This window comes from Coregonus lavaretus (assembly GCF_964263955.1).
Source record: "Coregonus lavaretus genome assembly, chromosome: 10".
NCBI lineage: Eukaryota > Metazoa > Chordata > Actinopteri > Salmoniformes > Salmonidae > Coregonus > Coregonus lavaretus.
This window is the reverse complement of record NC_139997.1, coordinates 26,326,028-26,457,301: the sequence shown is the minus strand read 5'-3', so window position 1 is coordinate 26,457,301 and position 131,274 is coordinate 26,326,028. Positions and strand designations below refer to the sequence as shown.

The following is a 131,274-nucleotide window of genomic DNA, read 5'->3' as shown; positions in this document are numbered from 1 at the left end:
AGATACTTGTAGGCACCTTCCCCTTTCAATGTTTATAGAGCAAAACCATTACAAAAAACCTAATCACATTTTTAAGAGAGATAGACAAATGATTGGAGAGTTACACAAAGAAGGAAAACATGGTGAATTAGGGGGTAAAAAAGAAAAAAATGAGCATTCTAGTAAAATGCCAAATCAAAATAAAAGACTGATAAGCAGAGAAGGCAGGCTAACATGATATAACCATTTACTCTGTAAATTATAATACTCGCCATGAACTGTAATCTAACCTTTAACTATTTTATGCACGATTCGTTACGCCACATAGGATCCTTACTAACGTTAACAATAGGTCATAAATATGCTTATAAAGCCTCACAATGGGTGTACTACTACTCACGCTGTAAGTATCTCCATAAAAGTCTGTGGCAGCCGGGCATGTAGTGTATGTCGGAGGGCAGAGGGATGCTGGTTTCCTGCTCTCTCTCTCGTGACCACCCTGATTCCCCACAGGGCTACCACAGGCAGACCAACAGGCAGACCACCAGCACACAGACTGGGATCTGTTCAACCCTCTGCTCTCAGACGGTAATGGCGGCGCTCTAGGAGCCAGCCAACTGTTAATGGAGTTTATGAGCCCTGTGCCACAGGAGGCACACATACCTGGTCATTAGGTTGAACGTAGAGAGCAACATTTGACTGTTTACAATAGTTTACGTCAGAGGGTGTTCGATGGAGAATATCTGTTGAGGCCCTTTACTCCACTAGGAGCTGAACACGAACAAGTCAAGTAGACATCAGACTGAGTCATTCATTGATGGAGGGAGAAGGAGAGAAAGGTAGATCGATTGTTAGAGCCTTAACTCGGTCTGCTATGTCAATATGTTTCTCTCAGTTAACACTTTTGCCTCACCTACTTACATGGAGGATTTTTCAGAGACACGTACCATTGAGACACATCGTAGGAACGCTTCCACTTTTACCTGCAGTAGGCTATCTGCCAATGCCCTGCCCTTGTACTGGGATTAACAGAGGATTTCCATTAGCATTAGCCGTGTGCCCAAGTGCTCCATAGTCCACACATACCCAGCATGTGACCGAGCCCCTCACACTCTTCCTCTATTGTTCAGCTCCAAACACACTAGCCCATCAAACCAGACAGTCACTTGTGACACCAAGCATTTTGTCCAAGACCATCATTCTGGCTCTTTACACACACAAGTCTATAGTGGAGCTTCCTCCTCTTCTGGAGCCCCTGAAGTGGAGGATGTGTTGTGGGGAGCAGGGCTGTTGTATTTATAGATGGGCCAAGAGAAAGTGTGTGTGTGCGTGCGTGCATGTGTGCGTTAGTGCTTTGCGATTAGTGCTTTTTGAGGTTGGTTCGGTTATAAAAGAGTTATCACAGTTTTCGTGAAATAATTATGAAATAATGACAAAACAATTATTTTAGACCTTTTTTATGGACATTCCAAAGCCAGAAATAGTGAACATTCAATTAAATAGTGAACATTCAATTACCAAAACATTAAAAACATTTCATTCTCTGTCAGGTCCACATTGGGTAGACATCAATAGAAAAAAAGGAAATTACTATATATTAAATACAATATTTCAGTTGTGTATATTACTTAGTTTTTATTTGATGACTTTATTATTTTTCATTCCTTAAAGTCATCATCTCATCACTTCTCAGGCAGTAGCAGCCAACCAGCCAGACAACCATCTAACATTATCCCAGTGCTCCCCATACTGTACTGCATGTCGGCCCACCACCTCAAGCTCAACTTCGACAAGACGGAACTGCTCTTTCTCCCAGGGAAGACCTGCCCGCTCAAAGACCTCTCCATCACGGTTGACAACTCCACAGTGTCGCCCTCCCAGAGTGCAAAGAACCTTGGCGTGACCCTGGACCTGTCGTTCTCTGCAAACATCAAAGCAGTGACCCGCTCCTGCAGGTTCATCCATAGAGTACGACCCTACCTCACACAGGAAGCGGCGCAGGTCCTAATCCAGGCACTTGTCCTCTCCCTTCTGGACTACTGCAACTCGCTGTTGGCTGGGCTCCCCGCATATGCAATTACACCCCTGCAACTTATCCAGAACGCAGCAGCCCGCCTGGATTTCAACCTTCCCAAGTTCTCTCATGTCACCCTGCTCCTCCGCACACTCCACTGGCTTCCAGTCGAAGTTTGCATCCACTACAAGACCATGGTGCTTACCTACTGAACAGCAAGAGGAACTCCCTCTCCCTACCTTCAGGGTATTTTATTTTATTTTATTTCACCTTTATTTAACCAGGTAAGCCAGTTGACAACAAGTTCTCATTTACAACTGCAACCTGGCCAAGATAAAGCAAAGCAGTGCGATAAAAACAACAACAACACAGAGTTACATATGGAATAAACAAAAACATACAGTCAATAATGCAATAGAAAATATAAAATCTATATACAGTGTGCGCGAATGTAGTAAGTTATGGAGGTAAGGCAAGAAATAGGCCATAGTGCAAAATAATTACAATTTAGTATTAACACTGGAGTGATAGATGTGCAGAAGATGATGTGCAAATAGAGATACTGGGATGCAAATGAGCAAAATAAATAACAATGTAAATAACAATATGGGGATGAGGTAGTTGGGTGAGCTAATTACAGATGGGCTGTGTACAGGTACAGTGATCGGTAAGCTGCTCTGACAACTGATGCTTAAAGTTAATGAGGGAGATAAGTGTCTCCAGCTTCAGAGAGTTTTGTAGTTCGTTCCAGTCATTTGCAGCAGAGAACTGGAAGGAATGGCGGCCAAAGGAGGTGTTGGCTTTGGGGATGACCAGTGAGATATACCTGCTGGAGCGCATACTACGAGTGGGTGTTGCTATGGTGACCAATGAGCTAAGATAAGGCGGGGATTTGCCTAGAAGTGATTTATAGATGACCTGGAGCCAGTGGGTTTGGCGATGAATAAGTAGTGAGGGCCAGCCAACGAGAGTGTACAGGTCACAATGGTGGGTAGTATATGGGGCTTTGGTGACAAAACGGATGGCACTGTGATAGACTACATCCAATTTGCTGAGTAGAGTGTTGGAGGCTATTTTGTAAATGACATCGCCGAAGTCAAGGATCGGTAGGATAGTCAGTTTTACGAGGGCATGTTTAGCAGCATGAGTGAAGGAGGCTTTGTTGCGAAACAGGAAGCCGATTGAGTGAGTCTGGAAGTCTGGAAAGAGAGTTTACGGTCTAACCAGACACCTAGGTATTTGTAGTTGTCCACATATTCTAAGTCAGACCCGCTGAGAGTAGTGATTCTAGTCGGGCGGGCGGGTGCAAGCAGCGTTCGATTGAAGAGCATGCATTTAGTTTTACTAGCGTTTAAGAGCAGTTGGAGGCCACGGAAGGAGTGTTGTATGGCACTGAAGCTGCGTAGAGGTGGATCTGAGAGTCACCAGCAGCAAGAGCGACATCATTGATATACACAGAGAATAGAGTCGGCCCGAAAATGTAACCCTGTGGCACCCCCATAGAGACTGCCAGAGGTCCAGACAACAGGCCCTCCGATTTGACACATTGAACTCTATCTGAAAAGTAGTTGGTGAACCAGGCAAGGCAGTCAGTTGAGAAACCAAGGCTATTTAGTCTGCCAATAAGAATGCGGTGATTGACAGAGTCAAAAGCCTTGGCCAGGTCGATGAAGACGGCTGCACAGTACTGTCTTTTATCGATCACGGTTATTATATCGTTTAGGACCTTGCACCCATGACCAGCTCGGAAACCAGATTGCATAGCGGAGAAGGTATGGTGGGATTCGAAATGGTCGGTGATCTGTTTGTTAACTTGGCTTTCAAATACTTTCGAAAGGCAGGGCAGGATGGATATAGCTCTGTAACAGTTTGGATCTAGAGTGTCACCCCCTTTGAAGAGGGGGATGACCGCGGCAGCTTTCCAATCTCTTGGGATCTCAGACGATACGAAAGAGAGGTTGGAACAGGCTAGTAATAGGGGTTGCGACAATTTCGGCGGCTAATTTTTGAAATAAAGGGTCCAGATTGTCTAGCCCAGCTGATTTGTAGGGGTCCAGATTTAGCAGCTCTTTCAGGACATCAGCTATCTGAATTTGGGTGAAGGAGAAGCAGGGGGGGCATGGGCAAGTTGCAGCGGAGGGTGCAGAGCTGGTGGCCGGGGTAGGGGTAGCCAGGTGGAAAGCATGGCCAGCCGTAGCAAAATGCTTATTGAAATTCTTGATTATCGTAGATTTATTGGTGGTGACAGTGTTTCCTAGCCTCAGTGCGGTGGGTAGCTGGGAGGAGGTGCTTTTATTCTCCATGGACTTTACAGTGTCCCAAAACTTTTTGGAGTTAGTGGTACAGGATGCAAATTTCTGTTTGAAAAAGCTAGCCTTTGCTTTCCTAACTGATTGTGTATATTGGTTCCTGACTTCCCTGAAAAGTTGCATATCGCGGGGGCTGTTTGATGTTAATGCAGTACGCCACAGGATGTTTTTGTGCTGTTCAAGGGCAGTCAAGTCTGGGGTGAACCAGGGGCTATATCTGTTCTTAGTTCAGAATTTTTTGAATGGGGCATGCTTATTTAAGGTGGAGAGGAAAGCACTTTTGAAGAACATCCAGGCATCCTCTACTGACGGAATGAGGTCAATATCCATCCAGGATACCCGGGCCAGGTCAATTAGAAAGGCCTGCTCGCTGAAGTGTTTGAGGGAGCATTTGACAGTGATGAGGGGTGGTCATTTGACCGCGGACCCATTACGGACGCAGGCAATGAGGCAGTGATCACTGAGATCCTGGTTGAAGACAGCGGAGGTGTATTTAGAGGGTAAATTAGTCAGGATGATATCTATGAGGGTGCCCATGTTTACGGGTTTAGGGTTGTACCTGGTAGGTTCCTTGATAATTTGTGTGAGATTGAGGGCATCTAGTTTAGATTGTAGGACGGCCGGGGTGTTAAGCATATCCCAGTTTAGGTCACCAAGCAGTACGAACTCTGAGGATAGATGGGGGGCAGGCCGGTGCTAGCAGATGGATCTTCGTGGTCGTCGCAACGGGAAGCCTGTTGAAACCACATCAGACGATTACGTCGGCAGACCAGTCATGATGGATAGGCGGTGCTCCGTGTCAACACTAGGAGGTCCTGTCCGGTTGACAGAGAGGTGGATAGCCGGGAGATGGGCCTGGCTCGAGGCTAGCTCAAGGCTAACTGGTGCTAGCTTCGGGACAAGTGGTGATTAGTGGTGATTAGCCAACAACAACATCCATTCGGTTGCAGCTAGCTAGTTGTGATGATCCGGTGTTAAGGTCCAGTGATTCAGTGATTCCGGCAGAAAATCAGAAATGATCTGGGTCGATAGCACGCTGTGCAGACTGGCCGATAATTGTCCAGGCTAGAGCTGGCTGGTAGGTAGTGCAGGCCACAGACAGTGGTGAAGACCGCTAACAGTGGCTAATAGTTCCCAGTTGTCTTGAACACACTGAAGTTGGAAGTCGGAGATTTCCCTGTTCTCAGTTGTTTTGAACGCGGCATTAATGCTCAGAGGGAGACAGCAGGGTATTCACTTTGAGTCAGGAACCAAAACCTCTCCACAGTGACCTGTGAATGTATTAGATCACATGACAGCTCGATCAGCTGTTCGATTTCACTTACCGGCATGTCAACTGAGCCAGGATCACAGTCAAACGGATTGGGGAGTAGGTCCCAAAGTGGTCTTCGAAGCGTTGGAGGTGAGCAGTCATCACTTGTGTGGGACACTTACTGATGCTGTTTTCTGTTAGAAACATGCACAGCCAAGGGACAGGGGGCATGGTTCGCTTTTGGAAGAATCCCCTGATTCTGTCACTCACCTGTAGAATTTCCCCTGCATGCTTGCGTTCAGTTTGTTCAGTTTCCCAAATATGTCTGTTACATAGGCAAGGAGTCACATTTTCTTTTCATTACACAGACATTGTTTTTTACATCCATTGTAAATGACAACAGTTCCTCTCTCAAAGCGAAAAGTATTTCCAACACTCCCCCTCGATTACCACCAAGCCTCGGTGTGAAATAGAACATTGTCATGCTCTGATCCCATCTCTCCACATAGTTTTGCGAACAGGAGTGCGTGCAGTGGATGTGGTTTGATGTAGTTTACAATCGAAGTTACCTGCTGCAGTATATCTCCGATTTCTGTGCTCAGCTCTTTTGCCGCCAGTTGCTCTCGGTGTATTATACAATGCATCCATATGGCAGAGGGAGACACATTCATAAATAGATGCAGAGGCCTGCCCGCCGTCCCACCATAGATGGAGCCCCATCTGTGTAAAAGCCCACAATTCGATCCCATGGAATCAGTTTTTCAACAATATAGCCACGCAGCACACTGAACATCACCTGTGCCGTTTCATGCTCGGGAATCGTGAGACAGAACAATATGTGCTTGTGAATAGCATCCTCCGACATGTATAACGAACAAAAGTCAAAATCTCTGCCCTCACAGCTAACATCCATTTGGAGATCATAAACTGGGGTGTTTTTGAGTCGTTCAGTCAGAGTTTCCTCTTGATTGCTAGCAATATCATAAATGATTTGTTTAAAAATTTTATCTGACAAAGATATTGATGTGAGTTTCTTTGCCTTTGCCTCTCCACACATTGTTTTCACCATATAAATTGCAGCCGGTAACATCAAAGTCTCTGTAATAGTGTGTGGTTTCATAGCGTAGCGGGCCTAGCCATTCACTGTAGGAATGATTTTGGAAATTCTCCTATAACCCCATTTTCAAATCAGGCGACCCCACATGGGAAGAACAGGTGCAATGGATTATGGTCATTGTAGTTAATTACCACGTTTCTGCACTGCACTAGGTTTAATATTTGCCTAATGAAAACTACAACTCCCTTTAGCCCAGCATCCCACATAGTTCTTGACTTTTGCTGCATTCACGTGCTAGTCTGAAATTTCACTAACTGGTTGTAGTTATACACGTGTTCAACCAGTTAGCGAGACAAAAATTTCAGAGTTCCGACTAGCATGTGAACGCGGCATGAATTTATCTCGTGAATTATTTGATTTCTCTCTAGAGAAACGGTGCGTTGATCACAAAAAAACTTAATTAAGTAATTGAACCGACGTCTGTCAATAGTTGTTTAATAAGCGAAACCCCTCCCCAAAATGTTGGTTAAACGCGGTACACAGGACATTCCTATTAGAGGGAGCATATGGTGAAGGGGAGTGAGGGGGTATGGTGGTAGTGGGTGGGGGGTAATGGAGGTAGGATGAAAAGAGTACAATTTCCTGGTGTTTTGTGGTGGAAAACTGAGTGGGATGAGCATAACACGTCAGCCCTGTTACCCATAGATAGACAGGCTAGAAATGTTTGAACAATAATTACAAAAATTGTGAAGCTTGCATTCAATTGCCACTCCCTGTTGCACAACATTTATGGCTGATATAAGATACATTTGGGCACTTAATAGGCACTAACAATAGTATTTGAGATGGGAAAATGTTTTTTATGAAGTTGAACATGTGCTCTTTATGACAGAATGTTAAAATTAGGTGAAATCAAAAGTTTTTGTGTGTGTGTTTGTGTATCGGCAGTGTTGGGCGGCCAAGATTTGGTGAGAGAGGGGAACAGGGGTCATATCCTACAGACTTCCTGCAGAAGGCCATAAAACCAGTCAGACAACAGGAGAGATGGAGGGAGAGAGAGAGAGAGCGAGAGAGAAGCAGAAACGTTTTGATAACTAGCTAATTTTCAGATCTTTTGATGGATTTTTCTCTTCCTGCTTTTCTTTGATGTAATGTTATCTTGTGATCATCTGTTGAAAGACAGTGTGAAATATTTGCAACATTTCAAAGTCTTACAAAATCCACACCCATCAATAATACTTGAAATCACAAGTTAAAAGTGCTATCATGTGTTTGTTGGTTTTGGTACAAAATAATACAGGTACTATATTCTGCCCCCTCCCAAACTCAATTTGTTGAATGTTGCAAAAACAACAGACTTGTATTCGATAGCAGATAGTGGTCACATATCAGGTGTTAAATTACTAAATTCCTTTCAAAATAGAGAAAACACTGTTCTTGTCACAGCCACTTCCTCTCTTTGTAACTGATATGATGCAAAGCCACAGTCGGTTTACAAATGCAATGTGAACCCCCGTCGTGCTGTCTCAGACCACAGAATCACAGCGGTCAGTACAATGGAGTCCTACTGAAGGTAGGGCTTTCAGGTCTGAACCATTGTCCTACCGCACACCTGAGTGGTCACAGGTCAGAGGTCACAGTGCAGGTGTGTCTGCCCCTACCTGTTTGTGTGTGTGTGTGTGTGTGTGTGTGTGTGTGTGTGGGTGTGTGTGTGTGTGTGTGTGTGTGTGTGTGTGTGTGTGTGTGTGTGTGTGTGTGTGTGTGTGTGTGTGTGTGTGTGTGTGTGTGTAGTCAGCGTCCAGGACCAGGGGTGGTCAGTCACGAGTGTTTTGACAGAGGTCGGCAGCAGGATGTCAGGCTGCGCTCTGATTTCCTCCCCTTTACTCATTCACCTCCTTATCAGGGCTGCTCAGCTTTGCTGCTTTCACACCTCTAGTCTTCAGACCCAACCAGACCCCCCTGAAAAAAGGAGGGCTGAGCCGCTCACATCCCTTTCTCTATTCAATTACCATTAAAGGTCCAATGCAGCCGTTTTTATCTCAATATCAAATCCTTTCTGGGTAACAATTAAGTACCTTACTGTGACTGTTTTCAATTAAAATGGTTTAAAAAGGTCTGAGTGGGGAGGGGAAAACTGGAAACTAGCTGTTATTGGCAGAAAGGTTTGGAACTCTCTTTCGTATTGGTCTATTAACTAATTTACCGCCTGGCGATGTCCCCAGGCAGGCCAAAACTCCATCCCATCAAAACAGGTATTTTCAAACTTACACTGAAAGGGCATTATAATTTCACAGTATTATTCCAACCTCATAGTGTGTAAATATATATAAAACACAAGGTAATCATGTCTTTGACTGCACTGGGCCTTTAATTGCAAACTTTTTTTTACTCATCACATAAGCTGCTGCTACTGTTTATTATCTGTCATTTAGTCTTAGTTATATGTACATATCTACCTCAATTACCTCGTACCCCTGCACATCGACTCGGTACTGGTACCCCATGTATCTAGCCAAGTTATCGTTACTCATTGAGTATGTATTATTACTTCTATTATTACGTGTTTTACTTTTCTATTATTTCTCTATTTTCTTTCTCTCTGCATTGTTGGGAAGGGTCCGTAAGTAAGCATTTCACTGTTAGTCTACACCTGTTGTTTACGAAGCATGTGACAAATACAATTTGATTTGATTCTATTTGAATTCATTGTGAGGATGTTCAGTTGTTCTGTTTATTATGCAGGTAGTCTACTAAATTGAGGCATAAATGTGACCTGACATGTTACCCAAGTGAGTTTATGTAAGTAGAGTATACATAAACCTTAAGTAGAGTATACATAAACCTGATTTTAAAAAAAAGAAATGTGTAGTAATGTTGAAATGTCCCTTGTTCAAAAGTGGTGAAATGAGCTTCTCGAAAGTGTTGAGTGCTCTGTGCCAAGGTTAGTGCCGTTCTCACTGTAGCCATCCTCAACTGCTAGCTCTCTAGAGAGGCTCATGGCAGGCAAGCGTGTCAAGTATGGACCGTATGATCAGACATCTGCATCCTGTCATGGGTTTATGTCTGCGTGAGACACACAGACACACACACACACTACCTGCGTCAGTAGAGACCCTACTCTCAGATCAGCCTTCTTAGCTAGTTCCCCCCCTACAACCTTAACCCTCCTTACTGAAAAATAAAACTTCTAACACACATCATCAAGAATAACAACTTTGTTTTTAACCCTTCTTATCTCCTCACTCCCAAATATCCTGTTTCTTCGAGTTGCGGTGGCCAGAACCAATAGAAACCTCTTCCTGCTATTGGCTGACTTCACTTCCCAACGTTAGCACAATCTCATCCGCTCCAAACAACGCTTAGTGGTACCTCAACTAGCTTGCTGTCCAGAAAAAATTATATTCGAATTTATACCAGTGTGTTTTACCAGGATTGAAAGGTCCTGAACAAATATGGCCAGCACCATCAAGGTAAATCCATTTTAGAACTTTTTTGCAAACTTCTGGGATTTTTATTGATCATTTTCTGTAATGCTTCGGCATTGTCTTCAGTTTGCGTGGCACTGTACAGAAATACTTACCAAACAGGCCGGGGTAACACCCTTCTGCCATAGTGGTGTGACAAGATTTCCTTGCAAATTTCCTTTTTCCTATTCGGCTGGTCTGCACAGTTAAAAAAAATCTTTGGGGTAATGACAAAATCTGCAATTTCATTCTTTCGGATGGTAAAGTGATTTGAGCTGGCTTGCCATTTAAACAAATGAAGCAGACTTTACATTTTTATCCATTATTATATGGAGGGACACCAATTGTAATGTTTAGACATTTTTGCTGTGATATTTTTACCAAAGAAAATCAAACATTTTTGTATTGTTCTCTATTTTGTTTTAGGGAAGTCATGCAGTATTTTGATGTTTTCTGAGATTTGCACATTTTCATACAAATATTTTCAAAGCTGTCTGTGGTATTTGTCAAAGAACCATCTAAGAAAATGATGCTTTGAACTGAAAAATGTAATCCTGTGCTGAAGAAACTGAAAATTGTTGGAGGTTTAAATTCTCTGAAGACTTTATCATGCTATTGTTGCATTAATGCCTATGTTCACGTCAAAATCTAAATTGATTGTAAATAGTTGTAACTACTGTAGTAGTAAATAGTTAATACTTTGATATGGCTATCCTAGTCTATCAAGTAACTAGCTTTGTGTAGTTACTGTAGCAACACCTATAAAACAATGGACAGAAGAGGAAAGCACCAGTTGGTGGGTCACCAACATACTGAACAAACTGGCTAGGGAGTCAAATTCACCTGGAAACCTAATTAAACACGGCATCTAAGCTTTTCACTCTCTAGTGCGTCTGCCAGTGTCAGCACAAAGATGTTTACAGCCAGAGCCTAAACACAGTGCGAACAATAAAACAAAGGCAGGGAAGCAATAATTACATAATCAGCTGTCTTGCTGGCATTGGATGTAAACAGTTGCACTTTGGGAGTAGAATCCAAATGTTTGGAGAGGGAGCTTGCTCCTTTGTGACCTGTGATATTGTGGCACTGGTACTGCGGTTGAGTTGAGGTCCCAGGGAGAGAGGAGTGTGACCGCTGTTTATAAAGTCATTCTCTGTGCTTTGGCTGGCTTTGTGTGAAACTGCTTTAGAAATGTTAAAACATTGTTAAAACATTTCTAAATCAGGCTGCTTTGTCGTCAACCTCCCCCTTGTTAACTTTGACAGGGTTCATTCCAGTTATCAACGCTTCTCAGCGCTTCTTCTGGTTTGCACCTGAAGGTGATACATCATATTTTATGGATTGCTATAAAGAAGATTTCAAACTACTGACTGTTATTAACTTTTTTTTGGAGCACTCTGCCTATCTGTCACAATAGCACAAGACGATTTGGTAATAATTTTGCTGAAATGAGCAAACACAACCGACTAAAAAGTTGTGTCATGTTATTTTGATAGTGTCACACTAGTCACACTATTCTCAGCTTCAAGACACGTTATGGCACCAGTGGACAGTAGGGTTGGGCGGTATTCAGATTTCCATTCCTTCATACCGTGCCTGTGCCATCCCGGGATATACGGTATTACTGGTAGTACACACAATGGGCGCTATTAATTTTTTTACTGAAAAATAAAGGCCAAAAAACAGCACTTACCAGAATGCTAACAAAATGCTAACAAGTACTAAGGCATCCCCATAACGGATTCTAGGTAAATGTTAACGAGCGCATGCAAACATTTACTACTAAAATAGACAACCCAGCTCATAAAGTTATGCAAGTATCTCAAAACACAGTTTGCAGCACGCACAAAACAAATATTAGACAGCAGGGATCTTGATCCAGGAGGGGATTGTCTCTGATGCTACTAAGAAGCTTGATCTTGCAAGCTAATGTTAGCCACTTAGCTAACGTTAGCAAGTGAGAAAAACCCAGCTGGAGAGAATTTATTTGGCACATTTTAGATAGTTAACTTAATAGTTATATGATATACAGATGGCAAACATTAGTAGTGAATTTCATACAAGTGTTACTTGATCACCTCACTACTCGTTGTGCTTCTTTGTAAACAAACACACATGACTGGCTCAAACAGCTGTTTTGGGAAACCAGTACTGGTAAGCTTCATAGTTATCTAACAGGCGGAATGATGAACGCGATCTGCTTTATCTATTACCTAGTGCCTGCAGGTATTTATTTAAAAAGTACAAATATTCAACAACAAAAAAACAGTATTGACAGTATTGGGAAATACCCTGTGATACTGTATATATATACGGTATACCGCCCAACCTTAGTGGACAGTCTTAAACAGTTTTTTTTCTGAGGCCAGTGAGTTGGGTCCTCTAGTATCTAGTAGTATTTATAATGTATTTAGTACACAGCTAGTAAGAAATGTTCACAGAACATAAGGGAACATTTTTGGAGGGACATTTTTTTAAATCATTCATTATACCTAACCAATCAGAAATGTTCTTGGTAGACCAACCTGTTAACTTTGCATGGTTGTTATTGTTAGAAATAATAAAAATATTTTTTTAAACAAAAAAACATAACCCAAAAACGGTGTTGGTCCATAGCCACTTCTTTAGTCCTAAATGTGCAAAAATAAATAAATTACTTCATACATTGTACAAGATTTCACAATGAAACTGTGTCATCAGTTCATTGAGTCAACCACATCAGGATATCAGGACACAAACAAAACAGATTATCATAACCGCCTACGGACAGAACTGAGACAAACAATGCAGTTGCCGTGTATGTGTGTGTGTAATGCACATACCAGAGGGGAATACAGGAAGTTGTGGCCAACCAATCTCTGTAGCACTGTGGCTTTGTGTCTCAGGCTGTGGCCAAACTTTGTCACTGACCTATGGAAATAAATGCACCCATCATTTTTCAAACTGCAGCTCTCCAAGCTCATTGTGTGCTACAGGCTTTTGACGTTCCAAGTTTCACACTGTATTATAGTTTCACACATCATAAGTGCCCTGTACCATACGCAACAGCTCCGTCTCTTTCACCATAACGTGTTACTGCCAAATCAAGGCCTCTGGAAATTATTCATCATTGGACCTCGACAATGCAACATTCTCTCTGTTGTGAAACAAAACATGCTTTCCAGCAGTAATGTACAGACCAGAATGCTTTTCAATGCTAAGGAAATTGCTTTTGTGGAAAGGCAACACAGGCGATTTTCCTGTTTTAAGAAGAACGGATCTTGTGTTTTGGACTAGTAAGGTTTGTATCTGTCAAGTCATAGTAGGGCTAGAGACGGAAGAGGGAGTGAGATTCCACTCCCTCATTTTTTCATATACAGTCAATGAACTAAGCAGACCAGACCCAGCTGCTAAGGCATTGGTGCCTATGGGAGAGACACCCCATTAAGCAGACCGGAACTGACCATTTTTTTCAATGGTAAGCAGCCTGAGTGGGACATCTTCATTTATCCACCATCTTTGGTGGAATCAGGGAGGGGGCTGCTAAAACAACATCCAGAAAGGGTGCCCCCCAGTGGTGTAGTGGTGCCTGGAGATGTGGGTATGCTCTAATTTTGCAACCAAAAATAAACAAACGGCCCGCCTGGCAAAGGAAAGGCGCCCTTTGTGAATAATTCTATGAGAAACAGTGACATACACTCTGAATGACATAAAATAATATTTCCCATATCGCATATTGGTCTTTCACAGTCAGGCCAACACAAGCTGTACTGTGCAAGTAGGCTAATAGTAGGCCTACTATTGAAACAGATAAATGAGGCTGTCAACAGAGTCAGAAATTCATAGGTTTCAGATTTGTCATTTTTCTGGGGGGGATTGCCCTCAAAATCACAGTTTTTAAATAGAAAACAGCAAAATTGGATGTTCTAAGTCCATAACAGTATGCAGAAATTGCTCTGCCATTTCCTGGTTGCTAAGATTCTAATAGTTCGCCTAATTTCAGTTTATGTGACAAAACAAGCAAGTATAGTATAGAGAATCATTGTACCATCTAAACCACTGTGAAATATATTTTCCATAACCAAAAATGTTGTATTTTCAGCTGTTTGAAGATGGTGTACAAAACCAAAAGTAAAAGCACAAAAACTAAACTTAAGAACGGGAAGCATAGAAATAGAGCACATAAAACAGATATACATCTTCTTAGACTTGCTTTCAATGAGAATGACAGATCTATAACTCACATTTCTATGTGGATTTGGTCGGGTCCCCAAAAAAGTTTAAACTACATCAGAAGACCACTTTTTAGGTCAGGGAAAAGTGTAGTTTGGGTGTAGTTACCCTTTAATTCAAGTGCGCAGGCACCTAGCACAGTTGTTTGGCTAGTGTGTTTCTGTAGCACATGAGATGGAGTTTGCTAAACAAATGGCCACTGGATTGACGCAATTAATCATAATATCATTCTGCTAGGTATGCATAGGCTACTTTGTAGCTAGTTACATTTAATTGAGAAGGTTTTTGGGAAAGCCTTTCCATCTTAGAGAAGATGGTTATTTCGTCAGCCTGTGATTTTCAAGCAAATAACTGTTGGCTCACGGTAATTTACCGTTAATTAACATAAACACATGTAGCATCTCCTGGGTTCCACACATAGTCTACAAGCCACTGATGCAGACCTTTGGAACATCTACATTTAAAAAAGTCTAAATAATCCATGTAATATAGACTACACCGTCACAATAAATCCATTATTTATTTTAGACATGTCTAAATAAACATGATATGAAGAAAATGTAGTCTATTTCTGAAGAACAGAATAGCATACTCTGTTGTCTTTATGTTAGGTCGTGATCTGGCTATGCCAAATGGCTGTGGGCTACACTAGTTAATTTAGCAGACAAGATTTGCTTAGAATTCTGTGGCATTATTTTATATTATTTTATGATACGAAGAATACAATTGAACAAAGCTGAATAAAATAGAAAGGATATTTTCTCCAAACGATTTGAGGGAGTGCGCACATGCGGCTATTCTGTGTTGAGCGGTTAACAAAGAAATAGGTACTCCTATATGCTTAATTTAGAGTTTGTAATGTAACTTTAGTTGTTCTACAAACATTGGGCTATATGTTTTGATTTTTAATACATTGTAAGGCTGCATGATGCGACTCTAATGATGATTTGAAAAAAGTCGCTTGAAAGGCATGAGCTCTGCTTTGTTTTTTTGCGCAGGCTGTACACACTTCATCAGTCTCTCATTCACAATTTGACAAGCACTTCATAATGCCTCGACTTTCCTGGTGGCATCCCCTTTGTGTGGCCGTAATGCACCCTGACAAAATCCATGCCTGTGGCCATTGTGACCTTGACCCAGAGTGCTGCGTTGTGCCCTTCTCCCTGAGTGCTGCCTGAGCCGAAGCACCTCTCACTCAAATGGCTTTCCATCACGTGATCGGGTCTTTCTCACAGGCTACAAGTGAAGACAGACACATCGGGGATGCAACTGTGCGCATCCTTATCCAATTCCGAGGTGCCAATTGAAGATATTTTAATCAGGCAACAAGATGAGTAGGCATAATGAACAGCAAAAGCACTAGCCTATGTCAATCTACTATCCCCCATAGTACAAAAGTTGATCTATTCTATCCTGTGCTAGAAATAAATATTCCAAACATAGTCTGGGACAGTTGTGGGATGCGATAGATCCCAAATTAATACAACCACTAGCATCAAAAAAACATGTTTTATGCAATGTGGCTTACGCAACAGATCAGAATGTTTAGCTTAAAATGTTGATAAACTATTAGGCTATTTCTTCACATTATAAGCACAGCAATGCACACACAGCAGTAGGCTATACGCGCAAATGTTCCATTAGCAGGAAAACACCATTATCAAAAGTGACCGCAAATGCGAAAATCCATGTAATGCTTTTATTATAAAGGTGCATTTTTATGGTGAAAATGATCTTCCCCAAACTTGAAACTCACGCGCTGCTTATGTATGCCAGTTAGGCTCTACCCCCTGTGTAAAGCGGATTAATGTGCTTAATTTTAAGATGTTATTTGACCACTTTAGTTTTGATACAAACCTTATCAAAAACATATAGGCCTATGGGCTAGGCTACATGAGGTGTGCGACTATGATTAGAAAAGGCATTGTTTCTTGCCTTACTCTGGGCATCATTCACAAGTGATAATATATCATTCACAAGTGATAGGCTAATATTGTCACCCATCAGACTATTCTTGATTTAATCTTGTCTTTACATATACTAAATAATATATGTGTGAAATTTGTTTTGATTTAGAATGAACCATTATCATGCACCTGTCTCGAAACAGGGGCAGGGGAAAAAATACATGTCATCTATGCACTTAAATAGCAAATGGAGGACGCTTTTCCCGTGGTTAAATTTCATGCCAGCCAGGTAGGCTATACTCCTGTTGTAAAGATAAGCCATGTGCTTAATATTAGGACAGTTGAGAAATAAAGCTGATGGGATCCTCCTCTTTTTAATAGAGGCCATCACTCTGTTTTCTCGCTCAATTGCATAGCCTATAGAAATGTTGCGCAACATGAGCTAATGGGCTCTCATGAAGTGTTTGATTAGATTTTCGATTACATTTGCATTGATGTCAGAGTGATTATAGCTACAATAGAGTGCTGAGTACCAGGCAGTTAGCAAGTTTGGTAGGCTACTAATGACCATTAGCAGCATCAGAGCTTGGAGAAGCCTAATTACCGTGACTAAATGGTCACGTGGAATTTGACTGCCTTCATGACTCATGACCGCGGCAATACAGTCACCACAACAGCCCTAGGTTAGGCCTATCATTAACATCGCTATATTTGTCCTGTTCCTTAATTGTTTGAAACCTGGAGGTTTTACTGCATATTATGAAGCATATCTTATCTTGCTTCAAAGTAGCCTATAGCCAAAATCCCACCATAGAAACGTGGAGGCAATTATTTTGTAAATACTTCCTCATATGCGTTCTCCTGTTCTATTGGTTTTCTTTCAACTTTCTTTCATTATCTAGCAGCCAAAGACATTATCCTAGTCATATTAGCAACCCATGATTGTTCTTTAGATCTCCCCCCTTTCTAAATTTCTAACATATATTTCTATCTCTGTCCATGAAACTGCTCGCATGTGCGGTGCACATTTTAGAATGGTGTTTTCCCGCAAATTGCATTTTGGAACATTCGCGTGTAGGCCTACCGCCGGGTGCACATTGCTGCGCCTAAAATGTAAGGAAATAATAGTAAAAATGTTCAGCTAAATATTGTGATCTGTTCCATCAGCCTTATACTGCGTATACCTCCACTACACTATTTTGATACGCATCGTGGGGATTAAGAAGTGAGTATACGCAATGCCTACTGAAAAATAAGCGGGTATACAGCGGATACCTGCATATACCCTCCACTACACCACCGGTGCGCCCGATGGGAGGAGGGGGAAGTGCGAGGCCATAACCTGCACTACTGACGTTACGACAAGGTTAACTGCCCAATGTCCTGCTGTGTAAAAATGGTAGGAGGTACTCCCTCCCACTCCCTCTCTTTCTATCTCTATTTCTCCCTCTTCATCCGCCCATAAACTCCATAAGTGTTCCAAGTCTCTCTGCAACAATCAAAATGCCGATGGACGAGCACTTCCTCTTGTGCACTCCCCACCTCCTGCACTATCAGGAACTTTCAATGCAGGAAATGCTGGGAGAAGGGGAGCTTCCTGTGGGCAGCCACACCACACCATGTCTCATTGGGAAGGCTGCCTGGGACATTCTGAATGAATGAGTCCAATTGCCTCATTGAGAGGGATTACAGGACTAGAGGGACTAACACACTGTGGCTATGGCTCTGTATGTCCGAGAAGGATTCCTTTTCCTCCTAACTGATTTGAGGCCAGCCTCTTGACCTGTCACCAGATCAGGGTTGTTACTCCTTCCACAAGAGAGAGAGAGGAGGGCAGGTTGAGGAGGGCTAAGGAGCACAAAGGAAGGAAACAAGGGAACGGTTGGACTCTGGTATATGTAACCAAAATACAGTGTTTTAGCAAAAGGGACTTAAGAACAATACTGGGAAAATTAGAGACAGGTTGCCACGTCATGGCATTTGTGGGAAAAGGTGTGTGCTTGTGTTAGTCATAGGTGTTTAATGGACTTAGTAACTGTACGGTCCCGTTGATTTGTGATAGATGGGATGAGACAGGAAGGACTTTGAAATATAAACAGTAGACAAATCAACATTTAAGATTTTCAAATTAAGAGTCCCTTCTTTGAATGTGGAAAAAAATCGTAAAGCTTTACTGTGCACTATAAACATAAATTAGTTATATTTTAGGCAGGCCTTTTCCAATGGTTTGTATTTTGGGCTGTATGTGATTCAATCTTTCTTGGAGCAAGATGCGTCCAAGTACACATGGGGATCTGAGTGAGGCCTTGACACCATTGTGATTTCAGGGAGGATACCCAGTGATGAGATAACCACATATTAGCAGGTCTGTGGTCTCCTAACATCACAACAAACTCCTGACATGCATTCACTGACTGAGCCTCTGTCAGTCTGTAAGAAAATGTAACGGTATACTGAAGCTCCTTTTGTTGTACCAGTCAAAGTGACTACAGGACTAGAGGGACTAATACACTGTGGCTATGGCTCTGTATGTTACTTAATATGGTCAGAATTACCCTGGAGACACTGGAGCTAAAGGGAAAAGTTTTTGGAAGAAACGTTTTAGGACAGAAAGGCCACCAAAAAGTACTGTAAACCAGCCCAGGCGAACATTATTTTGACTGTTATTAAATGTGATTTGCACAGCATTATATGAGGTCAAATTAACAGTGTACTATATCAATTTTCCACTTATAAAGCTAAATATTTATGGAGGGTAATTTACTATAAATGCCTCGGATGGGCTCAAGTTCTGATTTGAACCAGCTGCCCTCTGGTCACCAGTTCATTTCCCTACCCAGAAGGCCATGCTGCTGCCCATTTGAGTGTCAGCCCGTGGAACTCCACTACACGGTCCCATAGAGGACCTCCCTGAATGTGTATGTTATTTGACTTATTCTCTGGTGGACTCGTGGTTCAGTAAGAACACTGGACTCAAAGCAGCCTCATTCTTCCCTGCCTAATTCTGTGTTCATTTTCTTTGGCCCAGGACACTAAGGTTGTGAAACAATCTCTCACTTTCCTCAGAAGAGGGATAATGGGCCATAGAGGAATGTACTGTACTGAGTTTGGGGCAAGACAGACTCATGTGCTGTTGTGCTCTCCGCTAGTTTAGTTTAAATTTAAAGGCGAATTATGTTTGCTTCATTTTGTCATAGTGTTTATGGAATATCCTCTACGATGTGATCGGCAAATCTAGTCTTTAGTGTCATGTTGTTTTCTCACATATTTCTGTTGGCTTCATGGCAGCCAAATATTTTTCAATAACGGCTTTCCAGTGTTTTCCATAAATTGTTTCCCAGACCCAATGTAAACAGACTGCATTAAAATGCCACTCAATGGTTTTAATCCACACGTTTATCAAAAATCCCAGCTGTGATTGATTACAGATCTCTCAGTTGGCCTGTCAGTTGGTTGCTTTTTAGTCGGTTTCTGGCTTTATAGTCTTTTACATAGGATAATGGCTGAACATAAGCTGTGAGTGGATGTGGTTCTGTTCTGTTTGTGTTGGACGAACAAAAGCTGTGTGTGTGCGTGTGCCCCTTGTTCATGCTGGCTGGGGTCAGCTCATGTATATCATGCTCTCTGCCCCCCTCTCTCCGTCCTCTCTCAGGTGAGGGTCAAGGTGCCCGGCCTGCTCTGCTCTGTAATGTGGTTTGCAGCTGACATATCAGGGACGACCAGTCCCCACTAGATTAACCTGCTTTCCGAGAAGGATTCCTTTTCCTCCTAACTGATTTGAGGCCAGCCTCTTGACCTGTCACCAGATCAGGGCTGTTACTCCTTCCACAAGAGAGAGAGAGGAGGGCAGGTTGAGGAGGGCTAAGGAGCACAAAGGAAGGAAACAAGGGAACGGTTGGACTCTGGTATATGTAACCAAAATACAGTGTTTTAGCAAAAGGGACTTAAGAACAATACTGGGAAAATTAGAGACAGGTTGCCACGTCATGGCATTTGTGGGAAAAGGTGTGTGCTTGTGTTAGTCATAGGTGTTTAATGGACTTAGTAACTGTAAGGTCCCGTTGATTTGTGATAGATGGGATGAGACAGGAAGGACTTTGAAATATAAACAGTAGACAAATCAACATTTAAGATTTTCAAATTAAGAGTCCCTTCTTTGAATGTGGAAAAAAATCGTAAAGCTTTACTGTGCACTATAAACATAAATTAGTTGTTATATTTTAGGCAGGCCTTTTCCAATGGTTTGTATTTTGGGCTGTATGTGATTCAATCTTTCTTGGAGCAAGATGCGTCCAAGTACACATGGGGATCTGAGTGAGGCCTTGACACCATTGTGATTTCAGGGAGGATACCCAGTGATGAGATAACCACATATTAGCAGGTCTGTGGTCTCCTAACATCACAACAAACTCCTGACATGCATTCACTGACTGAGCCTCTGTCAGTCTGTAAGAAAATGTAACGGTATACTGAAGCTCCTTTTGTTGTACCAGTCAAAGTGTATGAGATTAATACAGAATATCCTCTCTATGTCCTGACCCAACCCAATAGCCTAAAGAATACCTGGGCACAAAACCTGATTCTCTCTCAATCTGTGTCAGTGCATTAATAATATAATAATAATATGCCATTTAGCAGACGCTTTTATCCAAATCGACTTACAGTCATGTGTGCATACATTTTTACATATGGGTGGTCCCGGGGATCGAACCCACTACCCTGGCGTTACAAGCGCCATGCTCTACCAGCTGAGCTACAGAGGACCACATTACAACACCATCCTGCTTTGCCTTGAGTTCTTTTTACAGCTAAATCAGGGGAGAGTCTTTGGAGATTCTGGACATTTATGAAAGCCTAAAAAGTTTAATTCAATTTATATTGAATTTAATGCCATTGGCGCAGACTACTTAATGTGAAGTAAGAAGTGTAAACCCCCTAAAGCAGTCATTGGGCGACAGACTGACAGTGGCCAGCAGGGGAACCTCCAAAGAAAGAACAGGAAGTTACCTTGGAAGAAGCCAGACTCTTAAGGAGGTCTATCCACATCTGGTTGGCTCTGGGTGAATGGTCTGTGATGCCAGGATGTAGCTATTGTCCTGTGAGGAAGATGAAAGGTTGGACATAATGCCTCTGAAATGTTAGTGGTTACTAGGGTTAGCATGTGGTGGCTAAGGTAAGAGGGTCAAGTTTGTTAATATTGGTGCTCTTTGCCCATGTTCTTGATCATATGTGGATATTATTAATGTATAATGAGAACTTTATGTATTATAAGGACTGGTAGACACCCTGCTGGTTTAATCATAATGTATACTTCTGTGCTGTGCTCTAATTCAACCGAGGTAGATGTGAGTGAAACTAGAGCACTTACTGGCCACGGTAATCCCTCTATAATTAGGGGGCTTGGTTTTCAGGTGCACTTTCCAGGGGTCATTCTGTCTGCCATTTTCCAACAAAACAATGAGCACACAAGGAGGTATTCATCAGACTGCAATCTACTATTATATCCACCACATAATGTGTGTAAAGCTTAGGGTTTAAATCACAGACTGGTCACACGTTACCTGTAATTTTTGCAGAGCCCCTAGGATCACAAATCAATCAATTGTACTCGGTTCATGCCAAAATCCACACTTAATGAATCTGAACCAGTTGATTGTAAACCAAGTTAATGAAGCTTTGATTGTAATGGAGATCTAAGAGGGATGTGTCTTTGTTTTTTCTTTCTGTGTACAGGAAGCGTTGTCAGTTGTGAGTGAGGACCAGTCGCTGTTCGAGTGTGCCTACGGAACTCCCCACCACGCCAAGGCGGAGATGACGGCAGCGTCAGCCAGCGAGTACGGCCAGACGGCCAAGATGAGCCCCAGGGTGCACCAGCAGGACTGGCTGTCCCAGCCAGCCACCCGCGTCACCATCAAGATGGAGTGCAACAGTGGACAGGCCAACGGCAAAAGGTAAAGCAGTCCACCATTAGCTTGACTTCTATATTGACTTTCATACTGGTTGAATGCGAAACAAATAGTTTCTTTGCATAGATATTTCAAATGTTATTAAAATAACATTTGTTTGAAACCTAACCACTTACTTATGAGTCATTTTGGTCAAGTAATTGAAGAAAGTGTATTTTCAGTAAAATATCAGGAGTGCTGAGCAACTGCAGAAATATCTGCTCAGTGAGCCAATACAAAATGAACTTCTTTACATGACAGATCCATTAGCCGTTACTGTTTTGGCGTATCACAGAGAATTTTCGACCAGCCTTAACTTGGCGATACTGTCTTCGTTCTCGATTCAGCCAAACAAAATGTCTGTGTCCAGTTGCAGGTGGTTCGTTTGAATTGAGAAAATGCTCTGATATTAAAATAAATCAAAATTTTTCTCCATGAAGTAATCCAACAATGGGTACGCTGCCATCTTGTCTATTTCAAATCTTCTCTCATTGATTGAGACAGGTGGGTCCAACCCAAAGTCATGTCATGATGACACTCACCTGTCTCGATCAATGAGAGATTTTAAATAGACAAGATGGCCTCCCGAGTGGCGCAGCGGTCTAAGGCACTGCATTGCAGTGCTTGAGGCATCACTACAGACACGGGTTCGACCTTCGCCTCTCCCAAGCGCGTTGGGAAGTTGCAGCGATGAGACAAGATCGCAATTGGATATCACAAAAAGGGGGTAAAAAAACTAAGAAAACAAACTAAAAAACTATTTAAATAGAAAAAATGGCGGTATACACATTGTTGGATTACTTCATAGAGCAAGAAATGTATTCATTCCATGAATGGAGCTGTACTAAAGGCCGGCCCTCTCCCTGCAGCACTGTCAATCACCCTTCACACCTCTGTTCATCCAACCAATCAGGGCGCTTGGATGCACTCCAGGGCTCCGCCCCGCACACCTCAAGTTAGAGTCAGCCTCAGTCAGCAAACAGTCAGCTCCCCCAGTGCTACACACCAAACCTCCTGCCCTAGTTCTAGGTCCTGGGTCTTCCGTCTCGCTAGGCTCAGAGTTATCTGCTTCTCTAGGTGTGCAGTCCCTGCCCCTAGCCAGTTCCCAACCCCAGTCTCAGCCGGCACCCAGTCGCCTATACTAGCTCTAGGCTAGAAGTTCCCTGCTCAGCTAGGTTCGCAGCCTCCTGACTTGCTGTCCTCAAGTCCCCGGCACTATCAGGCCCTGAGTTTCCTGCCCTGCTCTCAGCCCCCTGACCTGGGGGACCCACCATTCCCTGACCCGGGGGGCCTGCTGTCTCCAGTTCCTGGGGGCCGCCCGCCTCCTGCACTGGAAGACCCTCCGGCCCTCGCACCTAGGGAACCGCCTGGCCTTGTCTCTGGGGCCCAGCCGGGCCCTGCCTTAGGATCCCTGATGGGCCTCGCCCCACCTGCTTCACCATGGGAGCCTTCGCCATCAGCAGCCAGCGAGCTGCTAACGACAGCTGTGGCAAGCCTGCCACATTCCTTCGTTGCAGTAGGCGAGCCACCGCCTCCAGCCGTGGCCAGCCTCCGGCATTGTACTCAACGGATGGGCCCCAGCGGCCCTGCACCAGCTGAGATAGAGGGTCTTTCGCCACACCTGTGGCATTCCAAGTGGCAGCCCAGAACTGTTTCTGCGCCTCTGTGCACCTCCCACGCGGGGTGGCCCCTAAGCCCCTTACGTGCAGCTTTTCCGGCACCCCCCTGGCCCCCATGGTCCTCTAAAGTGACAGTATCAATCAGCTGCCCTTTTAATTCGGCCAGATGCTCACTAGGACTGGACCCACCTTGTCTGTTCCCATCACTGCTCTGCCTCTCTGCCTGCCTGTCCTTCAGGATAGGACTACGCCCTTTCAGGACTAAGCCCCCCACTGAGGTCTGCTAAATGGCATATTATATTATTATTATTATTATTTTAAGTTTCTTTGGAAATCCAATGGCGGCTGTACAAAAGGCTGGCCCTCTCAATCTGATTGGCCTGCAGCCCTGTCAATCACCCTTCACACCTCTGTTCATCCAACCAATCAGAGTGCTTGGACGCACTCCAGGGCTTCACCCGCACACCTCAAGTTAGAGTATGTTCACCTGCCTTCTCGAGAAGAAGCAAGTATTGTGTAATAACGGACTCCAACATGCTGTTTTCCTATCTTGAAGTGTTGTGCATCCAATCGAACATCTAAGTGTTGTGAAATATGTATAGGTGTGTACAATGTCTGACCCTTGCAGGACTAGGCCTATTTGCTAGGTTTTGGGTGTTTGAGAGTAAAGTTTGTTATGGTTATCTTGTAGCTAATGCTAGTGCTATTGTTATTCATTAATGTCTTTGCATTGCCATATTATCAGTAGCCTATTGCATTTCTACCTATTGAGTGTTGCTAATGAACTTTATATTAGAAGTGTTTATCACATGCTACCGCAGGGATTTATATAGCATTATATGCTACTGTTATTATCAGGAACTTTCCAGCCTGCTCTCGTGCGCTAGCACATGCGCAGTAACTAATTGCCTTACATAAGATCTGTAGCCAGGCCATAGAGCGAGCCATGCCTTAATGGCCTTAGGTCTTCCATTTCTCTCTTTCTGTCACATGGTTATTTTTTATGATGTGTAAATATCCCTGGGTTGCAAGCTATATTACAGCAGTCATTTGTAGGTATAATATCATGCATTATGTTTGTACATCTCCTTGACTTGCATGTAGACTTTGTATATTATTACAATGGCGTAGGCCTATATTTTTGTGTATTGCTCTGCATGGATCCTAATGATTGTTTACTCTGCCTTTTGTAGAACCACATCTATAAAAAACCCTTCAATGGAAGCAGCTGTGTCCGCATGTGTGTGTGTGTGTGTGTGGTGGTGACAATTAAGACAGTAATGGGCCTCAACATTGTGTTCTAACTGGACAACACTGTAGTGAGCAGAACCTAAGCAATCAGCGTAAATTAATAGCGGGCCAACCGCTCAGACGAGCTCCAGCTAGACGTTTTTTCATGGTCCTAGGTCTCGCAGGATTTAGTGACCAACAGTTATTTTCAGGAGCATTTTCTCAATTCAAACGAACCACCTGCAACTGGACATGGACATTTTAGAAGACACATGTTTGGCCGAATCAAGAACGAAGATAGTATCCAAGTTAAGGTTCGTCGAAAATTGTCTGTGCTACGCCAAACAGTATCTATCCTGTAACTGCTAATGGAGCATCACATTAGCCTGTTACAATCTGCTAGCTAAGATACGTGCAAATTCTATATCATTTAGTTTGAAGGATGGCCTGCCTAAGGTTCTACCCTAACATATACCTATCTGTCTGGACAGTGTAATCCAACTAAGCTACATGATACCATATGATATGTCTGGCCCATATCCTGTGTGCTCTGGAGAGTGCTAGCATTAGAAGGGGTGTAGTGACATAGAACCACCTCGTCCTAAGGGTCACAGTGCTACACCCTGAGGTACACTGTGCACTGTGCTGCAGCCGGGCTACCTGTGGCCCTGATTTCCTGTCTATTGTCTACATTTCTATGAATGTACTTTAAACAGGCGGGTCGCTGCGGCCTGAAATCGAAACTCGCAGTGTAAATATTTTGAATTACGGAGGCAGAAAATTTAAAGCGGTGGTATAGAGTCAGTTAAAGGGACGTCTGTTGTTTACACCCCTAAGCCACCCATCAATAGTAAAGAGTCTTGCCTGGCCTACACAGTGACAGCCAACAGCCAAACTACTTGCCAAACAGACAAGGAACTTGAATTATGTTTTCAGAGGAGAGAAGGAAGCAGAGGGAAAAAAACAACAGGCAAAGCTGCCTGAGTCCCAGTCCAAGACAGAGTTGCTGCTGTTTGAATCCCAAACTCAAAACAGCTGTACCCCAAAAAAAGGGACGGCAGTAATATTTATAACAGGTTTCACACGCGCAAGAACCCCAACCTCCATCCATCCAGCCCCCCATCCCCACACAGCTATCCCCATCTTTGGAGCGGGCATCTCCACAGACACCCCGGCAGAGGGCCTTATTTATCTGGCGGTGAGACACAGGAAAGATTGTTCCAATTAGTGATGAGTCAGGGAGCAGAGGAAGATTTACAGTGGAGATCAACACTTAGACAGCACTGCTGCTCCCGCACACACCACCATCCTCCCCTCTATTCACTAGGCCAAATAAAGATACAGTATGTGTGTGTTTGGAGGGGGGAAGACTGCAGGTGTTTGTACGCCGGGAGCTGTGTGTGTGTGTGTGCTCACACGCGTGCGTGGTGCATGTGTGTGCACACTCGTATGTCTGTGTGTAGGCGTGCATGTGTATGTGTGCATCTGGGGACCCAAAGCTCAACCCGGAGTGTTCCAAAGCATCCCAGGAGTTTGGTCCAGTTTCCAGAGTGGATAATTTTCAAGATCCCGTTACATGCCATGGCAATGGGGTTCTTCAGCCTGAGTTATGGCTTATAAATGGGAGGTGTAAGGGTACAGCTGGGTGACAGATAGCCTCAGCGATGGGAATTATTGCAGGGAATGTTGACGTGGGGGCTAGCGGGGGTCCTGAGGCTACCCTCATTATCTGGATTTAATGGGTGTGTGGACCACCCCTCCAATGCCCCCCTCCATTGCTCCCCCACTCCAGTACCCTCAGTGAGCAGCAGCAGGGTTTATGGGAAGTGAAGTGGGCCCGGGAGCCCAACCTCTTGGTAGATGAATTAGCCGACCCAAACCTGGAGAAGAATTAACAATGTTAGATTCAAGCCAGGGCCGATGGGACGCCTCTCGCTCTCTCTCACACACTCTATCTAGCTCACCCTCTTTCTCTCTCCCTCTCATTCTTATATATCTGTCTCTCTCTCTCTCTCTACAGTGATAGAGAGGGTTGAATGTGTTTTAGCATGTGTCTGGGCCCAGTGGACAGTAGTTTACAGTCGCTTTGCCGCCGTAAGCCTCTGATGGTGACTCATACTGAGTGGGAGGCAATAGAGAAAGTGCACTGCCTACGTGAAAAAATTACTATAGTATACTATGGTAAAAATAGTATAGTATTTACTGTAGTGTTTTGTGGACTTTACTGTAATATTCACAGTAGTGTTTCTGCGGACTAAAATCTGAAAAACACTACAGTGAATACTGTAGTATTTACTGTAGTATACTGTAGTCTTTACTGTTAACTATAGTATAAATACTGTAGTAAAATAAAATTGTAGTATATACTATAGTAATTAATGTAGTGTTTTTGCAGATTGTATTATATTGTAGTGTTTTTGAGGACATTACTGTAGTATTTACTATAGTATTTTTGTTTTATTATATTTTACATAGAATTGAAGGCTTTCTCCTTGAGGAAACCTACTGGAGAAATATTAAAAGAGCATATTTTCCATAACCTGTAGGTTATCAAGGGAGGCCAAATACTTGCTGGCATCAATAATAAAATGCTACGGGAGTCATACTCTTTACATGGGCTACACATACTGAGACAGAGGGGTGCTGTTTCCCTTGCTTGGATGATTTGCAAATTGACGGAAAATTATGAAAACACAGACGAAATAGATTGTTTTATACAAAATAAATAAATATTGGTCAGATATTTGGGGAAGCCTGGCATCCCATGACATCCATGAATACATGCCACTGTAGATAGGTCTACTTTCACAATTAATTAGTGGAAGGCTGCAGCAGTATTGTCTTCTCCCCAAACTGTTAAACTCAATCAAGCGTAATTTGATCACAGAAAGACAATTTGCTTGTCTCCCTCTCCAGTTGGATTTTTTTTCTTCTTTTTTTTCTTAAACTGGGCCCATAAGAAAAAAACATAAATTATGAATTGGCAAAGATGAATGCTAATTCTCTCTCTCTCTTCTGCATTGACTGATATGATTAGAAATGATTAGAAATGTTGAAGTATGGGCTATGTGCATTACATTTAGGGAATGCATGTGAAGTATGATTTGTCTGCAAATGTTCTATAAAACTAATTGTTTTAGGCTTGTTTGGCCATCTGAATTCCCCCCAACATCCTTTTCATATTGGAAGTTTTATTTTGGCCTAGTTTAGTATCAGGCAATATTTTGCAACAGCTTGAAACTTTACTCCTAATACTGCCCAATATGATATTATCGCATTTTTTAGTCAAACTCAAACTGGCAGAATGTTTTTCAATCAGGCGAATTTCTAGGGACTTTTTAGTCCCAAGTCACACCTTGGACATCTCTCACCTCTTGTTCAACTCGTAGATCCAGATATCATATCCTTATGGCTTAATGATGGATTCCCTAATGATGAGAGTTCCATCTTCTGGGAAGGTAATCACTCAGGTTGTGCTATTTGGCTGAAAGCAGCCATTTTCTTCCACCTGAAATATTCGTAGTGAAGCTTTCACCTGATTTTTTTATATGTTGACCCTCTTAACCCCATTGACTGGGGTCTCTAGTGTCTGCAGCCCAGTTGCTAACATTTATAGACACATGTAAGAGAGACCCCCTTTGGGAGGCCCCATTTCTGCCAAGTGAAAAACACAAGGTATTTAAGGTGGTCCATGTTGCAGCAGCAATGTGGTAATTTCAGTTGAAAGTCTCACGTTAACATTCCAATCTGGAAACTGGATCATTCCAGTTATAAGAATAATCCTGTAGGAAAAAGAAATGGACACCAACATGTTGTCAATGGACAGTCTTTGGGACTACCAGCATTACAGGCAATTAATCTTGAGAATAAGTATAAAACCTCTCTCGATTAAAGTGCCGTAGAATAGTTACTGTAATCTAACATTAATCATTAGTGTTCGCGCTATTGAAATACGACTGGATAAAAAAATCCCTCCAACACCAGATCTGACAATAAATCACTTTTGTGTTTTTTACTTTGAAACAGTTCTTCCCAAATCACATGCATCTGGCCTGTACCCGTGGCAGGACAGCCTCTCCATCAAGGCTGGGTCGGGAGAGGCCAACAGTTGGTTGACACATGACTTTGATTCCAATAAATGGTCCCAAAATGGTTAATATCTTGGCCACAGGAGGTTGATATGAATTTATGCGACATTCCATGGGTAATCCATCCCATCTGTTGACCACGCCCCGGGGGAATCAGCAGCTATAATAAGGGGAGAAGAGTCATTTGGAATGGGGTCATTTATGGGGTCCAGGGCCTCTGGCACTACTCCCTCCCCTCCACTTTATTTTAGTGGAGATCCCTCTCTTTTTATGTGGCTTCAGGAGAGCTGCGGGGCATAGGTTGCAGCCATAGTTGGTAGAGATGAAAAATCTGAGACTACTTTGTTTCGCAGTTTGTGGTGGGAGGAGAGTTGAAATCAAAATTACATGTCTCCTCTGTTTGGGCATTGAGGCACACGCTAGCATTGTTATGGGGAGATTTTTGGGTCAACATGAATGTATGGGATAAATACATGAACAACAGATAGATAATCATCAACAAACAGTTTACTAATGGTTAACAAACAGTTGATAAACAGATGTTCCAATGTAGTGTTACCAGTTAGGGCATAGGTCTCAGAGAATGCTGCCGTGAGCGTGATGAACTATCAATGCGGACGGCTAGTCTGATCATCTGAGACTGCTACAATATCAGCAATTAAAACTCTTTGGTTTTGGTAGCCTGAAATCGATAACCAACGGAAGTCCTGGCTATTACACATGAATGTTCACAATATTGTATTGTACTGTCCTAGATGTTTGTTATTTGTGTAACTTTGTCCTCAGGCTAGAATGTCTGGTGAGACTATGATTTGTGCATAGTGGGTCTACTGCGTAGCCTGCTATGTCTATGTTTTGTGTTGTAACCTTAGTCTTTTTGAACCACTCCAAACAAGAAGTTCCTTCACTGGAAAAATAAAGTTATTCTAATTGTAATTCTTGATGAGCATTGCAGGTGTGGTTGACTTCACCCCTCTGGGATTGACTCCGCCCATATATGGATGACTCTGCCTCTTTGTGACTGACCCCATCACTCTGTGTTCTGTCCTAACAGGAACTCTCCTGACGACTGCAGCATGGGGAAGAACAGGAAATTGTCCAGCGGAGGTGAGGGCACTGCCCCCGTCACATACAGCAGCTACCTGGAGGACAAGCTCATCGCTCCCCCCAACATGACCACCAACGAGCGCCGCGTCATCGTTCCCGCAGGTAACAGAACAGCTCAACACCACAAATTACACCACAGTGATCTGAACACCAGAACACTTTTCTATAGACAGCTGAAGCTCTTAGTTAGATCTGCTCAATTACATTGGGTCGACTCACCTGTCTTCAATTGAGATGATAATCAATGTGCACATGTAAACATAGCTAAAGAGGACCCGCTTTGTAATGAGAAGCAGGATGTTTCCCTCTCTGGTTAAAGGAGCCTTCAATACCAGTCCCAGTCAGTCAGGCCCAGTATGTGGGTCACTCACTGCCTTCGATAAGGGGACCTCATGTCTCTCACATACAGTGCATTCATTTGCCACAAGGAGAGACTTCCTGTGATCTGCAGCACAGAAGCCCCAGCGTTTTGTTGCCGAGTGTGCTGCTCATTGTCCTAGACCGTTTCCTATGGTCCCGGTCCAAAGGGGTGGAGTAAGGATGAGGGTGAAGGAGGGGGCTGTGAGTCCCTGCCAAACTGGAGAAAGGTATTATTATCAGTTCCCCATTCACACACCTAGAATACAAGAACTGAATCCTGACTGGAACACACATAAGGCTGTGCTGTGTCTGTGTGGAAAAAATATGCTGTAGAGTAGCCAAAATAAAGCACCTTTTTAACTTTTTTAGAGTAATTTTTCCACAGACAGACCTGTCCATTGAGGGCACGCAGCACTGTATTCTCTATCTGGGGGTTGTGCATCACAGTTTTTCTGGCATAACGCAACTTCCTCTTCAACTGCAGCTGACAAGGACAATGACGCGGCATGTTAAGAACATCCTGTTTTTGCTGTTTAGTTAGAGGAGGACAATAGGCACACACTGCTTCATGGAATGTAATGGGAGGTCATCATTCAACTGTGTGTGGGGGGGGGGGGGGGGGGGGGGTGTTGTGAGAAGGTCACACTGGTGACTTTTTATAAGGACATTATACTCCAAAATGAGTTAAAACTAAATTATGTTGACACCATCTGAAATATAATTTTGCCTTTTAAAGCATTATAACCTTTAGCCCAACTGATGCTTGCCTGGTTACGCACACTCCTTGTTCCAGCCAAACGCTGTGCCACGCCCACGTACGTTTGTTTCTTCTCCACAATGAGTCTGGATCTGAGTACCTCCCAGACGATTTCTAAAACGGAAACACATTCTAACCATTCTGATTGGTCCCAGAAACTGATGTGTTGTGCCAGAGTCAGAACACACGTGGGTAAAGCGCCTATTTGAAAGCTTTGGCTTTGATACTCTGATTGGTTAGAGATGATCCGCTGATGACACCCCTCTTTTTGCTTTATTTTTTAGAACACCTACTCATTCAAGGGTTTTTCTTAATTTTTTTACTATTTTCTACATTGTAGAATAATAGTGAAGACATCAAAACTATGAAATAACACATATGGAATAATGTAGTAACCAAAAAAGTGTTAAACAAATCAAAATATATTTTATATTTGAGATTCTTCAAATAGCCACCCCTTGCCTTGATGACAGTTTTGCACACTCTTGGCATTCTCTCAACCAGCTTCACCTGGAATGATTTTCCAACAGTCTTGAAGGAGTTCCCATATATGCTAAGCACTTGTTGGCTGCTTTTCCTTCACTCTGCGGTCCGACTCACCCCCAAACCATCTCAATTTGTTGAGGTTGGGGGATTGTGGAGGCCAGGTCATCTGATGCAGCACTCCATCACTCTCCTTCTTGGTCAAATAGCCCTTACACAGCCTGGAGGTGTGTTGGGTCATTGTCCTGTTGAAAAACAAGTGATAGTCCCACTAAGCCCAAACCAGATGGGATGGCATATCGCTGCAGAATGCTGTGGTAGCCATGCTGGTTAAGTGTGCCTTGAATTCTAAATAAATCACAGACAGTGTCACCTGCAAAGCACCCTCACACCATAACACCTCCTCCTCCATGCTTTACGGTGGGAAATACACATGCAGTGTATCCCCCCTACCTTGTCACAACACAACTGATCGGCTCAAACGCATTAAGAAGGAAATAAATTCCACAAATTAATTTTTAAGAAGGCACACCTGTTAATTGAAATGCATTCCAGGTGACTACCTCATGAAGCTGGTTGAGAGAATGCCAAGAGTGTGCAAAGCTGTCATCAAGGCAAAGGGTGGCTATTTGAAGAATCTCAAATATAAAATATATTTTGTTTAACACTTATTTGGTTACTACATGATTCCATATGTGTTATTTCATAGTTTTGATGTCTTCACTATTATTCTACAATGTTGAATTAGTAGGTGTTCCAATTTTGTGATATCCACTTGTTAGTTACTGTCACGCCCTGGCCTTGAGAGCCCTGTTTTCTTTGGTTGGTTTGGTCAGGGTGTGAATTTCTATGTGTACATTCTATGTTATTGTAGATCTATGTTGGCCGGGTGTGGTTCCCAATCAGAGGCAGCTGTCGATCGTTGTCTCTGATTGGGGATCATACTTAGGTAGCCATTTTCCCTACCTATGTTGTGGGATCTTGACTCTTGTTTGGCTTGTTTGTGTGTAGCCATTGTGAGCTTCACGTTACGTTGCTTTTGTTGTTTTGTCGTGTGTTTTCTTAGTTAATAAACATGTATGCATTCCACGCTGCACCTTGGTCCAATCCTGTACTCAACGAACATGAGAGAAGATCTCACCACCAACGGACCAAGCAGCGTGCCCAGGAGGAGCAAACACCCTGGACACAGCGGGAGGCAACATTGGTGGATGTCCTCCTCGGTTGGGGGAAAATTACAGAGGAGGAAGCCGTCCGTTACGGTAAGGTAATGGAGGAGGGCTGGAGTCCGGATCAACGGTGACGCCAACGGTGCCGACGACGAATGAAGCCCGAGAGACAGCCCCAATAACATTTTGGGGGGGGGCTGTTAAAGAAGAGGGAGCAGGAGCTCTCACTTCAGAAGAAGGCGCTGCAGGAGGCCCAAAGGGAGAAGGGATTAGTGGATGCAAGGAGAGAGGAGCTGGCCAGGCAACAGGAGGAGCTGAGAGAGGAGTTAACCCTCCAGCAGCAGAGAGCTCGGGCTTTAGAGCAGAGGCTGGCGGAGCCAGGTTTATCAGAGCCAACTCCCCGTACTCGCCGTAAGGAGCGTGTGTTCATTGAGGAACCAAGTTATGCGGAGATACGCACTGTGTCGCCAGTGCGCCTTCACAGCCCAGTGCGTCCTGTGCTGGCGCCCCGCACGTGCCGTGCGAAAGTGGGCATCCAGCCAGGACGGGTTGTGCCAGCTTTACACTCCAGACCTCCAGTGCGCCTCCACGGTCCAGTATATCCTGCTCCGGTTCTACGCACTGGGTTACCAGTGCGCCTCCCCAGACCGGTACGCCCCGTACCTACTCCCCGCACCAAACCAGTGGTGCGTGTCGCCAGCTCGGTACGCCCCGTACCTGCTCCCCGCACCAAACCAGTGGTGCGTGTATCCAGTCCGGTACGGCCCGTACCTGCTCCCCGCACCAAACCAGTGGTGCGTGTATCCAGCCCGGTACACCCCGTACCTGCTCCCCGCACCAAACTAGTGGTGCGTGTATCCAGTCCGGTACGGCCCGTACCTGTTCCTCGCACCAAACCAGTGGTGCGTGTTGCTAGCTCAGTACGCCCCGTACCTGCTCCTCGCACCAAACCAGTGGTGCGTGTCGCCAGCCCGGTACGCCCCGTGTCTGCTCCTCGCACCAAACCAGTAGTGCGTATCTCCAGTCCGGTACACCCCGTGCCTGCTCCTCGCACCAGATCAGTGATGCGTGTACCCAGCCCGGTACGGCTGGTGCCAGAGCAGTCCGCTCCACCAGTGTCCAGTCCAGCTCCGGTCAGCTGCTCCACTCCAGTGCCATAGCAGTCCATTCCACCGGTGCCTAGTCCAGCTCCGGTCAGCTGCTCCACTCCAGTACCAGAGCAGTCCGCTCCACCGGTGCCTAGTCCAGCTCCAGTCAGCTGCTCCACTCCAGTGCCAGAGCAGTCCGCTCCACCGGTGCCTAGTCCAGCTCCGGTCAGCTGCTCCACTCCAGTGCCAGAGCAGTCCGCTCCACTGGTGCCCAGTCCAGCTCTGGTCAGCTGCTCCAGTCCAGAGCCAGAGCAGTCCGCTCCACCGGGGTCCAGTTCAGCTCCGGTTAGCGGCTCCACTCTATTGTCAGAGCAGTCCACTCTACCGGTGCCTAGTCCAGCCCCGGTCAGCTGCTCCAGTCCAGAGCCAGAGCAGTCTGCTCCACCGGGGTCCAGGTCCAGACGGACCAGGAGTGCAACGGGGAGGCAGTAAGGGAGAGGACGTCACGCCCGGAGCCGGAGCCGCCACCGAGGCTGAATGCCCACCCGGACCCTCCCCTAATGAATCAGGTTGGTGCGGCCGGAGTACGCACCTTTGGGGCGGTACTGTCCCGGTTTTCTTTGGTTGGTTTGGTCAGGGTGTGAATTTCTATGTGTACATTCTATGTTATTGTAGATCTATGTTGGCCGGGTGTGGTTCCCAATCAGAGGCAGCTGTCGATCGTTGTCTCTGATTGGGGATCATACTTAGGTAGCCATTTTGCCTACCTATGTTGTGGGATCTTGACTCTTGTTTGGCTTGTTTGTGTGTAGCCATTGTGAGCTTCACGTTACGTTACTTTTGTTGTTTTGTCATGTGTTTTCTTAGTTAATAAACATGTATGCATTCCACGCTGCACCTTGGTCCAATCCTGTACTCAACGAACGTGACAGTTACAGTCTTGTCCCATCCCTGCATCTCTCGTATGGACTCGGAAGTCGGGAGCCATGCGTCCTCTGAAACACGACCCTGCCAAGCCACACTGCTTCTTGACACACTTGCTTAACCCGGAATCCAGCTGCACCAATGTGTCTGAGAAAACACCGTACAACTGGCGACCGTGTCAGCGTGCATGCGCCTGGCCCGCCACAGGAGTCGCTAGAGCGCAATGGGATAAGGACATGCCGGCCAAACCCTCCCCTAATCTGGACAACGCTTGGCCAATTGTGCGCCTCCTCATGGGTCTCCCGGTCGCGGCCGCCTGCGACACATCCCGGGATCGAACCCGGGTCTGTGGTGACACCTCAAGTACTGCGATGCAGTGACTTAGACCGCTGCGCCACTCGGGAGGCCCCTCATTTTAACCTCACCACAAACAACTTCAACAATTCAGTTTGAGTTGTCAGGCAAAACTGATGCAACATAGCGACTTTAAATAATAGGCTAAAGCATGGGGTTGCCCATCTGCATTTACCTAATTGAAAACCCCAAAAGACTCAATGCATCAAATGCTACAAATCAGTGGCGGTCATTGCCGTTTAAGATCAGGAAGGACAAAACATTTTTATTCTCATGAGCATGGCCTTATTTCTATTACAGCATATTGGATGACTGTCATTCATATTCCATTCACCCAGTTCAATTTAACATCGATAGGTTTAGGCTACTACATGATACTCAAATTTTCCCTATACCCCATCATGAGGTTGCTACAAACTAGCCTATGAATGTACAGGTCGAGAGAAAAATTTGAGGTGACAGACAGTGACACATGGACAGACAGTGACACATTCAATAACGCCTTGCACACTCTTGCCTGCATCTAGGTGATCTAGGGTGTAACCATTAGTCCAACAGTTGCAAACAAGAGTTTCTATTGGACAAATCCAGGTTTGTTTATCCCCGTTTCGTGCCGTTTTCTACTGTTTAAGAAAAGTTTTACAACAGAATCGGCGGAATGAATACGTGCATGATGTATTGTTGTCTCTACCTTGCCTTTGTGCTGTTGTCTGTGCCCAATAATGTTTGTACCATGTTTTGTGCTGCTAACATGTTGTGCTGCTGCCATGTTGCGTTGCTACCATGTTGTTGTCATGTGGTGTTGCTACCATGCTGTGTTGTCATGTGTTGCTGCCATGCTATGTTGTTGTCTTAGGTCTCTCTTTATATAGTGTTGTGGTGTCTCTCGTCGTGATGTGTGTTTTGTCCACATTTTACATTTTTAATCCCATCCACCGTCCTTGCAGGAGGCCTTTTGCCTTTTGGTAGGCCGTCATTGTAAATAAGAATTTGTTCTTAACTGACTTGCCTAGTTAAATACAAATAAAATAAAAAATACACCTCTGATCAGACGTAAACACAGTTCACTTTCATAGCAGCCAAGTTGTATTCCTTCTCGCATGTATGCCCTCTCCTCCTCTCACCTTTTCCCTTCGCATATGGACTTCAATTAAGCAATAAGGCCCAAGGGGGTGTGGTATATGGCCAATATACCGCGGTTAAGGACTGTTCTTATGCAGGACGCAACGTGGAGTGCTAGGACACAGCCCTTAGCCGTGGTATATTGGCCATATATCACAAACCCCAGAGGTGCCTTATTGCTATTATAAACTGGTTACCAACATAATTAGAGCAGTAAAAATACATGTTTTGTCATACCCATGGTATACGGTATGATATACCACGGCTTTCAGCCAATCAGCATTCAGGGCTCGAACCACCAAGTTTATAATGCACAACACATCAGCTGTATGTGACCAGGCGAAAAAAAATTTCCAAGCCAAACCATATCATAACCGCTACACACAGCCTACATCGTTGTCACCATATTAGCTAAAGAATGTCATAGTCAACATAGCTAATAGAACTAACACGTTAGTAAACCTGCTACAATCATGCAGTAACGTTACAGTGTACAGTCAGTAAGCAGTTACACCGGCGGGCTCCGGTGGCAATAAATTAGTAAAACCAAAAGCTTACCTTGACTTGGAAGAGTTCCAGTGTTGTGTTTGATAGTCATAGCTAACATAGCATCCGTCTGTTTGAGCCGGGTGTTTGAGTAGGCTAAACTAGCTAGCTAGCTGCATTTACTAGCTAAGTAGCTAACTGAAAGTGAAAGTTTAAAAAATAAACTAAATATAGCTATCGCTTTCTCTCTCTCTCTTGGTTCTCCTTCGTTTTTCAAGAAATGTATTTGTTCAAAACTGTTTAACTATTGTCTGTCTCTCTCTTTGAGTGAACTACTCGCCACATTTTATGCACTGCAGCGCTAGCTAGCTGTAGCTTATGCTTTCAGTACTAGATTCCTTCTCTAATCCTTTGATTGGATTGACAACATGTGAGTTCATGCTGCAAGAGCTCTGATAGGTTGGAGGATGTCCTCCGGAAGTTGTCATAATAACTGTGTAAGTCTATGGAAGGGGTTGAAAACCATGCGCCTCCTAGGTTTTGTATTGAAGTCAATGTACCCAGAGGAGGACGGAAGCTAACTGTCCTCGGCTACACCATGGTGCTACCCTACAGAGTGCTGTTGAGGCGACTGTAGATCTTCATTGCAAAACAGTGTGTTTTAATCAATTATTTGGTGACGTAAATATATTTTGTATAGTTTTATCTAAAAAGGATAACGTTTTAAATGTGTTCCTATTTTAATTTTTATTAAACTAAGTGAGGAGGATGGTCCTCCCCTTCCTCCTCTGAGGGGCCTCCACTGCTACAAATATACGTTGGAACTTGACACACCAGGGTTTTTTTCTTGAACAAAATGGGGCTTAGGTGGTGGGCGTGGGGGGGCGTGGTAATGGACGTGGCCAATGGCGTGGTCTCCAATCAAACATTTTAGAGGCCCTCCTCTTGGCTGCAGAGACAACATTTAGCTTTTAAAAAGTTAATTTCCTGCAATTCTACCATATTTTGTCATTGGGCTGAGAGAAAAAATGGCCATTTTATAGCAAATGTTCTACAATTCTACACATTTTGCAATGGCTTATGCTGTGTTCTTATGCTAGCTGAGTGACTCAAACATTATAACAAAATCAATGGGGGCCCCATGCCATGACATTTTTTAAATTTTAGATAATCTCCGACTGTCTAGTTACTATTTTTGTGATTTTTTTGTTCTCAAAGATGATCTTATTAAAAAATATATAGGTCCATGATCTTTTCTACATACATTTGGTGTTAGTCGTTTAGGTTTACACTGAAAACCTTTTGCCATCCCGAAAAGGATTAGTGGCCCCCCTTACTCCATAGGGCTCTGGTCAAAAGTAATGCACTATGTATGGAATTTGGGACACTGGGCCGGTGCTGCTAAATATGGCTGGACAGGAGGGCCAGACGACGGTGTGGTTTGTTTCTGTACGGGTCAGCTGTTTTTGGATCCTGTTATGTGTGTGCCAAAAGAAGGTGTGCCAAACTGGTGGGTTCCTGTGAGTGAGTGGGTACCAGTTGTATGATCTCTGGGAAATAAAGTGTCAACGTTCTAAACACAGTTCTCAGCAAAGTCATGTAATTGGAAAATTGTAATTGCAAAATGTTAAATTAATTTAGAAAATGTTGGTTGATAAAAACCGATTTCATTGCAAATGTACACTCAAATCTATTATCATATAAAGAATGGGAGTAAGTATGAACTGTAAGAAAATAAGTAAGTATGAAGGTAAGAGTTTACTATGAGCTCCATTCTCCTTGACCTTGGGATAAATTGTTCCACTGCCCCAGTTCCCTGCTCTAGTTCACCTGCATAGTGTTAACACATATCCCTCCCCTCCTATGTCATGTCCATGGCCTGGCAGATCCCACGCTGTGGTCCACGGAGCATGTGCGCCAGTGGCTGGAGTGGGCAGTGAAGGAGTATGGCCTGCTGGACGTCGATGTGGCTCTCTTCCACAACGTGGACGGCAAAGACCTGTGCAAGATGTGCAAGGAGGACTTCCAGAGGCTCACGCTCAGCTACAACGCAGACATCCTGCTCTCCCACCTCCACTACCTCAGAGAGAGTGAGTCTAGTATCTTCCTTCTCCTCCTCATCATCCCTCTCTCCTCTCCTCCCTCTACATGCTCCTGCCTTCTGCCACCCTTCCCCAGCTGGCCAACACAATGCAATGGCAGGCAGTAAAGAGAGAGGCTACAAAGGGGTACTATTGAAGGGCTGCTGTGGTCTGGTGGTCCATATTTTTTCTACCTCTATACTGAGCTCTCATTGACATTCTCCAGAGGGCCTCAGCTACTTTGCTTGACTGCAGATTAGAATGAAACCTGGTGAAGGAGTCCCTGTTGTTGCTGCTTCTGCTGCTTTGGCTGAATGACTCACTGCTCCAAGACCTGCTTTCCTGTCCTCTGACACCTCACCTCCTCTCTACACACACATGCATTTGTGCATGTCGTCCACATGCTTCTTCACATGCACACACACACACACACACACAAACACACATTCTGGTTTTAAGTTGTTAACAGTAGATGTTACAGTGGTAGCTGTGTAGTAGTAGTAGGAGTAATGGTGGCAGTAGTGTAACATTAATAAAATAATTAACAGTATATGTTTTTGAAGAGGAATAGGTACACTACATCAATAAAGTCATTATTGGCACCCATCTTAAGAAGCGTATCTGTTTATAGTCATAGGAGAAGGTTTTTCAGACTCTTGAGATTATGTTTATCTTTGATACTCTCTCTCTCTCTGCTCTCCAAGAATAGGGGAGTCCAAGTTCCATTTGATTGTGCAGAGAACTTTCCAATGAACCATTACCCTTCTCATAGTGACTGCTAGTGGTTTTGTTTGTTTGATATCAGTGTCGGTTTTGGTAGGGTTCACCCACAGATGTGCAGAGGAGGTGAGTGATGGGAGAAAGAGGAGAACCAAACAGATAGAGCCAACCAGACAGAGAAATGAGAAAGCCAGATAGCTTGAGGAGTTCAGAGTTTAGTGTGGTGTACCACCACCTTCTGAACAGGGGTGTTGTTCATTTTTGTGTGTCATCATTATGTGCCATTCAGACTAAATGTAGGTACAGTACAACATCGGGCGATTCCACAACAGGACAGGCCTATGTCTAGATACTGAAATACAATTTACACATTCATATATTAAACATAAAAAATATTAATATGAATATCTCAAAATTTTTGAAGATATGACCCATTTTATACATTGACGTTATAGGTCATTAACCAATCCCAGCCCTCCTTTAGGATTGCACATTCAGCAAATCACCAGCAGAGGGAGGTCCATTTGAATCAATTTTCCCATTCACTGTGTTGGTGGTGCTCATAAAATGTATCATAACTTCAAAAGTATATTGTTCCAAACAATATGTCTTAAAATTAACAAAATCAAAATGGGGACTTTTGAGATATGAATATGAATATGTTGAATGTTTCATTTAATTTTAGAATCTTGAAATACTTCATATATTAGAGCATGCTATAAGGAGTATAAAGGCACCAAGATGTTGTGTATCATGTACGGTTCACTGATCATAGGGTCTTACAGGAGGCATGTATATGTCTAAAAAGGGCCTTAACACTTTCATCATGATTTTTATCCAAAGTGTTTGTTGTAAAAATGTACAAATCATGTCAAACATTCTTCCTCCTAATGATGTTTCTATGTAGAAATTGCCAGAACCATATGAGATACCCAAAATATTGCCCCATTGCATTATTCCACAATCCTGTGCTTGAAGCGCTCTTGATATGCATGAGTCTCACAAAAATCTTTTGAATGGCCTTTTCTTGTCACGGTTCAGACAGACGACCAGAGGACCACAATTGCGTCACACCAGAAAGTTTATTAAACTTAAGGGAAAAGGGAAGTAGGGAGTGAATGAAGGCTCCAGGGGTAACAGGGATCCCGTCCAATGCGCTGGGTCTGTGCCCCCCCCAGTGGCAGCGATGCGTCCTATGAAGCCGGTGGTGGGTGGTCCAGAAGTCCTGGGGGGGGGAGACACAGACACAACAGGGCGGAATGAAACCAGGCAGCAGTACAGTTCAAGGGAAATCCAAAATACGTAGTAGCAAGGCAGAAGGCTGGTCAGAGTTACCGGGATTGAAGAGTAGTCAGGAGTCGTAATGGCAGAAGCAGGTCTGGATCTCCTGAGGCAGAAGAGTATCCAAAAAACAGGCAGGTCCGGGGTCACAAAACCAGGGTGAGCCAGAAGCGCGAGCAAACAGGTTCCGGGTGTGAGCTTTGCAGACGATCTGACACCGGAGAGCTGAAAGACAGGGCCTTAAATACTGGGAGAGGTAGTGGGTAATGCAGCGCAGCTGGCAGAGTAATTAGAGCAGAGCAGAGCAGGGACAGGTGGAGCTAGTTAGGCTGAGTAGAGAGAGTGGTGAGCAGAGTGGAAGAAAATTAAGGTGGTAACCCGGTGGAGTGAGAGGCCCATGACAGAACCCCCCCCCCAAGGGACGGCCCCAGAAGTCCCAAGAGCAACACCACGCCGGGCGGGAGGAGGGGAGCCGGAGGAGGGCTAGAACTCCTCCGAACGGTCCGAGTGAACGTCCTCATCCTCGGAGGAAGCCGGAGGGCCGTGGTCGGGAGATGGGACAGGTCCCGAGACAGGATCAGGCACAGGACAGGAAGCCGAGCGGGCCGGACGGTTAGGGACCCCTCTGGGGCGGCCCCTACGGATTGCAGGTTGATCAGGATGCCGTTGGTGGAAAGCGGTGATGAGAGTCCTATCCACAATCCGACTAGCTGGCACCCAGGTCCTCTCCTCAGGTCCATAGCCCTCCCAGTCAATGAGGTACTGGAGACCCCTACCCCTCCGTCTGGACCGAAGCAGGCGGCGGACGGTGTAAACCAGACCACCATCGACGAGCCGTGGAGGAGGAGGACCAGGCGCAGCAGGGACCAGCGGACTCTCATGGATGGGCTTAATCTTAGACACATGGAAAGTGGGGTGCACCCTCAGGGAATTAGGCAGTTGGAGCCGGACAGCAGTTGGGCTAATCACTCTTATGATAGGGAATGGGCCAATGAACCGAGGTGCCAGCTTCTGCGACTCCACCCTGAGTGGCAGGTTCTTCGATGACAACCACACCCTTTGACCAACATGGTAGGTGGGAGCAGGAATTCTCCGACGGTTGGCCCCGGTAGTGTAGCTGGCAACGGATCTGAGGAGTGTGGCTCGGGCTTGTGACCAGGTGCGGCGACATCGACGGGCAAAAGCAAGTGCAGATGGGCAAGTAACCTCCTCTTCCTGGCTGGCAAATAGAGGAGGCTGGTATCCATAAACACATTGGAAAGGGGACATACCGATGGCAGAGCAGGTCAGAGAATTGTGTGCGTACTCCACCCATGTCAATTGCTGCGACCAGGAGTGGGGGTTGCGTGAAGTCATGCATCGCAGTGCCTTCTCGAGCTCCTGATTAGCCCGCTCTGACTGCCCATTGGATTGGGGATGGAATCCGGAAGTCAGACTGACTGTGGCTCCCAGCAGGTGACAGAACTCCTTCCAAAAAGCGGAGGAGAATTGTGGACCACGGTCAGAAACTACATCCCTTGGCAGTCCGTGGATCCGGAAGACGTGTTCCAGGACCACCTGGGCGGTCTCCTTGGCGGTTGGGAGCTTGGGGAGGGGAATGAAGTGTGCCATCTTGCTGAAACGGTCAACGATGGTGAGAATGACGGTCATGCCACTTGAAGGGGGCAGCCCCGTGACAAAGTCAAGGGCGATGTGAGACCAGGGACGTCTGGGCACAGGCAGGGGCTGCAGCAATCCGGCTGGGGGCTGGCAGGACGACTTGTGTTGGTTGCAGATGGGGCAGGCTTGGACGAATTCCCGTACATCCTTCCTCAGAGAGGGCCACCAGAACCTCTGGGCGAGCAGGTTGTAAGTGCGGGTGGAGCCAGGGTGACAAGCTAGGCGGGAGTCATGTCCCCACTGAACGACCTGGGACCTCAGGTCTTCGGGGACAAAAAGGCGGTCAGCTGGGCAAGTGCTGGGACCTGGCTGGTTACGGAGAGCCTCCAGCACCTGTTCCTCAACAGCCCAGGTCAGAGCTGCAACGATGCAGGGACTTGGCAGAATCGACACAGGGTCCTTGGAGGGGGTGTCATCCTTCTGGAATTGACGGGAGAGGGCGTCTGGCTTGGTGTTGCGTGATCCAGGCCGGTATGACAGAGTGAAATTAAACCTGGTGAAGAACAGGGCCCAGCGGGACTGCCTGGAGTTCAACCGTTTGGCCGTGCGGATGTACTCCAAGTTCTTATGATCGGTCCAAACGAGAAATGGAATGGTGGACCCCTCCAGCCAGTGACGCCACTCCTCCAAGGCAAGCTTCACAGCCAGCAGCTCACGGTTCCCTATGTCGTAATTGCACTCAGAGGGGGACAACCGACGTGAGAAAAAGGCACAGGGATGGAGCTTCCTATCCTCCGCAGCCCACTGAGAAATCACAGCACCAACTCCCACATCCGAGGCGTCCACCTCCACAATGAATTGCCGGTCCACATCAGGCATCTGGAGGATGGGAGCGGAGGTGAACCTCACCTTGAGGGTACTGAAGGCTTTGTCGGCTGCTGGGGTCCAGGTGAAGGGTTGCTTGGTGCTGGTTAGAGCAGTGAGAGGGGCAGCAACGGTACTGTAGTTCCGGATAAACTTCCTATAGAAGTTAGCAAACCCCAGAAACTGTTGCAGCTTCTTTCTGTTCTCCGGAACAGGCCATGAAGTGACTGCTGATACTTTGGCAGGATCCATTTGGATACTTCCCTCTGCCACTATGTACCCCAGGAAGGCCACTGTCTTGACGTGAAACTCACATTTCTCTGCCTTGGCGTAGAGGGAATTCTCCAGAAGACGATGAAGGACTTGCTGGACATGGCGGGTGTGTTCAGACAGGTTTCTGGAGTAGATTAAGATGTCATCCAGGTAAACGAAGACAAACTTGTTTAACATGTCCCGCAGTACATCATTCACTAGAGCCTGGAACACAGCAGGAGCATTGGTGAGGCCAAAAGGCATAACCAGATACTCGTAGTGGCCTGTTGGTGTATTGAATGCGGTTTTCCATTCATCTCCCTCCCGGATCCGCACTAGGTGGTAAGCGTTTCTGAGATCCAACTTGGTAAAAACAGTGGCTCCCTGGAGCAACTCAAAAGCAGAGGTGAGCAGAGGCAGAGGGTAACGGTTTTTCACTGTGATGTCGTTGAGTCCCCTGTAGTCGATGCAGGGGCGAAGAGATCCGTCCTTCTTCCCCACAAAGAAGAAGCCAGCACCAGCAGGAGATGAAGATGAACGGATTAATCCTGCGGACAGAGAGCCATTGATGTAGTCCTCCATGGACTTTCTTTCAGGAGCAGACAACGAATAAAGACGACCCCTAGGAGGAGCTGTTCCAGGGAGGAGGTCGATGGCACAGTCGTACGGTCGGTGAGGGGGCAGAGATGTGGCTCTTGCTTTGTTAAACACCTCTCTGAGACCATGGTAGCATTCTGGGACATTGGAGAGGTCAGGAGCGGAGTTAGTAGGTACTGGCCGAGGGGGTAGTGCGGCAGCAAGCAGGCAGGTTCGGTGGCAGTCCTCTCCCCACTCCCTGATCACCCCGGTCACCCAGTCGAGCTGAGGGTTGTGCCGGCGGAGCCATGGGTAACCCAGGATGAGGGGTTGGCCTGGAGAGGGGAGCAGGTGAAACTGGATAGTTTCTTGATGGTTTCCGGACAGACCCATCGAGACCGGGGCCGTGACATGAGTGACCGATCCGAGTAAGTGTCCGTCCAGTGCCCGGGCAGGAATAGGAGGTGTCAAACGGAGGTTCTCCAGTCCCAGTTGGCGTGCCAGCTTGATGTCCATTATGTTGGCTTCGGCGCCAGAATCCACCAGAGCAGCCAGGGTGTGAGTTGAGTCAGAGAGGCGGAGGTGAACTTGCAGCAGGGGTTTGCGGTCGGAGGACTGGATGGTCATTGAACTCAACCGGACTCCCCCTATGCCCGGTGAGCTTCGGCCCTTTAAAGGGCAGGTTACCACACGATGTCCCTCACCTCCACAATAGAGGCAGAGGTTTGAGGTGAAGCGGCGCTGGCGCTCTGCAGGAGTGAGGGAGGCTCGCCCAATCTCCATAGGCTCAGACTGATCAAGCTGACCTGGGTGAGTGGCAGTAGATGACAGGAGCCCAGTCGGATCTCTCCGAATGCCGGTAGTAGGTGGACCTTGGCGCCCCCTCTCACGACGACGGGTCTGTATCCTTCTGTCGATCCTGACAGTCAGTGCGATGGCTTCATCAAGAGTGGAAGGCAGTTCATGGGAGACCAACTCGTCCTTGATATAGTCAGCCAAACTATGGAAGAACGCGTCCACCAACGATGGTGTGTTCCAAGAACTTCGTCTAGCCAGGGTTCGGAAGTCGATGGAATGGTCTGCGACTGTACGTCTGCCTTGTCGAATACTGAACAGTTCACGAGACGCCTCTGCGGTGGGTGAATCCAGGTCAAACACCTTCAGCATCTCCTCAGCAAACAGGTCGAAGGTTGCACATGCGGGGGTTTGACGTTCGAACTCTGCTGTTCCCCAGAGTCGAGCTCGGCCCGTCAGGTGAGTGATGGCATACCCAACTTTAGCCCCCTCCGTGGCGAAGGTCCTTGGCTGCAAGGAGAACTGAAGTCGGCAGCTAGTCAGGAATGGCCGGACCTGGGTTGAATCGCCGTTGAACCGCTCGGGGTTTCCAATCTTGGGTTCCGGAGCAGCGGCTGCAATGACCGGGGCAGGTAACTCGGGGGCTGGGCTGGTGGGCAGACTGGCTGGGGTAAGGTTGGTGAGGAGTTGAATGATCATGGCGAGTTGTTGTTGCTGCTGCTGGAACTGCTGCTCATGCTCATCGGTTTCCATGTCGGGGAAAGTGTGCGCTGAGTCCATAATGGTCAGATCGTACTGTCACGGTTCAGACAGACGACCAGAGGACCACAATTGCGTCACACCAGAAAGTTTATTAAACTTAAGGGAAAAGGGAAGTAGGGAGTGAATGAAGGCTCCAGGGGTAACAGGGATCCCGTCCAATGCGCTGGGTCTGTGCCCCCCCCAGTGGCAGCGATGCGTCCTATGAAGCCGGTGGTGGGTGGTCCAGAAGTCCTGGGGGGGGGAGACACAGACACAACAGGGCGGAATGAAACCAGGCAGCAGTACAGTTCAAGGGAAATCCAAAATACGTAGTAGCAAGGCAGAAGGCTGGTCAGAGTTACCGGGATTGAAGAGTAGTCAGGAGTCGTAATGGCAGAAGCAGGTCTGGATCTCCTGAGGCAGAAGAGTATCCAAAAAACAGGCAGGTCCGGGGTCACAAAACCAGGGTGAGCCAGAAGCGCGAGCAAACAGGTTCCGGGTGTGAGCTTTGCAGACGATCTGACACCGGAGAGCTGAAAGACAGGGCCTTAAATACTGGGAGAGGTAGTGGGTAATGCAGCGCAGCTGGCAGAGTAATTAGAGCAGAGCAGAGCAGGGACAGGTGGAGCTAGTTAGGCAGAGTAGAGAGAGTGGTGAGCAGAGTGGAAGAAAATTAAGGTGGTAACCCGGTGGAGTGAGAGGCCCATGACATTTCTTAAACATTCCTTTTAGTGTAATCACCAGTTCCCTCATTGAAATACTGTGGGCAGTTTGAAATTGATAAGAGAGAATTGCCAATAAGCCTACTTAGCTGTCTCCAAATACTTATTTTTTGCTGGCCCTATATGAAAAATGGTCTGAAGACCCTGACGGTGGCTGACTTTGGCTTTGAGGTCTGCTCGACTGGAAAATACACTAGTGATGGGGGGGGGGAAAGAAGAAAGCCCTTACAAGCTTTCCTTTCATCCCTCCCTCCTCTCTCCTCCTTTTGTTTTTGGCAATGGCTGCTGCTTCTCTTTCCCCCTCGTGTACACACGCTCGCCGAATTTACTCTGGAGGAGGGAAAATTGGAAAAGCGATGGATTCTCACAGACGAATGTGGGTACGAGTGATTAACTGTTTATTTGGGTTGGCCCTCCCTGCCATTGTCTCCCCTCTAGCTTTGGCGATGTGTGCCACACTTACAAGCGCTCTCTCTCTCTCTCTCTCTCTCTCGCTCTCGCTCTCGCTCTCGCTCTCGCTCTCTCTCTCTCTCTCTCTCTCTCTCTCTCTCTCTCTCTCTCTCTCTCTCTCTCTCTCTCTCTCTCTCTCTCTCTCTCTCTCTCTCTCTCTCTCTCTCTCTCTCTCTCTCTCTCTCTCTCTCTCTCTGTGTATTGCTCCTTGCCTGTTGAATGTTGCCTCTATGGCAGTTCGGAGAGCAACCCTTACCTTAGTGCATCGCTAATGGTCTGTGTTTGTCTAATGGCTGCCCCCCCAATGCATCACTCCTTGCACATCATAGGTTGTTTTGAGCTGTTTTATTTTTTTGGTTCATCTCTTTTTCAAAAGAATGTTTTATTTCTCAGCTCCACTTCCTCACTTGACTTCCGATGATGTTGACAAAGCCTTACAAAACTCCCCGCGGTTAATGCATGCTCGCAACACAGGTAAGGAGTCCCCTGTCCCCCTTCTCTACCTCTGGCTTTGCTCCTGCCACCACAGTATCCTTACACTCACACAGTGCCAACCTATGTATATACAGTGTACTCTTTATATACATTCACACTGCTTTTTTGTATTCATATGATTATCAGATTATACATCAAGTAATCTAATTGTATATTTTGTTGTTATTATTTCTAATATGTTTTTGTCATGTGGTGCAGAAGTTACTGTATGCTGGTGCAGTTATGCATTGTGGCTGTAGAGCGTAGAGGAAAGCATGTGCTAAAGTCTAACGTTGATACATAGTGCTGTAATTGTCCCTGTGCTGCACGAAATCCCTCCCCACATGGATATTCGTCAAAGCAATTAAATTGGAACGTTCAGGCAATGTGTCATGAGAAGGTGTGTCATTATGGGTACATAATAATTTACATAATTCATTAATGATCCTCTCTTTCACTCTCCGCAGGAGGTGTGAGTTTTATTTTCCCCAACACTCCCGTTTATCCCACTGACAACTCCCCCAGAGTCTCCGCTAGGCCAGGTGGGTGATTCATCACTCCTATAAGTTTATGTAGATGAGGCATAAGAGCATACTGTAAGCACATCCAATAACACTTGTAGAGGAGCATGGTACAGGGGTAAAGGAGAAACAAGGAACCACACACCTTGCAGACAAAGTACTACGTTTTCAATAGTGCCCAATGCCCATGAACAAATACACATAAACAAAGACGTATTTAGAAGAAGTTCGTCGAAAAAATGTTTTAGAGGTTTAATTAATATTTCAACTCAAGCATCCCTTGCTCTTAAAATAATACTCCAGACTGCAGTAGTTGTGTGTCTGTGTTTGGGACACTTGTATTATAGGAAGTCTGGCAATCCACAACTCTTGCCTCAGACCGATGAGGTGAACCACAGAAATGCACTCACACATCAGCATGTGTTTGATTTTATCATAGCGCCCTCTAGGGTTAAGGTTCATAACTGCAGGCAGCAGATTGACTTGTAATTTATGATATTTTACAGACCTGGCGTATGAAGCAGCTAGAAGATCTGGCTGGGCTCCACAAGCTGTGTCTTCCACCAAAGGTAAGGAATCATAATGTACAGCGCATCGGTCCTTTGTCAAAACATGGCGCTCCCTTTGCTTTTCATCTATTGGGAAATGTGTTAAAGTACATTACAGGGAATTTAAGAGATTAGGCCTACATCTTTACAAGCCTGTAGACTAAACATAAACAAAACAGGCCAGGCACAATCAGAGAACAGGAATTTGGATACCTCAAGATAAGAAGCTATTTCTCCACTGTATACACTTGGAACGTTGCCCTCAAGGAAACCCCCTGTTAATATTTTGGGAACTTCATCCCTCAAGGTTCCCAGCCCTCCCCAACCATTGTCACCAAAACAGAGGAGCAGAGGCCTCATCTAGGTAAAATATAAGCTTGAACTGTACTCTGAAATAGATGTTGATTGAGCTGAAAAAACCTTTCTCCTACTAATGTGAATGTTTGTCACTTCTTAGATCCTTACCAGATCCTGGGGCCCACGAGTAGCAGGCTGGCAAACCCTGGTGAGTTTTAGGGAGGGTGGAAGTAATTATCACTAATTAGACAAGATTAAAGATTTAAGATATTCATATTACAACAAAGGCACCATTTATATACAGTGAGGGAAAAAAGTATTTGATCCCCTGCTGATTTTGTACGTTTGCCCACTTACAAAGAAATGATCAGTCTATAATTTTAATGGTAGGTTTATTTGAACAGTGAGAGACAGAATAACAACAACAAAAATCCAGAAAAACGCATGTCAAAAATGTTATAAATTGATTTGCATTTTAATGAGGGAAATAAGTATTTGACCCCCTCTCAATCAGAAAGATTTCTGGCTCCCAGGTGACTTTTATACAGCTAACAAGCTGAGATTAGGAGCACACTCTTAAAGGGAGAGCTCCTAATCTCAGTTTGTTACCTGTATAAAAGACACCTGTCCACAGAAGCAATCAATCAATCAGATTCCAAACTCTCCACCATGGCCAAGACCAAAGAGCTCTCCAAGGATGTCAGGGACAAGATTGTAGACCTACACAAGGCTGGAATGGGCTACAAGACCATCGCCAAGCAGCTTGGTGAGAAGGTGACAACAGTTGGTGCGATTATTCGCAAATGGAAGAAACACAAAAGCACTGTCAATCTCCCTCAGCCTGGGGCTCCATGCAAGATCTCACCTCGTGGAGTTGCAATGATCATGAGAACGGTGAGGAATCAGCCCAGAACTACACGGTAGGATCTTGTCAATGATCTCAAGGCAGCTGGGACCATAGTCACCAAGAAAACAATTGTTAACACACTACGCCGTGAAGGACTGAAATCCTGCAGAGCCCGCAAGGTCCCCCTGCTCAAGAAAGCACATATACAGGCCCGTCTGAAGTTTGCCAATGAACATCTGAATGATTCAGAGGAGAACTGGGTGAAAGTGTTGTGGTCAGATGAGACCAAAATGGAGCTCTTTGGCATCAACTCAACTCGCCGTGTTTGGAGGAGGAGAAATGCTGCCTATGACCCCAAGAACACCATCCCCACCGTCAAACATGGAGGTGGAAACATTATGCTTTGGGGGTGTTTTTCTGCCAAGGGGACAGGACAACTTCACCGCATCAAAGGGACGATGGACGGGGCCATGTACCGTCAAATCTTGGGTGACAACCTCCTTCCGTCAGCCAGGGCATTGAAAATGGGTAGTGGATGGGTATTCCAGCATGACAATGACCCAAAACACACGGCCAAGGCAACAAAGGAGTGGCTCAAGAAGAGGCACATTAAGGTCCTGGAGTGGCCTAGCCAGTCTCCAGACCTTAATCCCATAGAAAATCTGTGGAGGGAGCTGAAGGTTCGAGTTGCCAAACGTCAGCCTCGAAACCTTAATGACTTGGAGAAGATCTGCAAAGAGGAGTGGGACAAAATCCCTCCTGAGATGTGTGCAAACCTGCTGGCCAACTACAAGAAACGTCTGACCTCTGTGCCAACAAGGGTTTTGCCACCAAGTACTAAGTCATGTTTTGCATAGGGGTCAAATACTTATTTCCCTCATTAAAATGCAAATCAATTTATAATATTTTTGACATGCGTTTTTCTGGATTTTTGTTGTTATTCTGTCTCTCACTGTTCAAATAAACCTACCATTAAAATTATAGACTGATCATCTCTTTGTTAGTGGGCAAATGTACAAAATCAGCAGGGGATCAAATACTTTTTTCCCTCACTGTAAATAGTTGTTTGGTAGTGACTCTTGCTATGAGTAGTTATTGTGGTGTTGACTGTAACACGTCTTTATGTAGTTGTTATGGTGATGACCACCTGTCTCTCTCCAGACTGTATTATAATTGTTACGATATTGACTCCCTGACTCTGTCCAGACTGTATAAGTAATTGTTACATGTTGACTTCCTGTCTCTGTCCAGACTGTGGCCGGGACTCAAACAAACCGCAATCTGCCGACATCGCACTACTCTTGAGCTTTAAAGGTAATTTACGCATGAGCTGACATCCGCAGCGTTTACCCTGAATGGGATCGTTAACTTCAAGTGCAGTGTGATGTCGGCGTAGAGCGGTTTGAATCCCAGACAGTATTAGTAATTGTGACTGTGTTGACACCCTTTCTGCCTGCAGGCTCGGGACAGATCCAGCTGTGGCAGTTCCTGCTGGAGCTCCTGTCAGATAGCGCCAACTCCGGCTGCATCACATGGGAGGGCACCAATGGTGAGTTCAAGATGACCGACCCTGACGAGGTGGCAAGGCGCTGGGGTGAGAGGAAGAGCAAGCCCAACATGAACTACGACAAGCTGAGCCGTGCCCTGCGCTACTACTACGACAAGAACATCATGACCAAGGTGCACGGCAAGCGCTACGCCTACAAGTTTGACTTCCACGGTATCGCCCAGGCCCTGCAGCCCCACCCGCCAGAGTCCTCCGTGTACAAATACCCCTCCGACTTATCCTACATGAGCACCTACCATGCACACCAGCAGAAGGTCAATTTTGTCACGCCTCACCCCCAAGCACTACCCGTCACCTCCTCCAGCTTCTTTGCTGCCCCCAACCCCTACTGGAATTCCCCCACCGGCGGTATCTACCCCAACACCCGGCACCCAGCCGCTCACATGCCCTCCCACCTGGGCACCTATTATTAGACCTACCAGGGGGAGGGCGTCTCGTAACTCTAAAACTGGGAGAAGAAACGGGAATAAACCAGCAAACACAAAGGGCTTCCATTTGGGTAGTTTCAGAACCAGATGAAAACAGGGGCAGGATCAATAATGAAGGAATAATGTAGAGGTAGGGTGTATGAGGTAGAGGTAGGGTGTCATGCCCTAGAATCACTGGCGTAATTCTAGGGCATGAGCAGGTGAGGGAACTCAAGGTTTTTAAAGAATTGAGAGGATTACAGACATGTCGCTATAAGACGATATAGGAGGGGACACTGTAAAAAGGGCAATAGAGGATGTTGCTATGACCAAGGGCATTGTGCGATGTGTCGTTTCTGAGAACAGTGAAAGATAAGTATTTGAGTAGATGTAAAAGGGAGTTATCAGTGGACTATATGATGATCATGTCCTTTTTATGAAGGGCGATAAATATACCCCAAAAATACAATAGCTGCATGAACAGTTGCTTATTATATATGTTTTTTTAAACTATTAAACTATCTTATTTAATGCAGTAAACATATCAAAGACTGTACAGATTAGGCAAGATAAGTGAGATGTAAGTGAGGAGAGGGGTGTGGTGTGGCAGATGAGTGTGTACATCAGAGTACACAGAGGAAGTAGGGAGGAGTACTAAACTTGGCTGTAGTAAACTGTGAAATGAGCACCAGCAGGAAACGCCTTGGGTAGACTTGTGCTAGATGGTCATGTCATATGACCAAATGGATGGACTCACAGACTGTTTGTGACCAAGGGTGGGGTAACATCAGAGAGGATAGCGGATCATCAAAAGACAATGAAATATGTGGAAAATTAAGTATTATTCCTTTGGATATAAACAGCCTTATGTCTTATCAGTATTATTATACTACATGGTAGTGCATATGGCATTATTAAACGTAAAGGAACGTTTTTTTTACTTGATTGTTATTCTTGAAAACAATTCATCAGTGTTTTGGAAATTGAGAAAAACTGGAAATAAGATTAGTAAAATGTTGTGTGACCTCAAAGTCTTTTTAGAAGGAATAGGGGTTTTCTTGACCAGTGCCTAACCACAGAAACTCCCAGTTCAGCTGAAGAGATTTTACGAAGTGCCAATTTTGTATTATTGTTTTTCTGAGTCACGAACGCTGTGCGTTTGTTAGATTGAAGTATACAAGTCAGTGTTATATTTCTTTTTATATGATAAATATATAACTTATGCATTTATACACTACGAGTTGATCTCAGCCAGCCAAAGACACATACAATGTTTTTATAATAGATATAGTGACAAAAAAGTAATTGAAATGGACCAAAGCGGGCAGTAAACAATTAAAAAAACGATTGTCGCCTTTGAACTTTAAGCTCTGTAAACAGTTTACAATATAAACTATATATACTAATCTAAAACTGATTGTGTTGGCCAGGCAAGGCATTTCAGACCTGTTCAGTATTATTTTATGGGATGCAGGGTAGAACACCTATAAGCTGGCAGCCTTGTAAGCTGAGAAACAGGACTGAGATACTGAAATTGTTGACTAAAGGGACGATAAAAATGATATACTTTGATAGATTTTCTACTGTGTCATTTCTAATAAAGTATTTTCAACCAAAGTGCTGTCCTCTCTTGTCTTGGAAGGTCAAAGATCGTCTGTTATTGTGCTCTGTCTGCATACAGTAAAGAGAAGTTGCCCCCATTGTTTTGACCCAACACAGTCAGTGTGTGCCAACAACCAAACGACAGACCTCGTGTTCGTTTCAATCTGTATCGCTGAAGCGTTACAGATTGCACAATAGAAATGTAAAGGTAATTTCCAATTTAGCCGACATATGCAGCGTTTTCCGTGAAGGCAGTCTCCATTGCCTTTAAATTTCAATCACGGTGTAAAACTGAACTTTTGCGATACGGATTGAATAGAGCCGTTAATTGGCTCTACCCTAAGAGATGAGGAGTAGAGCAGTGTGGGATGGGGGTAATGGGAAGGGGGATGCTAGGTGAATTTTAGAGAGCTATTTCTCTATAGATAAAAACATCCCTTCAATCTCAAAATGCCATATGGAACATCACTTCTTCAAAGTCAATGGTTTATTCATAGATACAGAAAAAACACAGCTCTTAAGCACTACACAGCCATCATCTCAAGTGTTGTTCTATCCCCATCTGCCCTTAGCGTGAAATATGTATAATATATTAAAATATCCAACTTGAGTGATACAAAGAAACAACATCTTGAATCTGCTTTCCTGGAATCCTATGTACAGGATAATTATTTATAGTACAGTAACAGTTGCTGCCACAGCTACACTCAAACACCGGCACCTGAGACCCAGTCCTTGTTTTGCCTGTATGTCCATATTCTGCTATTATATGGCTTGTAGATCCAAATGATGTGCTAGTTATACACTGCACCTGCATTTACTCTGACCAGATACACACTGATCATGATGAACATGAGTATAAGCCTAAAAGTGTCAGCATTCACTGTGTATTAGGTTTAGCAGTTATACGAAATAAAAACAGATATATTTCCGTAATGCGTGTTTACAAATTGTTTCTAGACAGTAACTCTGGTAAAACAACCATTAAAGTGGGTCATGTTTATTACCAGTGTCCAACATGTTTGAGCGTCCTCTTATTCCTTCTTGTACTCCTCCAGTTTCAGCTTCTCTTTGTTGTTGCTGAGGAGTGTAGGGTCGCTGCTCACCTGCACCTTGTCAAAGAAGTTAAAGTCGGCCATGTACCGGCCACCCGGGGTGCTGAAGAGCACAGGCTTGAACTCGTAGTCCCACAGGATCTCCTGGGGAACATATGAGGTGTGGCTTTGACACGTGGCTGCCGTGGACTCCATGGTAGCATTAAGGGTGACCAGCAGCTCAAAGTCATGTGTCCGTAACCTCTCGGCAGTCATCCCCGCCAGCGGGCTGCTGTCATCCAGCACGTGGTAGAATGTGAGGGGCAGGATTAGGAAGGGGCACTCCCTGCATGAGTCTATGTAGAAGTCCACAGCCGTCTGGTGGATCAGAGTTTTCTCGCCCTCCTCAGTCACGTTGGGTGAGAGCAGCTTGCCCATCAGCTGGCACTGGATCAGCAGGCTCTTCCTCAAGTTGGCCACACGTACCATCAGACATAGCTTACCATCGCGGCGGCAGATCACTGCCGACTGGCTGAACTTGATGGTCTCTGCCCGCTTTTTGGGTCGCGCCAGCTTGGCCAGGAAGGCCCCGGTCACGAAGATCTCAGCCAGACCCGTGGTGACCAGCTGGACCAGCAGGAAGAAGATGGCCAGCGGACACTCGTCGGTGATGTAGCGGAAACCATAGCCAATGGTGGTCTGCGACTCCAGGGAAAAGAGGAAGGCGCCGGTTAGGGTCTTGACATTCATGACACAGGGAGTGTGGTTGGACAGCAGCTCACCCTCGAAGTCACCGTTGCCCATGCCGATAAAGTAGAAGATGACGCCGAAGAGGAACCAGGTCATTATGAAGGTGGAGGAGAACAGGGTGAGCTTATAGCGCCACTTCATGTCCACCACCGTGGTCCAGATGTCGTGGAGGTAGAGCTTCACCATGCCCTCCACGTTGTCAATGCGCACTTGGTTGTGTCCATTCTTGGAGACGATCCTCCGTTGGACATCTGCCTTCTTGGTGGTCATCTTGTTCTGAAGTGTGTTCTCTGTGGTTGGCGCTTGTTGTCACCCTATTTGCATTGCAAGCAGTGGGACTAAAAAAGAAGAAGCAATGTTAGTCAATGGCAACAAACTAGGACACAGTAGGTAACATAGTTCAGGAATAGTTCAAGCATTAAATGAGCCCTTTGGACAAATGTCAGTAACAAAAACCTTCTCACTGGAGCTACTGTAGTTGGTTGGTTTCATCCAGAAATTAGGTAATTGATAAGATATCTCCACACACCTAATTTCACAACACAGATATGTAACCTGTTAGATACTGTATGTCCTCCCTCTGATGTTCACATACGTACAGTATATCACTGACCCAAAAACATTTCCTCAAATGTCTAAATATTATGTTATATGTATTCCCCACTGAAACTCTACGTTTTTACATTTAAACAGGGTTTCTTTTAGAATATATGCAAAACCATGACATTTCTGTAAATCTAGATTCTTCATTTGCCAGTTGACACGGCAATGAGAAAAATAGAGCTCGTGACGAAAAGCTCAGGATTATTATTTCCATTGTTAATAAGTGTTACGGATACAGGTATCCTGTGTCTTTTTGTGTTTTTCCTCTCCTTCTGCCCTAATCACAGGTCCTGTATGTTCCTGATTGGTGGTCGTTGAGGTGTCTGCTGATTGCTAAGGTGGACCAATCAGTGAACATTCCTCTGCATTGCACCACCTGTAGCTGGTTTTTCCATCACACATCCCATTGTTTAAAAGCCGGTCAGTTGTGTTTTTTGTTAGAGACTATTTCCGTATGTGAGTATGGATACTGTGGTGTCCTGTGTTTTGTTTACTCACTAAGTTGCTGGTTACTCTGTTTGGTAACTTTGTTAGACTACTTTTCGTATGTGAGTATGAATACTGTGGTGTTTTGTGTACTCACTCATTTGCTGGTTACTCTGTTTGGTAACTGTGTGTTTCTGGGAAAAGGGGAGTTTAAGCAAGTTGCCCTTGGGCGTACATTACCCGTAGGAAGAAAACTGTCTAAAAACACTAGTTAGACCTGAGCGGACCACCCACTGTATTTTTGTATGATTAGCAGTAGCTTAGCGGTTCTTGAGGCAGGCAAGATCAGTTTAGGGGTGTTTTACACTATTGTTTCATTTCTTGGGTCCTGCTCAGCCCTTTTTCCCAAACCTTTACCGTGTGTTCAACAATAAACCTTTTATGTTTGACGGTAGTTTATGGTTGTCGTGTAGTTTTATTTCTCACTGTTCCATGTCACGCTTATAATTTGCATGAATTATGTTACGGGTCTCATGTCCATCCACCCTAGACGTTTAAAGCCACGGGGTTCGTAACAATAAGAAATTATGGAAAGTTGTAAATTAACTCAGCAGCAGGCAGCAACACTTTCTGTAGAATGTCTTAGGTCATGTAGGTTTTACAAAGTTCTGATTTAACTTCTCTAAATTACTTTTACAACTTTTTTAAGTGCAAGGAAGTTGTATAATACTCACGTTTAGTGTTGATGCCTTCTCATGTGTGTGGCTTCACTTGCTCTCAGTAGTTGTAATCTGCAACGTGAACCTGCTGTAACACCCCTTCTTGAGAGTTCCACAATGTCCCCTCTCCTCTATTGTCCTTGCTTATGCACATTGAACTTTGGCACAATGATATTTAGGACATTCTGTGAGAACAAAAACGTATTCAATGAGTTCTTGGCTACCTGTAGGTAAGCTTTAATTTCAAGTGTGGGACAAACTCCACCTATCTACCCCACCCTACCAGGGGCAGGTATGCAACAAGTGCTCCTTTTCACACTTTTTTTTTTATTTCTCTGAACTCATGGTTTGTTTTGTAGTTCCATGCATGATTGTTGTTTCTTTATACACACCCTGATTTACTATCTCCAATGCTTAATAATGAACTGACAGACATTCTAAATTGAACAGAAAATGAAATGACCCTGGTCTCAGCCTGTATTATTTGACTATGGTATTAAAGGGAAGATATGATGCAGTTGAAAGCTAAAGACGAATGGAAAAATTGGGTTCCATATAATGACATGTATTGCCATTAATAAAATGGCAAGTCAAATCACAATCACACGTATCTAAACTCACCACATCAAAAATACAGCAATTGTTTTGCAAAGCGCATGTACTGTATGTAGGGAACTGGAAAGTGGGGACCCATGACCCATATCTAGTCAATAAGGAATCAGTGTAATTGGTAAACACAAGAAGTGTCTCTCCAGATTTAATGCAATCCTCTGTGTAACTATTGCGCGGCGACATTGGATTACATTACAAGATGTGCAGATAATAGCTCCTTGGGTTTTTCAGTAACTGAGCTGAGGGCTGGTGCTAACAATATACACTGAATGTTCTGCTCTTTCCATGACTCAGGCTGACCAGGTGAATCGAGCTGAAAGCTATGATCCCTTATTGATGTCACTTCTTAAATCCACTTCAATCAGTGTAGATGAAGGGGAGGAGACAGGTTAAAGAAGGATTTTTAAGCCTTGAGACAATTGAGACATGGATTGTGTATGTGTGCAATTGAGAGGCTGAATGGGCAAGACAAAAGTGCCTTTAAGTGCCTTTAAACGGGGTATGATAGTAGGTGCTAGGCACACCGGTTTGTTTTAAGAACTGCAACGCTGCTGGGTTTTTCACGCTCAACAGTTTCCCATGTGTATTAATCATTTGTATTTGTATTTATTATGGATCCCCATTAGCTGCTGCCAAGGCAGCAGCTAATCTTCCTGCGGTCCAGCAAAATTAAGGCAATTATACAATTTAAAAAACAAATACATTCACAACAGATTTTAAAACATTAAGTGTGTGCCCTCATGCCCCTACTCTACTACCACATATCTACAACACAAAATCCATGTGTACGTGTCTGTATTGTGCATATGTGACTTGTTTCAGGAAACTAGGCGTATGTTGTGGGTCACTACCTCACAGGAGAGCCAAATGAAAATAAACTTCTTTTTTTTCAAAATGAACTTTCACGTGCCTTAATAACAAACTTGTATGCCATCTGTAAATACGAATACAATTGTTAAATTACAAGCCTAGTTGGTTAAGCCACAGAAAAAGACAGCAACCTTCCCACTAGCCATGATTGGCTGAGATAATGAGTGGGCTGGACATGCTGAGAGAGGAGTTCGGATTGGTCTGCCATATAGCACGCTTCTGTCTATTTGAGCTGGTCAGTATGTGTAGGTAATCCTGTCTAATGCGGCTTTTAAAAAGTGCGGGGTGTAGTGGAGCTGCATAAGTGTTGCTCTCCACTTTCTGGAGGATCGAGTTTTGAAATCAGTGGAATTAGAGTATGATAGCTAACGATATGGAGAAAACACCTGTCTCCGGATTACATCTTCAAACTAAGGCCAACCATGGCATCCGTGACAGGGAGACGGGTCCATCATGCATGATGTATACGGGTAAGATAGTCTAACTAGCTACATTTTCAGATATTACACGTTTCTAATTGACAGAAAGTGGTTTCATTTCAAGTTAAAGTGTACCGTTAGCTAGCTAGCTAATGTTAGCTGGCTGGCTCGCTAGCTAAAGTTACGTGCATGCTCTTATTATTCGTATGTCAGAGCCATTTTCTTGCTAACATTGAACCTGGTTGGTTAGCTACCTGCAGATTCATGCAGGGTAGTAAAGTCATGAGTTGGGATTATGGTTCATTGTTTAACTAGCTATCTAACGTTAGCTGGCTGGCTCGCTAGCTAACGTTATGTGTATGCTCTTATTATTCGTATCTCAGAGCCATTTGCTTGCTATCATTGAACCTGATTGGTTAGCTACCTGCAGATTCATGCAGGGTAGTAATGTCATGAGTTGGGATTATGATTCATTGTTTAGCTAGCTAGCTAACATTAGCTGGCTGGCTTGCTAGCTAACGTTACGTGTATGATTTGACACATTGTTTACCTAGCTAGGTTCATTGTTTACCTAGCTAGCTAGCTACATGTCTTAAAGTTTTTTGCTAAATAAGACCGAATCAAGGCAGTCGGTCACATATGTTATCGTGTGTGTGTGTGTGTATTTATGTCTGTGCTTGTGTTTGTGTTGCTTCACAGTCCCTGCTGTTCCATAAGGTGTATTTTTATCTGTTTTTTAAATCTAATTTTACTGCTTGCATGAGTTACTTGATGTGGAATAGTGTTCCATGTAGTCATGGCTCTTTGTAGTACTGTGCACCTCCCATAGTCTGTTCTGGACTTGAGGACTGTGAAGAGACCTCTGGTGGCATGTCTTGTGGGGTATGCATGGGTGTCCGAGCTGTGTGCAAGTAGTTCAAACAGACAGCTCAGTGCATTCAACATGTCAATACCTCTCACAAATACAAGTAGTGATGAAGTCAATCTCTCCTCCACATTGAGCCAGGAGAGATTGACATGCATATTATTAATGTTAGCTCTCTGAGTACATCCAAGTACATCCAAGGGCCAGCCGTGCTGCCCTGTTCTGAGCCAATTGCAAAGTCCATCTTTGTGGCACCTGACCACACGACTGAACAGTAGTCCATGTGCGACAAAACTAGGGCCTGTAGGACCTGCCTTGTTGATAGTGCTGTTAAGAACGCAGAGCTGCGCTTTATTATGGACAGACTTCTCCCCATCTTAGCTACTAATGTATCAATATGTTTTGACCATGACAGTTTAAAATCCAAGGTTAATCCAAGCAGTTTAGTCACCTCAACTTGCTCAATTTCCACATTATTCATTACAAGATTTAGTTGAGGTTTAGGGTTTAGTGAATGATTTGTCCCAAATACAATGCTTTTAGTTTTTCAAATATTTATGACTAACTTATTCCTTGCCACCCATTCTGAAACTAATTGCAGCTCTTTGTTAAGTGTTGCAGTCATTTCAGTCGCTGTAGTAGCTGACGTGAATAGTGTTGAGTCATCTGCATACATAGACACACTGGCTTTACTCAAAGCCAGTGGCATGTCATTTGTAAAGATTGAAAGAAGTAAGGGTACTAGTTGCCCTAGGGGTGTCCGAGCTGTGTGCCAGTAGTTCAAACAGACAGCTCGGTGCATTCAACATGTCAATACCTATCACAAATACAAGTAGTGATGAAGTCAATCTCTCCTCCACTTTGAGCCAACTAGGGCCTATAGGACCTGCCTTGGTGATAGTGCTGTCAAGAATGCAGAGCAGCGCTTTATTATAGACAGACTTCTCCCCATCTTAGCTACTTTTGTATCAATATGTTTTGACTATGACTGATATTGTCAAAAGCTGCACTGAAGTCAAAACAAAACAGCCCCCACAATATTTTGATCATCAATTTCTCTCAGCCAATCATCAGTCATTTGTGTAAGTGCTGTGCATGTTGAATGTCCTTCCCTATAAGCATGCTAAAAGTCTGTTGTCAATTTGTTTACTGTAAAATAGCATTGTATCTGGTCAAACACAATTTTTTCCAAACATTTACTAAGGGTTGGTAACAGGCTGATTGGTCAGCTATTTGAGCCAGTAAAGGGGGCTATACTGTTCTTAGGTAGCTGAATTACTTTTGCTTCACTCCAGGCCTGAGGGCACACACTTTCTAGTAGGCTTAAATTGAAGATATGGCAAATAGGAGTGGCAATGTCGTCCACTATTATCCTCAGTAATTTTCCATCCAAGTTGTCAGACCCCGGTGGCTTGTCATTGTTGATAGACAACAATACTTTTTTCACCTCTTCCACACTCACTTCACGGAATTCAAAATTACAATGCTTGTCTTTCATAATTTGGTCAGATATACTTGGATGTGTAGTGCCAGCACTTGTTGCTGGCATGTCATACCTATGTTTTCTAATCTTGCCAATGAAAAAGTCATTAAAGTAGTTGGCAATATCAGTGGGTTGTGTGATGAATGAGCCATTTGATTCAATGAATGATGGAGCTGAGTTTGCCTTTTTGCCCAAAATGTCATTTAAGGTATTCCAAAGCTTTTTACTATCATTCTTTATGTTATTTATCTTTGTTCCATAGTGTAGTTTCGTCTTCTTTTTATTCAGTTTAGTCACATGATTTCTCAATTTGCAGTACGTTTGCCAATCGGTTGTGCAGCCAGACTTATTTGCCATTCCTTTTGCCTCATCCCGCTCAACCATATAATTTTTCAAATCCTCATCAATCCATGGGGATTTAACCGTTTTTACAGTCATTTTCTTAATGGGTGCATGCTTATTAGTAACTGGGATAAGCAATTTCATAAACGTGTCAAGTGCGGCGTCTGGTTGCTCCTCATTACACACCACGGACCAACAAATATTATTTACATCAACAACATAGGAATCAGTACAAAACGTATTGTATGAACTCTTATACACTATAATAGGCCCAGCCTTTGGAACTTTGGTTTTCCTAGATATGGCTACTATATTGTGATCACTATATCCGATGGATTTGGATATTGCCTTAAAGCAAATTTCTGCAGCATTAGTAAAAATGTGATCAATACATGTTGATGATTTCATTCCTGTGCTGTTTGTAACTACCCTGGTAGGTTGACTGATAACCTGAACCAGGTTGCAGGCACTAGTTACATTTTGAAGCTTTCTCTTGAGTGGGCAGCCTGATGATAGCCAGTCAATATTTAAATCACCCAGAAAATATACCTCTGTTGATATCACATACATTATTTTTTTTTAAAGTATTATCAAGCATTTCACATGTTATCCAGATACTGACTGTTAGCACTTGGTGGTCTATAGCAGCTTCCAACCAGAATGGGCTTTAGGTGAGGCAGATAGCCATATTACTTCAACAGTATTTAACAAGAGATCCTCTCTAAGCTTTAAAGGAATGTGGTTCTGAATATAAAATGGCCACACCTCCACCTTTTGGCATTTCTGTATTTTCTGTAGATCTTATAACCATGTATTGCTACCACTGTATCATCAAAGGTATTATCTAAGTGAGTTTCAGAGATTGTCAGAATATGAACGTCATCTGTTACTAGCAAATTATTGATTTAATTAACCTTGTTTCTTAAAATACATATGTTAACGTGGGCTATTTTTAGCACTTTTCTGGGATACTTACAGTGAGGGAAAAAAGTATTTGATCCCCTGCTGATTTTGTACGTTTGCCCACTGACAAAGAAATTATCAGTCTATCATTTTAATGGTAGGTTTATTTGAACAGTGAGAGACAGAATAACAACAACAAAATCCATAAAAACGCATGTCAAAAATGTTATAAATTGATTTGCATTTTAATGAGGGAAATAAGTATTTGACCCCTCTGCAAAACATGACTTAGTACTTGGTGGCAAAACCCTTGCAATCACAGAGGTCAGACGTTTCTTGTAATTGGCCACCAGGTTTGCACACATCTCAGGAGGGATTTTGTTCCACTCCTCTTTGCAGATCTTCTCCAAGTCATTAAGGTTTCGAGGCTGACATTTGGCAACTCGAACCTTCAGCTCCCTCCACAGATTTTCTATGGGATTAAGGTCTGGAGACTGGCTAGGCCACTCCAGGACCTTAATGTGCTTCTTCTTGAGCCACTCCTTTGTTGCCTTGGCCGTGTGTTTTGGGTCATTGTCATGCTGGAATACCCATCCACGACCCATTTTCAATGCCCTGGCTGAGGGAAGGAGGTTCTCACCCAAGATTTGACGGTACATGGCTCCGTCCATCGTCCCTTTGATGCGGTGAAGTTGTCCTGTCCCCTTAGCGGAAATACACTCCCAAAGCATAATGTTTCCACCTCCATGTTTGACAGTGGGGATGGTGTTCTTGGGGTCATAGGCAGCATTCCTCCTCCTCCAAACACGGCGAGTTGTTGATGCCAAAGAGCTCCATTTTGGTCTCATCTGACCACAACACTTTCACCCAGTTCTCCTCTGAATCATTCAGATGTTCATTGGCAAACTTCAGACAGCCCTGTATATGTGCTTTCTTGAGCAGGGGGACCTTGCGGGCGATGCAGGATTTCAGTCCTTCACGGCGTAGTGTGTTACCAATTGTTTTCTTGGTGACTATGGCCCCAGCTGCCTTGAGATCATTGACAAGATCCTCCCGTGTAGTTCTGGGCTGATTCCTCACCGTTCTCATGATCATTGCAACTCCACGAGGTGAGATCTTGCATGGAGCCCCAGGCCGAGGGAGATTGACAGTTCTTTTGTGTTTCTTCCATTTGCCAATAATCGCACCAACTGTTGTCACCTTCTCACCAAGCTGCTTGGCGATGGTCTTGTAGCCCATTCCAGCCTTGTGTAGGTCTACAATATTGTCCCTGACATCCTTGGAGAGCTCTTTGGTCTTGGCCATGGTGGAGAGTTTGGAATCTGATTGATTGATTGCTTCTGTGGACAGGTGTCTTTTATACAGGTAACAAGCTGAGATTAGGAGCACTCCATTTAAGAGTGTGCTCCTAATCTCAGCTCGTTAGCTGTATAAAAGTCACCTGGGAGCCAGAAATCTTTCTGATTGAGAGGGGGTCAAATACTTATTTCCCTCATTAAAATTCAAATCAATTTATAACATTTTTGACATGCGTTTGTCTGGATTTTTTTGTTGTTATTCTGTCTCTCACTGTTCAAATAAACCTACCATTAAAATTATAGACTGATCATTTCTTTGTCAGTGGGCAAACGTACAAAATCAGCAGGGGATCAAATACTTTTTTCCCTCACTGTAGATAGGGAGGCGCCAGGAGATCTGTGGTCCGTGGTGGTGTAGGGGGTGCTGCCCACCTCCATGGGTGATGACTCGGAAGCAGGGCGGCTTCCATAGCTCAGATGGGGTGAGCGTAGAGGCTCCGGGAGGTGTTGGGAACGCCGTCTCTCTCTCAACATGTTGTCAAGATGGATGGACGTGGTGATGAGGGTATCAAGGTCCATCTCGTCATCCCGACATGCGAGTTCCATCTTGATGTCCTCCCGTAAGCCTCTCCTGAAGGCCGTGTGCAAAGCACGCTCATTCCAGCCGGAAGACGGCGCCACTGTGCGAAAGCTCAGAGCGTACTCGGACACGGGCCCCTCTCTCTGTTGTAGATGGAGGAGACGCTCACCCCCGTTCTTTCCCTCCATGGGATGATCAAACACCGCTCTGAACCGAGCGAGGAAGGTGGGGTAAGGTAGTGCCACTGCCTCCTCTCCTTCCCAGACTGCCGTGGCCCAATCCAGCGCCTTTCCTTTAAGTAGCGAAATCACCAGCGCTATCCTGGCTTGGTCAGATGGATATGCCCCAGGCTGATGCGCCAGATAAAGTGAAACCTGTAGCAGCAAGCCGCTACATTTAGTCGTTTTACCGTCATAGTGCACCGGTATGGCGAGCGTTCCCGCAGAAGTGGGTGATAGCACGGGAGCACTGGGCAGATTATGCAGAGTTTGGAGCACTTCCTGCATGGCGGCATTCAACTGGGCAAGCTGCTGCTGGTGCTGGTCGAGGCACTGGAAAACTCCTGCTGCATCCATTTTCGTTTGGTGTGTGATTCTGTGACGACTACTGAGTATACGAAGAGGCAGGACGCAGACGCAGGAATTAACAAGGTCAAGGTATACTTAACAATGACAAAGAGAAATAACAAAGATAGAGTAAACGACACGAAGCTAAACAATCACACACAACATCATACAGAACAGTCCACGGCTAAATAAAGGTGGTGACGAGATGATGAGGTGCAGGTGCGCTGGAGGTGATTAGGGTGCGTTGGGTTTCCATTCCGGTGTTGCCGAGGTGGCGCGCTCAGACCAGTGGCTCAGTAGACCGGTGAATCAGAGCGCCGGAGGGGAGCAACGGGAGGAGACGTGACAACTACATACAGTCACCTCATCCACGTCCCTGAGTCGATCCAAAGTCATAGCAGCTCCCCCTTGGGGGGTTGGATATGATATCAGGGAAAATAGCTTCTTGCGTGGGGCCTTCTCATCTCCCTTGCGTCCTTATCATCATCATTAGAACTGTATTCTGGAGGGTTGTCGGCTTTGTCCCTTCGTCTAAGGTCGTAGTCAGTCTTTGGTTATCTTTTTGGGGTTTCACCTCTTCTACTTCGGCTCCCGCCCCCTGCCCATAATAGGCTGGGGGTGGCTGCGGTGCGGGTAGGTTCCATGGTTGTGGAACTGGCCCGCACACAGGGTTCACTGGTCCGGCATCCAGGGGTTGCTTTTGGCCTGGCTGTTGGTCACCCCCGCCAAGAGGTCCTCCCAGAAGAACCGGAGGGGGTGGTGGTGGTGGCGGTGCTATTGCCAAGATTGGATACAGTTGGTCGAACTCTTCTCTCAGCATTCTACTTCTCTCGTCTTCTTTTTGTTTGTCTTCGTCTTTCTCTTGCACTTGCTTTACAATCAGTCCTTTTACTGTTTTCTCCTTCAGAGAATCCACTTCTCTCCCATTTTCTTTAATCTTCTTATTACTTTTCCAGCTGCTTTCTTATTTCCTCCAATTTGTCAGAGCTCAGGGTGCCATCCTCAGGGAAACCACATTCAGTCCTTTTCTAAGCTTCTCAAAACAGTTCTTATTGTTCAAAATTCATTTAAATTGACTTACTGAAATTCAGTTTTCAGTCTTTCCAGGTTTGGTAGATGATGTGTTTTCTCCCAGGCAGCCCACAATGAGAGTCTGGTCTGGGCGGGTCCTCGTCGTCTTTGGTCAGACGGGAATTTCCCTTGCATGCCTTCACAGACCCTCATTGCCGAGCTCCACAGGTAGAATCAATCAACCTGTTTCGTGACACCAAATTGTCGTGGAAATTCACCACTAAGGACTCAAAGTAAATGAACAGATCTTTATTATTACGGCCGGAGAGGTTACAACAAACCTAATACTCTGTGTCAGAAGCTCTGAAGGGATGTTCTCCCTTCAGAACTCTTTATACTCATGCACAAACTAGGCGTCTCTGCTCTCAACGTGCAATTGGCTGATCATGACCTTGCACACATAGCTCCTAGGCATTGGGCCAAAGTAACAATGTGTTCCCTTCTTTCTGTTCTTCTTCTATCAGTCCTTTCCCTGAGAGCAAAGTCACAGAACATCCTAACACAATAACAAGAAATAATATGCTATATGTAGTCACGCATTTGCAGAGACACAGAGGACACAAAAAATTCCACTACACTCAATTTCCTGATGCTGGTTTAAAATGTTTGGGAGCAGCATATTGATGTCCTATACTCGTGCTCCTGGATAGCACAACGTTTTTGCTCCAGGGACTGCCCAATACAATGGCCGGAGAAGGGAGTGGAGAAATCCGCCCATTCCCACCCTTCACACAATTCATTGAGCCTTTCACGGCTCACGAGAAGCAGGATGGCGTACACCCGCTGCTCCCGGCGATAGGTCCAGACCTCCCACAGCAGGCAGTGCCCCGTCAAATCCAGAGAGAGGGAAAGGAGCCGAACTCGACAACGAAGCCACACCCGTCGTAGACACAGGCAATCCCAGCGATGAAGGCACAGGTAGATCACGCACCACTGCAGCGAAGCTATTCCTTATGTCAATCTGCTCCGAACTTCTCGCAGTCACTCCCGTCCACTTAGCAGTATGTCGCTGCCTTTGGTTTCCACGACTTGTGACATGGGACCAGCGCTGATTGGTACATTCTTCTTGCTGTTCTCCGTCTACTTCACTACAGTATGGAGGAGGAGAAGCAGATGGAGACGACTTCCTTGGCAGCCAAGTGCCAGGTAGCACAGGCCATTCGGATAGGGACAGATGACAAGGCGGGGAAACATCCATCAGGCCCGAGCGGCGTCCAGCCATAGGAGTTGAGAATAAGAAAGTTCCAATTTGCGTTTTCCCCATAAGTTTGTGCAGAATTGAGATTTGTTTGCTAAGCATAGCCACCTAATTCCTGTAATCCTCCGCTAGCAAACAATTGCTGCATTGGAACTCCGGATTGTCAATATTGTCCCGGACAAAAACGTAATAAACACAGTATCTACAGCGCTGGAAATGTTCGTTAGCTATTCCAGGCGAAGCTGGCTAGTTGGTAGCAGGTGTTGACACAGGTATCCGAGTTCTTCAGTTCCAAAGTTTTTGGCGTTGAGTCAGTGTCCCGACAGCAGCATCTGTGTGCTATGTCTCCATAGCGATGGTAGGACTATGTGTCCTGACAGTGGAGCTTCTGATTGGTGGCTGTGTGCATCTGGTCCTTGTATGAACTCACAGAATGGTCTACCACTCAAAGGACATGCAGCCAACCCTGTGGGAAGCAATGGAGTCAACATGGGCCAGCATCCCTGTGGAATGCTTTCGACACCTTGTAGAGTCTGTGCCCGACGTATTTAGGCTGTACTGAGGGCAAAAGGGGGAAGGTGTTCTTAATGTTTTGTACACTCAGTGTATATGGGCACTGAACTGTGGAAGGATGTCAATCTCTTGGTTATCTTGACAGTTTTGTATTTTATCTGTATATGTATGGTTCACTGACTTGTTCATTTTATTCATATTCATACTCATATTGAATTTCATTGTTTCGCTTTTGTTATCTGCTCAGTAGCTATCAGGTCAGAAATGGCTTGGTTGTGTGTGTGTGTGGACATTTTCCTCATTACTTTCATAACCAAGCACATTGCCTTAGGCCCCTGCACTTTGAGATATGCAACGAATGACATGAGTCCTGTGCAGCTGTACACGTGTACACATGCACACACACAGCATACACAGCACACAGACGCATGGCATGGCCTGGAGTCAAAACATTAATTTGCGAGAGTATCTTTATCTAAGGGGCAGCGCTAAATAGATCATTAAATTAGAAATGTGGTTTGTCGGCATGCACCGCCGGGCCTCATCTATTTTATAGGTCAGAGATAAATTGGTCCAGAAAAAAAAGAGGTAAAAGGGAGGCTTCTGCCATGATCTTAACCAATCATTAAATTCACAAATTAGCACCTCTTTCCGAGCGGGTTGGAGGGGAGGGGAGTTGAGGGGGGAAGGGGGTGCATCGAGGGGAAATGGAGCCTGAGAAAAGCAATGTACTCCCTAGCCCGGCCAGCCCCCCGAGATACGGCCCATGCAGGTCTCCATGGAGACTGCAGAGGAAAAATAAATGAAAGAAGCAGGGAGGTCAAGGAAGAGCAGTTTCAGCTGGAACAGAACAGGAGAATTTAGTTTGTTCATCGGGTCAACAGGTGTGTGGACAGGATTTGGTTGATGGATGATTAAGGTGATGATGGTGGTGCCACAGCTGTGTGAGGGGGTCTGACAGTGAGTGTGTGAAGTGGGTGTTTACAGGTAGTGTTAGATACTGGTTGGTATAAGTAATCCATCACCACAGAGATACTGACTCATTAAAAGTGTGGAAGAAACAACGAGAGGAAAAATACCATCGGACAGTCATCTCTGGAGTCAATGGGAACAATAGCTACAGTGCTTCATATAGTCTATGGATGATTTAGAAGGAAACTTTCTCCAGGGTGTTTTATCCTGCCAGGTGGATGATGCCCTGCCTTTCGCTAAAAGCTGCATATTTAGACCAGTTAACCCACTTTATTGTAAAGATTATCCCCTTCTGATGCTGCTCTCCCTGTCTGTGAATGCAACCAACCTCATAAGTCTAAAATAGAACGGATCAGACAATTCCACACTTGTTTTCCTCCAATTTCTTTAGTCAATAACCTAGATATGGGAGAGGGGTAAGTTGGGCCAAAGAGTTAGTTGAGCCACCCCTTGTGTCTAGGAAACCATACACTAAATTAATAATGTGACCAAATATTTAGAAAGAGGTCATCATTTCATTGAGTATGTGAAGGAAGAAACCACATGGAAAAAGTGGAATGCAAATTAGGTCCCAAAAACTGATTTTCACAAAGTCAAATACATTTGTGTTATAGGTTTCATGATGCTTGTATCAAAACCAAAGTACCCAGTTAGCACAATGTTCTGAGAGTCATATGTTTCTTAGAGCTTGGTGAAGCGTGTTTGTCCTATGGGTATTTTTAATTCAACCTTCCCACAACTTTCTGGGAATGGTGCAGGATAGTTGCTTGGTTTTGAAACATTCTCAGCTCATTTAAGGAACTTAACAAAAAAAACATTATTTTCTTGGTATTTCATTACTTTAACGTTTCCTAAAAACATGGGGACATTTAATTTACATTTTGGTAATGTTCTAGGAACGTTCTCCAACTGGTTTGACAGAGGGAATGTTCTCAAATAGCTCAGAAAACGTTAAGAAACAACGTTCTGTGGGATTTTCAGTACTTCAGCATAACGTTTACTACAGGCTTCTTCATAGTTCTATTTAAAGTAATGTTCAAATTGTTCTGAGAACATTAAGAAAAATGCCCATAAAAACCACAAGACAATTTTAACATTCTGAGGAAGTTCTAAGAATGTTATTTAAAAACATATACATTCCGTTCTCATTATCAACAAGACTCTCTATCCTCTATCTTGTTTAGCATGTTCAGGTATCTTAATGAGTTCTTGTTTCCTTTGAAATGGGGTCTGTTTGAATAGACTAAAATGAATAGCTTTGTGTGCGTAAAAAAAAACATGGCACGCCATTTCCATTCTGGTGGCACAGTGGACTTATTCCATGGATAGACAACAGAAGATTATAGGTTTGAATCTCACTGATGCCGTGTCACAATAAAAAAGAAATGTGTTTGCATGATTAATGTCTAAGGAAATTATTTTCCATGTGTCCTATCTGTGCTTGGAATTCAAAAAAGTTAACCCAAAATAAGCTAGCAGTGTTATTAAAAGTCATATTGCAACATTCAGTGAAAGTTAACGTCTACGGGATCGGTGTCCCGTATACGGGACGTTTGAGCTAACGTGCGCTAATGTGATTAGCATGACTGTTGTAAGTAACAGCAAACTTTCCAGGACATACTGTAGATATGTCTTATATGGGCAGAAAGCTTACATTCTTGTTAATCTAACTGCACTGTCCAATTTACAGTAGCTATTACAGTGAAAAAATACCATGCTATTGTTTGAGGAGAGTGCACAACAACAAAAAACTTAGCACAGCAACTGGTTTGATACGAAGGTAAATAATGTACTTAAATTCAGTAATCTTGCTCTGATTTGTCATCCTAAGGGTCCCAGAGATAAAATGTAGCATAGTTTTGTTTGATAAAATCAATTTTTATATTCAAATGTGGGAACTGGGTTCTACAGTTTGAACCCCTGCTGTCTCTGGCTCCACACCCACCCTGCCCAGCCATCTAGATGTGTGAAAGTTAGTGTATAAGCTAATGATCCATCATGTATGACATTCCTGTGAGTGTATAAACTTACATTTTGTTTTACCATATCATTTTTGTATGTTCTCTATAGTTATGTACTTGAAAATGTATCAATTGACCAATTCGGCACATTTGGGCAGACTTGTAGCTCAGTTGGCAGAGCATGGCACTTGCAACGCCAGGGTTGTGGGTTCGTTTCCCATGGAGGGCCAGTATGAAAAATGTATGCACTCACTAACTGTAAGTCGCTCTGGATAAGAGCGTCTGCTAAATGACTAACATGTAAAATGTTGATACAAAATAGTCCAGTATTGCAATGCTTCACTGGATCAATCTGAAACTTTGCACACACACTGCTGCCTAAACTGCAATATTATATTGTGGTCCAAAGTTACAGGTTGCAATGATTTCCAAATAGACTTACCACTGTGTTACATCCTGCATACCTCTTGGGTTTTGCAATGGCTCATTATCTTCCTCATTAATTTCAGGGTCAGACTCTGGCTCATACAGTGGGGAGAACAAGTATTTGATACACTGCCGATTTTGCAGGTTTTCCTACTTACAAAGCATGTAGAGGTCTGTAATTTTTATCATAGGTACACTTCAACTGTGAGAGACGGAATCTAAAACAAAAATCCAGAAACTCACATTGTATGATTTTTAAGTAATTAATTTGCATTTTATTGCATGACATAAGTATTTGATCACCTACCAACCAGTAAGAATTCCGGCTCTCACAGACCTGTTAGTTTTTCTTTAAGAAGCCCTCCTGTTCTCCACTCATTACCTGTATTAACTGCACCTGTTTGAACTCGTTACCTGTATAAAAGACACCTGTCCACACACTCAATCAAACAGACTCCTACCTCTCCACAATGGCCAAGACCAGAGAGCTGTGTAAGGACATCAGGGATAAAATTGTAGACCTGCACAAGGCTGGGATGGGCTACAGGACAATAGGCAAGCAGCTTGGTAAGAAGGCAACAACTGTTGGCGCAATTATTAGAAAATGGAAGAAGTTCAAGATGACGGTCAATCACCCTCGGTCTGGGGCTCCATGCAAGATCTCACCTCGTGGGGCATCAATGATCATGAGGAAGGTGAGGGATCAGCCCAGAACTACACGGCAGGACCTGGTCAATGACCTGAAGAGAGCTGGGACCACAGTCTCAAAGAAAACCATTAGTAACACACTACGCCGTCATGGATTAAAATCCTGCAGCGCACGCAAGGTCCCCCTGCTCAAGCCAGCGCATGTCCAGGCCCGTCTGAAGTTTGCCAATGACCATCTGGATGATCCAGAGGAGGAATGGGAGAAGGTCATGTGGTCTGATGAGACAAAAATAGAGCTTTTTGGTCTAAACTCCACTCGCCGTGTTTGGAGGAAGAAGAAGGATGAGTACAACCCCAAGAACACCATCCCAACCGTGAAGCATGGAGGTGGAAACATCATTCTTTGGGGATGCTTTTCTGCAAAGGGGACAGGACAACTGCACCGTATTGAGGGGAGGATGGATGGGGCCATGTATCGCGAGATCTTGGCCAACAACCTCCTTCCCTCAGTAAGAGCATTGAAGATGGGTCGTGGCTGGGTCTTCCAGCATGACAACGACCCGAAACACACAGCCAGGGCAATTATGTCATGCAATAAAATTATGTCATGCAAATTAATTACTTAAAAATCATACAATGTGACTTTCTGGATTTTTGTTTTAGATTCCGTCTCTCACAATTGAAGTGTACCTATGATAAAAATTACAGACCTCTACATGCTTTGGAAGTAGGAAAACCTGCAAAATCGGCAGTGTATCAAATACTTGTTCTCCCCACTGTACATGTAAGGCTGTATACTACCATGTGCCATTGCTGGGCTGACATTACAGCAGCTTTACTGATTTGTCTGAAGACTCACTCTGTGACGATGTCATATTTTATACTTATGCTAATTAGTAGTTTATACCGTGAGCTAGCAACTGTGAGCTTGAGAGCTCTGTTTTCAGTGTCATATTATTTCGGACATTTAGCCTTGTATTTGCATAGGATCATGTCCGTTAGTACTTCGTTTTATGTGCCCTGTAATTATATAGATGTAAGCAGGGGTGAAAGTATAATTAATTTCTTACAGTGTGTGCAGGCTAACTCAAATGAGCTGCTAACGTAATGTTCGCTAGCTAGCTGACTTTACATACTGTATAGCTAGCCAAGTGAATTAAATATCACCACCTAGCTAGCTTCATATTAACTAGTTAGCTAGCTATCTTGATGTATTTATTGTTGTAATTAGGAAGCTAACTAACAGCCATGGAAGAGGGTGAAATGATTAGCTAGCAGTTCCAGCTGTCAGAGAAGGGAGAGTAGACTACTCTGGATAGGGCAGGTACCTTTGTGAGTGGACGTTATGAAAATATTATCCAGTTCCAGTCCATCGCGAGGAAAAACTGAGGACAGAGAGATGTAGCAACAGTGCTGTCTAATTTGACTATAATGCCAGGTTTTCAAAGTTCTGCTTAGTTTTTACTATTTGTATCATAAACCCTGTTGGTGCATAGTCCACCTGTTATGGAATGATGTGGCCTTGTTGGTGGGATTTACTTTTCTTTGTCTTGATTACACAGGTTTTTTTTCTTCTTTCTTCTTCTGTTTCTTTGTGAAGTTTTCTGTCCTCAGATACAGAGAGCCATGAAACCCTGTCTGCAGATGATGAGGTCCCATTGAATGTCCCAAGAGAATAAGGGTACAAGCAGGTAGCTTAGTGGTTAAGAGCGTTGTGCCAGTAACCGAAGGGTCGCTGGTTCTAATCAATGAGCCGACTAGGTGAAAAATCTGTCAATGTGCCCTTGAGCAAGGCACTTAACCCTAATTGCTCCTGTAAGTCGCTCTGGATAAGAGCGTCTGCTAAATGAGTAAAATATGTGTGCAAATGTTGTAAACAAAAATACAGTTTAAGTCACACACAATGTATAAACCTATTACAACTGGAGCAGGCCAACCCTGCTGGGTGTGCATGCTTCTGTTCCAGCCCATTTACTTTTTTTTGTTCACCTGAAATTATGCTTTCGTAATAATAACCTACTTGTTACTAAGATGTCTAAACTTTATATATGAGTTAGCTTACTTGTACACTTTGAAATATGAAAGTGTTGATTCTTTAAAGTGAAGTGTTTAAACTTGTTTTAATTGTTCACTTAAAATTATTATTCAATGTTGATTAATCACAGATCACAATCCTGCAATAAAGAGGGGAAGGGAATCTGTCTCTAATTTGTCTGTTTCTTTGTTGTATTCTCAAATGAATGTTGGATAAAAGCATCTGCTAAATGGCATATTATTATTATTATTATTATTATTATTGTTTAGTCATAAGCTCTCGAATTATAGTAGTTTTATTTGATTGTCACTCTTATTTCAGGATATCTGCCATGTGAATCCATTTTGCAGCTGATAATGGCATACAATGCCAATGCAGCCATAGGCCTAGCAGTGGTTCCCAACTCCAGTCCTTGAATACCCCCAACAGCACACATTTTTGTTGTAGCCAAGGACAAACATACCTGATTCAACCCATTGAGGGCCTGATGATTAGTTGACAAGTTGAATCAGGTGTGCTTGTCCGTCATTAAATTGTTGAGTGCAAATCCAACACTTGTAATCTACATGGTGAAATGTCTGAAAGCAGGAGATCATAAGATCCTTAGCTTAAAACATACACACAACTACTACTACCAAGTTCAATGCCAGATACTTTTCTCCCAGAAGGTCTAAGTGGCACTTGGAGGTTCCTCTGTGATAATAAAGGTTTGCCTAAGATTACCACAACAATTACATTGTTTATGCTAAATGTGTTTCAATTGTAAAAGAAAGAAAGAATAGTTAGGTTATAAGAAATACATTTTATTCAATGGGGCAAGGCAAAGCAGAGATGACACACAAAATACTTTTCATTTCACCTATACAACAATATAGCCTATTATTAAACTCTTTACGATCTGACCCTTTTTTTCAATTTTCGCCTAAAATGACATACCCAAATCGAACTGCCTGTAGCTCAGGACCTGAAGCAAATACAGTGGGGAGAACAAGTATTTGATACACTGCCGATTTTGCAGGTTTTCCTACTTACAAAGCATGTAGAGGTCTGTAATTTTTATCATAGGTACACTTCAACTGTGAGAGACGGAATCTAAAACAAAAATCCAGAAAGTCACATTGTATGATTTTTAAGTAATTCATTTGCATTTTATTGCATGACAGAAGTATTTGATCACCTACCAACCAGTAAGAATTCCGTCTCTGACAGACCTGTTAGTTTTTCTTTAAGAAGCCCTCCTGTTCTCCACTCATTAACTGTATTAACTGCACCTGTTTGAACTCGTTACCTGTATAAAAGACACCTGTCCACACACTCAATCAAACAGACTCCAACCTCTCCACAATGACTGGAACGAATTGCAAAAATCTCTGAAGCTGGAAACTCTTATCTCCCTCACTAACTTTAAGCATCAGTTGTCAGAGCACCTTACCGATCACTGCACATGTACACAGCCCATCTGAAATTAGCCCACCCAACTACCTCATCCCTATATTGTTATTTATTTTGCTCTTTTGCACCCCAGTATCTCTATTTGCACATAATCTCTTGCACATCTAGCATTCCAGTGTTAATACTAATTGTAATTATTTTGCACTGTAGCCTATTTATTGCCTTACCTCCATAACTTGCTACATTTGCACACACTGTATATATATTTTCTGTTGTATTTTATGACCTTATGTTTTTTTTTACCCCATATGTAACTCTGTGTTGTTGTTTTTATCGCACTGCTTTGCTTTATCTTGGCCAGGTCGCAGTTGTAAATGAGAACTTGTTCTCATCTGGCTTACCTGGTTAAATAAAGGTGAAATAAAATAAAAAAATAAAAAAATGGCCAAGACCAGAGAGCTGTGTAAGGACATCAGGGATAGAATTGTAGACCTGCACAAGGCTGGGATGGGCTACAGGACAATAGGCAAGCAACTTGGTGAGAAGGCAACAACTGTTGGCGCCATTATTAGAAAATGGAAGAAGTTCAAGATGACGGTTAATCACCCTCGGTCTGGGGCTCCATGCAAGATCTCACCTCGTGGGGCATCAATGATCATGAGGAAGGTGAGGGATCAGCCCAGAACTACACGGCAGGACCTGGTCAATGACCTGAAGAGAGCTGTGACCACAGTCTCAAAGAAAACCATTAGTAACACATTATTAAAATCCTGCAGCACACGCAAGGTCCCCATGCTCAAGCCAGCGCATGTCCAGGCCCATCTGAAGTTTGCCAATGACCATCTGGATGATCCAGAGGAGGAATGGGAGAAGGTCATGTGGTCTGATGAGACGACAATATAGCTTTTTGGTCTAAACTCCACTCGCCGTGTTTGGAGGAAGAAGAAGGATGAGTACAACCCCAAGAACACCATCCCAACCGTGAAGCATGGAGGTGGAAACATCATTCTTTGGGGATGCTTTTCTGCAAAGGGGACAGGACGACTGCACCGTATTGAGGGGAGGATGGATGGGGCCATGTATCGCGAGATCTTGGCCAACAACCTCCTTCCCTCAGTAAGAGCATTGAAGATGGGTCGTGGCTGGGTCTTCCAGCATGACAATGACCCGAAACACACAGCCAGGGCAACTAAGGAGTGGCTCCGTAAGAAGCATCTCAAGGTCCTGGAGTGGCCTAGCCAGTCACCAGACCTGAACCCAATAGAACATCTTTGGAGAGAGCTGAAAGTCCGTATTGCCCAGCGACAGCCCCGAAACCTGAAGGATCTGGAGAAGGTCTGTATGGAGGAGTGGGCCAAAATCCCTGCTGCAGTGTGTGCAAACCTGGTCAAGACCTACAGGAAACGTATGATCTCTGTAATTGCAAACAAAGGTTTCTGTACCAAATATTAAGTTCTGCTTTTCTGATGTATCAAATACTTATGTCATGCAATAAAATGCAAATTAATTACTTAAAAACCATACAATGTGATTTTCTGGATTTTTGTTTTAGATTCCGTCTCTCAGAGTTGAAGTGTACCTATGATAAAAAATTACAGACCTCTACATGCTTTGTAAGTAGGAAAACCTGCAAAATCGGCAGTGTATCAAATACTTGTTCTCCCCACTGTATATGCATATTCTTGATACCATTTGAAAGGAAACACTTTGAAGTTTGTGGAAATGTGAAAGTAATGTAGGAGAATATAACACATTAGATCTGGTAAAAGATAATACAAACAAAAACACATGCGTTTTCTATTATTTTTTTGTTCCATCATCTTTGAAATGCAAGAGAAAGGCCACATTATAATATTGCAGTTTAGGCGCAATTTAGAGTTTGGCCATTTACTACAGTAACCTCCCAGCCTCTCAGTAACCCCGCTGTCAGCAACGTGTCTCCCCAGCCCACCCCGGCTTCCCGAGAACCCCGCTTACCTCTTCCTGAATGCTAAGCTGGAGATTCAGGAACGTGTCGGACGTTTCTCTCCCAGGGCTCCCTGATCTTCGAGCTGCAGCCCTCTTCTTTTCACTAGGACTGCTCAAAGATAGTGTACCTTATAACGCTGATGTCCGGGAAGGCTCTCGCCTGGGCTACGGCGGCGTGGGAGCAACAATTCACCGTGTTCTTCAGTCTGGAGGAGTTCATGGCGGAGGTGAAAAAGGTGTTCGATTCTCCGTTGTCCAGGAGAGAGGCTGTACGGAAGCTACTTCTACTACGTCAAGACTCCCGTAGTGTGGCAGACTATGTGGTCGATTTCCGCACGTTGGTCGCCGAGAGTGCCTGGAACCCAGAATCCCTGTTCGACACGTTCCTTCACGGATTATCGGAGGAGGTTAAAGACGAGCTCGCAGCCCGGGAGCTGCCCATGGATCTCGACTCTCTAAACGCCTTGACCATACGGATCGATGGGCAACTACGGGAAAGTAGGAGGGAGAAGAGGTCTGTTCCCAGTCACACTCGCTCGTCACACTCGCCTCTGAGTAATCCCGGAAGTCCCCGGCATCTACATTACCGAGATAATCCGAGGTTACCCGAGTTCCTCCAGGAATCACAGAGGCCTGCCGACTCACCTCCTCCGGAGCCTATGCAACTTGGCAGAGCTAGATTTTCTCCTGCCGAACGTTTAAGCAGATTGAACACCAAGAGCTGTCTGTATTGTGGGACTACAGGTCATTATATTTCTACCTGTCCATTAAAAAACCAGGCCCATGAGTAGGTTGGAGTACACTGGTGTCACGCCCTGACCTAGGGAACTCTTGTTGGTTGGGTCAGGGTGTGAGTTCAGTTTGAGATCTATGTTATTGTATTTCAATGTTGGATTCTAGTATTTGTATTTCTATGTTTGGCCGGGTGTGATTCCCAATCAGAGGCAGCTGTCGCTCGTTGTCTCTGATTGGGGATCATACTTACAGTGGGGGAAAAAAGAATTTAGTCAGCCACCAATTGTGCAAGTTCTCCCACTTAAATAGATGAGAGAGGCCTGTAATTTTCATCATAGGTACACGTCAACTATGACAGACAAAATGAGAAAAAAATATCCAGAAAATCAGATTGTAGGATTTTTAATACATTTATTTGCAAATTATGGTGGAAAATAAGTATTTGGTCAATAACAAAAGTTTCTCAATACTTTGTTATATACCCTTTGTTGGCAATGACACAGGTCAAATGTTTTCTGTAAGTCTTCACAAGGTTTTCACACACTGTTGCTGGTATTTTTGCCCATTCCTCCATGCAGATCTCCTCTAGAGCAGTGATGTTTTGGGGCTGTCGCTGGGCAACACGGACTTTCAACTCCCTCCAAAGATTTTCTATGGGGTTGAGATCTGGAGACTGGCTAGGCCACTCCAGGACCTTGAAATACTTCTTACGAAGCCACTCCTTCGTTGCCCGGGCGGCGTGTTTGGGATCATTGTCATGCTGAAAGACCCAGCCACGTTTCATCTCCAATGCCCTTGCTGATGGAAGGAGGTTTTCACTCAAAATCTCATGATACATGGCCCCATTCATTCTTTCCTTTACACGGATCAGTCGTCCTGGTCCCTTTGCAGAAAAACAGCCCCAAAGCATGATGTTTCCACCCCCATGCTTCACAGTAGGTATGTTGTTCTTTGGATGCAACTCAGCATTCTTTGTCCTCCAAACACGACGAGTTGAGTTTTTACCAAAAAGTTATATTTTGGTTTCATCTGACCATATGACATTCTCCCAATCCTCTTCTGGATCATCCAAATGCACTCTAGCAAACTTCAGACGGGCCTGGACATGTACTGGCTTAAGCAGGGGGACACGTCTGGCACTGCAGGATTTGAGTCCCTGGCGGCGTAGTGTGTTACTGATGGTAGGCTTTGTTACTTTGGTCCCAGCTCTCTGCAGGTCATTCACTAGGTCCCCCCGTGTGGTTCTGGGATTTTTGCTCACCGTTCTTGTGATCATTTTGACCCCACGGGGTGAGATTTTGCGTGGAGCCCCAGATCGAGGGAGATTATCAGTGGTCTTGTATGTCTTCCATTTCCTAATAATTGCTCCCACAGTTGATTTCTTCAAACCAAGCTGCTTACCTATTGCAGATTCAGTCTTCCCAGCCTGGTGCAGGTCTACAATTTTGTTTCTGGTGTCCTTTGACAGCTCTTTGGTCTTGGCCATAGTGGAGTTTGGAGTGTGACTGTTTGAGGTTGTGGACAGGTGTCTTTTATACTGATAACAAGTTCACAGGTGCCATTAATACAGGTAATGAGTGGAGGACAGAGGAGCCTCTTAAAGAAGAAGTTACAGGTCTGTGAGAGCCAGAAATCTTGCTTGTTTGTAGGTGACCAAATACTTATTTTCCACCATAATTTGCTAATAAAGTCATAAAAAATCCTACAATGTGATTTTCAGGATTTTTTTTTCTCAATTTGTCTGTCATAGTTGACGTGTACCTATGATGAAAATTACAGGCCTCTCTCATCTTTTTAAGTGGGAGAACATGCAAAATTGGTGGCTGACTAAATACTTTTTTTCCCCACTGTAGGTAGCCTGGTTGCCTACCTTAGTTGTGGGATCTTGACTCGCGTTTGGCTTGTTGTGTTTGTAGCCACTGTTTGAGCTTCACGTTTCCTTGTTTTGTTATTTTGTCAAGTGTTTATTCGTATTAATAAACATGTACGCATACCACGCTGCACCTTGGTCTGACCCGTCTCTCAACGATCGTGACAGAAGATCCCACCAAACACGGACCAAGCAGCGTGCCCAGGAGCAGCAGACACCCTGGACACAGGTGGGAAATACATTTTGGACTTGTGTCGCCAGTGCGCATTCACAGCCCAGTGCGTCCTGTGCCAGTGCCCCGCACGTGTCGTGCGAAAGTGGGCATCCAGCCAGGATGGGCTGTGCCGGCTCAATGCTCCTGGTCTCCAGTGCGCCTCCATGGTCCAGTATATCCTGTGCCAGTCCTACGCACTGTGTCACCAGTGCGCGTTCACAGCCCAATGCGTCCTGTGCCAGCGCCCCGCACGTGCCGCGCGAAAGTGGGCATCCAGCCAGGACGGGTTGTGCCAGCTCTAAGCTCCAGACCTAGAGTGCGCCTCCACAGCCCAGTACGGCCTGTGCCAGCTCCTCGCACCAATGCAGTGGTGCATGTCGCCAGCCCGGTACGCCCCGCACCTGCTCCCCGCACCAAACCAGTGGTCCGTGTCGCCAGCCCGGTACGCCCCGTACCTGCTCCCCGCACCAAACCAGTGGTGCGCATATCCAGTCCAGTATGGCCCGTACCTGCTCCCCGCACCAAACTAGTGGTGCGTGTATCCAGTCCAGTACGGCCCGTACCTGCTCCCCGCACCAAACCAGTGGTGCGTGTCGCCAGCCCGGTACGCCCCGTACCTGCTCCCCGCACCAAACCAGTGGTGCGCGTATCCAGTCCAGTACGGCCCGTACCTACTCCCCGCACCAAACCAGTGGTGCGTGTCGCCAGCCCGGTACGCCCCGTACCTGCTCCCCACACCAAACCATTCCTGTAGACTTTCCGCGCATCCCAAACCATTGTGTGTTCCCAATTCAATTCCCAATTATTGAATTGGGGTCATAAGATGTTAACCAGGGAAGCCCCAACACCACGGGAAACGCAGGAGAATCAATCAAATACAAATGTAGTATCTCCTCATGACCCTCCTGCGTTTTCATCCTGAGCGGCGCTGTGACTTCCCTAATCAATCCTGACCCCAAAGGGCGGCTATCTAGGGCATGGATGGGGAAGGGCACATCAACAGGTACAATAGGAATCCCTAACTTATAGGTGAATTGGCGATCGATAAAATTCCCAGCTGCGCCTGAATCTACTAGCGCCTTATGCTGGGAGTGAGGAGAAACCTCGGGAAACACAACTTTAATACACATATGCGCAACAGAGAGCTCTGGGTGAGTTGGGTGCCTACTCACCTGGAATGACTCATCAGTGCGCTGCCTACCGCCTCGATTCCTAGGAGACCCTCCCCAGCACCGACCAGCAGTGTGTCCTCTGCGGCCACAGTTGGGACGGCCTCCCTACTGGTCTCTCTCCTGGTCTCCCTAGCACCAGCACCTCCGAGCTCCATAGGGGTCGGCTCGGAAGTGCTGGGGGATGGAATGGACGGCCCTGAATCCGGACGTCCGCGGGTAGCCAACAGGGTATCCAGGCGAATTGACATGTCCACCAGTTGGTCGAAGCTGAGGTTGGTGTCCCTGCAGGCCAATTCCCGACGCACGTCCTCCCTCAGGCTGCATCTGTAGTGGTCGATGAGGGCCCTCTCATTCCATCCCGCGTTGGCAGCCAGCGTCCGGAAGTCCAGCGCAAACTCCTGTGCGCTCCTCCTCCCCTGTCTAAGGTGGAATAGACGCTCACCCGCCGCTTTACCCTCTGGTGGATGATCGAATACTGCCCTGAAGCGGCGGGTGAACTCCGCATAGTTGACAGTAGCGGCATCTATTCCCCCCCACTCGGCATTGGCCCACTCCAGCGCCTTGCCGGACAGACAGGAGATGAGGGCGGACACGCTCTCGTATCCCGAGGGCACCGGGTGGATGGTTGCTAGGTAGAGTTCAACCTGGAGCAGGAAACCCTGACACCCGGCCGCTGTGCCATCATAAGCCCTCGGGAGCGAGAGACGAATCCCACTGGACCCCGGAGGTGAAGCGATGGGCATCACCGATGGTGGTGGTATCGTTGGAGAAGGCGTAGGCAGACCCTCTCTTTCCCATCGCCCAATAGTGCTCACCACCTGTTCCATGGCGGTGCCGAGAGCCTGGATCATGGCTTCTTGGTGTTCGACGCGTTCCTCCATTGATCCAGCTGGCACCGCCGCTCCTGCTGACTCCATGAGTGGTGTGTGATTCTGTCAGTGTTTTGACGTGTATGCGGAAACGAAGTCAAGCGCAGGACACCGAACTACTGGAAGAACGTACTTTACTAAACACAGTAAAGAAAGTACAAAACAAACCTCCAAAACAGGGAGGAACAAATAACGCATGCCTCAGCACTTCCGACCTAACGGAAAACAATCACACACAATAACCAATGAGAGACAGGGGTTTATAAAGGGAATACAATATAACATAATGGGAAACAGGTGCAAACAATCAGGACAAACTAGACAAACACCGAAACATAGATCGGTGGCAGCTAGTACTCCGGGGACGACGAAGCCGAAGCCTGCCCGAGCAAGGAGGAGGGGCAGCTTCGGCTGATTCCGTGACATCTATCAAGGGTTGGAGCCCGTTCTGCCACGCTCATTGCCTGAAGTTGGGGCAACCTGCCCCGGGACGTCTTCCTGCGGGCTTGGAAAAAGCCTCGGACCTCTCCGCCATTCCCACGGAGTACCAGGACCTCCGGGAGGTTTTCAACAAGGCCCGTGTCACATCGCTTCCAACGCATCGGCCCTACGACTGCGTCATCAACCTTCTCCCGGGCACAACACCACCTCGGGCGGCTTTATTCCCTGTCGGGTCCGGAGACCAAGGCGATGGAAAGGTGCATTGAGGACTCCCTGGCTGCGGGGTGTATCCATCCTTCTGCCTCCCCCGCCGGCGCAGGGTTCTTATTTGTGGAGAAGAAGGATTTATTTAGAATTCAAGGCACATTTAACCAGCATAGCTACCACAGCATTCTGCAGCAATACGCCATCCCATCTGGTTTGGGCTTAGTGGGACTATCATTTGTTTTCAACAGGACAATGACCCAACACACCTCCAGGCTGTGTAAGGCCTATTTTACCAAGAAGGAGAGTGATGGATTGCTGCATCAGATGACCTGGACTCCACAATCCCCCGACCTCAACCCAATTGAGAAGGTTTGGGATGAGTCGGACCGCAAAGTGAAGGAAAAGCAGCCAACAAGTACTCAGCATGTGTGGGAACTCCTTCAAGACTGTTGGAAAAGCATTCCAGGTGAAGTTGGTTGAGAGAATGCCAAGAGTGTGCAAAGCTGTCATCAAGGCAAAGGGTGGCTATTTGAAGAATCTCAAATTTAAAATATATTTTGATTTGTTTAATACATTTTTGGTTACTACATGATTCCATACGTGTTATTTCATAGTTTTGATGTCTTCACTATTATTCTACAATGTAGAAAATAGTAAAAATAAAGAAAAACCCTTGAATGAGTAGGTGTGTACAAACTTTTGACTGGTACTGTATATATATTTTTTAAACAGCCTTTACAACGTTATGCCCTCACTGACCACGTTTACATGCACACCAATATCCCGTTATTATTCGGGATACTGAAGTATTCTGTTTTTGAACATCATATCCCGTTTACAATAACCAGAAAAAGCTTGTATCCCGGTTATGAGAAACCCAGATAAGATACTGTGGCAGGTAAACATTTTATCCCATTTACTGTTGTTTTTTGCGGTCTGCGCAGGCTCAGTTTCGCATATCATGGGTGTTGTGTGATGATGTTTTCATCTGACTGTCAAACAAATCACTTCAAAAGTAGGGTACCGGCGCAGTTTGATCCACCATAATTCCATAATCATTTATTTTGCTGATACTCCGTATTGGACCGTATAGCCTACTGGCTACGTTCACCCCTAATTTAGACAGGTTTCTGCTTATAGTTTCCGACATTTGGTAGGCAATATTATAATTTCTGACATTTGGTAGGCCATTTGTTTGTCAACCATAGTTAGATACATGCAGCTTTTCTTCTGTCATAACTTTTTGCCCCAGAAGACTCTAAAGTAATGCTCACCAGAATGTCTTACATCGATAGAATGAATGCATTAGTCATCTCGTTAACATACATAAAGTTGTCTGTTTTGTTTAGGGACTGGAAATGAAAAGCTGAGAAAATGATGAAACACGTTTCTGATAAGACTTCAGTTCGTCTTTGTGCACATTTTATGTTCTTGAAATACTGTCTGCTTGCATAACATTTTACATTTTAGTCATTTAGCAGATGCTCTTATCCAGAGCGACTTACAGTTAGTGAGTGCATACATTATTTATTTTTCATACTGGCCCCCCGTGGGAAACGAACAGTGTCAAAGACAACACATTACACGCACATTCACATTTTCTCAAGAGATGCTGAAATAAATAAATCATATTTTTCCATTCCTGTTCCCGAGACAAAATTAACGTTTGTTGTATCAAGAAATGCATAATCCTGCAGGAGTTAATATTATATTACGCTACATGTGAGAGGTTATAGTCCTACAGTCAGTGTCCATGTTTCAGTTACTGTTCCATTTAACCCATTTGAGCTTAAATGAGGAATATTCTGTTTATTCACGGATACAGGGATACTCGTGAGCGGGATATCAATGGTGCATGTACTGTAGCTTATCCCGAATAAGACCTTAAGCGGGATATGAGCTACTATCCAGAAGGTTTTTTGTAATTGGACATACAGTTCACATATAAATCAAATACAGTTCCATTATGCAATTATATTGACAATATCTCACCCATATCCCCACTCCCTTATCCTCCGCTCCACTCCCTCATCCTGCCTACTCCCTCTCCAAACAGTATGTTGCTAGCATACAAAAGCTGTCCTCAATCTTCGGCACGAAAGATGTCCAGTTCCAGTTATGATGTTGGGAAGTTATGATCAATACTGTGTGTGTGTGGTTTCTGAAAGTACAGAATAAAGAGGTATTATTAGTCATTAGAATAAAATATCAGGATATAGCAATAAATCAATATAACAAATAACATAATAACTGAAGAGCTTCACAAGGGCTCCACAAGGGGCAGGGCAGAGCTATGAAGACCAAATGAATACACAGGCCAATGCAATGGTCATGATAAGGCCAGGGCAGCTTCAAAGGATACAACATTAACATTGTTTTACAGAACTAATAGAACATTTTGAACTACATAAGCACAATTGAGTATAACACCATAAAGGTTATGAAATCAATACGTTGCGTGTCCACAGTTATAAAGGAATACACACAGAATACATTATGTTCCATACATAAATATGGTGTGCTACAGTAGAAATGACATAACATGATACACAGAAACTGTTATGATAAGGTAATGTAGTATCTGAGGAATTTATGACTTTGCTAATGGTTTCAAATTGTTTTAGAGGATGTTGACTCAGCTTAAAGGGAGCATCTGGGGAGTAGTTCTATAGGGGCACCATAAAGCCGAGGAAGTATGTTAGGTGGCCTCCTGGGATTGGTTGGTAGGAAAAACCACCCATATTATATTACATAGGGCATAGGATATAAATACCATGTTTTGAACAAAGGAGGACAGAATAATCATATTTGAGATGGGGCGATTATTCTCCAGATATCTGCAGGTATCTGTAAATCGACGCTGTAACCCTTTGTTATGAATAAACCTTTATGATGAAAATACAGCGTCAGCGGTTCTCCTTGGTCTCACAGCATAATTTGCAACATTTTCTCGACACAACAAAATGGCGACGAGGAATTTGGGACGGTATTGCGTTTTTTCTCAGCGTTTCATTCATGGGAGCCGAGCTGACTTTCGCTCCGGAGTCCGGCAGATAAGGGTGAGTTTTGTCACCACTTTGGGCTCTGGTTAGTTTGTGTGTGTGTGTGCGTTGAATGAATGCACCGTTAAGAACTTGCGTGTGTGCGTTGTTGAATATATGCTGTGGGATAGGAGTCCGTTCTAAATTTGTTTGCGCTGGTAAACAACGCAAAAAGGGGGGAGTGTCTATAACTATTGAAGAATAGAGGGAATAAGGCCAGGAACTAAGATAAATGTGTACAAATTAGGACATTGCGAAAATACGGTAGCCCTCTTAATGAGGCGATCACTAGGATGGGCCGAAAATCCTAAAAACACGTTAGGTGTATTTAGGTGAGTCCAGGGGACTTGAGGCTGTGGTATATATATTCGGTGTATATTGCAAGTTACCGCTCAACATGTGGTTGACGAATCATATGATTGATGTGACCGCTCATTGAATTTCCGCGGACCTCGTGGCAGCCTAAATTTAGGAACAAAGGAATTTTACGGCGCAATGGAGGTAACATGCTACATGATACATGATACATGATACATGCTACATGCTGCATGCTACCTTAGAGGTCCATGGGAATGGATTAAGCCTCTTAAACTGTGTAGAATAGTGTAGGATTTGTGTCCTATGGTTTGTGAGCTCTGTTAAGTGTTATTGTTTGTCTATGAGGGGTAAAAGAGAGGAAGTACAGCGGGACTGTTAACTTTCTGTTGTATAGCTTGGAGAGAGCTGGGAGACCATCTCCGGTGACCTTCTCCCCTACCTCACCTCGCTGATCAACTCATCCTTGACCGCTGGCCATGTCCCTTCCGTCTTCAAGAGAGCGAGAGTTACTCCCCTTCTCAAAAAACCAACACTCGACCCCACTGATGTCAACAACTACAGACCAGTATCCCTTCTTTCTTTTCTTTCCAAAACTATTGAGCGTGCCGTCTTTAGCCAACTCTCTTGCTATCTCTCTCAGAATGACCTTCTTGATCCAAACCAATCAGGTTTCAGGACTGGTCATTCAACTGAGACTGCTCTTCTCTGTGTCACAGAGACTCTCCGCACTGCTAAAGCTAACTCTCTCTCCTCTGCTCTTGTCCTTCTAGATCTGTCTGCTGCCTTTGATACTGTGAACCATCAGATCCTCCTCTCCACCCTCTCCGAAATGGGCATCTCCGGCGCGGCTCACTCCTGGATTGCGTCCTACCTGACCGGTCGCTCCTACCAAGTGGCGTGGCGGGAAGCTGTCTCCGCACCACGTGCTCTCACCACTGGTGTCCCCCAGGGATCGGTTTTGGGCCCTCTCCTTTTCTCCCTATACACCAAGTCACTTGGCTCTGTCATATCCTCACATGGCCTTTCCTATCATTGCTACGCTGACGATACACAACTAATCTTCTCCTTTCCCCCTTCTGATCACCAGGTGGCGAATCGCATCTCTGCATGTCTGGCAGACATATCAGTATGGATGACGGATCACCACCTCAAGCTGAACCCTGGCAAGACGGAGCTGCTCTTCCTCCCCGGGAAGGACTGCCCGTTCCATGATCTCGCCATCACGGTAGACAACTCCGCTGTGTCCTCCTCCCAGAGTGCGAAGAGCCTAGGCGTGACCCTGGACAACACCCTGTCGTTCTCCGCCAACATCAAGGCGGTGACCCGCTCCTGCAGGTTCATGCTCTACAACATTCGGAGAGTGCGACCCTGCCTTACACAGGAAGCGGCGCAGGTCCTGGTCCAGGCACTTGTCATCTCCCGTCTGGACTACTGCAACTCGCTGTTGGCTGGGCTCCCTGCCTGTGCCATTAAACCCCTACAACTCATCCAGAATGCCGCAGCCCGTCTGGTGTTCAACCTTCCCAAGTTCTCTCACGTCACCCCCCTCCTCCGCACACTCCACTGGCTTCCAATTGAAGCTCGCATCCGCTACAAGACCATGGTGCTTGCCTTTGGAGCAGTGAGGGGAACGGCACCCCTGTACCTTCAGGCTCTGATCAGTCCCTACACCCAAACGAGGACATTGCGTTCATCCACCTCTGGCCTGCTGGCTCCCCTTCCTCTGCGGAAGCACAGCTCCCCCTCAGCCCAGTCAAAACTGTTCGCTGCTCTGGCACCCCAATGGTGGAACAAGCTCCCTCACGACGCCAGGACAGCGGAGTCACTCACCACCTTCCGGAGACATTTGAAACCCCACCTCTTTAAGGAATACCTGGGATAGGCTAAAGTATTCCTTCTAACCCCCCCCCCCCCCCCCCCCAAATTGTAAAGTGGTTATCCCACTGGCTATAGGGTGAACGCACCAATTTGTGAGTCGCTCTGGCTAAGAGCGTCTGCTAAATGACGTTAATGTGCCCTTGAGCAAGGCACTTAACCCTAATTGCTCCTGTAAGTCGCTCTGGTTAAGAGCGTCTGCTAAATGACTAAAATGTAAATGTAAATGAGAGAGCTCCGTCCACGCTGAAATCGTATTGGTGTATGGACTACGCATGCGCGTGATTTTATGACTTTAGAGTTACGTAGGGGTAAATATGCCACTCCCCTGCCTACACTGAGCTGCGGGGAGACGCAGACGAACGAAGAGAGAGAAGATTTGGAGACTAATAGTGTATTCTGTTTGTTAAATAGGCTGTTGTTTAATGATTAAACTGTTTTCTTGAGATCTATCGAATTGATAAACTAGAGATATGTTGACAGATTAAAAATAAAATAATTAAATAAATAAAATAAAATGTTATTGAGCTATTTATACTATTCCTGAGTTAATTCTTAGCGCGAATGTGACTAGAGAAATATTGAATGGTTGAAATAACTCAGTGTGTGCATAAAATACTAAAGTCTTGTCTGTTTCTTTGTTATTCTGTCATATGAGAGACGATAAGAGGAAGGAGAAGAGAGAGAGAGAGAGAGAGAGCGGAAGTGCTGACGTGTACATCACGCGACAGGGTGTGACGCGACAGAGTCTGCTGCGACAGGATCCAGTCAAATCAAGGCCAGTACTGTTCTATTTACAAAACGTACCTTCCCATACAGGATAATTTGTGTGCCTAGCATAATTGATGTTATGACAATTTGACAAGGACTTGGCAAAAGACTGATCAATTGATGAAAATAAGAATTGCATTTTTGAGTTTTTGTTCATGAGTGGGTTTGATTAGAGTTGTGTTGGGAATCGAGTACTGACATTATTCTGTAAAATTATAATAATTGGGTGCTTATTAAGCAATTGGTTTGTGAGTACTGTAGTGTTGCAGGATTATAGGTCTTTATTTTTTGGATTGCTCTGAAGTTGACTACTTACATTTAATTTCCTGATTGGATGTGGTAAGATTGCCACTAATCAATAATTTGGTAAAATAAAATAAAATGAATAAATAAATAAATTGCTGAATCAATAAATTGATTAATTAATTAATTTGGAGAGAAAATAAAAATAAAAATAGGGAGGGAACCATAGGCTATATAGTCTAAAATAAAAATAATTCACAATAAAGGAATATAATTTTTTTTTTGTTACAATGGGGAAAAAGGACATCAGAACTATGAAAGTAATTACACCTGTTGATATAGTTGAAAATAGTAAACCTTGCAATACCATTAACTAAAGGTTATCTGGAAAAGGGAATAAAAGTTGGCCTGACATTGAACAACCATAGCTAGTGGAAGGGAATCTTAACCCTGACGTCATCAACATGATGAAAGTGATTGAATAATAGAGAGAGGAAAAGCAGAAACGACCATAAAGATGAATCCAAAACTCCAAAAGTAGGAAGAAAACCGAGATGTCTGGAAACTAAGGGTGGAATAAGGTTCAGGAAGATGGAACTTGAAGATGAAGATGAAGAAGAAGATGATGATGATGATCAGAGTGATTGAGAAGAGATCATGGGTGGATATGACCCTGTGATCAGACGGAGGTTGGCCAGAGCGGAAAGAAGGGGTGATGGATGTTTGAAGAAGAAGAATACAAGATATTCCAGTTCTGATGAAAGCGAAGATGAAGACAGCGATAAAGATTTGGAGATTAAAGGGGCTTCATATTCAAGAGGATTTTATTCTACAATGATTAGTAAAGAAGAAATAGAAAGAGATATAGACTGATGTGTATTATGCCTGGATAAGGGGAATAATTTAGAAGAGAGAAAAAAGAACTGGAAGAACAACTCAAGAAGCTGAAGATACAGAAGAGAGGAAAAAACTGCTGAGAAAAGGATCCCAAGAATTGGAGGAGAATAATAATACATTGAGGCCAAGGAAAGGGAGCACAAGTAAGAAGATGATGCAAGGTGATCATTCAAGGACAAAACCTAGAATATAAGCCTTTGAAGAATACCGATATGTCAACAACAAGAAAGAACAGGACCAAGAAACTCAGAAAACTTGATGAAATACAACTGGGGGGAGAAGAAGAAGGAGAAGAAAAGCTTTGGTTATGAAGAATCACTGTGCACTAAATCAACAATCACTGCTACAGCTTCAACTGAACAAGGTCAAATGCAATTGTACCAGCCACAAACAACTAGTGGTACAAGTTGTTTCATATCCATAGATAGTTTCTGGAAAGAAAGAATTTCAGAGGAAGATACAGGAGCAAGTGAAGATCATCTGGAGGACAGGTGAACCCTTATCGGGGCAAGGAGCAAGGATTCTAGGGGTGCCCAGAAGATCCGAAAGGGGGGTGTCAGCTGGTAGCATCAGGACCGGAAAAAGATCCAACAATTGAAGTGAAAACAAAGGACCATGAGAAGTGATGGTGAATAGCGGAACAGCTTTTATTTGTGTTCAGCCTGAAGAGGTTACACATCTCACTATGTAAAATCAACTAATTAGGATAGGGATTTGAGGGAGAAAAACAGTTGATTCCTTTTACGGAACCAATTGAGCTCTGCTATGAAAATTAAAAAAATTACAATACTCATACTGGTATCAGAACATATACCTATTGCATTGTTGGGAAGAGATGCATTGTGTAAATTGAACTGTACAATAAGATGTACACCAGACGGCTGTCTGGTAGAAGTGCCAAAGGAAAAGGTTTACCAATTGTTGATGATGACAGAAATGGATTTGTCTTTAGTATTCTGGATTGGAAATCTCAGTGAAGATTTTTTAAAGAAGGCTAAGGTTAGGAGAAGATTATAAAGGAGTAGGGTTTTTGGGAATCATATTTGCTTGAAAAGATATATATCATAGGAAGGAGGACAATCTGTCTTAAAAATAATGTTTACAGGGGGTGACTGTTATTCTTGGTTACATTCCTACACCAAGATGTGAATAAGATGTCAAACTAGGCTAAAAGATGCTCAATCGTTTTCCAAGTCTGTGTGTAAAGAAGTCATAAGCAGGTGGGGATTACCCGATCACATGTCCTAAAATTAGTGGGAAAGGATTTTGTGAATAAATCAGTGAAATGGTTTTTCTAAAATTAGTGGGAAATGAATTTGTGGATAAATCAGTGAAATGGTTTTTGAAAAAGTTAGGAGAAAAGTCAGATTTAAAAAAAGTTAGGAAAACTAGGGTTGAAGGAACTCTAGGACAGTCAGCTAAGCTTCAATGTTAGTAGGAAGAGAGAGAGAGAACAGTGGTGAAGGGACATTTAGAGTTCAGTGGGAAGATAGATATGGTAGGAGTTTAGATCTGTTAGGAGCAGTTGCATTGAGAAAGTATGCGTTGCTGAATGATAAGAGAAGATTGAGGGTGATTGTAGTATCTATATTTACAATTCCCAGCAGGAAGATCAAGGTGATTATAAGTGTATTTTTTTTATCAACAGTTTGAAAGTGAGGGATTAGAGTTGGGACTGAGAGTTAATGTAGTGACACTAGTGGTGATAGATGGAAATACAAGTAAAGAGTTCAAAGCCTTAGGGAAAATAGATGAATCAACAACAATGACATCAACACTTCAGCATATTATAACAACAGTGAGAAGCAATTTAACTCTTTCAACATTGACAGTTATTAAAGCTATAAATATATCACATTTGATTACAAGGGAGCCAATCGCTCCAGCACCAATTTTAGAGGAAAAGACTGTAATCAGGGTTAGGATGGGTGATACAGCTCATCTTCCTTGTAGATGTGAGAGAAGGAATGTGTAGAGGTGAGGTTCCTCCCAGATGGAGAGATAATTATGGAGAAGAAGTGTTGTTATGAGGATAAGAAGTAGAAGCTGTTTCATCTAGTCAAAGGAAGTATATTTTGTACAACGATATGAAGTGGAAGAGGGTTATGAGTGATTGCTCACTTATTTTGAGTAATGTTACATGGAAAGATCAGGGAGAATATATGTGTACTTATCTAGTGCAAGCATTAAAATTTGTTCCGGTTAAGAATTATTGGTTAAAAGGCTATGTAACTCGTAAGATGACGCTCATGATGGAAGATTTGAAGTCTGTTGAAGCTTCCACAGTCACCAAGGGAGTTCAAGAGAAGTATATTACAGTAGCCACTCCAACAGTAAATACTACACAGAGGATATCTGTAACTTTCCCACTGGAAATAGTTAAGGGTGTTAATACATCAACTAAAGCAACTATTTTAATAGTAACTTTGAAAGAGGTTAATGGTAAGACGGCAATAACAAATGTAGGAAATATGAAACAGACACCAACAACAACTTTTCTGAAACTAAAGGATGTAACAAGAGTGACTAAGGAGTTTATGATACGGATGGAGAGTGCTGTCAATGGTAGTAAGGATAGTGTTGAGATAGGAGAGCAGATGGTAGTAGAGAATGATGCAGATTCATCTGAAATAGTGCAGAATACTATCATGGAGGTACAGGATGAGTTCTTTGATTTTAATGAAAGACAAGAACATATATCTGATCAATACAGTTCGTTAGGGAAGAGAGAAACTAAATGGAAGGCATATGGATTTGATTTTTCTGTTTGGAAAATTAAAGATGGATGGGCAGGTAGTGGTCCTATGTAGCTCAGCTGGTAGAGCACGGCGCTTGTAAAGCCAAGGTAGTGGGTTCGATCCCCGGGACCACCCATACACAAAAAAAAATGTATGCATGCATGACTGTAAGTCGCTTTGGATAAAAGCGTCTGCTAAATGGCATATTATTATTATTATTATAGGTAGGAATCTTTAGTTCAAGGAGTTACCTCATTCTGTAAGATCAGTGAGGAATCTTGAGGGTAAATGTCTGTTGAGAATTTCAGCATAAAGAAAATGGGGTTGAATCTTAGAAGGTAGCTAAACTTCTATCAAGTATGTGTAAATCTTATGTTTTATAAGGGATGTTGTATTAGCAGCAATCATTAAGAGAGAAAATAATGTAGTTGTGGAAACATTTGTTTAGGTATAGGTCTAAGTGTTATTGGTTAAATGAATTACCCTATGTGAATTTGTTAGATAGGAAGGAAAATCAGTTAATAGCGCTTCATGAAGCATTGGAGGTGAAACCAGTGAGGGCTAAAAGCTGTTTTTGTTCTAATAAAACATATGATGGAAAGGGATGTTTAGGGGAATATCAGATGGTGATGATTATATGATGACTTTGGGGTAAGCATGAACATAAGGTTAGTAATGAGAAATATAATGTAACTTTTGAGGTTTCATTTAGTAAGGAGAGAAGTTTTTGCATGGTAATGTGACTATTGGGGGATTTTAGAAACATCTGGGGTTTGTGGTGAGATAATATATTCTTACCCTATGGATGGATAGGATGTTGTTACATGTTGAAGTTGAAGCTTCCATATGAGGTTTTTAAAATTAAAAGAGGGGAAGAAAGGGACATAGATAAATCTGATTATGAAAGAGAGAAGTTTCATAGTCTGGGAAGCCTACCACTGGAGGATAAGTCTAAGAGAGAAGTGGGGATTTTTCCATGGTATGGTGTAAAATTTTGAGAAGATCATATAGATAATATTACCTATAATTTGAAGGGTTTTGCAAATGAAACGATAAGAGGGTTTAACCTTCTGTCAAGACTCAAAGGAGTATTGATAGATAGATATCAATTTTGATTATCAAAGGTTTTCAATATTAGTGTGATTTTAGTATTTTGTTATGAATCAAAGGGGGAAAATAGAATGTGATTCATTTTATATATCATTTTTATATTTTTAGTTGATATTGATGTTTTAATTTGAATGTGTTGTTTTGCAAAAGATACTGTTTGGTCTTTTCTTTTCTTCCAGAAGCATATGGGGGAATATGTAGAGGGGATTCAAATGCTCAAACAAGGACAATATGAAGGGACAATATGAAAGGAGAATATGAATGGACTGGAGGAAGTGGAACAAGGAAGGTGTGGAAATGTGCCGATTCCATCATCGACGTTGCATTGGAAGTCGACACTGCTGAGGAGATGAAGTGTAGTGGACTACATTCAAGTGTCTGCAATGATATATAGACATATTTGCATGTGTAATACATAATTTGTGTCAGATTCTTTCTGTATAAATTTTTGTAGAATGATATTTGCTGTTATTGGGTACATGTGGGAATCTCAGATGTTTTTGTTTATTTCGTGAATGCTTAGGGATATTGGGTCTAGGCAGGGATAGAGAGAATCCACAGGAGGGTTCGATGGGTTGACCAGCCTGAATGTGGACGTTTTGGATTGTATTTTGTTTGCTGAGGCTTTCATGTGTATTCAAATTGCATCATAGTTTCAAATGCATTGATAAAGATTTATGAATTGATCTGGAGTACTTAGGTGGTTGCCTGGGGCAGAGGGGCCATGAGAGAATTTTACTGTCTTGATTGATGGAGGGATATTTGGAAAGAAAGCTGCCAGACAGGTTTTTCGCTCTCACACTCCATAAAGATTTGTTCATATTTCATAGAAATGTATTCACACTCCATAAAGATTTGTTCATATTTCATAGAAATGTATTTACACTCCATAGAAAAATGTGTTTTTGGTTTATTGTTAAAGATACTCAATAAGAGAGATTGTTATTTGTCATAATCCTATTCTTTTTTTTTTCGAGACTTAATTTGTCTCGAAGGGGGGAATATGTAGTATCTGAGGAATTTATGACTTTGCTAATGGTTTCAAATTGTTTTAGAGGATGTTGACTCAGCTTAAAGGGAGCATCTGGGGAGTAGTTCTATAGGGGCACCATAAAGCCGAGGAAGTCTGTTAGGTGGCCTCCTGGGATTGGTTAGTAGGAAAAACCACCCATATTATATTACATAGGGCATAGGATATAAATACCATGTTTTGAACAAAGGAGGACAGGATAATCATATTTGAGATGGGGCGATTATTCTCCAGATATCTGCAGGTATCTGTAAATCGACGCTGTAACCCTTTGTTATGAATAAACCTTTATGATGAAAATACAGCGTCAGCGGTTCTCCTTGGTCTCACAGCATAATTAGCAACGTTTTCTCGACACAACAGTAATAAGGCACTTACTTTGATAGGAACGCACACAGTAATTATTAGTAAGGAAAACAACAGTGAAGGCAATGCGGGTGCCAGCCAAAAAATGCGCCAGGGGTAAAAAGTTTGGGCAGGTTCTGTTCTGAATGGAGATGCCAAATGTCTGCATACTCGCCCTACATTAGCATAGCATGCCTCAAACGTAAGTTGTCCGCAACAGTGAAATGGGATACTTCTATGTGAATTAATGAGGAGGCAGAACGCACCTCATTTCAAATTGTTCTTAGAAAATCATGTTGAAACATAGCCTATAGATAATTAGCAGGCAGTGTGCCTTGGTTTGAGGGCAGCGTGGGTTAACTGTCCTGTTGCATAACAATCACATTTCAGAACAGTGAGTGAATTCTGATATCATGCGCATAAGAAAACTCACGCTGGGGGGCCATTAGAGATACAGTATTTGGAACTCACACATGAAAAGGTTAATGTTGTGTGAATGAGTACTCACTTCACCAGTCATGCCAGGAGATTTGAAGAGAAATCAGGCTGTCCTACTTAAACAAGGAAGTTACTGTGGGGTCCAGGATAGCCTCTGGCATCAGACAGGATTGATGGCAGGTGGTACCAAAGTTTTCCCACAGGTGTCACACTGGTGCACGTCTTTCAGGGGGCTAGACATGTACAACAGGGTACATATTGTCATAGGCATATATTCTCCATCCTCTCTCCTGTTTCCTATTTCCTGTTCCTGACTGCTCCTGGCAGCATGGCCTTTTCTCAATTGCATAATGCTTGCGTCCTCTCTCCTCGCCTCCTTTTCAAAACCCATTGGAGAAGGTCAGAGGGGAGAGACCTCTGGCTATCTCACCCAATGGGTTTTGAGATGGAGGCGAGGAAAGAGGAGAGAGGACGTGAGGATTATGTATTGAGAAAAGGCCCCTGAGTCTCACCACAGAGCTAGGAATCCCTGGGTCCTCCAGCGCTGTGGACCCAATTCCTGCAGGGCCAGTTGAGTGGAGTTGTATGCCAGTGGAGGGTGGTGTTGACCAGTACAAGCTGCAGAGGCTTCCTCCTTGGGCTGTACTGGCAGCATATGTAGCGGGAGAAGGATGCATGGTACGTCTTGTTGAGTGTATACCAGATGGTTGACGGCTGAGGAGAGGTATCCCACCCACACAAACACAGTCAGCAGCCCCCCCCCCACCCCCGCACACCACCGACAGTATGTTGGTAAAGAAGAATGGACACCACATGACCAAAAACAGGAAGAAGACCATGCCCAGGACCTTGGAGGCCTTCTGCTCGTTGCTTTATGACTGCATGATGTAATGCCTTTACCGCGGATCCACCCAGGTCTGATGACCCCTCCTCCTACCCCTCCCGTGTCGCGGCTGAGCGAAAGCCTGAAGAATTGCTTCTCTGAGGAGAGTGACGCCTGGGGGAAGAAGCCCAGGGTCAAGGTGGCGCTCCATTTGGGCTGGGGAACCAGCTGGTCCAGGCAGAGGGTAGCTTCAGTCTGCAGGGCAGGAAGTAGGTGACCACCATGATGGTGAGGGGGACGAAGAAGGCCATGAAGGAGCCCACCAGGACAAAACTGTCATCTCTCAGCAGGCAGCTGCCGTCTTTGAACACCTTGGTGTGGTCCCGCAGACCTAGGACAGGAATGGGCATGGAGATACCTACAGAGACAAAGAGAAAAGAGAGAGGTTAGTTTAGTATGTGGTTTGTGTTTGTTTGTGTTTGTGCATGCGTGTGGACATGTGTATGTGTGTGTGTATCCCTTCTTATTTAATCATCTTCGTCATAAACAGACGTTAAACATGGAACGTGCATTGGAAACTAACATACAGTACTTCTGGTCCCTTTGGTGGAAGAGTCTATCGAGACCAGAGTTTTGTATTTGTGGTATAAGGCAGGATGTAGAGGAGGCCTGTCAATGAAACCAGTGACCTATAAATTATATGAATGTGTATGATAAGTTGATATAAGTTTGGATAATAAGCTTTGATATAACATTATATTGTGGTTCCGTACATAAATATAAAAAAATATGCCATTTAGCAGACGCTTTTATCCAAAGCGACTTACAGTCATGCGTGCATACATTTTTTTGTGTACGTGTGGTCCCGGGGATCGAACCCACTACCTTGGCGTTACAAGCGTCGTGCTCTACCAGCTGAGCTACAGAGGACCACATCAATGCCCATCATATGATATCAAGGAGTGGTATGGAGAACGTGGGTTATGTTAAAGTGTAGTGGAGAAGTATATGTTTTAATGAGAGGCTTGACTTTGAAGGGGTTTTCTGAAGGTTAGAGAACCGGTGAGGATACAATGACAGGAAGGTCAGTGTCCTTGAAACTACAATCTGATCTGTTTTTTTGGTTCCGATAGGAGTATGTTTGAAGAAGTTGATTTGTGTTGAGTGAGGATCGTTAAACAAAACACGAAGGGATTGTTTGATGTGAGTATCTAGGAGTTTCTAACGTTCTATATGGAGTATGTGACGATGTGAAAATAGGATGAATTTTATGTGTGTAATCGATTAATAGAGAGGTGATATAGTAATAATTTGAATAATATGTACAGTGAGGGAAAAAAGTATTTGATCCCCTGCTGATTTTGTACATTTGCCCACTGACAAAGAAATGATCAGTCTATAATTTTAATGGTATGTTTATTTGAACAGTGAGAGACAGAATAACAACAAAAAAATCCAGATTGTCAAAAATGTTATACATTTATTTGCATTTTAATGAGGGAAATAAGTATTTGACCCCTCTGCAAAACATGACTTAGTACTTGGTGGCAAAACCCTTTTTGGCAATCACAGAGGTCAGACGTTTCTTGTAGTTGGCCACCAGGTTTGCACACATCTCAGGAGGGATTTTGTCCCACTCCTCTTTGCAGATCTTCTCCAAGTCATTAAGGTTTTGAGCCTGACGTTTGGCAACTCAAACCTTCAGCTCCCTCCACAGATTTTCTATGGGATTAAGGTCTGGAGACTGGCTAGGCCACTCCAGGACCTTAATGTGCCTCTTCTTGAGCCACTCCTTTGTTGCCTTGGCCGTGTGTTTTGGGTCATTGTCATGCTGGAATACCCATCCACAACCCATTTTCAATGCCCTGGCTGAGGGAAGGAGGTTCTCACCCAATATTTGATGGTACATGGCCCCGTCCATCGTCCCTTTGATGCGGTGAAGTTGTCCTGTCCCCTTAGCAGAAAAACACCCCCAAAGCATAATGTTTCCAACTCCATGTTTGACGGTGGGGATGGTGTTCTTAGGGTCATAGGCAGCATTCCTCCTCCTCCAAACACGGCGAGTTGAGTTGATGCCAAAGAGCTCGATTTTGGTCTCATCTGACCACAACACTTTCACCCAATTCTCCTCTGAATCATTCAGATGTTAATTGGCAAACTTCAGACGGGCCTGTATATGTGCTTTCTTGAGCTGGGGGACCTTGCGGGCACTGCAGGATTTCAGTCCTTCACGACGTAGTGTGTTACCAATTGTTTTCTTGGTGACTATGGTCCCAGCTGCCTTGAGATCATTGACAAGATCCTCCCGTGTAGTGCTGGGCTGATTCCTCACCATTCTCATGATCATTGCAACTCCACGAGGTGAGATCTTGCATGGAGCCCCAGGCCAAGGGAGATTGACAGTTATTTTGTGTTTCTTCCATTTGCGAATAATCGCACCAGCTGTTGTCACCTTCTCACCAAGCTGCTTGGCGATGGTCTTGTAGACCATTCCAGCCTTGTGTAGGTCTACAATCTTGTCCCTGACATCCTTGGAGAGCTCTTTGGTCTTGGCCATGGTGGAGAGTTTGGATTCTGATTGATTGCTTCTGTGGACAGGTGTCTTTTATACAGGTAACGAGCTGAGATTAGGAGCACTCCCTTTAAGAGTGTGCTTCTAATCTCAGCTCTTTACCTGTATAAAAGACACCTGGGAGCCAGAAATATTTCTGATTGAGAGGGGGTCAAATACTTATTTCCCTCATTAAAATGCAAATCAATTTATAACATTTTTGACATGCGTTTTTCTGGATTTTTTTGTCTCTCACTGTTCAAATAAACCTACCATTAAAATTATAGACTGATCATTTCTTTGTCAGTGGTCAAACGTACAAAATCAGCAGGGGATCAAATACTTTTTTCCCTCACTGTATGTATTAACTTGCTCACCCAAACGTAGACGTACGTCAGGGGTGGTAAATAATAAATACAGGTTTTCTGAGTTTGAGACGTTGATGGATCATTTGATAGAGATAAGGTTTAAGAAATGAACTGCCCATAAGGAGTGGAAGTTATAGACATAACGTATAATATAGTACAAAGACAATTTGGGGTTTCCATTAAACTAATTATCATTGTGGAGGTAAGGTGATGTAGTGAAGGAACTTCGTTTTGTATCGGATGGTGAGAAGATAAGCCAGTATAATTGCGCAATTTGTGGGATTTCATTGTCATTTCAATAGCATTGGGGCAATGGCATAGAGTAAACAAATCTGGGTTTCTGAGTGTAATTCTACTGTTGGTAAGTGTTGCTTAGATAGATACTACAAAGTATTTGGTTTGGTGATGTAGAATGGAAGATTTATCAGTGTGCTGGGTTCAAATGGAAAGACTCACTCATTTAACAGGAATAGCGAGATGATTTCGAGGTAGACATTTTTTGGGGGTTGCATAATGGTGTGCTAGATTAAACGATTGAGAATGGTGGCGTAACGTCTATCAATTAATTGGATATTGATAATATGGATATAAATTCAATATATGCTTGTCAACTACAGCAAGTGTTTGGTTTGTTACTTGTAGCCTACTTAGAAAGGACAGTTACCAGATCTGCTGACTTCTAGTAATGGCGGATTGGTATTATCTTCGTTGATAAAGGGGATAATAATAGTATAGTATAGGGACGACGCACAGGGAAGCGAGTGTCTTATCTTAATGGAAAGTGAAGCAAGGGGACAAAGAGAATAAAAAGAGTATTAAAAAAACACCACGGATAATGAAGCAGTATTGGAAGGGAGCAGAGTATGAAAGATAACATCAACTGATGAATATAGGAACTTGTAGCTGAGGTCACTACAGAGATATTACTGACACAATATCATAACAGATAAACTGAACCAAACATGAAGCTACTCGAGCAATCGATTGTTAAAGTTGTCAAGTTAGTTTTAACCCTATGATAGAGGGAAAGGCAGAACGCTGTTTGAGAATGGTTTTTATTTGTTGTTTGGAGAGTTTCTAGGTGTTGATCTGTGGGTGTTAGCAACTGGGGTTAGCTGAACGTGAGAGAGCTGTAAGTGTCATTATGGGTTACGTTTAGTGTACACGGATCAATGGTTGCTCCGGAGAAGGATGTCAAAAGGGTGTTACCGATGGGATATGGCTAGCTAGTTAGTGGTGTTAACTAGTAGAGTTTAGATTGGTTTTTTGACTTGCTCTGCAAGGTCGCGCCTTTTGTTGAATGACGAGTAATGGTGCTTCGAGGGTGACTGTTGTTAATGTGTGCAGAGGGTACCTGGTTGAAGCCCATGTAGGGAAGGAAGCAAAACTGTTTAATTGATAAGATTATCCTACCAACCCATGACGGATAGGATAACATAGTATCTTTCTATATTTTAGCAGACGCTCTTATCCAGAGCAACTTACAGTAAGTGAGTGCATATATAATTTTTTTATTTTTCATACTGGCCCCCCGTGGGAATCAAACCCACAACCCTGGTGTTGCAAACGCCATGCTCTACCAACTGAGCTACATCCCTGCCGGCAATTCCCTCCCCTACCCTGGGCCAATTGTGCGCCGCCCCATGCGTCTCCCGGTCGCGGCCGGCTACGACAGAGCCTGGATTTGAACCAGGATCTCTAGTGGCACAGCTAGCGCTGCGATGCAGTGCCTTAGACCACTGCGCCACTCGGGAGGTCATTAAAGTGGCATCTCTGTGAATAGAGGTTTTATGTGTTTTGACTATAACTTAACAATAATTTGTAACCTGCTAAAATACCGTTAGATAGAAAGACAGCGGTAGAGGATAAAAGAGATTGTAGACGGTTTTCTGTGTTAAAAAGAAAGTAGGTTAATTGGGAGATGAGAAATGTTGCATTGGATTGTTTAAGTAGACTGGTATTAAAATAATTATTTCTAGAAAGGTCAATGAAAATATGTTATTATGTAGTAGTGGTTTGTGGATATAATTTACTAATGCCATGATTTAGTAAACGGGTGAAAGAGAGTCGTGCTAGTTGTGCTATATCGGGATGTAAAGGACGCAGAGGGTAATGTGGAGCAGACATCTAGACAGTTTAATAGGGAACGTTCTGTGACAATTTGTAATTATTATTATTAAATTCTATAGTTTGTTTAAACACCAGTGAGTTATGCAGAAAGTTAATTAATTCTTAAACGATCATCTGTTTCTGGTACGTTGAACAATGGGAGGTAGTTATTACTATTAGGCTGAAGGAATAGTAAACATTTTTTGTACGTTCTGAAGTTATTAAACAATAGGTTGGTATTTTAAAACATCAATGCAACAAGTGGAGATGATTACATTACCAAAAAGGGGTTATAGGTTTAGAGAGAAGGTGTAGTCAACTCAATGAAACGTGGTATGTTAAAGAAGGTGTAGGAGATGGTCTCAAACAACTTTTTAATAGACGCTTGGAATATCATTGATTCTTTATGCGTAGTAAGTGATTATATTTGTGAATGTCTCAAATAGTATGTTTAGAGGGGTGACAGGAACAATCTAAGGGGTAAGTCATCCAGTAACGACACCATGATGATTTGATATGGGATAAAATGAAGCTGATTTTGGAGGTGATAATCATTGTGAGACTTAAAAGGAATGAGGTATAAAGAGTAATCATTTAAAAAAACTCATTGTAAACTCAAAGAATCTTGAGTGGTTTTCATCTTTTGAGAGATTTTATGTACTCTTCTGGAGTAGTTATGAGGAATTAGATTGAAACAAACGATTATTGATGTGAGGTAGGATTATAATTGAATGTTTTCAATGATTTACAGTGAGCTCCATAATTCATTGGACAGTGACCATTTTTTTGTTATTTTGGTTCTGTACTCTAGCACTTTGAGTTTGAAAGGATACAATGGGGGTGAAGTGCAGACTGTCAGCTTTAATTTTAGGGTATTTTCATACATATCGGATGAACCGTTTAGGAATTATAGAAGCTTTTATACATGGTCCCCCCATTTTCGGGCATCAAAAAACATTGGACAGTTTAACATAATGTAGAATAAAGTAATCATTGTTAATATTTGGTTGCATATCCTTTGCATGCAATGACTGCTTGAAGTCTGCGATGCATCGCCATCACCAGACGCTGGGTATCTTCCCTGGTGATGCTCTGCCAGGCCTGTACTGCAGCCATCTTCAGTTCCTGCTTGTTTCGGAGACTTATTGCCTTCAGTCTCCTCTTCAGCATGTAAAATGCATGTTCAATTGGATTCAGATCTGGTGATTGACTCGGCCAGTCAAGGATTTTCCACTTTTTGACCATCAAAAACCCCTTCGTTGCTCTAGCAGTATGTTTAGGGTAATTGTCTTGTTGCATGATGAAGTGCCGTCCAATGAGTTTGGAGGCATTTGGTTTTATCTGAGCAGATAAAATATTTCTGTAGACTTCAGAATTCATTGTTCTACTTCTGTCTGCAGTCACATCATCGATGAAGACAAGTGAGCCTGTTCCACTGGCAGCCATACAGGCCCAAGCCAAAACACCCCCTCCACCATGTTTCACGGATGAAGTGGTATGCTTTGGATCATGGGCATTTCATTTTTTTCTCCATACTTTCCATCACTCTGGTACATGTTAATCTTTGTCTCATCTGTCCACAATACTTTTTTCCAGAACTCTTGGGGCTCTTTTAGGTGCTTTTTAGCAAACTGTAATCTCGCCTTTCTGTTCTTCAGGCTTATCAGTGGTTTGCATCTTGTAGTGTAATCTCTGTAGTCCTGCTGGTGTAGTCTTCTACGTATGGTAGACTTTGACACATCTACACCTGCATCCAGGAGAGTGTTTTTGATCTGTTGGGCTGTTGTCAGGGGGGTTTTCTTCAACATAGAGAGTATTCTCCGGTCATCCACTACAGTGGTCTTCCTCGGTCTACCGGGTTTTTTGACATAATTGAGTTCACCGGTTGTTTTTTTCTTGTTAATGATGAACCAAACTGTTGACTTGGGCATGGCCAGGGTTTTTGCAATGTTCCTGAATTTCCTGATTTTCGTTTCTGAGCCTTATGACGGCCAGCTTCATTTGCATTGACACTGCTGTCTTCCTCATGTTGTCAGACCCAACAACAACCTCCAAAGGCAATAGCAAAGTCTAGAATCAATACTATTCATCAACAGCTCTCCTGCATTCACTAACGACACAAATGAATACACCTGCCTAACGACACACATCTGTGAAGCCAATTTAACAAATACTTGTAGTACCTTAAAATGGGGGGACCATGTACAAAAGGTGCTGTCATTTCTAAATGGTTCATCCGATATGTATGAAAATACCCTCAAATTATACCCTCATTGTCATTGTATCCTTTCAAACTCAAAGTGCTAGAGTACAGAACCAAAATAACAAAAAAAATGTCACTGTCCAATGAATTATGGAGCTCACTGTAAATGGGGATTTCCTTATATCTCATTGGGATGTTTCCTAAGTCTGTGGGCTAGGTGGCGCTGTTAGCTCGGAGAGCATTATATAAAGTGAGAGATTTTCTATGGAAGTCATTCAGATGGCAGGAGGCTACGTCCGTACCGCGTGTCATTGAATCCAGTACTGTTACCATTAAATAATGACTGAATCAAATCTCCATCTAAGTGTCGACTACTCTCTTGCATCCTGAACTTCTCGATTCCAGAAACTCATCATAACACCTACTTTGCGTCTCACAAAGACACGCGGTTGGAACCAAAATTCTCAAATTTCAACAAAAAAATATCTCAAAAAGGATAAATTTCCACCGGTCTAATGTCCATTGCTCGTGTTTCTTGGCCCAAGCAAGTCTCTTCTTATTATTGGTGTCCTTTAGTAGTGGTTTCTTTGCAGCAATTCGACCATGAAGGCCTGATTCACACAGTCTCCTCTGAACAGTTGATGTTGAGATGTGTCTGTTACTTGAACTCTATGAAGCATTTATTTGGGCTGCAATCTGAGGTGCAGTTAGCTCTAATGAACTTATCCTCTGCAGCAGAGGTAACTCTGGGTCTTCCTTTCCTGTGGCAGTCCTCATGAGAGCCAGTTTCATCATAGCGCTTGATGGTTTTTGCGACTGCACTTGAAGAAACTTTCAAAGTTCTTGAAATTTTCCTGATTGACTGACCTTCATGACTTAAAGTAATGATGGACTGTTGTTTCTCTTTGCTTATTTGAGCTGTTCTTGCCATAATATGAACTTGGTCTTTTACCTGACTGAGAGTCATGATGAAGGGCTAGCTAGCCCTAAGATTCAAAGAGAAAATGCTTTATAATCAGATTTTGATCTGTTATGCACCAAAACAGATGCATACAAATCTGATTGTAAAACATCTTCTCTTGAGTCAGATATTTGGCTTGCTAGTTAAGTTAGCCAGCTAATGTTAGCTCAGTGAAAGCAAGGATATGGAGGTTCATGTCGGAGCTAATGTTAGCTCAATATTGACAAATACATTAGCTACTTACCCGTACATGGTGATCCACGCTTGCTTCTGGGACTGTCAGTGGCAACTCAAGTGTTGGAACTGCATCAGGCTTCAGTACAAGAAACTTGGCATACCCCAAAATGTGCTCTGCAAATGGCACTCTTTGTGGTCAACTTCGGTGCATCCTGAGCTTGGGAAATGAATGTAACCCACTTCTCCCTTAAATCTTCCTTTTTAGGGAAGTTAAACAACTGCTGTAAATTGCTTTTAGAGCCAAAGACACAGTAACGAGCCATTTTTGCTTACCGGTAACTAGCTAGCTATCTGACCTGTTGCTTGCTGAATCCAAAGATATGGTGGGGACTGACAGGTAATGCGCTGTACACATTCAAATTAGGGTGGGGAATGAAGTATATACAAAGCATATCATCGGACGTATTAAAATGAGTAAGTGAGCTGACATCACCTCACCTGAGGCAAAGCAAAACCGTGTGATTCAGACTCTAGTCACGTGATTGGATTTTAAGATACAGCTCAAAAGACAGAGCAGTAATATAGATTTTTCAGACTTTGTTCGAAGATTTGTTTTGCCTTAGTTAAAATGCTAATTAACTTCAATATAAGTGCAGTTTTCACTGTGCATTCCCTTTAATCAAACTGTCCAAAACTGATAACTACTGAAACAAAGTATGTAGTGTCTAGTTAATGTACACTACCGGTCAAAAGTTTTAGAACACCTACTCATTCAAGGGTTTTTCTTTACTTTGACTATTTTCTACATTGTAGAATAATAGTGAAGACATCAAAACTATGAAATAACACATATGGAATCACGTAGTAACCAAAAAACGGTTAAACAAATCAAAATATATTTTATATTTGAGATTCTTCAAATAGCCACTCTTTGCTTTGATGACAGCTTTGCACACTCTTGGCATTCTCTCAACCAGCTTCATGAGGTAGTCACCTGGAATGCATTTCAATTAACAGGTGTGCCTTCTTAAAAGTTAATTTGTTGGATTTGTTTCCTTCTTAATGCGTTTGAGCCAATCAGTTGTGTTTTGACAAGTTAGGGGGGTATACAGAAGATAGCCCTATTTAGTAAAATAACAAGTCCATATTATGGCAAGAACAGCTCAAATAAGCAAAGAGAAACGACAGGCCATCATTACTTTAAGACATGAAGGAAGGTCAGTCAATACGGAACATTTCAAGAACTTTGAAAGTTTCTTTAAGTGCAGTCGCAAAAACCATCAAGCGCTATGATGGAACTGTCATGAGGACCACCACAGAGGATAAATTCATTAGAATTACCAGCCTCAGAAATTGCAGCCCAAATAAATGCTTCACAGAGTTCAAGTAACATACACATCTCAACATCAGCTGTTCAGAGGAGACTGTGTGAATCAGGCCTTCATGGTTGAATTGCTGCAAAGAAACCACTACCAAAGGACACCAATAATAAGAAGAGACTTGCTTGGGCCAAGAAACACGAGCAATTACATTACAGTCATTTAGCAGACGCTCTTATCCAGAGCGACTTACAGTTAGTGAATACATTTTTATACTGGCCCCCCGTGGGAAACGAACCCACAACCCTGGCGTTGCAAACGCCATGCTCTATCAACAGCTACATCCCTGCCGGCCATTCCCTACCCTGGACGACGCTGGGCCAATTGTGCGCCGCCCATGAGTCTCCCGGTCGCGGCCGGCTGCGACAGAGCCTGGATTCGAACCAGGATCTCTAGTGGCACAGTTAGCACTGCGATGCAGTGCCTTAGACCACTGCGCCACTCAGGAGTAATGGACATTAGACTGGTGGAAATGTATCCTTCTGTCTGGAGTCCAAATTGGAGATTTTTGGTTCCAACCGCCGTGTCTTTGTGAGACGCGGTGTGGGTGAACGGATGATCTCTGCATGTGTATTTCCCACCGTAAAGCATAGAGGAGGAGGTGTTATGGTGTGGGGGTGCTTTGCTGGTGACGCTGTCTGTGATTTATTTAGAATTCAAGGCACACTTAACCAGCATGGCTACCACAGCATTCTGCAGTGATACACCATCCCATCTGGTTTGGGCTAAGTGGGACTATCATTTGTTTTTCAACAGGACAATGACCCAACACACCTCTAGGCTGTGTAAGGGCTATTTGACCAAGAAGGAGAGTGATGGAGTGCTGCATCAGATGACCTGGCCTCCACAATCCCCCAACCTCAACCAAATTGAGATGGTTTGGGATAAGTCGGAGCGCAGAGTGAAGGAAAAGCAGCCAACAAGTGCTCAGCATATGTGGGAACTCCTTCAAGACTGTTGGAAAAGCTTTCCTCTTGAAGCTGAGAGAATGCCAAGAGTGTGCAAAGCTGTCATCAAGGCAAAGGGCTGCTATTTGAAGAATCTCAAATCTCAAATATATTTAGGTTTGTTTAACAGTTTTTTGGTTACTATGTGATTCCATATGTGTTATTTCATAGTTTTGATGTCTTCACTATTATTCTACAATGTAGAAAATAGTACAAATAAAGAAAAACCCTTGAATGAGTAGGTGTTCTCAAACTTTGGACCAGTAGTGTATATAGTTTGATAACTGTCCATTTCTATATTTATACCTCATAAATGTATACATTTGACATCAATTTATGTTGAAAGGTAAAACCAAATCTAATATGGATGTGGCTGTAAATACTGTATAATCATTCTCTATCAACCAGTGTGCTTCAATAGTACAAAGTGGAAAGAGTCACTCGATGTGCTACCATTTGGATTTATAGTGTAGTGTACAATGCACTGCGGAAATACCTGGGTTGTATATAACAATATTCTAAAAAGTATCTGAATTTCATTGATACACTGTAAGCTGATGAATTTCAGGCAGAGAGACAGGCGATACTGTATCAGTTCACACGTCAACTAGAAAAGGTGATCTTGTACTATGTTGCATGGGGCAGAAATGGCATACAACACCGTGCTACGTTTTTACAGTAGCCAACATGCTCTACAATACCCTATTTCTGATGATTTGTCCTACATATGTATTGTATAACGATAATGAAACTGTAAGACTAACATATTTCTCAGTCATACTTCACATAGTACATTCATAATTTAAACTGGATATCCTATTGTGTATATATCAGTTATACATACTACTTTCTTCTACTTACTTGTTATTTTTTATTCGACTTTAATTGATATTGATATTTATACTGCACTGTTGAGGGAGCTTGCAAGTAATAATTTCGCTGCACCGTTTATACATGCTATAAACTGTGTAGGTGACAAATAATCTTTGATTTGATTTAGGAGCAGCAGCGGGATCTCAATAGGACTGAGACAGAGGGGGTAATCTCCCAGCACTCCACAGCCTGCAAAGTCACTTACAAGCAGGGTATACTGTGTATGGTGGGCCAATGAAGATATTGATATCTTCACATATTTGTTCACTGTGGGTTTATTCCCCACCTGAATTATATAGAACCACTTTTGTATTTTCCAAAGCTTTTGTAATAGAGTCCCTCTGTCCCGCTCATCAACAGTGCAAGTGTTAACAGATTACGATCAATTGACAATCAGGGAGGATACATTTTCTATCGATGGGAATCAGCATGGTGAGGAAAAGTGTTCCCTATAAGCCAGATGCATGTTGGGGCCCAGGGGAGAGGACAGGGCTATTATTGTAGTTATTGAAAGAGTGCACAGCCCCACTAAACATTAATTGACCATTAGTCACGTCACACATTTAATTGAATCTGCGAGTTTATTACTTACAGAGTGTTTGCCGGGCATGTTGACTGAGACGGCCCCTGGATTAGCTTGTACCTGAGAGGCCCTATCAAAGGGACCAAGTGCATCTTGGGGAAAAAAAGAGGCTATGATGGCCAATGTTATTAATCTGTGAATGATAGCTCCGATCTAGCCCTTGTCGACATATACTGAGTAACTGGCTTCCATTGGTAATTCCATTGTAAATAGAAGTCGTTAACATTATAACCTTCACATAATGTTTTTGTGTAGCTCTTTATTGGTCATTTTTTGAGCAATTAGAGGTTGCTGAAGCAGTTTGAACTGATACCTCATAGAGCAATAGCCTCCTTAGATTTGAAGAGACAACAACTACAAATTGATTGTTCATCGGAAGACCAATACAAAGATTTAAGCACAGCTTACTAACTGTAGATCATGTGCATATACTCTATTCTACTCTAGTTTCTACTGCTACTGTATAATTCTTGCATTTCGTGTAAACCATACAACCACCCCATTGATAATTACTATGATGTTCAATATGCTACAGTTTTATTCTGTAATGTCCATTTTGGTGAAACTCTATTTTCATTTAGCCAGTAGAAATGTACACTAACCAACTGTTCAGTATTTTACTGATAGCCTATACTGTATACATTCACTTGCACTTTCTTTATTTTATTTTGTTATTTTTAAATTTAAAAAAAAAACTTTTTTTTTTTTTTTTTTTTTTTAATTCACTTGCACTTGCACAACTCTTCAAATCATACTTTATATAAATGTCGTTATCTGCATGACTAATACTTAACTTGGTATGGTTGATTAAATGCCTAAAGGTATCCACCTGTAAATTAAAAATTTATCGTTATGAATCCAAATAATCTTAATGTTTAATAAAAATATTCTCACAACGCTTACTGTGAAATGATGATAGAATGCATCGTAAGATTCATGAGTTAAATTAAACCGGCTTATTCGTTTTCCAACAGCTCATTCGTTTTCCAACCCCAGTCTACCATTCTGTGTCTATATTTATGTGACGGCTCATATTATCATTATTATTTGTGCAATAAACAGTCAAATTCATAGTTGCGGCCAAATACACTGAACAAAATATAAACGCAACATGCAACAATTTCTAAGATTTTACTGAGTTACAGTTCATAAAAGGAAATCAGTCAATTGAAATAAATTCATTAGGCCCTAACTTATGGATTTCACATGACTGGGAATACTGATGAGCATGTGTTGGTTACAGATACCTTTAAAAAAGGTAGGAAAACCAGTCAGTATCTGGTGTGACCACCATTTGCCTCATGCAGTGCGACACATCTCCTTCACATAGAGTTGTCCCACTCCTCTTCAATAGTTGTGCGAAGTTGCTGAATATCGTCTGGAACTGGAACACGCTGTCGTACACATCGATCCATGTCTGGTGAGTATGCAGGCCATGGAGGAACTGGGACATTTTCAGCTTCCAGGAATTTTGTACAGATCTTTGCGACATGGGGCCATGCATTATCGTGCTGAAACATGATGTGATGGCGGCAGACGAATGGCATGAAAATGGGCCTCAGGATCTCATCATGGTATCTCTGTGCATTCAAATTGCCATCGATAAAATGCAATTGTGTTCGTTGTCCGCAACTTATGCCTGCCCATACCATAACCCCATCACCACCACGGGGCACTCTGTCACAACCTTAACATCAGCAAACCATCTGCCCGGGACAGTTGAACCGGGATTCAACCGTGAAGAGCACACTTCTCCAACATGCCAGTGGCCATCGAAGGTGAGCATTTGCCTACTGAAGTCGATTAGAATGCAACTTGCATTCATGTCAAGACCCTGGTGAGGACGACGAGCATGCAGATGAGCACGCTTCCCTGAGACGGTTTCTGACAGTTTGTGCAGAAATTATTCTGTTGTGCAAACCCACAGTTTCATCAGCTGTCTGGGTGGCTGGTCTCAGACGATCCCGCAGGTGAAGAAGCCAGATGTGTAGGTCCTGGGCTGGCGTGGTTACACATGGTCAGCAGTTGAAAGTACACCCTCCCTACAATCAAAGATGGGGGAAGTTTGATAATGCTGTGGGGTTGCTTGGCTGCCTCTGGCACTGGGGGCCTAGAAATTGTGCAAGGCATCATGAAATCAGCAGATTATCAGGTGTTTTGGAGTCCAATGTTCAACCCAGTGTCCAAAAACTGGGTCTCCATTGAAGGTTGTGGGCCTTGCAGCAGGACAACGACCTCAAACACACATCAAAAAGCACCCTGGAATGGTTCAAGAAGAGAAGCTGTACTGTTCTGGAGTGACCAGCGAAGAGTTCGCTGCTGCAACGGGGGTGAAATTACCAGTAGAAAGGTGTAGTAAGCTCATTGATGGCTAAAATAAGTGTTTTTCTACAGTTATCTTGACCAAAGAATGAGTCAAGATGGCACCATACTGTATGGTTGCCGTCTTGCGAGCTCCGACCCAACTTAGCTATTTTGTGATTCTTTTGGCGTTTATCAATTCCGTCTTCAACTTCGATTTCGACTCACCTGCCCAGGGCTCTTTGTGTTCCTCCGACCCAACCTCACGGCTACCCATGATGAAACACAGGCGAAAAAGGGGCAGGAGAACGGGTGTCCTGGTGAGACTAAGGCGAAGGGAAAACGGGCCACCACTTCCCTCCATTCTATTGGCCAATACAACACCTGTTGTATTCGGCGCATGTGACAAATAACATGTGATTTTTATTTCATTTGAAGATGGATGACCTCTGATCACGGATTTGGGACTCTTGTATTCTCTGTTTTTCTGAAACATGGCTTTCGGACAAGATACCGCCCATTGCTAGCCAACTCACAGATTCTCCATTCAATGAGAGGAACAGGACATTGGATTCAGGGAAATCCAGAGTGGGAGGGGTATGTCTCTTCATCAAAAACAAATGGTGTACAGACTCTAGCGCAGTGGAAGTCTCAACCTATTTTGCACCCGTCTTGGAATACCTGATGGACAAATGACGAATGTTATTGTGCTAATAGGGGGTGCAATAGTAGTGAGTTATGGTTACCTTATCGTGCAGTGTAACTGTGTAGATACGTTTGCAAGTAAGAAGTTGCAGTGTTGTTTGCTAGCTCTCGGATAATGCTGGTTCTAATATTTGTATGTACCCCGTGCTGTACCATTAGTACAGCACCATTAGGCGAGTTGACAGGAGACAATTTGAGACAGTATTTAGTGTGTTTCAACTGTGAAATATGTATTTTAACAGTTTTCTATGAACATGGTCTTAAATAATGTTTTAAGCATATTCCACAATGCAACTAGTACAACACTGGAATAAGAGATTATAGGAGACCATGAGAAACTATTTAGTGTGCTAAGGGTTGTGGCGGTCATTACATTTTGTCAGCTGGTTATTGTCATGCAAATGATTCCAGTCTCAAGGTAATTTACCATGAATTAACATAAACATGTTTAGCATCTCCAGGCCCCCACGCATACAAGCCACTGATGCGCGCCTTTGGAACATCTACATTTAAAGAAATCAAAGAAATCAATTTAATATACACCATCACAATAAATCTATTATTTATTTTAGGCAGGTCTAAAAAAACATTATGATATGAAGAACATTTATTTCAGAAGAACTGAAAAATGTTGGCCAAAAAGACAAACTCCGCTCCATCATTCATTGAATCAGATGGCTCATTCATCACAAAACCCACTGATATTGCCAACTACTTTAATGATTTTTTTCCTTGGCAAGATTAGCAAATTTAGGCATGACATGCCAGCAACAAACACTGACACTACACATCCAAGTATATCTGACCAAATTATGAAAGACAAGCATTGCAATTTTGAATTCCGTAAAGTAAGTGTGGAAGAGGTGAAACAATTATTGTTGTCTATCAACAATGACAAGCCACCAGGGTCTGACAACTTGGATAGAAAATTACTGAGGATAATAGCAGACGATATTTCCAGTCCTATTTGCCATATCTTCAATTTAAGCCTACTAGAAAGCGTGTGCCCTCAGGCCTGGAGGGAAGCAAAAGTTATTCCCCTACCTAAGAATAGTTAAGCCCCCTTAACTGGCTCAAATAGCCGACCAATCAGCCTGTTACCAACTCTTAGTAAACTTTTGGAAAAAATTGTGTTTGACCAGATACAATGCTATTTTACAGTAAACAAATTGACAACAGACTTTCAGCACGCTTATAGGGAAGGACATTCAATAAGCACAGCACTTACACAAATGACTGATTATTGGCTGAGAGAAATTGATGATACAAATATTGTGGGGGCTGTTTTGTTAGACTTCAGTGCGGCTTTTGACATTATCGATCATAGTCTGTTGCTGGAAAAACGTATGTGTTATGGCTTTACACCCCCTGCTATATTGTGGATAAAGAGTTACCTGTCTAACAGAACACAGAGGGTGTTCTTTGATGGAAGCCTCTCCAACAAAATCCAGGTAGAATGGCATCGAATAGCCCCCGCGATATGCAACTTTTCAGGGAAGTTAGGAACCAATATACACAAGCAGTTAGGAAAGCAAAGGCTAGCTTTTTCAAACAGAAATTTGCATGCTGTAGCACTAACTCCAAAAGGTTTTGGGACACTGTAAAGTCCATGGAGAATAAGAACACCTCTTCCCAGCTTCCCACTGCACTGAGGATAGGAAACACTATCACCACCGATAAATCTACAATAATCGAGAATTTCAACAAGCATTTTGCTACGGCTGGCCATGCTTTCCACCTGGCTACCCCTACCCTGGCCACCAGCTCTGCACCCTCCGCTGCAACTTGCCCATGCCCCCCCCCCCCCCCCCGCTTCTCCTTCACACAAATTCAGACAGCTGATGTTCTGAAAGAGCTGCAAAATCTGGACCCCTACAAATCGTCTGGGCTAGACAATCTGGACCCTTTCTTTCTAAAATTAGCCGCCGAAATTGTCGCAACCCCTATTACTAGCCTGTTCAACCTCTCTTTCGTAACGTCTGAGATCCCCAGAGATTGGAAAGCTGCCGCGGTCATCCCCCTCTTCAAAGGGGGTGACACTCTAGCTACAAACTGTTATAGACCTATATCCATCATGCCCTGCCTTTCATTTACATTTTAGTCATTTAGCAGACGCTCTTATCCAGAGCGACTTACAGTTAGTGAATACATATATATATATTTTTTATATATACTGGCCCCCCGTGGGAATCGAACCCACAATCCTGGCGTTGCAAACACCATGCTCTATCAACTGAGCTACATCCCTGCCGGCCATTCCCTCCCCTACCCTGGACGACACTGGGCCAATTGTGCGCCGCCCATGAGTCTCCCGGTCGCGGCCGGCTGCGACAGAGCCTGGATTCGAACCAGGATCTCTAGTGGCACAGTTAGCACTGCGATGCAGTGCCTTAGACCACTGCGCCACTCAGGCCCTCCGATTTGACACATTCAAAATCTTTCGAAAGTTTTTGAAAGCCAAGTTAACAAAACAGATCAATGACCATTTCGAATCCCAGCGTACCTTCTCCGCTATGCAATCCGGTTTCCGAGCTGGCCTCAGGCACGCTCAAGGTCCTAAACGATATTATAACCGTGATTGATAATAGACAGTACTGTGCAGCCGTCTTCATCGACCTGGCCAAGGCTTTCGACTCTGTCAACCACCGCATTCTTATTGGCAGACTAAATAGCCTTGGTTTCTCAAATGACTGCCTCGCCTGGTTCACCAACTACTTCTCGGAGGGCCTGTTGTCTGGACCTATGGCAGTCTCTATGGGGGTGCCACAGGGTTCAATTCTCGGGCCGACTCTTTTCTCTGTGTATATCAATGATGTCGCTCTTGCTGCTGGTGACTCTCAGATCCACCTCTACGCAGACGACACCATTTTGTAAACATCTGGCCCTTCATTGGACACTGTGTTAACAAACCTCGAAACTAGCTTCAATGCCATACAACACTCCTTCCGTAGCCTCCAACTGCTCTTAAACACTAGTAAAACTAAATGCATGCTCTTCAATCGAACGCTGCTGGCACCCGCCCACCCGACTAGAATCATTACTCTCGGCGGGTCTGACCTAGAGTATGTGGACAACTACAAATACCTAGGTGTCTGGTTAGACTGTAAACTCTCCTTCCAGACTCACATTAAGCATCTCCAATCCAAAGTTAAATCTAGAATCGGCTTCCTATTTCGCAACAAAGCCTCCTTCACTCATGCTGCCAAACATGCCCTGGTAAAACTTATGTGGTGTATTAACATTATGACTGTTTTAGAGGAACAGAAGAGGGAATGTTTATGATCTTATTTCAAATGTAGCGTTTGGAGGGTGACGCTCCAGGGGAGACTGGTGATTGGCCAGAAGAGGGAGCCACCCATCTTTTTGCATTGTTTATAAATAGGGACTAGACAAAGAGAGGTCAGAACGGCCATGACAATCTGAGACGCCGTTCTCCGGACACCGCGGGTCTGTAACTTATGCTGTAACCTCGTGATTTTAATAAAAGCCTCTAACACGGTGCAGCTTGAGCGGACTCTTTGTTGACAGCAATAATTGCCACCATTCACCCGATACGACAAATGGCGCCCAACGTGGGGCTGGTCTGCACCTCTCCTTTGGTTCATTCAGTCGCCAGGCTAACTCGCTTTGAAGCATGGCCAGATAAGGGTGAGTTTTTCTTACCGTTTTGGAGCTTGTTAGATTGGATACGACTTGTGTGCACTGGAGAGATGTACCATACGACCTTGCCTCGGGTGGCGTTATTGCGGTCGACTAGAGTCTGTTATAATATATTCCATGGGTAAACGGCAGGTAATTGGAAATTTAGAGCATAAAACGGTAGGAATTAAGTATTGAAGGTGTACAATTAAGGCAGATATGCGCATCAATAGGGCACTGTACCGCTTAAGACCCCGGGGGGGCCATTTAGAAAATGATGGGCCGACAAATCCGCGTGCACGATAGAATGTGCATTCGGTGGGTTTTGAAAGAACTCGGTTTGATGGGACTTTATCTGATTGTGATTATGACTCGACTCTCGTCCGACGGGGGGTTTGATTGGGTTTGATTTCTCGGTGTAATGGTCATTAAGTCACGGTAGCAAAAACGGTAGGATAAATATGTTAAAAATAAATAGGGCAGTGCAGGATGGTTATTTGTGTGTGGTAGGCCGCAGTTAGCTAAAGGCTAAGGCTAATGTTAATGCTAAATGCTGGGTTGTGTTGCAGGCTACATTGTACACAAAGGCTAATGATAATGCTAATGCTAAATGCTAATTGTGTTGCGTGCTACATGCTAACGGATATCCTTAGAGACCCCATTGCGATGGATTAAAGTCTCTTAAACTTGTCTCTGTGTGTGTAAGTCAGGTTATATGTTTTGTGAGCTCTGTTATGTGTAATTGTGTGAGTATAAGGTATAAAATAGTGAAGCTGTAGCGTAATGCTATCGTTCTATGGTGTGGAAAGCATGGGGTTAAATGGATGTGCGCATGTGCATGATTTTACGGCGCTAAAACTACGACATGAGGTTATTTGCTAAAACTACGAACACTGCATTGTGGGTAAAGGTCATAGGTCCCATCTGGGGTTACCCTGCAAGGGGAGAAATAGACACAGACGAGGAAACAAAGAGAAGATATATTTTGACACGAGTATTCTAGTTGTTACATCGGCGGATGGTTAAAGATGAAACTTGTTTTGTGACCTATTGAATGTATAAATTAGATATATGGTAACGGATTATAAGAAATTGAATTAAATAATTAAATGACGGATTAAAATAAAATAAAAATGTTTTTGAGCGATCTATTTACTCCTGAGTTAATTCTTAGAGCGAGTGTAAAACGAAGGAATATTGAATATGGTTGAAATAACTCAGTGATTGCATTAACTACTAAAATCTGTTTCTGTGTCTTTGTTCCCTTGTCATATGAGAGACAGGAGAGAGAGAGAGAGAGGAGATACAGGAAGTGCTGACGTGACATCACGTGACGCGGCAGAGGCAGAGGATCAGATATCAGGCTAGTTCACAAAATCATCCCTTACAAAATATTTGATGTTATGACCATTTCACATAGGCTTGGCAAATACTATTTCATTAAAAATTGCATTTTGGAGGCTCTGTGCATCACTGGGGTTTGATTGGAATTGTGTTGGGAATCAAGGACTGACATTATTCTGTAAATTTAAGATAATTAGGGGTTATAGAGCAAGGGGTTACAGGCTTTGTTTTTGGGGATTGCTTTGAAGTTGACTAACTTACATTTACTTGCATTTGATGGGTTGTGGTAAGATAGCCAACACTAATTGATAAATTGGTGACATAGGATATAGGAATAAAAATTGGTTTTAATTATTCATGATTTTTAATTGATTTATTTAAGAAAAAAAGGAAAAAAGATATTTTTTTTTATTTTTATTTTTTTTAGGAGTTGTTTGGTTATATTAATAATTACAGGGGGGAAGCCATAGGCTATATAGTCTAAAATAAGATAATTCATAATAAAGGAATATAAAAGAGTAGTTACAATGGGGAGAAAGGACAGCAAGGCTATATGAAGGTGATTACACCGATTGATATAGGGGAAAAAATAGTAATCCTTTAACTAAAGTAGTGTTAGGAAAACTAATGGCAGAAGTTAGTACACCTTTCTCACATACGGATTCAGCAAAATGACACCCACCTTACGAGAAGGGAGTAGAGCTTAGGGATGTGTCAGGGCGTGTGTAGGTGTAGTGTAGGAAATCAAATGCAGGACGCAGACGGTATGTTCCAAACGCTGTATTTCTGGCCCAACACAGGCAACAGGACAACTAAGCCCGACAGCTAAACTACGCACGAAGGCGAAAAGGCAAATGCGCACAAACAGGTGCGACAAAACGATGTGGTGCACAAACAAGTGCAACTGAGCTCCAGCGCAGTGGAGAAAGTATGCTCAACCGAGCAAAACACAACACTGACGAAAACAATCATACACAACACCTGACAAACACAACGAGAAACTTATAGGACACTAATTACGTAAAACAGAAACAGGTGTGAAACAAACAGACAAAAGCAAACGAACATGAAACATCTATCGGTGGCAGCTAGAATTCCGGAGACGACGAGCGCCGAAGCCTGCCCGAACAAGGGGGAGAGGCAGCCTCGGCCGAAACCGTGACAGTACCCCCCCCTTGACGCGCGGCTCCAGACGTGCGCCGACTCCGGCCTCGGGGACGGCCAGGGGGACGCGGCGCAGGGCGCGTCGGATGCCTCCGATGGAACTCCGTCAGGAGCGACGGGTCCAACACGTCTCTCCTCGGCACCCAGCACCGCTCCTCCGGACCGTACCCCTCCCACTCCACTAGATACTGGAGACCCCCCATCCGACGTCTCGAATCCAAGATGGATCTCACGGAGTACGCCGGTGCCCCCTCGATGTCCAACGGGGGCGGAGGAGTCTCCAAGATCTCATCTTCTTGGAGTGGGCCCGCTACCACCGGCCTGAGAAGGGACACATGGAACGAGGGGTTAATACACTTATACTCCACAGGTAGCTGTAATCTATAACAAACCTCGTTCAACCTTCTCAGGACTTTAAATGGCCCTACAAACCGCCGACCCAGTTTCCGACAGGGCAGGCGGAGGGGCAGGTTTCTGGTAGAGAGCCAGACTCGATCACCAGGTGCGTACACCGGTGCCTCACTGCGGTGGAGATCAGCGCTCGCCTTCTGACGTCGGAGGGCCCGCTGCAGGTGGACGTGTGCAGCGTTCCAAGTCTCCTCCGAGCGCCGCGCCCACTCATCCACCGCAGGAGCCTCGATCTGGCTCTGCTGCCAGGGTGCCAGAACCGGCTGGTAACCTAACACACATTGAAATGGGGTTAGGTTCGTGGAGGAATGGCGTAGGGAATTCTGGGCCATCTCGGCCCAGGGAACGTACCTTGACCACTCCTCCGGCCGGTCCTGGCAGTATGTTCTGAGAAACCTACCCACATCCTGGTTTACGCGTTCCACCTGCCCATTGCTCTCCGGGTGGTAGCCCGAGGTGAGGCTCACCGAGACCCCCAACCGCTCCATAAACGCTCTCCAGACCCTGGAGGTGAATTGGGGACCCCGATCAGCCACAATGTCCTCGGGCACCCCGTAGTGCCGGAACACATGGGTAAACAGTGCCTCGGCAGTTTGCAGGGCCGTAGGAAGACCCGGCATGGGGAGCAAACGACAGGCCTTAGAGAACCGGTCCACAACGACCAGGATGGTGGTATTCCCTTGGGAGAGGGGAAGGTCTGTTATAAAGTCCACTGAGAGGTGGGACCATGGCCGTTGTGGAACGGGCAGGGGTAGCAACTTACCCCTAGGTAAATGTCTAGGCGCCTTACACTGGGCGCACACCGAGCAGGAGGAAACATAAACCCTCACATCCCTAGCCAACGTGGGCCACCAGTACTTGGCACTAAGACAGTGCACTGTCCGGCCGATACCCGGATGTCCAGAGGAGGGTGACGTGTGAGCCCAATAGATCAATCGATCCCGAACCTCGAGCTGAACGTACTTCCGACCCTCCGGGCACTGTGATGGACTAGGGTCGGTGCGTAACGCCCGCTCGAGTTCAGCATCGACCTCCCACACTACCGGTGCCACCAGACACGACTCAGGCAGTATGGGAGTGGGCTCCACGGACCTCTCCTCCGCGTCATACCGCCGAGACAGCGCATCTGCCTTGCCATTCTGTGACCCAGGGATGTACGTGATCTTAAACGTAAACCTGGTCAAGAACATACTCCATCTTGCCTGGCGAGGGTTCAGCCTCCTCGCCGCCCGGATGTACTCCAGGTTACGGTGGTCCGTCAAAATGAGGAAAGGGTGTTGAGCCCCCTCAAGCCAGTGCCTCCACACCTTTAGAGCCTGTACCACGGCTAACAGCTCCCTGTCCCCTACGTCATAGTTCCGCTCCGCCTGACTGAGCTTCTTAGAATAAAAAGCACAGGGGCGGAGTTTAGGTGGCGCGCCAGATCGTTGTGAAAGCACGGCTCCTAAACCGGCCTCCGACGCGTCCACCTCTACTTGGAACGGCAAAGAGGGATCCGGGTGCGCCAGCCTCCCAAACGCCCTGTCCGCCTCGGCCGACCACTGCAGACGCACCGGACCCCCTTCAACAGAGACGTGATGGGAGCTGCCACCTGTCCAAAACCCCGGATAAACCTCCTGTAGTAATTTGCAAACCCCAAAAACTGCTGCACCTCCTTCACAGTGGTTGGTGTTTGCCAATTACGCACGGCCGACACCCGATCTACCTCCATCCTCACCCCTGACGCAGACAACTGATAACCCAAAAAGGAGACAGACTCCTGGAAAAACAGACACTTCTCTGCCTTCACATACAGGTCGTGCTCCACCAGCCTCCGCAACACCTTGCGCACCAGGGCTACATGCTCGACACGGGTAGGTGAGTACACGAGAATGTCATCAATGTACACCACCACCCCCTGCCCCTGCATGTCCCTGAAGATCTCATCCACAAATGATTGGAAAACTGATGGAGCGTTCATCAACCCGTATGGCATGACCAGATACTCGTAATGGCCCGAGGTGGTACTAAAGGCTGTTTTCCATTCATCGTTCTCCCTGATGCGCAACAAGTTGTACGCGCTCCTGAGATCTAGTTTCGTGAAGAAACGCGCCCCATGCAACGACTCAGTCATGGTCGCAATCAGCGGGAGTGGATAACTATACTTCACCGTAATCTGATTGAGACCACGGTAATCGATGCATGGGCGCAAACCACCATCCTTTTTCTTCACGAAAAAGAAACTCGAGGACGCGGGGGAAGTGGACGGCCGTATGTATCCTTGTCTCAGTGACTCGTCTATGTAAATCTCCATAGCTTTCTTCTCCTCCTGAGACAGAGGATACACATGGCTCCGTGGGAGCGCAGCTCCTGCCTGAAGGTTTATCGCACAATCCCCCTGCCTATGGGGTGGCAACCGCGTCGCCCTCGCCTTACTAAACGCAATAGCCAAATCCCCATACTCAGGTGGAATGTGCAATGCGGGCACCTGGTTTGGACTCTCCACCGAGGTAGCCCCTACGGAAACGCCCAAACATCTACCCACACACTGAGCAGACCACTCCATCAGAGCCCTCTCCTGCCACGAAATCACTGGGTTATGGGTACTCAACCAGGGCATGCCCAGCACCACCGGATACGCAGGAGAGTCAATCAGGAACAGCTGAATCATCTCCTGATGATCCCCCTGCGCACACATCCTAAGTGGCGCCGTGACCTCCCTGATTAAGCCCGTACCCAACGGACGACTATCTAGGGCGTGAACGGGAAAAGGAACATCAACAGGAATGAGGGGAATCCCTAACGCTAAACAAAACTTTTTATCAATAAAATTCCCAGCTGCGCCTGAATCTACCAGCGCCTTATGCTGGGAATGAGGTGCTACCTGTGGAAAACGTACAGGCATACAAAAATGGGCAACAGAGAGCTCTGGGTGAGTGGGGCGCCTACTCACCTGGAGGGAATCCCCAGTGCGGGACCTGTCGTCATCTCCCCTAGGAGGCCATCCCCAGCACCTAGCCGCGGTGTGTCCTCCCCGACCACAGTTGGTGCAGTGGATGGACCCCCTAGCCTGCCGACTCCTCCTCTCTCTAGTGCCAGCGCCCCCGAGCTCCATGGGACAAGGCTCGGAGGCGCTGGAGGGTGGAATGGACGGACCCTCCGCAAGACGTCCGCGGGTAGCCAGCAGGGTATCCAGCCTGATGGACATATCCACCAGCTGGTCGAAAGTGAGGCTGGTGTCCCTACAAGCCAGCTCCCGACGGACGTCCTCTCGTAGGCTGCATCGGTATAGATCGATGAGGGCCCGATCATTCCACCCTGCATCTGCCGCTAGAGTACGGAATTCGAGCGCGAATTCCTGGGCACTTCTCCTCCCCTGCCGGAGGAAGACCAGACGCTCCCCCGCCGCTTTCCCCTCCGGGGGATGGTCAAACACCGCCCTGAAGCGGCGGGAGAACTCGGTGTACGTAATAGTCGTGGCGTCGATCTTCCTCCACTCCGCGTTGGCCCACTCCAACGCTTTTCCGGCCAGGCAGGAGATCAGGGCGGACACGCTCTCGTGCCCTGAAGGTGCCGGGTGCACGGTGGCCAGGTATAGCTCTACCTGGAGCAGGAATCCCTGACACCCAGCCGCTGTCCCGTCGTAGGCCCTCGGGAGAGATAGTCGGACTCCTCGAGGTTCTGGCGCTGGAATGGGCGGGCTGGCCGATGGTGCTGGCAGGGCGGGCGGTGGTGGAGGCGAACCCCAGCCTCGGAGTGTGGTAATCACCTCCTGCAGGGCGTTCCCCATCTGCAGGAGTTGCTCTTGCTGGTCCCGAACCTGGGCTTCCAGTCTCGTCTGGGCTGCTTCGGCTCCTGCTGATTCCATTGTATGGTGTATGATTCTGTCAGGGCGTGTGTAGGTGTAGTGTAGGAAATCAAATGCAGGACGCAGACGGTATGTTCCAAACGCTGTATTTCTGGCCCAACACAGGCAACAGGACAACTAAGCCCGACAGCTAAACTACGCACGAAGGCGAAAAGGCAAATGCGCACAAACAGGTGCGACAAAACGATGTGGTGCACAAACAAGTGCAACTGAGCTCCAGCGCAGTGGAGAAAGTATGCTCAACCGAGCAAAACACAACACTGACGAAAACAATCATACACAACACCTGACAAACACAACGAGAAACTTATAGGACACTAATTACGTAAAACAGAAACAGGTGTGAAACAAACAGACAAAAGCAAACGAACATGAAACATCTATCGGTGGCAGCTAGAATTCCGGAGACGACGAGCGCCGAAGCCTGCCCGAACAAGGGGGAGAGGCAGCCTCGGCCGAAACCGTGACAGGATGTTTATCCTCAGTTTCCGGTGATCATCCAGGAGGGTGATTGTTGCATCAGAGATGAAGACGAATAATAGATAGAGGACAAGCAGAAACGACGATCACAGAAGAAAAGTAAGAAGATGATGGAAGATGATATTTCGAGGACAGAACTTAGAATATAAGCTTTTGAAGAATACTGATATGTCAACAGCAAGAAAGAACAGGATCAAGAAACTCTCAGAAAACTCAATCATACAGCTGGTGGAGAAGAGAAGCTTTGGTTATGAAGAATCAGAGTGAACCAAATCAACAATCACTGTTACAGCTTCAACTGAACAATATCAAATGCAATTGTACCAGCCAAGGGGGGTACCAAATGTTCCATATCCACAGCCAGTTTCTGGACAGACACAGAATTGGAGAGGAAGAGGACGAGAAGAAATAGAAGGAGGAGGAAGATTTCAGCTACACTTCCAGCAACTTTCAGAAGACTGTTATAATTGTGGACAGATTGGGTACTTTACCTGTGAGTGCAACAAGTCAGGAGGAAAAACAGAGAACATTTTTAAGGAAGATACAGGGGCAATTCAAGATCACCTGTTCTCCAGGTGAACCCTAAAGATTCTAGAGTGCCTAGAAGATCCGGAAGGGGGGTGCCAGCTGATAGCATCGATTAGAGAAGAAGAGAAAATAGCTAACAATTGAAGTAAAACCAGAGGACTATGAGAAGTGATAGTGAATAGTGTAAAAACTTATCTGTGTTCAGCCTAAAGAGGTTAAACATCTCACTATGTAAAATTAACTAATTAGGATAGGGATTTGAGGTAGTAAAACAGCTAGTTACTCTTAAGGAACCAATGGAGCTCTGCTATAGAACTCAAAGAGAAATTAAAATAGACATACTAATATTAGGACATAAATCTGTTGCAGTGTTGGGAAGAGATGCATGGTGTAAATTGAATTGTACAATAAGATGTACACTAGACGGCTGTCTGGTAGAGGATTTTAAAAAGTAGGGTTTTTGGGAATCGTATTTGCTTAAAAAGATAATATCATAGGAAGGATGATAATCTATTAGACTGCCTATTAGACAATCTGTCTGAAAAAAGTTAAAAGGGGTGACTGTTATTCTGGGTTACATTCTTACACCAAGAGATTTCAGGCTAGGCTAAAAGGTGTTTAGTCGTTTGCCAAGTCTGTGTAAAAAAAGTCAGAAGCAGGTGGGGACTTTCCCCATCACATAGTCTAAAAATTTGGTGGTAAAGGGATTTTGTGAATAAATCAGTGGAAAAGGTTTTTAAAGGTTAGGAGAAAAAGATTAGATTAAAATAAGTTAGGAGAACTAGGTTGAAGGAACTCTAAGACAGTAAGCTAAGTTTCAAAGTTAGTAGTAAGAGAGAGAGAACAGTAGTGAAGGACATTTTAAAGTTTAGTGGGAAGATATGGTAGGAGTTTAGATCTGTTAGGAGCAGATGCATTGAGAAAGTATGTGTTGCTGAATGATAAGAGAAGATTGCGCCGGGAGAAGATGGCTGCCGTTTTACAGCCCTCTAACCAATTGTACTACTATGTGTGTTTTTCCGCGTTATTTGTAATTTATTTTGTACATAATGTTTCTGCCATCGTCTCTTATAACCAAAGAGAGCTTCTGGATATCAGGACAGCGATTACTCACCTCGCGTTGGACGAAGACTTTTTCTTCAACGAGGCGTTCGCGAAGGATATTCTACAGACTCCCGACAAGGCCCAGATCCCCGTCATTCGCGTGAGGAAGAGACGGAGATATCGTGGACGCAGATCCGGGTGCCTTGTAAGGATCCGACGGCGAACGAGTAAACTGCCTCTCCCATCAATCCTATTAGCCAATGTTCAATCTTTTGAGAATAAAATTGACGATTTAAGATTACGGTTATCCTACCAACGGGACATTAAAAACTGTAATATCTTATGTTTCACGGAGTCGTGGCTGAACGACAACAATGACAACATTCAGCTAGCGGGCTATACGCTACATCGACAGGACAGAACTGCAGACTCTGGTAAGACAAAGGGTGGCGGTCTGTGTATATTTGTAAACAACAGCTGGTGCACAAAATCAAATACTAAGGAAGTCTCGAGGTTTTGCTCGCCTGAGGTAGAGTATCTTATGATAAGCTGTAGACCACACTATTTACCAAGAGAGTTTTCATCTATATTTTTCATAGCTGTCTATTTACCACCACAAACCAATGCTGGCATTAAGATTGCACTGAATGAGTTGTACAAGGCCATTAATCAACAGGAAAACGCTCATCCAGATGCAGCGCTCCTAGTAGCCGGGGACTTTAATGCAGGGAAACTTAAATCCGTTCTACCTCATTTCTACCAGCATGTTAAATGTGCAACCAGAGGGGAAAAAACTCTAGACCACCTTTACTCCACACACAAAGACGCATACAAAGCTCTCCCTCGCCCTCCATTTGGCAAATCTGACCATAACTCTATCCTCCTGATTCCTGCTTATAAGCAAAAACTGAAGCAGGAAGCACCAGTGATTCGGCTAATAAAAAAGTGGTCAGATGACGCAGATGCTAAGCTACAGGACTGTTTTGCTAGCACAGACTGGAACATGTTCCGGGATTCTTCAGACAGCATTGAGGAGTACACCACATCAGTCACTGGCTTCATCAATAAGTGCATCGATGATGTCGTCCCCACAGTGACCGTACGTACATACCCCAACCAGAAGCCATGGATTACAGGAAACATCCGCACTGAGCTAAAGGGTAGAGCTGCCGCTTTCAAGGAACGGGACTCTAACCCGGACGCTTATAAGAAATCCCGCTATGACCTCCGACGAACCATCAAACAGGCAAAGAGTCAATACAGGTCTAAGATTGAATCATACTACACTGGCTCTGACGCTCGTCGGATGTGGCAGGGCTTGAAAACTATTACAGACTACAAAGGGAAACACAGCCGCGAGCTGCCCAGTGACACAAGCCTACCAGACGAGCTAAACCACTTCTATGCTCGCTTCGAGGCAAGCAACACTGAAGCATGCACGAGAGCACCAGCTGTTCCGGACGACTATGTGATCACGCTCTCCGTAGCCGATGTGAGTAAGACTTTTAAGCAGGTCAACATTCACAAGGCCGCAGGGCCAGACGGATTACCAGGACGTGTACTCCGAGCATGTGCTGACCAACTGGCAAGTGTCTTCACTGACATTTTCAACATGTCCCTGACTGAGTCTGTAATACCAACATGTTTCAAGCAGACCACCATAGTCCCCGTGCCCAAGAACTCTAAGATAACCTGCCTAAATGACTACCGACCCGTAGCACTGACGTCTGTAGCCATGAAGTGCTTTGAAAGACTGGTCATGGCTCACATCAACAGCATAATCCCAGAAACCCTAGACCCACTCCAATTTGCATACCGCCCCAACAGATCCACAGATGATGCAATCTCTATCGCACTCCACACTGCCCTTTCCCACCTGGACAAGAGGAACACCTACGTGAGAATGCTATTCATTGACTACAGCTCAGCATTCAACACCATAGTGCCCTCTAAGCTCATCACTAAGCTAAGGATCCTGGGACTAAACACCTCCCTCTGCAACTGGATCCTGGACTTCCTGACGGGCCGCCCCCAGGTGGTAAGGGTAGGTAACAACACATCTGCCACACTGATCCTCAACACGGGGGCCCCTCAGGGGTGCGTGCTCAGTCCCCTCCTGTACTCTCTGTTCACCCATGACTGCATGGCCAGGCACGACTCCAACACCATCATTAAGTTTGCCGACGACACAACAGTGGTAGGCCTGATCACCGACAACGATGAGACAGCCTATAGGGAGGAGGTCAGAGATCTGGCCGTGTGGTGCCAGGACAACAACCTCTCCCTCAACGTGACCAAGACAAAGGAGATGATTGTGGACTACAGGAAAAAAAAGAGGACTGAGCACGCCCCCATTCTCATCGACGGGGCTGTAGTGGAACAGGTTGAGAGCTTCAAGTTCCTTGGTGTCCACATCACCAACGAACTATCATGGTCCAAACACACCAAGACAGTCGTGAAGAGGGCACGACAAAGCCTATTCCCCCTCAGGAGACTAAAAAGATTTGGCATGGGTCCTCAGATCCTCAAAAAATTCTACAGCTGCACCATCGAGAGCATCCTGACTGGTTGCATCACCGCCTGGTATGGCAACTGCTTGGCCTCTGACCGCAAGGCACTACAGAGGGTAGTGCGTACGGCCCAGTACATCACTGGGGCAAAGCTCCCTGCCATCCAGGACCTCTATACCAGGCGGTGTCAGAGGAAGGCCCTCAAAATTGTCAAAGACTCCAGCCACCCTAGTCATAGACTGTTCTCTCTGCTACCGCACGGCAAGCGGTACCGGAGTGCCAAGTCTAGGTCCAAAAGACTTCTCAACAGCTTCTACCCCCAAGCCATAAGACTCCTGAACAGCTAATCATGGATACCCGGACTATTTGCACTGCCCCCCCACCCCATCCTTTTTACGCTGCTGCTACTCTGTTAAGTATTTATGCATAGTCACTTTAACTCTACCCACATGTACATATTACCTCAACTACCTCAACTAGCCGGTGCCCCCGCACATTGACTATGCAACGGTACCCCCCTGTATATATAGCCTCCCTACTGTCACTTTATTTTACTGTATATATAGCCTCCCTACTGTCACTTTATTTTACTTCTGCTCTTTTTTTCTCAACACTTTTTTGTTGTTGTTTTATTCTTACTTTTTTGTTTAAAATAAATGCACTGTTGGTTAAGGGCTGTAAGTAAGCATTTCACTGTAATGTCTGCACCTGTTGTATTCGGCGCATGTGACCAATAAAATTTTATTTGATTTGATTTGAGTATCTATAGTTACAGTTCCCAGCAGGGAGATCAAGGTAATTATAGGTGTATTTTTATAATCAAAAGTTTGAAAGTCAGGGATTAGAGATAGGACTGAGAGTTGGGAAAAAGTGACACTAGTGGTGATAGATGGAAGAACAAGCAAAGACAACTTTTCTTTGGGGAAAACTAGAAGTAACTAAGGACATTAACACTTCAGTCTATTATAATAACAGTGAGAAGCAATTTAACTCTTTCAACATTGATAGTTATTAAAGCCATAAATATATCGCATTTGATTATAAGGGAGTCAATGGCTCCAGCGCCAATTTTAGGGAAAAAATACTTATTGGGGTTAGGATGGGGACGTTCCTCCCACATGGAGAGATAATTATGGAGAAGAAGTATACTTATCTAGGGCAAGCATTAGAAGTTGTTCCGGTTAAGAATTATTGGTTAAAAGGCTATGTAATTCGTAAAGTAACGCTTATAATGGAAGAGTTGGGGTCTGTTGTGGCCTCCACAGTCATTGAGGGAGTTCAGGAAGAATAGAGACAATATAGATTCATCTGAAATAGTGAAGGAAACTATCATGGAAGTACAGGATGAGGTCTTTGATTTTAATGACAGACAAGGAGAGGTATCTGATCAGTACCGCTCGTTAGGGAAGAGAGAAACTAAAGGGAGTAGTTTGATTCTTCTGTTGTGAAAATTAGAGATAGATGGCAGGTAGGAATCTTTGGTTCCAGCGGTTAACTCATTTTGTAAGATCAGTGAGGAATCTTGAGGGTCCATGTCTGTTGAGAATTCCAGTCAAACATTTTAGAGACGGTCGCTCGACCTCTATCAAGTATGTGTCAATCTTATGCGTTGACATGACTGTGGTATCAGCAACAGTCAGTAACAGATAAAATAATGTCATTGTCAAAACATTTGTTTAAGCCTAGGTTTAGGTGTTATTGGGTTAAGTGAATTAACTTGTGTGAATTTGTTGGATGGTAAAGGAAAATCAGGTAACAGCGTAACTGAAGTATTGGAGGTGTAACCATTGAGGGCTAAAGTTGTTTTTGTTCTAATAAAACAGATTATGTAAATGGTATGTTTATGGGAATATCAGATTGTGATGTTATATGATAACTTTGGGTATGCATGACCTTAAGGGTAGTAATGAGAAATATGTTACTTTTTATGTACCAGTTAGTAGGAACAGCAGGACTTTGATGGTTAAAAGATTAGCTTTTGCCTGACAATGTGACTATGGGGAATTTTAGAGATATTTGGAGGGTTTGTGGTGATAAAGCATATATATTTTTACCTTATGGATAGACAGGATGTTGTTACATGTCAACGTTGAAGCTTCCATATGAGGTTTCTACCATTATAAGAGGGGTAGCACCGGACACAGAAATCTGAAGCTATATTTGAAATTGGATGAAAAGAGACATGGCTACATGTCATAGTCTTCAAGCCTATCATTGAAGTATAAATCTAAGGGAGAAGGGGGGACTTTTTCCATGGTATGGTGTAACATTTGGGAAGATCATATTGATAATATTAGGTATACTTTGAGTCCAGATAGTTCAGATATTATCATTAGTGTTATATATGCATTGAAGAATATAAGGGATGCGTTTGGGAGATCTGAGAAGACTTGGTTGCAAGATCAGGTAGGCCAGTAGGGGCAGTGATGGGTTACATTTAATGGCAACTTTGATAACACTGTGTGATGTTTGTAATTTGTTACTGACCTTTGAGAAAGCTATGATATTGAGATAGGTTGGAGAGTGATGCCTGGAGACAACACTCAGAGGCCGGTGTTGACTGTTCCTGATCTGGATGAAGATGGACAAGTGGAACTGATGGATAAATATCATTCTTTTTGATTATTTGATCATTTTTCATTTTTTTTTTTTTTTTTTCAATATTGTTGTGATTTGTAGTATGATTTATGAATCAAAGGGGGGAATGGGTTTATGTGATTCATACATCATTTATATAGCATTTTTATATTCTTAGTTGATATTGATGTTTAATTTGAAAGGGTTGTTTTGCAAAAGATACTGTTTGGTCGTTTCTTTTCTTTTCTTCCAGAAGCATTTGGAGATTGACATACTCAAACAGGGACAATATGAAGGGACAATATGACTGGAGGAGATGAAACAAGGAGGGTGTGGCCGATTCCATCATCAACAAATCCATTGGAAGTCGAGACTACGGGGAGATGAAGTGTAGTGGACTACATTCCAGTGTCTGCAATGAAATATAGACATGTGTAATACATAATTGTGTCATATTCTTAGGGATTAATTTTTGTAGAAGGATATTTGATGTTATTGAATACATGTGAGGATCTTAGATGTTTTTGTTTATTTCGGTGATGTTTAGGGACAGGGAATTTAGGCAGGGAGAGGTTCACTGTAGGGTCCAATGGGTTGACCAGCCTTACAAGTGGATGTTTTTGGATAGGATTTTGTTTGCAGGGGCTTACATGTGTATTTAATTGCATCATAGTTTCAAATGCATTTACATGGTTTATGAGGTTATCTGGAGTACCGAAGGTGGTTGCCTGGGGCAGAGGGATCGTGAGAGAATTTTACTGTCTTGATTGATGGATATCTGAAAAGATGGCTGCCGGACAGTTTTTCGCTCTTACACTCTATAAAGATTTGTTCATATTTCATAGTAATGTATTCATACTTCATAAACAGTTATTCATATTTCATAGAAAGGTATTTACACTCTAGAGGAGAATGTTTTTGGTTTAATGTTAAAGATACTCAATAAGATAAATTGTTACTTGTCATAATCCTATTCTGTTTGTTGTCGAGACTTTTAATTTGTCTCGAAGGGGGGAATATGTGGTGTATTAACATTATGACTGTTTTAGAGGAACAGAAGAGGGAATGTTTATGATCTTATTTCAAATGTAGCGTTTGGAGGGTGACGCTCCAGGGGAGACTGGTGATTGGCCAGAAGAGGGAGCCACCCATCTTTTTGCATTGTTTATAAATAGGGACTAGACAAAGAGAGGTCAGAACGGCCATGACAATCTGAGACGCCGTTCTCCGGACACCGCGGGTCTGTAACTTATGCTGTAACCTCGTGATTTTAATAAAAGCCTCTAACACGGTGCAGCTTGAGCGGACTCTTTGTTGACAGCAATAATTGCCACCATTCACCCGATACGACACTGACTATCCTACCGATCCTTGACTTCGGCGATGTCATTTACAAAATAGCCTCCAACACTCTACTCAGCAAATTGGATGTAGTCTATCACAGTGCCATCCGTTTTGTCACCAAAGCCCCATATACTACCCACCACTGTGACCTGTACGCTATTGTTGGCTGGTCCTAATAATAATAATATAATAATATGCCATTTAGCAGACGCTTTTATCCAAAGCAACTTACAGTCATGTGCGCATACATTTTTATGTATGGGTGGTCCCGGGGATCGAACCCACTACCCTGGCGTTACAAACGCCATGCTCTACCAATTGAGCTACAGAGGACCTACATATTCATCGCCAAACCCACTGGCTCCAGGTCATCTATAAATCACTGCTAGGCAACTCCCCGCCTTATCTTAGCTCATTGGTCACCATAGCAACACCCACCCGTAGTATGCGCTCCAGCAGGTATATCTCACTGGTCATCCCCAAAGCCAACATCTCCTTTGGCCACCATTCCTTCCAGTTCTCTGCTGCCAATGACTGGAACGAACTGCAAAAATCTCTGAAGCTGGAGACTCTTATCTCCCTCACTAACTTTAAGCATCAGTTGTCAGAGCACCTTACCGATCACTGCACCTGTACACAGCCCATCTGAAATTAGCCCACCCAACTACCTCATCCCCATATTGTTATTTATTTTGCTAATTTGCACCCCAGTATCTCTATTTGCACATCATCTCTTGCACATCTATCATTCCAGTCTTAATACTAAATTGTAATTATTTTGCACTATGGCCTATTTATTGCCTTACCTCCATAACTTGCTACATTTGCACACACTGTATATATATTTTCTGTTGTATTTTTGACTTTATGTTTTGTTTACCCCATATGTATCTCTGTGTTGTTGTTTTTAATCGCACTGCTTTGCTTTATCTTGGCCAGGTCGCAGTTGAAAATGAGAACTTGTTCTCAACTGGCTTACCTGGTTAAATAAAGGTGAAAAAAAATAACAATTATAATAATAATAATTTGTGGACTTCAGGAAACAGCAGAGGGTGCACCCCCCTATCCACATCGACAGGATCGCAGTGGAGAAGATGGAAAGCTTCAAGTTCCTTGGCGTACACATCACCGACAAACTGAAATGGTCCACCCACGCAGACAGTGTGGTGAA

The 131,274-nt window shown here is 44.1% G+C and overlaps 2 protein-coding genes and 1 pseudogene across 4 annotated transcripts; 1 reads left to right on the top strand and 2 right to left on the bottom strand.

Moving 5' to 3' along the window:
* Positions 1 to 9,970: 9,970 nt before the first annotated feature.
* Positions 9,971 to 53,276, top strand: LOC311135607 (transcriptional regulator Erg-like). Of its 2 annotated transcripts, XM_084169620.1 has the most exons (11): positions 9,971 to 10,081; positions 21,928 to 22,145; positions 30,131 to 30,285; positions 38,813 to 39,016; positions 47,401 to 47,481; positions 47,949 to 48,023; positions 48,509 to 48,571; positions 48,858 to 48,914; positions 49,008 to 49,055; positions 50,946 to 51,008; positions 51,154 to 53,276. In XM_084169620.1, the coding sequence occupies exons 1-11, from the start codon at positions 10,064 to 10,066 to the stop codon at positions 51,672 to 51,674; spliced, it is 1,503 nt and encodes a 500-aa protein (XP_084025746.1). In that variant the 5' UTR covers positions 9,971 to 10,063; the 3' UTR covers positions 51,675 to 53,276. The 2 variants fall into 2 exon arrangements, with proteins under 2 accessions (XP_084025746.1, XP_084025747.1); XM_084169621.1 differs by lacking the exon at positions 47,401 to 47,481.
* A 1,028-nt stretch (positions 53,277 to 54,304) lies between these two features.
* On the bottom strand, positions 54,305 to 55,324 carry LOC311135865 (ATP-sensitive inward rectifier potassium channel 15-like; the record flags this gene model as incomplete). Its single annotated transcript, XM_084169888.1, has 1 exon — positions 54,305 to 55,324. The coding sequence occupies one exon, from the start codon at positions 55,322 to 55,324 to the stop codon at positions 54,305 to 54,307; it is 1,020 nt and encodes a 339-aa protein (XP_084026014.1).
* Positions 55,325 to 95,746: 40,422 nt separating this feature from the next.
* Positions 95,747 to 96,486, bottom strand: LOC311136621 (5-hydroxytryptamine receptor 2A-like; annotated as a pseudogene). The gene has a single exon. The product of its transcript is annotated as a 5-hydroxytryptamine receptor 2A-like (transcript).
* Positions 96,487 to 131,274: the final 34,788 nt, after the last annotated feature.

Excerpts from the sequence above, each read along its gene's own strand:
- LOC311135607 (XM_084169620.1), top strand. Across the intron at positions 48,024-48,508 it reads CAGAGTCTCCGCTAGGCCAG|ACCTGGCGTATGAAGCAGCT; the intron begins GTGGGTGATTCA and ends GATATTTTACAG. Across the intron at positions 48,572-48,857 it reads AGCTGTGTCTTCCACCAAAG|GTTCCCAGCCCTCCCCAACC; the intron begins GTAAGGAATCAT and ends TCATCCCTCAAG.